The sequence below is a fragment of the Mytilus trossulus genome, chromosome 10 (assembly GCF_036588685.1).
Source record: "Mytilus trossulus isolate FHL-02 chromosome 10, PNRI_Mtr1.1.1.hap1, whole genome shotgun sequence".
In the NCBI taxonomy this organism is placed as follows: Eukaryota; Metazoa; Mollusca; class Bivalvia; order Mytilida; family Mytilidae; genus Mytilus; species Mytilus trossulus.
The window spans coordinates 21,081,168-21,203,063 of record NC_086382.1 but is presented as its reverse complement, the minus strand read 5'-3'; the positions used below and the strand labels follow the sequence as shown (position 1 = coordinate 21,203,063).

Sequence of the window (121,896 nt, the reverse complement as noted above, 5' to 3'; positions counted from 1 at the left end):
GCTGTTTTGTCACCTTACCCAGTTTACATTTTAAAAATATATACCTTTTCATAAATTGCGTAGGAAAACAAGTTATATCATATATATCTGATAGTTTTCTCAACTTTTCATTTATTCAAGCTTAAAAAGGTGTAAATAGAAGTGCCCCCCTTCAACCCTAACCCCTTCCGGAAACATAACTACTGTCCTGGAAATACACTGACTTTTGAAAACACCCTTTAATGCATGTGTCTGTATCTATTTATTTAAGATAATCAATATTTAGATTTCTAAGCGCTAAATGTGTCTTGTCTTTATATCATTCTTCTTGTCGCTGATAAGTGAGACCCCACCCAGCATCAGATGCACAATCTGTATTTATCAGCAATACCCGGTGTTTTGTTTTGTTTGTTGGTGTTTCAATATTGCTTTCCACCTTAATATTAACCTTGGAGTTTGTTTCTTTTTACAATTTACATCTTAAATTGCCTTTCTGTTGCGGTTGCCATGGGCACAGATATGTTGCTAGGGAGAAACAACAGGGAATTGGCAAAAATGTGCAATTAATTATGTAATATTTAAATAGTGTACAAGTGAAAAGTTCACTACATGCTAAACAGGTTCAATTTCAAATATAGATATATTTAAGCTGTATAATAATCATATTTGGTGAGTTTAACTCCGCCATTTTAGTGGTTGCTAGGCAACAGAATAAACGAGCTAGACCCACAATTCGATTAATTTCAGAAGGTCTATGGTATAAACTTACAACATGACAAATAAAATGGAATTTGGGGGTGGGGCCAAAAATGGACCTTATAGCCCCTAGTCCAAATTTGTCCACACTGTTGCAAATATCATGCCGCTTAATTCATCTCTGAAAGTTAAATCCTTCTCATTTTATTTCATAATATTAATTACAATTGAAAATAGTGTCACTCATTCAGCCTATGTTGTTTTTATATAGTTAACAACATAAAAAGATACATGTAGACGAAAGATACCAAAGGGACACTTAAAATCAGAAACACACAATAGTACACACAACACAACATATAAACTAAAGGTAAAGCAACACGAATTTAAACCAAAACTGGGAATTATCTTTGGAATGTTAAACAGACCCAGCTTCACATGTGACACCCATTAACATAGACATTAATTCATTTGCATTCACACTTAACAGAATGTTGAAATTTAAAAGCTACTTTTATTTATATTGGTAGTTTTTAAAGATGTTGGTGCTATGTTAAGAATGTACTTAGGTAATCTAAGGTAAAAATTAAATAAATCTAGAATTCAATCTTGAAACCTAAGCTGGAAGAGTATTAGGCAAGATCAAAATAAGCTAAAAAAATATTGATAAGTCATGGAGCTCCTTTTCTAGATATTTGATTTATAAAATATCGTCGAAAAAGGCATTCAGTTAGGTTTTTTTTGCTTGTGATAGAGCTGTCTATTATCATGATTTATGATCTATTTCTTATACTGTAGTGTCATTTTGGTCTTTTGTGGATAGTGGTCTCATTGGCAATCAAACCACGTCTTCTTTTTTATATACTCAGACTTTTACCTTATATTTGCATTGGTTAGGAAAAAAGCTATAGACATGTGTCGATTCTAAAGAACTAGGCACCTCATCAGGAACATTCAAACCATTACCAATTCTTTTTTGGTTCAAGATGACATTTGTAAGGGGGTCTCATTGGGGGGTTCCGATCCCGGATCCCGCTTACTGTTTTATCAGATTCCTGTATCCCGCTTACACTATATACGTAAGCAATTCTCATTTTTTTGTCATTTCCCGGGTCCTGCAAGACCTCATTTCCCGTTTTCACGACACAATAATTTTACTTTCACGCTTACGAAAAATCGGCAATCCCGCGTCACGCTTAGACCCCAATGAGACCCACTTGTAAGTATTTCCCATTGCATGTTAAACTAAGCCCCCTTTCTGAGGCCCACTTAGACAACATATATATAGGCAACATATTAACGACACTTTGTCAACACCTCATAAGGAACAATTATACAAATAAGATGATGTGGTATGAGTGCCAATGAGACAACTCTCCAACCAAGTCGCAATGTATTTGAATAAGATTGAGAATGGGAATATGGAATGTGTCAAAGAGACAACAACCTGACCAAAGAGCATGCAGCCTTCTAGGATAACAAATTGTCAACAAAGTAACAACCCTTATGGATCTCATCTCATAAGAAACATTCAGGCCAATTTGATTTCATTCCATTCAGCAGGGGTCCATATAGAAAACATTTTTCCAGAAAAGATATACTGAAACAAGAAATTAAAATATAGCAAAACAAAAAAACAAGTACTTTTTATTATCTATTTTAGACAGTTTCTATGATCAACATCAATCATAATAATACTCTTCAAGTCTATACATTTTCTGATTGTATATTATCACTAGTTTAATACTATCACAAGTGCTCATTTGTTTGGAGTAGGAACAGTGAAGGTCTTTCTTTGATCTTAAACTTTAAAGAATGCAATATTCCACAAAAATAAGAAATTGTTCAATTCTAAATTGTACAAATTTTCATAAATGGAACATTTTTTCTGTTTGTTTGTTATTCAGAATATGGATATATTCAGACATTTGATATATTATTATTGGTTGTTGGCTTGCATGCTTGTTCGCTTATAATGGCCAGTAGCAAATAGTTAAGTCATATTGATGAAGAGGATATCTTATATTAAAATTTCAATTAGATTTACATTTCTTAATTCAATCAAAAAAGCTTTTAACCAAAGTAAAGTTTGCATGTCAAGTAAAATCTTATTTTTGCAAAGGTATTATGATACACACCTGACAAAAAAACACTGTTTTTTTTTATGAATCTGACTTATTTTTTTCTAAACTAAAACTCAGCAGTCAGCTAAAATAATGCTTCTTCTTTCATCTTAACTTCAAAATGAAACCATCATTGTGCCTAAACCAAATTTTTGTGTTGATTATTAATTCAGATAGATGTCAAAATAATAAATAAAATCCAAAATTAATGGGATGAATCTACATTAAAGGGCAATATCACAATAAGGAGTTGTTCGACAAATTGACTTATCTGTAGATTTTTTGATTTAAGGGGTAGTAATTCACTTATCTGTAGTTTTTTTTTTATTTTAGGGGTAGTAATTCAGCCATCTGAATTGACTTATCTACAGATTTTTTTTTATTTTAGGGATAGTATAGACCTTTCATGAACCTACTAGTACCTCCACAGAAATAATATATTAAATTATGTAATTTCTCCATATTTCATATTGCACAATTGTCATTAAATATCACAAAGAAAGATCTACATTATGCAATTTTACCAATACACATATATTACTTAACATATACAACTTGGACAATTTCAGGAATCAAATAAAATATAGATTCTTTATAGGATAAAAGTTTTACAATAAATTTTTAAAACATTTAATCTTCTATGCATGTATTTAAAATTAAATAACAAGAATATATGTCCTGTGAACACTTTTTTCAGACAACAGGCACCCTCATAAACTAATACTATACATCAAAACTTCAACCATTTACATGACTAAAGCATACCTGCCAACTGTCACTATTTACAGGGGATTTCCCCCATGGAGGCGCCCAAATTGAAATTTTGAAAGAGCAATTTTGTCCACAATTTAAACAAAACAATTAATAAATGTCAATGACTTTAGGCTTATAAAAGTATGAAGAAGCCAAAAATCAACATTAAAATGTTTTGCAGGCACCCTTGAAGGTTTTTGAATACTGTGACTGCCATCTTGCATGCAAAACCCCTATGAGCATTTTGAAAAGTTGGCAGGTATGCGAAAGAAAGCACTATTGACTGTAAAACAATTACTCCCTACTACTACAACAGAACATACATTTTCTTCAGTATTTACATTCACAAATCAAGAGTCCAAAGTATGCTGTGTAACATTTAAAATAAAACACCAAAATGAAGCCAATATCTTCAACAACGTATATTCTACCTATGACGTAAGGTTGTTTGTATTTTGTTTAACAAACCCTAGATTCTTTTTATGTCTTTTTGCTGATGAATTTATGCATTCTTTTTTAGTTTCTGTTTTAAATTTCAAACTTCTTTCCTCATTGTCCTTGTCCAATTCTAAACGTGCTGCTACTGTGTATTTTTTAACATTCATCATTTTATTTCTAAATGATTTGTCAGATGAATCTACAAAGGTGCAGTGACTACTGCTGTGTTCATTTTACTATTATTTCTCATCCAATAGGAATGTACCAAAGAATTAAACTTTGCTTATATGCTTCTCAGTCTCATATTTATCATTTATGTAGTCTCTCATGAAATGGATTGTCAACTACAGATTCACGGATTAGAATAGATAACAAAGAATTTAATAGCACTTATGCTTCCATCATCTTTATCACTTATCATCAGATGGATTGTCAACTACCTATTCATGGATTGGAATAACAAAAAAAAATTCAATGAATGTCTCTAATGCTTTTCTCCTTTATCATTTATCTCGTCTCTCATCAAATGGATTGTCAACTACCGATTCATGGATTAGAATAAATAAAGGTATATAAGTCAGAAAGTCTAACAAATCCAATGCTTTTAAATGTCCTAATTTCTCTCGCACTTCTATCTCGTGTTTCTGACTAATTCCACCAGCTCTAAGTTCTATACACAGTTGGTCTAGTGAAATCTTATTTGTATCTGGATCAACATTACATTCCCACAATTTCTGTAAAAAAAAAATATCAAGTTATTTTAGATGAACATGATGAATACTGATAAGAATTAACAGCTCTCGTTTCATAGATTTATTTTATTTACATTAATTCCCACAATTTTTGTCAAACAAAAAAAATATCAAGTTATTGTAGATGTACATAAATAATTCAATAGACCAGAGTATGCTTCAATGTCCAAAGTAGCAGCACATATTTTATCTAAGGGCTATAACTCCAAAAACATGTGTTGGGGTCCTTTTAAATGTTTCCAAAAAATGAAGACATGAAACTGCTTAATGATACAATAATTTTTGGTATATAATTTCTATTTCCAAGGAATTTAACTCCTGTTAAAATACATATATGATTTCTTACCTTACACATATACATTTTAGTATCTAACATCTTAAAATCCATGCTGCCTATCATATTCCTCATCCAGGAACTAAAAGAAAGATTTTTTTTTACTTAAAAATTTAAAATCAAATATGGAGAAGGCAAAATCTGCATTTCATGAATAACTTGAGCAAAATTGGAGATATTCTTAAAAATTCATTTTTTTTTAAATTTTTTTTTACATATCTTTGATTTACTGTAAGGAAACCCATGAATTTCTGCTGTCTTTCTAGAATCATAATTATTAAGACAATGTACAACCTGGACCTTCTCTTACATAAATACATCAAGGAAGTTAAAAAATCACAGAAATAAATCATTGCAGTGTTGATTAGATAGGGTGTAAAATAGTTGACATACAAAACATCCTTGCAAATATTAAAACTGGTTTATAGTAAATTGATCAGAGATCTTGTTATCTTTCCATGCAGGATATTTACTTTATAAAACTTATCAATCTTGTATATTACAGGTATACTTACTCCAATGAACTAATTTTTAATGAAAGAGCAGCCATAACAGCAAACAATTTAAAATCTGCACCTTGTGAAATATTGTACCCTGTTATTTCCATTACCTGAAAGTAAACACAACATAGGATAGCTATAATTAGGAGATGACTGTATTGTATTTTAAGCTCGGACAGCATCAATTGGAGGTTTGATGGTTGCATAGACAGTAAACGGATATTTGCGACCATCAAATCCACAATTGATGCCGACAGAGCTTAAAATACAATATTATGCCTTGTTCACACGGACATTTAATTTGAATTGAATTCGAATCGAATGCAAATCGAATTCGCTTATCGCGTTCACACACTATGTTTTAATTCGAATTAGAATTGAGGTTAAGACGTAAAACGTTACAAATGCGAATTAAACTAATTCGAATTAGTTAATGCGAATCCAATTCGAATTACGTGTGAACGCAGCATTATTATCTCCATTCTAATGAAACTGACAGAAAATATTGTTAAAACATGTATTTAAAAACTGTCATATGTCGTCTGCGCTTGTGCGTAAATTCCATAGCATCAATTGTCAATTGATGCCATGTAATTAAGTGACGATATCCAATCAAAATTAACGTTACAAACGTTGTTGCATTAGAATTTTTTTTTATTAATTCAAAGTAAATGTAAAATTTAAAAAACACCAAGGCTATTAAGGTTTTTATTTTTCACATAGCTTTATATAAGAAAACAACTGATTACTTATCAACAATAAAAAAAAATTTACAAATGTCTAATGGGAGACAACTAAATTTTTATTTGGGGGAAAACATATCAATTGTGGCAATATTATTGTTTTGGGTCTGAAATGTTCTTCCTCATTATTATAGTGAACATATGTATATTAGGTGTACACATCATTGTTTTGAATCTTATTCTTATTTTCATTATGTAATTGAAGCTGAAAAAAAGGTATGTTTTTTTCCCATTACAAAATATGATTTCAGATATTATATAATCATTATCTGTTTAATATTATGCATAGATTCAGGGCAACCGATATTAAACTCATTGTCGGCACAGTTCATTATTGGTATTTTGACGAAACTAATATTAATGTCAAGCAGTTTTGTTTTGTTAGGTTGGAATACTAATAAGGTTTGTATTCATCACAAATGGACTTTTGATGTCAGCTTGATCTTCACATAAAGACATCCAATTAAGATTCATTGTGGAATAAACAAACAAGAATGCATGCATTGTCCTGCTAAGCATACCCCAAATTAGAATTCTTAGTATCAGCAAACAGGAAGTCAGTGTGTGACAGATCAGGAAAGTAGCAAACATTTCAACCCATCACTGTCTAGCTACAGACCATGTTCATTCCCGGTGAATATTAAAAAATTTGAAGTACCAGCAAACAGGAAGAACATTTTTGACTGAAGTGATAATAACTCTCACATTACAAAACATCACCGTCAAGATGCTGACCAAACATGAACTCTTTCAGCTTACCAATAACTTGAGAATACTGCAAAAGATTTTTTGTTGGATGAACAGACAAACAGACACGGAGAATGTAGCATGGTCCGATTTAATGGAGGGAGTATTCATTAAAAAAAATATTGTACAAACCCTGTATAAATATTCCTCTTCCTCGTATGATATTTTCTGATTGATTCCACGTAAACCTATCATCACATCCACACCTTTAATCCACCCTTTCCTTTCTTCATCGACCTATCAAAGATATAAATATTACATGAATATATGAGAAGGAACATGGTGTATTTATTTAAGACACAAAATACATACCCACACTTCACAGAACTCAAACAATTGAACAGTGATTGTATTGCTGTTCTTCATCTTGGATTTGTTTCCTAACAGATAAACAGGAAAAATCTATATCATAAATTTGTGATTTTCCGAAAAATAGTGAATTTGTTGACTTTTGGTTACTGTTTTTGTTGTTGTTACTTGATTGGCATATGTAGCTAATATTTTCAATTATTCATATTGGAAACAATATATTTCACTTACAGAATCAAATGTCCTTCTGTAGGCATCCAAAGTAAGCTTGTTGAATATACAGTACTTGGCTAAGAATCCATCTAAAAATAAGTATGAAGATTTGTTAAAATAGCATATGATTAAATTTTCAAAAAAAAGATCAATATTTTTGAAGCTCTTTTTTTTCATCAGCTTAGAATGATTTTATCAAAATAATGCTTAAATATAACTTTGGTGTCCTGTTACCAATGGAATATATTAGGTACAATTTTAAAAGAACGTCATCATAACTTCAAAATTAAACAAGTTTTGAAAAAAATATATTGTTTATACAAACATAATAATCCATAAAATTTAATCTGTACATTTTCCAGAAGCACAAATTATGTTATATATGACTTGTGTGGTGACTCCAACCAAAAACTGCAGTGAGACTGTGATTCAAATTAAAAGTCAAAACCTCATTAGATTCAGCATCAAACATGGCAGTGTAATATCATCAGTTATTGCATGCGGCATATAATTTTTACAAGAAACTATGAAGTTATATGGCCCACATACATGGCTATGTAACAAACAAAAACACCAATTGTCAGCAGACATAACAAGCAAAAATGAAATTAAGATATTTATTATGTTTTAGACTATGTGTGTGACACTTCTTGCATTAAACTGATCAAATTGATCAGCAAAGTACTGATTGCTTTTAGAGTGAAGTCAGTACAAATCACAATATTCTTCAACAATTCTTCAAGTAAATATGTGGCTATCAAAAATAATAAATTGGGTAAAATAAATAACAATAAAATTCCCAAAAGTGAAAACAATTGTTTGACACTCCAATAGATATAATTCATTTGTATGGAAGTGAATATCTGCCACATATTTTCTATAAAAAATTGTTAAGTTGATGACAATATTTACACATTGTGAACATGCTATCTGAAAAATACAATTACACATATTCAGAAGCATTGATTTAAACAATGAAGCTGTTAGAAAATACTCTCTGAGAACTGTAAAAGTGACATCAGTTCTCATAGTACCAGCTATCTTCTGATGAACTACCCTGTATTGATTGGGCAATAGCAATGTGAAATTATGAACATTACCACGTTCATATTAAAAATTCTGCATCTACGTCACACATTTTCACACACTTTTTGACATGTCATGTCATGTCATGTCATGTCAAGACATGATTTCTCATTGTCAGAGGTTAGCAAGTATTTGTCAAGCTTTCTGCAACTAAAGTAACCTCTATTTGTTTGTTTGAATTTTTCCATATTAAAATGCTTGTTCCCAACCACCCTTTTTTCCCTGCTTTTCTAACTTTAGCTAACTGTTTGTGACAGTTGCACAAGTTTTTAAAAATATTAAATTCTTTATCTCTATTTTCGAGTTCCAAACATACCTGTCAAACCAAGATAATGGCTAAGCATACATTTTTTGGATCAGTGAGAAATAAGATTCTACAATAAATCAACAGAAAAGATTCACACAAAGTAGATCTATGGCATGCTGCCATCAATTCAAAGTCAGCAAATAGAAGAACTCATGGATATATATATAGTTTAAAGCTTTTTTTTATTGAAAACTGAAGTTAAGTCAGATCAAACACCAGTCGAGAGCTTTTTGAAGTTTTAAAACACCTTAAGTCCTCAACTCACACACTTACCATCATCTTGGAACAGACTTATAGCTTTCTGATTTTGAACAGCTTTTCTGAAACCTTTCCATCATAAAGAATATTTATATCTTATTATCTCCCCTTTTTTTTTAAAACATTTTTTAATGAAGTAATCTTTGAAGATATTAATGAAAGAAAAAGACAAGTATGTATAATATTTGTTTACAAGTTCTCTTAGACAGGAGGCAATTTCTATAGTTCTGGTGATGTGCTTATCACTTAAAAATGAAAGAATTTACTCAATTATAACCAAGATCACATTAAGTATAATTTGAATGACATGGGTGGTTACAACATTAAAAATAAATATAGGATCAGAAGGATCAGAATTAATTTTTTTTGGACTTGGGTCAATATCCATTTGATGCATAAAAAGTTACTTGAAGGTAGCATGTTGGAAAATGTGAGGATTGACATATCCTACATTCATTGTTATGAAATAAAACAATTAAATTATTTTATTCTACAAGACTACAACTGGTAAATTGATATTTAAATAATGCAACTTGTTGTTCAAAACACCAAAGATTATACTTTTGTTTATAAAGATTTTTCTTCTTCTATATTCAACTGCAGAATACACCCATGTATACTGCTTACAAAATTTTCAAGTTTCATACAAACTTACCATTTATACAAAGAAGAAAGTTAGGCACACAATCTCTAGTTCAAATTGAAATACCCAATATATCACAAATGAATCACACATAAGCTTGAATATGACATGGTGCCATCAGTTAAAAGTCAACAAGAATAGTTCAAACTTAATTTCAATAAAAACATCCAAGAAAAAAGCCAGCTCACAATATGTATATGAACACTTAAGTACATTTTCAAGCCTTAGTTTTAAAACCCCACAAGCCAGAACTCACACTTTCACTTACCATCTTTTTCAAACTTATTTAAAGTTTTCTTTTTTTGAACTGGTTTTCTGAAATCTTTTATCATATAAAAAAAAAATTTGATTATCTCCCCTTTTCTACCATTTTTTTTTTTTTCATTTTTAGTTGTTTAGAAAAAAAGAAGACTAATATTCCACAAGTTTCAAAACCACATATATATGGTAGAAGGAGAATATACATGTTCACTTGAAATAAATGGTTTCTGAGGCAAGATAATTAATTTAATCTAATCATGGTTTAAATAATTAAAAGAATTAATCAAAATGAATTTCTTTATCTCCTATGGATCTTTTCTACTTTTCTAATCCAAAATCTTGTATTTCATTCCAATGCAAGCAGACACAAGTCTATGTTAAATTTTATTAGCCAAATAAAAAACCAACAAAACTGGCCGCTTTTTCTAAAAAGCTGCTTAGCCTGCTATAACTTTCAATACTTGTAATTAAAACTTTTTACTTTTTAATATGTGTTAAAAGTCACTTTAATTTTTGGCCCATAAATTTGAACATGGTAGGTAATTTATCAAAACTTATATTTAAGAATACACTTATTAGAGTGACAATGTTTTTTTTGTCAATTGTCAACATGCTTCGTTTTTATACATTCAATCCTGGATAAGTCCAAGTCCTAATTGTTAGACTGAAATTATTGTGTGCAATTATTACTGCAAATTTCAAAAAACATTTGCATAGATATCAAAATATAAATTCTCATTATTGCAATATTCAATCATCAAGTCATAATATTGGCATGAATAAAAAAACTTCAAATAATTTCTGAGTTTACAATATCCAAAGTTTCAGTCATGTGGAAAATAATTTCTAACTTCAAAATACAGCCTGGTTTCATCAACCTGTCACTGAAAGTGGACGACAAGTTTATTATCAAAAGCAATCTTCATCAATAATACTAGTCTAAAACAATTATCTATTCTATAACCACTAGCCAAATTAAAGTCACTTCGGATGTTAGGACCAGCTTATTCAGATGAATACATGTACTTACAATTATCAAAATTCCTAGCCTCTTCCTCAGCTTCAGCCTCCCCGCCTGTCCTTTTGTTCCTGTTCTTCATCTTTTCAAGCATCTCCATTTGTTTCTGTCTTCGTCTCTCGGCTTCTTCTTGTCTCCGTAATTCTTCTTCATAAGATGTATCCCTTTTAAACTGTCTTTGTTTCTTTAGTTTTTGTTCAAGTTTCAGTATTGGTTTTAATATAGATTTATTTTTCGTTGAAGATTTGGAATCTTTACATTTATACAGTGAAGGATCTGGCAATGGTGGCTCGTCAAGTTCTACAACTGGAAGTGTTGGCTCTTCCACTATAATGTGAAAAATCATTTTCATTGAGCATTGTTTATATCACTATCTGACAATAAACAGGGTTTTTATTTTAAAATAATACACCCCTATAGCCCTACCTAACCAAAATAAAGAATTCCTATTATTGCTTTTCACTTCCATTCACTTTAAGTGCTTCTGCTCATAGATTTCCAGTCCACTATTGTAACAACTAAATTCTAGCCAGTAATTCATTGAAGGCATGATTTCAATGAATAAAATTTCCAGTTCACAAAAAATGCAAAAACTCTGGATGCAACTCCTTCCTTCAAAGTTGATTTTAAACCCCTTTGGCTGTTCTTTTATACCCTTGTATAATTTTTCTTTTAAAAATGTTAAACTTTCCAAGTTTTTTATTCAAATTGAAATCTTAAAGAGTGAATCAATTCAACAAGTTTTTCTAAATTTGCAAAAAGTTCATCTAAAATTTGTTAATGTTTTATTGGAATACTTTAAATATATAAACTTAAAGTTTTGTCAAATTTTACCAATAGGTGTCTCTTCTACTGCTGGTTCTTCTAGTTCAGGTGTCAAAGATTTCTCTTCCTCTAATTCTGGAGTTGGTGTAGATTCTCTTTCTACTTTAGGCTTGACTTTTGGAACAAAAACTTTCTTAACCACTGTTCTCCTTTTAGGCTGTGGTGAGGGACTATCTTCTCTCTATAAAATATAGAATTAATAAAATTTCATTTTAATTTTGTAAACTAATCATACTTTAAGGTCAAGTAACAGTAAATGGGCTATGTCACAGATTTCGGTAAAATTTGGAATACAACTCTGGCTCGATGAACTTCAACTGAAAATCGAAAAAATATTGCATTTATGTCAATTATCATTTGAAATATTTCTGATTGAATTCTTATAAAATGGGTGAACATTTGTATAGAAAGCACATAAAATCGGCGAAAACCCTTCTAAAATTTGTCTTAAAATCGCCAAATCTCTAATTCTACTCCATAGATTTTTCTTAAAAAACTATATGTTGTTGATACATAAATTTCCGTTATAATGGTGCAAAATAAAGATAGGGTCACCGACTTCGTTTTTACGGTATACATCAAATCAAAGTTGCGTTCTTTGTAAAAAAATCCAACAAAACGTCGAAATAATCGTAACGTTATCGCGTTGCAGGCCGTAAAACGTTGAATTTTGACGTTTTTCACTACCAACAAGGTAACAAATTGATTATTAGACAAAAAACGAAGTCGGTGACCCTATGATTATTTTATATCATTAAAACAGAAATTTATGTGTCAACAATATATAGTTTTTTAAGAAAAATCTATGGAGTAGAATTAGAGATTTGGCGATTTTAAGACAAATTTTAGAATTTTTTTTGCCGATTTTATGTGCTTTCTATACAAATATTCACCCATATTAAAAGAAATCAATCTGCAATTTTTCAGATAATAAAAGAGATATGCATTATTTTTTTCGATTTTCAGTTGTATTCAACAAGTCAAGGTTGTATGCAAATTTTTAGCATAATCTGCGACATAGCCCATTTACTGTTCCTTGACCTTAAATTAAGATGGAATTGTTCCAGGCAAATTGAGTTCCTTAACACTATATATAATTATTAAACAGCCAATTCATGTTGTCATGCAATTAGACAAGATTAAATACTGTGCAATAACAAAATTAAACCAATGTTTCAAAAAATGCAATAAATGCAACTTGCAAAAAACTGCATAATCATCAAAGTTAGCCTTTTCATTTGTGAATTTGAAAAAAAATAAAATAATTACTATCCTTAATCATCTCCAGGTAATTGTGACCACTAAATCTAACCTGTGGAGTTGTGTCAGCTGAGACTGTCAATGAAAGGGGACCAGTCTTTGTATCCTCTATAGTAGCTAAAGAATGTGATGTGTCCTCACTAATCAAGGTACCAGTTTCTTCCAAATCGTCTTCTACAATGAGAAACTTAAATATTTTTCGTCTGATTTTTTACCTTAATCTAACAGGCAAACAATATAAACAATACATTTAAAATAAATATCTGAGACTTCTTTTTTTATATATACAAATGAAATATAAGCTATATAAGAAAAAGTCCATGCAATACTTACAAAGTTCAATCATGATTCAAAGGCATTAAAATACATCATCTTATTTCAAACGTCTAAACATAGAAGTACCAATGTGATTTTAATTAAAAGAAGTATAATTAACAAACTACTCAAAAACGTCCATAAAAAATCTTTAAGATTAAATATACCTTGTATTCACTTGGTGTAATTATAATAAAATACAACATAACAATTAAAACTAAAAATAATTCTACGCAGGAGACAAACTTTTAAACTGGAAATTCATTTATCTACTTGAGCTTGTACAAATGTAATTAAATGGTTATAAGGCGTTTACGAAAGAAGACACAATATCTAAATCTTATAAATCTTATTAGACGACAGAAATAATATTATGTTTTCGATTAACAACTGATTTAGGATCAAAATCTATCCTTTAACTATCTGATATAAAAACAACAAAATATATAAATATTTTTTCAATTAGAATTTGTGTTCTAGAAAATATATACAATTCATGCTACACAGTATTTATTATAGATTATTTAAAACAAACATACAATTGTCTAATACAAGTAGTCTATATAAGTCTATATATATATATGTATATTTACAGAACAATAAATTGATACATAAAGAGTGGACTGAAATTAGGTAATTATCATTATAAAGGGAAAAAAAGTTTAATAGTCTTTAACTAGTAATCTTTTTAAAAAAAGTTACTAATCTACGACCAAATAACTCATGTTCTCCCAACAAAGTTTCCGTGGAGGATTAAAGTACAAAAGACCTTATGCACAGCAAAGATTTGCCTGGTAAAGGGTAAGAGGACAGACTTCTGTATTGTAGAGGAAAATCACAAATTATCTAATAAACAAGAAAGTGTCCATAGTACACAGATGCTCCAGAAGCATTATAATATTCCATGTTCAGTGGACCCTGAAATTACGGTCAAAACTCAAGATCATATCATAGGGAACATGTGTACTAAGTTTCAAGCTGATTATATTTCAACTTCATCAAAAACTACCTTGACCAAAATCTTTAACCTAAAGCTGGACAGACAGATGATTGGAAGGACAGAATGGATAAACAGACATACAATACAGTCTGAAAAACATAATGCTCCTAGTTTGGGCATAAAAACAAATTTAAACAAGAATGTGTCCAAAGTACACAGATGCCCCACTAGCACTATCATTTTACATGTTCAATGGACCGTGAAAATTGATAAAAAATATAATAAGGCATTAAAATTAGACAGATCTTATCATAGCGAACATGTGTACTAAGTTTCAAGTTGATTGGACTTCAGCTTCATCAAAAACTACCTTGACCAAAAACTTTAACCTGAAACTTGCACTTTCATTTTCTATGTTCAGTGGACCTTGAAATTGGGGTCAAAAGTTTAATTTGGCTTTAAAATTAGAAAGATCATATCATAAATAACATGTGTACTAAGTTTCAAGTTGATTGGACTTCAGCTTCATCAAAAACTACCTTGACCAAAAACCATAACCTGAAGCAGGACAGACGGACGAACAGACAGACGGACATACGAACAGACGAACGGACGCACAGACCAGAAAACATAATGCCCCTCTACTATTGTAGGTGGGGCATAAAAAGATAATGATTAGATCATGAAACCACTGTACATATCATTTCAACTGCTATCTTGCTTGTATTAAATGGATGTAATATGTAATATTTATCCCTCACTTATTTGAAGAAGGACTAGCTAAAAAGAAATTCATAAACATACTACATGTCTATTCATTCTTAAAATAAAAGAGTTTACACAACACATAAGAAATACAAGATATAAATGTATGAAGTAACAACAAACAATTCCAAGCAGGCTGCATATACATCAAATTACAGAGATGACAACACTGGTGAATTACCTCCCTTTACCAACACTTCCTTCAGACATGGCATGGAAACAACATGCTCATGTTTGTCTGGTGGTTTATTTTGGTCTACATAAACACACATTTCAGGTTGTTCCACCGGAATTTCCAGAATTCTGACTCTTTTTTTCACTTTTAGATTCAAGTTAGAATCTTTCTCCAAAGGTTTTATATCATTTCTCAAAGAATCATCCATCTTTCGTCCATTTTGCAAAATGTCTAACTGACTAGGGACATGTACAGTTTTAGCTTTTTTTTCAAATTGGGATGATCTGAATTCCAAGCTTTCATCTTTTTCAGCAACAAAAGGTACAGCTTTGTTGACAACAATATTGGAAGGAACTTTATAGTCATCAGCAAAACTTGGTGGTTCATCTTCAAAGTCATGAATCTTGCTTGTCCTTGACTTTGGGTATTTGATAGTCTTGAATGATCCCTCAGTATCCACCGTAGGCAAGCATATAACAACTAAATCATTTCATTATGTTTGTATTGAATACAGCACAAAAGCTATTCTCTATATAATTGCTTAAACGTTCTTTCCATTCATTTCTGGATGTTTTACAACCTTAAACATTTTGCTTGACATTAATCAAGGTTGTATATATATTCACCAAATTTTTTTATTCAAATTTTCACGAGACCATTTTTTTCATTACAGAAAAATATTTGAACAAGTCCTGTAAAATCCATGATTTATGTACTAATTCTTGTTGATTGAGGCAAAACTGTATTTATATAGATAATTGTTTCCATTGTTTCTAAACAGATCAATAAAAAAACTTTTATTTCATTGGCAAAATTGGAAGTTCCGAACACATAGAAAATTCATAAGTTACTGTGGATTCATTAATATTCATTTAATTCCAATTTTTCATGGATATCATATATAGAAAGGAAATTATTCAAATGACATGCATATGCAGACTGGCAAAACCAAGAAATCAAATATACAGGAAATTGCAAGTTTACCTCAAACAACAACAAGAATGTGTCCCCAGTACACAGATGCCCCATCCCCACTATCATTATATCTATGTTCAGTGGACCATGAAAATGGGAGAAATTCTCTAATTTGGTATCAAAATTAGAAAGATCAAATCATAGGGAACATGTGTACCAAGTTTCAAGTTGATTGGACTTCAACTTCCATCAAAAACTACCTCGACCAAAAACTTTAACCTGAAGTGGGATGAATGAACTGACAAACAAACAAACAGAGGCACAGACCAGAAAACATAATGCCCATAAATGGGAGAGAAAGATTGGTACCCATGAAAATATAACAAATGAATAGACAGTAGTCATAGACTGTGTGAGACATTATAACATATAAACATTTCTGTAATCCTTTCATGCCTTTTATTATGACTGACAATCATATCAGTCCACTTTTAATTTGAATGATTCTGATCGTTGCACAATTACTGACCTGAACTCTCCTCCATAGAGGTAGAATTAAATTGTGACTTATTTTACTTACTTTCCTCTTTGACATGATCTTTACTTTTAGTTTTGACTTTTGGTACTTTAGTTTTAGAACGACTTGGTTTGACTTCTTTAGGTTCTTTTGGTTTCATCTCTGCCTCTTTTTTAGGAGCTAAAAAAATATAAAAATGTTTATATGATAGAATGGGTCAATCCTACATAACAACAGTTATAGCATATAATAGCCATGGTATAACTAAAACCCTTATTTTAAAAAATATTTTTTTCTTTTTCAGAAGAGCAAGAGGCATAACTCTGATTAATAAATGTTAACAAATGGTAACTTCTATTTTTGATCATGGACAAAATGTCAAATTTTTCAAATTCAATTTATTTCAATTAGGGACTGCTTACCAGTACATTTGAGTATGTAAGAATGATTAGGTTTTTTTTGAACAAATTTAAACCAATTCTTATGTTTGTACAATTTTATCTCTTTGAACTGCAACTTATTTTTTTTACAGATGGTAGAATTATGATGAAGAAATCTATTGTTTTACCTTTTTTAATCTTCTTTTGTTCTGAAAAAATAATAAAATATAATTATAGTCATGAAAAAAACAACTGTTTAACCATTTCTGTTTTATAACACAAGACTTACAATAATTCCTTTAAATATTAACTTTCTAAGAAAAAATAATTTCAAGAAAACAACAGTTTATCTATTCTTTTTTTTTAATATCATTATATAAATATGTATTTGCATATTTCATATTAGTTTTATAAGTCAGCAAAGAAAATGCATTTAAACAATAAATATTAAAACACAAAAATATTAGAGTTATCTCCCTTCAACAGTATAGCATTTGAAAATAGTTAATAATTAAATAATTTAGATTAACACACATTTAATATTGATTAGTTGCAATTAAATTAGATGTAATTGGTATTTTTAAAGCTGGAAACTCCTAATTTATAGAATTTAAAAACCTTATAAGCCTTTTTTACCATTTTTCTACTCAAGTATTAAAGAATTGTTTACACTTACCGTTAACCTGATCCAACCATCTGACTGATTGAAGTGAAAAAACATAACTTTATTAAGTTATAAAATAACATGGCTTTGAAAAGAAAGCTTAAGTCTTTTTCTATTTTGTTTTTTCCTAAAAATTTGAATGTTTCTTATTTTAGAAAAGAGTCACTGCTAGACAAAATCTGTTTGCTTTTCTATATTTTAATATTTGCTTTTTTTTAATTAGAAATCATGCACAATTTGGAATGGTTTTCTTTCTCAATAATGAGACTTTTAATATAAAATAAAGCTGCCGAGGACATGAAATTCTGTACATTATTACACTTAATTTCTGGTTCTAGAAGATTTCATTCCATCTCTGAAATACCAGTAACCTAAAAATTAATGTATTGAAATTTTTCTACTATTCAAAGAAAATCTTGTAAAATATTAAACTCATATGAACCGACAGAAAATTAAATGATATTAATTACCATGTGAACCTACAATTCAAATTTAAATCAGAAAACAGTACATATACTTCAGTACAGTTACTACAAACAAAACAGCAAAGTTTTATCACAATAAAATACTTGAAGCTCTTTTATTTGTTGGTTACCAGTTAGTGGTTTTTTCATGGTTTTTCATGGATGGCTTTATCCACAAATTCAATTGTCCAACAATATAAGAACTGTTGTCAGAACACGGAAAGATCACCATTACCATAGGTTTGGTTATATATATCAGCAAACACACTTTGATCTAAAGATGGAACTTCATGTAGAATTCTGACCATTTAATATGTAATAATCCAAGAAAATTAGGTCAAAAATAGGTTAACCTTGCCAAATCAACATGTTTACCTTCAAGTTAAAAATAAAATGGAAGTTCTGTCCTGGACCCAACAGGGGCTTCAAAAATTTACCTACCCCTCACCAAGTTTATGGGACACCAAATCATTCACACAGATAAGTCTGTCCTTTATGCTTCTATAGATAAAGTAACTTTAAACAATTATGTTTTTTTACCAAAATGGAAAGGCAAACTAATCAGAAACACTTCGACTCAAGTTTAGACAGTGAGGTGAACTTTTCACACTAAGCAAACTTTTGAACGGCAAATATTAAGCTTATCTCAATAATATAACTCCATTACCAATTAAAATTATCACACCCCAGTATAGCATTTTGTTACAAAAAGGTGAAATGAATAACTGACAAATTGATGCATCATGTACATGTGAAAAAAAGAAGAGAAAAAAACACTTAAGAATCATACCCAGATAATTACAAATATAAAACCAAGAACTTTTTTCCTACAGGATTCTATGATAAGGGGAAATAGATCAAAACTATAATGATTTTCATGGTTTTATTGTGGAGAAGGGTCAATACATGTAGGATAACAAGGGAAAATATAAAGGAAACTATAGGATAGATGTCAGAGTATTCATATATGGGTTCAAAACACAGATATGTATTAAATTGTCAATTGTTAGCTGAAACACTCGTACACACAACATCAATTTTATATGAATTTGGTTAAATATACTTACCATGAAATTACATTTATATATATAGAATATGTTTGCTTTCACAACATGTTCTCATCGCAATTACCTAGGTGATTAAAAATTACATCCATGAGATGTACTCACCTACGTCATAGTTCACCTGTGTAACATACACTAGCTTTAGTTTTAATTTTTGCGTTCAAGAGAACGCATGTTTCTCGTCGGCAAGGATTTTTAACAGTTTACTGTTGAAAATCCTTATGTTTTATAAAGACATTATTTGTTTTTGGAATATCGGTATACGATTAATTTAATGTGAATCAGAATACAGCGCTTCTGCCAAGTTTCTGATATGCACGTTTTCGTCATTTTTACAGCTTACGAGTCTGGAAATACGACGACATAGAAAATGACCTTTGTTTAGCCGCCATTTTCAAACATTAAATCGGGTCCGAGGAAAAGCAGAATTTAGCTGTCAAAATCGGACATGTTACGTGAGTGCTACGTTTTTAAAAAGATATATATTTAAACGGATGTTTATTTCTTTTTTCACGCTCAGGTGACCGAATTTTCACTGCATTAGAGCAATGCTACGAAACGGGTCGAGTGTAAAGTTTGGATAAAGTCGATTTGTTTACAATTTGCAGTCTGTACACGAGACTGTGTAAACACATCGCTATATTAAAATCAGAATAGGAATTTTGACCAGATCTGATTGTTTTTCATGTGGAAAACGTCCGTATGGGAGCATATACCACTATTGTCACTAGAACCTCAATTGGTTCAGTCGATTGCTTACAATTTGCAGTCTGTTACGTGTACGCCTGGTACACGAGACTGTGTAAACACATAACTATATTAAAATCAGAATAGGTATTTTGACCAGATCTGATTATTTTAATGTGGAAAACGTCCGTATGGGAGCGTATACCACTATTGTGACTAGAACCTCAATTTGTTCAATAAATTTCAATCAGAAAAGGGAATCTGCCCATTTCTGATTGTTTTATTTGGAAAACGTTCCATACAGGGAGCGTAGACCAACAGTGATACTGTTTTAACAGTTGATAAATACATAACAATCAGAATAGGGATTTTGCCCACAACTGATGATGTTTATTTGGTTAACCTTCCATTCAGGGAACATGAACCATATTTATTGAAAATAAAACGTGCTCAATGGATCACTATAGAATTTAAAAAATAGAATAGGGATTTTGTCCAAGTCTATTTGATTAATGTTGACATGTTTCATACAGGAAACATAGGAACTAATGTTGACATGTTTCATACAGGAAACATAGGAACTAGAACAACATGCATGATTTAGAATCTGTAAGTTTCATTCATTCTAATAAAATACAGATTTGATATCTTACATAAAATTAAATCATAACTATTTATTGATTGCACATTGATATTTATGGAGCATAGAATTGCACGTGGAAGATTGTTGCAAATAAAATAAATTAGAATCAGACTAGTGAATTTAAATCCAGGTCTATCTGACTTTTCTAGACATCCTTCCAACCAGGGAACATTATGTCTACTTTTATTATATTTTAAAACAACACAAGCATAGCTAATATTTGGTTGCACATTGTTTTTTGTGATGAACCAACAGTTTAGTCAATTAACATATTTGCTCATATTGATAATATATTGAACAAGTGTCTGGAAATAGTCAAGACAGATATTAAAGACACTAAAATAATACATTGTTATCTAGTACAATACAAATGTGATTGCAGTTCAAACTTTAAGTATACCAATACATACTTCTTTTAAATATGTCCAGTTTAAATCAGGACAGTAATTCTTAGAAGCCTGAAATATTTTTCCAGAACAGCAAATTGCTGTAAATATTAATTATTTTTTTACTGATAAATAATTCTCCAATGCTCTAACAGACATGGAGACAGTAAGAATGGAGCACTGTTCTAAATACAGTTGATCGCTTGTGACAACTCTTTTTACTAATATTAAATTTCATGGTCAGTTTACTTATGGCAAGAAGAACATGAATATTATAAGTATAAACTGCTATAACCAATTGTTTATTTTTGTCGGCAGTAAGTAAACAAAGGCTTTTATATGTTTTTATGTAAACATTAGAATGTCTATTGAATAAAGAGTTTAGGGGATGCCATGATGCATTTCACAAAGACTCATTCAAGGTAATGGCTTGTATATTGATTACATAATTCAGAGTGTACTTTGCCAATGCATATAATATAATATGTACTAATTCTGTTTTGTTTTGAGTACACAAAAAAGAGGTGATAACGTAAGACTTAAGAGACTATCTTACCCTCACTATATGGGAATCACTGTCAAATTATACATATATCTTCCAATCACGAAAGCAAAAGGAGTTTGGATGCTCTTTTAAAGATAGAAAATTATGCCTTAATTTACATCTTAAGTTTTCTAAGCAATGCCAACAGATGGGCAAATTTCTGCTATAAGGATTCATTCATTGGGTCTGTTTTATTCTTAATGTGAGATTGGTAGAACCCAACAGTTTATGCAATGGCTACACATTGTTTTTCCTAGTGTTAAATATTGATTCAGAATTCTGAAGTATAGAGGACTCAAATATGCTGATTTATAGAAACAAGATTATCATTAATTTAGATCTTGTACAAAAATTAGTAAAATATTGGTAAATAAATAAATAAGATTTAAAGCATTGTGGATGCAGGATTTATTTAAAATGCTAGACATCATCAGGTCTAGGAAATTGAAGTAGTTCTCAAGATTTGCAACTATCTATTATACAGCTCTTTATATAAACCTTTATTTAGTCAGTCTTTACGAGATGCAGTAAAAAAGAAGAGGTTTTTTTTTGGAGTAACACATGATGTACCAATATAAACATATAATATATATACTTTTCAATTGGTTCTCAAATTTTAGCACCAGTGTAGAAGCAGTTAATCTAACAGCAAAATATAGGAAAAGCAATTTATTCAAAAGACTGATTAATAGTTAGCAAATAGCTTTCAATAGTCTAAGAATAGTACATGGAAGTAAAATATAGTATGATAATTCCATGATTATATCAAATCAAATGCGAGACATTTTCTTAATATTATACCTAAATATTAAAATGTCACTGTTTATTTTTATTTTTGCTCATTATAAGCATAAAGTTACAAAAATTTAGTCTGGTCAAAGTCAAGTTGTGTATTATCTACATGCAGGAAGGTTTTCCGATTGCATGTGATTTTAATCTCGGAATTGATGGTAATTATTCACTTTTCAATTTACATATTACCAGCCAGAATAATATACATTGTAGATATATAGCATAGAGTTAGTATCTCATACAAGAATATGCTACACAAAATTGAAATGTGTTTTATTTTAAACAATTACTTTGAATTTTGATTCAATATTGTTTTGAAAGATGTGATTATTTAAATCACATTAATTTTGTTTTTGCCAAATTTGGGGACAAATGCAAATTTCTTCTGAGTGACTAAGTTAACCAAATGATATACCAAAAGCTGTTTGGTTGATATATATTGAATCATATCAGAATGTATAGGATTCAGATGAGGTGAACCAAGACAGAAATAAAATGAGCATTTTTGATAGTGAAACCATTTCTGAAATAACTAAGAACACTTAAGAATACTGCAAGTTAGTACAAGTGTTTTCCATATTGCCAAACAAGTGTTTTTCTTTAAATACAACTATAGAACTATATTTGACAAGTTGCATTTTAGTATTTCTGATAGCGAAATAATTTCTGAAATTAATATAAACAATTGTCAAGAGCAACATACAAGAGTTGTTCATTATGTCAAATTTTTGTTTCCTTAAATTTGGAACTGTACATGGCAAGATATTCTAGAAAGTTAACCGTTGTGAAATGTTAATTAGAAATATCAAAACATTTTATTTTAGACAGATTTTTCATAGCTGGAGAAAATTATCTGTTAGCATTCCTTTTGGATTTATAAGGACAACAATCATGGCTTTAATTCAGCTCAACATCCAAATATTCTGTGGAAGTAGTATATCAATGGAAACATTTATACTGAAACTTTTCCACTGATTTGTCCATTTCTGTATTTTTACACTTGAGTAGTCCAATACAAAACTAAAATATTGTTCATGGTTGAAATGGTAGACATTGTATTCAAAGGTTCTATCACTCATAGAAATTTTATCAGATTTTTAAAATTTAGTCAGTTTAGAGAATTGTCATTATACAATATGACAATAGTACAAGACTTCTCTTGATGAAAATATTTTATTCTAAATCTATAAAATATTAAAAGTAGTATATCTAGCAGAGAAGCAAATTTTCAGGGACTATAACTTTAAAAAAAAAGTTTAAAGATTAATCCAGATTTAGCATAATCATGAAACAACTTTGGTTTGAGTCTTTAATAAACTTGGATTGTATTAAGGACACCTATTTACAAAGTATATTTTAATTGATTATAATTCTTTAATTAAGTAGAAAAGAATTTATTTCGAAAGATGTGATATTGCTTAGGTTATCAAAAGACGACAGCAATCATATATTATATGTTATTATATTAATATAGAGAAAACAATGGAAAGGTAATAATGTTTCCAAATAAACTTAAGTTTCAAAGTGGAATTAATGAAATTAAGGTTGGATTAGTTCTTGTCGATTTGTACAAGCAACAAGAACAACCTATTCAGAAATAAATGCTTATTTACTGTTGCATCAATATTACAACACATTTAGCTCATAATGAAGGAGCTTTAATATAATTATTTCTATACTGACCTGCAGATTATTTATCTATCAGATATAGAAAGATGGGGTATATATATACATGTGAGTGCCATTGAGACAACTCTACATCAAGTCTATTAATTTTGCATACTTGTATTTATACAATCTGCAAAGTTTGCCATTGATATACATATAGTTATGCAGCATAGCTTCATTGTATAATAAATTCAGTAATTTCGGTTTTTACTAATATCCGTATTTTACAAAATTTAATGGAGTTACTTTAAAAAATTTCACATAATTTTTTATATGTTGAAATTGTATGTGTGTGAGAGAATTTATCCTCCACCAAATGAAATACTGCTTGTTAATCAGTAAATATTCTATATATATAAATGTAATTTCATGGTAAGTATATTTAACCAAATTCATATAAAATGGTAATTTTTGAAATCTCAAGAAGAGATTTTATATGAATTTATAGGGTTAAATATACTTACCACAATCCACCACCACCCCTGGAATAAATTCAGTTTTTTGTTCACTTAATTGAAATTATTCAATTAAACGACAAATTAAAACTAAAGCTAGTGTATGTTACACAGGTGAACTATGACGTAGGTGAGTACATCTCATGGATGTAATTTTTAATCACCTAGGTAATTGCGATGAGAACATGTTGTGAAAGCAAACATATTCTATATATATAAATGTAATTTCATGGTAAGTATATTTAACCCTATAAATTCATATAAAATCTCTTCTTGAGATTTCAAAAATTACCATTTTCACCAGCAATTATTTTAAGCAGAGTAGTGCAATGGTGTATAAAACAAAGGTTTACAGCTGACCAGAAACCTGCACCACAATGATTGTTGCCTTTACAATATATACAAAAGCATTGTACATTCAATTTGCATGAATTATATTTTACACATGTATTACATGCTATTAATAGACAGCACAGTGAGAAAACATAGTGGGGAACACACATATGACAAGTGTTACACCAAACAACACCAAGTGTGGACTGTGGTTACCTCCCTTTGGTTTTACTGCATGCTGGGAAGTCAAAGTTTTACCAGCTTTTGAGTGAGGCATCATGGGAAGTTTAGTAGGAGGAGTTTTATCATCAATATCCTTTTTTACTTCCCCCTCCTGCTCCTCCTCCTCTTCCTCCTCCTCAATGATTTCACTTTCCTGCATTATTTGAACTTGAAGAGGTTTGATAGCCTCAACAGGTACCGGTACTATCACAACTTGAAATGGTTAGAAAAATTGTATTTGGCTGAGAAGTCAAATTCAATGTTTGAAAAATACAAGGAGATATACATTATAATGGAGCAATCGAAAGACAGCTTTGGTATAGTATTGCTTTTTTGGATATTTAAATTGACACATTATTCCCAAAAACACAACAGAGCAATGTTGTACATTCAAACCTGAATTAAGCAGTCACTCTTTGGAGATATGAAAAGTGACGGCTCAAGAAAGGCGACATTTTAAAAGAAGGTTTCAAATCATTCTAATTTTGACATTGCCTGTGACCAGGATAAAGGCAAAATGTTTCAACCTGAAGAGTTATCTTTCTCGCAGCAGGTAAATAAAATTTGTTTTTTAAATTTTAGTTAGTTAAAAATATCAAAACGACTGCTGATAAAAGTTGAAAAGATAATTTCATGTAACAATAAGATGACTGCTGAAATTAGTTGATTCATGTAAAGAAAATGTTCCTAAGGGTCTAAAAGTGACTGCTAAAACAAGGTGACCATTAAGGTTGATTTTAAAGTACAAAAGTTTCACCTATTACCCCTATACATTAGATCATTCATATATATACGGTACCTTTAAATTAGGAAACGAAACAAGGACGATTATTAATTATTGTGAAAGTTACTGTTGACTGCTTTTACTTTCGAAGTAAAGTATAGGTTCTAAAATTTCACAAATAAAAAATTTAGGTATTATCAAAAAAAAAATTATAAAAAATATGCAAAATTATCTGCCCTTAACAAAAACTATTAATCCTATTATAGCAATGCCATAAATGCATTGAAAAAAATATAGATGTGACTAATTCTTGCTATATTTGAATAGTTTTTACATCCATTGGTGAGTCATAGACTGATGAAAACAAGTATGTTTAATAAGGCAACAATATAGCCCCTATATCAATAGAACTTTCAAATTATATCTTCATTTCTATTATATATCATTGGTAAAACACGACTACTAAGATAGAAATTAAAAATAGTTTTTTTAAGTTCTGTCTTACCTTGCTTTTCTTTCTTCTTCTTTGCTTCCAATTCAGCAAGTAATCTTTTGGCATTCTCTCTATCTATTTCTGATTGTGACTTCTCTAATGGCTTGGATTCTTCTTTCACTTCTAAAAAAAAATACAGCATACATTAATCCAAAGAAAAATCCAGTTTTCTAGAAATATATGTAAAAAAAAAACATTACTGAAAAAGAACAAGATATGGACAATGCCCTCCCCACTATTTCTGCTCTGCCAAAGGCAGGATTATAGAGTCACATATTTTACATCTGACAAACAGTGATGTTGGCATACAACTCGAAATAATTACACTGTCTGTGATACACAAATGGTCATTTGTTTGATTTTATACTTATGATCAGGCTTGGGCATCATTTGTGTATCAATGCTTGTTTTTCAGAAATATAAGTCTCAAAATTGAAAATTTGGTTTTTATTTTTGCTGAAATTTCCTTTTTAAACACCAACAATTTAATCAATATGAAAATTGAATAACTGAGCTAATTAAGAGGTACCAGTCTTGTATTCTTGCTTGTTAGAATTCAAAGTACAGGTCAGATTCCCACCCCCCCCCCCCCCACCCCACCCCCCCTATTATATGATGCATCAGAACACCAAGTTTGGACAACTTAAATTCTCTTTTCTAAAAGTTATGTGCAGGTCACACATCAAACATTGTTTTTACTTTCATAGGGGTCAAAGGGGATCTGATTTTAATATATAACCCCCCTCCCCCAAACCATGATACCAAATATTAGATCAACTAAATTTCAATGGTATAAAAGTAATATGCCAAACACTAAAAGAAAGAAGGGCAGGCAGATTATTGTGGGGCGGACAGACAGAGGGAAGAAAGTCAGACAAAAAGGACAAGACAAGACAATTTCTATTTACATGCACCATCTAACCTTCACATCCACCCAAAACTTGACATAATTTTGTCATCAGTTACAGGTTAAAACTGTGAGAATGCCACCCAATGAACAAAGGTTCAAAGCTTGAAACTGATGTTGTCACTAACTTTAAAGTTCTATTAATTATATCCAAGCAGGGGTTTGGATTATAGAGCATATTAAAAGCAAAAAAATTGTTTCTATTTGGCCCTGAATGTTCTGGGGGAAAATGTGATTAAAATTCCATATAGAACAGACTGACAGGAATATAAAAAGAGTTTGCCCCATTAGGATTCTAAAAATGTCTTTTGTACAGATGTGACAACTTTCTTGATATTTTTTTTTAGTAAAATGGATGAAGATATTTAATTTTTCTAAATTTTGAAATTCTGTGTAAAGTATCATAAGGGCATGAAGTAGATTATTTTTGTTTAGCTTAATACCTCACTTATATAATACATTACCAACTGATTACACTTTTATCTAAAAATTGATAACTTATATAAACATGATTTGTAAAACATTATACTTTAATAACTTTAACTCCCTTTACAAAATTTAAAAAAAAAGATTATTTACATATTTTTACACATAAATATGAGGATTTGAAATATTCAGTAAAACAATGAAGGGTAGCTTCATACAGAACTTGGATGGTTTCTGCCATTTCAATAATAAATGATCATCAATTTGCTAAAAAAAGGAGACAAATATTTAAATATTCTAAATGAAACATTATATCAACCATCATTGGACCATGTATATAAAGACCTCAAAATCCTAAAATAGTGGAGACAACATTCCTCTTGGGAATTTCACGAGACAAACGCATTCTCCTTCCCCAGAGGTATAGTGGTCTTCGCCTTTTGTTCCAATCAGCAAAAATAGGATATGATTAAATCTTTGATGTAAAATTTGATGAAAAGTAAAAACAGATAGATGTGTTACTTACACAAACTACAATATCCCCTCATCATCTTTTGTTTAAGGGAGAAAGTAACATTTTCTCTACTTTTGGGAATCAACTCAACAAATATTGGATTGGCTTGACTTTACTTAGGAGAATCTGCATAGTGTTTCAAATCGTCTTCAGTCATTCTTTCTTTAATTTGGTAAGTCAAAATAAAATCACAGATTGTACAGATAATTAAAGAAAAATACACAGTAATTGTCACATTGGCAATACCACCTCATCTCATTACTTTTGTGTACAGTTTCTTTTATATTCTAACATATATAAACAGTACCTTTAGAACTTAGATCCCCATCTGTTTCTGAACTACTGGATCCTTTAACATCTGTTTCTACTGGAGTTATCTCCTCTTCTTTCTTCACGTCCTCCATGTTGGCTTCATCATCCCATTGTTTATTGAAATCTTGATCTTCTTTAACTGCTGAATCTCTTGGAGATCTGGGGGATACTTTTGTTGACCGGGGCATTTGAAATCTCACCTTTTGTCCTAAGAAAATTTTGAAATAGATTTGTCAAAAGTTATAATAATGAATAATAAAGCTGAACAAAAGAAATATTAATATAATAACTTGGTTTAAATAGGTTTACAAATTCATGATTTTTTACTCCATAAACTTGCATTATTCATGAGAATGTCAGAAATGATTAAATCATACAGGTATAGGGGAGATAATTCTAACTAATAAAATAAACCATTATATTTTTATGGTAGAGAGTGCGCCCTTACCAAAAAGTGCTAACATGTTGCACATAAGTTGCACATAAGATGCTCACGTTAGAAACTAACATGATTGCACACAAGTTTTTTAACTTGCAAATTAGATGAGCATTTTGTGAGCAAAAAAAATGCACATATGAAACTAACCTAATCTGCATGTTAAAAACCTAACGTGCAACTGCTCATATGAGCTTTTGTTTCACATGTGCATTTTATTAGATTGCTCATATGAGAAGTTGCTCACATGTTGCACACGTGAATATTATAGTTGACCAAAACAAAATGGCTGCTTTAAAAAGGAATATTTTTCAAATTTAAATGAAAATCTTAAATAATTCAGTTGAAAATAAAATAACTGATACATCATGTTAAAAGAGTTATTCTTTAATTATTGTCAGTTAATTATGATTTTCATATCATTTGGTGTTTTTTTTTATTTAAACAATAATCATGATCATGACTAACAACTTGGCTATTATGTGTAAAATCATACAAGTGTTCGGTAAACAGGAAGTTGTCAAGTGATCAATCTGAAAATGCATCACACAGTAAAGCTGACTTAGATAAACCCTGAAACCAAATTTCAGAAATCCTTGTATTGTAGTTCCTGAGAAAAATGCGACGAAAAATATTCATGGGACGGACGTACTGACTGATTGAAGGACAGACAGAGGTAAAACAGTATACCCCCCTTTTTTAAAGCGGGGGTATAAAAACATAACATTACATTATAAAACAAATAGAGGGACTTGCAAGTTTAGTACACAATGAATGTCTTTGATTAATAAGTACTGTATTTCAAAAAGTTTAAAAAGAAAAAATCTTTATACATGTAGTACTTATTTTGAAGCAATCTGCATATATATTCCCATAAAGGACTTAAAATTGTAATTTATTTCAAAATCTGACACAAAAACAAATGATAACTTACAAATAATTAACCACAGCCACACTGGTTTTATCAGATTTCAACAATGCCATTTCTTCAAATAGCACACTATAGGACTTAACATTTTCCATATCCATCTACCTCCATTTATTGCAAGCTTTTCATGAATTTGAATTTACAGGAAGTACATGACTGGGCATGTCATTTTGAAAAAGCTCATATGAGCAATGATGTAGGTTAGTTTTGAATGGTTAGAAGAATGGAAAAACTTTTCATAGTACAAAACTAACATAAAACTAAGATGGATGATAAAAGCTCACCTGAGGTTTGAATTGTACATGTGAGCATTATGTTAGATTTTTGTGGGCACATATGAACTACCAAACTGCACATATGAGCAACCTGATTTGCATACAATTCTTACTTGCATCTCATGTGCTTCACATGTAAAACTTATGTGTTTTTGTTAGCAATTTCTGTACGGGTGTGTCTTACTAGTTTGACATTTCAGATTTTTCTAACTGACCAATTATTTACCAAACCTTTAAATATTCAAAACTAATTGTAACAGTAAAGTGAGTAATAACAATTGAAACTGCAAGATACTGCTCACTGATGATACCCCCACTGCAAGTGGATAATATTAATAGTGTAAAAATATGCAAGTGTTCGGTAAACAGAAAGTTGTTGAGTGATGAATCTGAAAATGCATCACACGGTATAGCTGACTTATATAAATCCTGAAACCAAATTTCAGAAATCCTTGTATTGTAGTTCCTGAGAAAAATGTGACGAACATTTTCAACTTGGCTATCATGTGTAAAATCATACAAGTGTTCGGTAAACAGGAAGTTGTCAAGTGATCAATCTAAAAACGCATCACACGGTATAGCTGACTTAGATAAACCCTACAACCAAATTTCAGAAATCCTTGTATTGTAGTTCCTGAGAAAAATGCAACGAAAAATATACATGGGACAGACGGACGGACAGAGGGACGGACTGACTGACAGACAGAGGTAAAACAGTATACCCCCCCTTTTTTAAAAAGGGGTTATAATTACAGTGTGTGACTAGGCTAGTGTATGAAAGAAAAAAACATTGCCACCACTTTCTATTCTTTTGCTTGTCGACAAAAATCAAAAGGTGAAGCTAGTCATGTATCATTTTCAATATTCAGATACAGCTCAAAATTATGCTAAATGAATACAAACTTTCATAACAAACTAAAATCACTCAATCTATGTGGATAGTTGTCTCATTGGCAATCATACCACATCTTCTTTTTTATATACTTCACTTTTAACAAAATATAACCTTACTCCGTTCATTAATAGATGAATGCAGCGGTGAGGAATGTGCCTTTCTTTGACGTCTCTGTTCTAACTGTTCTTGGGCCTTTTTGCGTAGAGCTTCTTTTTTCCTCAAAGCCTGAAAAAACGTTCAAAGATTTTATTTAACATTAGCCATTTATACACTTAAATTGCAAATTTAAAAAATTGGATTTCATACAGTACTTTAAATCTATAAAAATTCTATAATTTAATTTTTTTTTTTAATTTTACAGACTTTAAACAAATTTGAAATAAACAAATTGTACATTCTCAGAACTGCTTTATCAGATTAAGCATTCTTTTCAAATTTACTTTAATTTTAAAGTATAAATGTGTTACTTGTATTTTTATAAGCTGCAGTTTTAAGACAAAAGGTTTTACTTTTTCAATGAAAGCATTCTTTCATTTATAACATAAATATAATATTATGATTTTCTACAAAAAAACAAACATTTTTATCAGCTTAATCTTTCATAAAATAAGTTATACATTAAACTAGAGGCTCTAAAGAGCCTGTGTCGCTCACCTTGGTATATGTGAATTAAACAAAGGGAGCAGACAGTTCATGACAAAATTGTGTTTAGGTGATTGTGATGTGTTTGTACATCTTACTTTACTGAACATTCTTGCTGCTTACAATTATCTCTATCTATAATGAACTTGTCCGTGTAGTTTCAGTGGAAAATGTTAGTAAAAGTTTACCAATTTCATGAAAATTGTTAAAAATTGATTATAAAGGACAATAACTTCTTAGGGGGTCAATTGACCATTTTGGTCATTTTGACTTATTTTTTAGTCTTAAATTGCTGTACATTATTGCTGTTTACAGTTTATCTCTATCTATAATAATATTCAAGATAATAACCCAAAACAGCAAAATTTCCTTAAAATTACCAATTTAGGGGCAGCACCCTAACAACGAGTTGTCCCATTCATCTTAAAATTTCAGGGCAGATAGATCTTGACCAGATAAACAATTTTACCCTTTGTCAGATTTGCTCTAAATGCTTTGGTTTTTGAGTAATAACCAAAACTGCATTTAACCTCCATGTTCTATTTTTAGCCGTGGCAGCCATCTTGGTTGGTTGGCGGGGTCAAAAAACACAATTTTAAAACTAGATACATCAATGATAATTGTAGCCAGGTTTGGATTAATTTGGCCCGGTAGTTTCAGAGGAGAAGATTTTTGTAAAAGATCATGCATATTTACGAAAAATGGTTAAAAATTGACTATAAAGGGCAATAACTCCTAAAGGGGTCAACTGACCATTTTGATCATGTTGACTTATTTGTATATCTTTAACTTTGCTGAACATTATTGCTGTTTACAGTTTATCTCCATCTATAATAATATTCAAGATAATAACCAAAAACATTAAAATTTCCTTAAAATTACCAATTTAGGAGCAGCAACCCAATAATGGGTTGTCTGATTCATCTGAAAATTTCAGGGCAGATAGATCTTGACCTGATAATCAATTTTACTCATGTCAGATTTGCTCTAAATGCTTTGGTTTTTGAGTTATAAGCCAAAAACTGCATTTTACCCCTATGTTCTATTTTTAGCCATGACGGCCATCTTAGATGGTTGGCAGGGTAATAAAACACAAACTTTAAACTAGATACATCAATAATGATTGAGGCCAAGTTTGGATTAATTTGGCCCGGTAGTTTCAGAGGAGAAGGTTTTTGTAAAAGATCATGGGTATTTACGAAAAATGGTTAAAAATTGACTATAAAGGGCAATAACTCCTAAAGGGGTCAACTGACCATCCCAACAATGGGTTGTCTGATTCATCTGAAAATTTCAGGGCAGATAGTTTTGGACCTGATAAACAATTTTACCCCATGTCAGATTTGCTCTAAATGCTTTGGTTTTTGAGTTATAAGCCGAAAACTGCATTTTACCCCTATGTTCTATTTTTAGGCATGACGGCCATCTTGGATGGTTGGACTGGTAATTTAACACAAACTTTAAACTAGATACATCAATGATGATTGTGGCCAAGTTTGGTTAAATTTGGCCCAGTAGTTTCAGAGGAGAAGATTTTTGTAAAAGTTAACGAGGACGGACGCAGGACGACGGCGATGACGGACGCCAAGTGATGGGAAAAGCTCACTTGGCCTTTTAGGCCAGGTGAGCTAAAAAAGAAACATATGGTAGAACTTGTCAGATTCTCTTATCAAGGAAGAATAAATCACTTTATCAAACTTTGTCAAAATGAAAATTCTACTTAATCCAAATACAAATACATTGTATGCATGAGAAATTAACAGTGGCTTTACTACAAAAACTCTAAAATTAAGAACTTCATCATTAGTCAAATTTGCATTTCTCCTGTGTATTAATTCCCATTTACATAAAAATGATCAATTCTGAAAAAAAAGAAGATTGCAGGGCAGTTATATATTTCTTTCGGTATGAAACAAACCTTATTTCGTTATCAAAATCCTTCAAATTTCTTAAAGATAAAATCAATAAATTAAGATTCTCCATCCCAACTTAAACATGAGCTCAAGATTTAAAATATTAATCATCATAAAGGAATGGAACTAAAAATTCCAAGTACACATGTATCAAGAGTTCCAAGTGGTAAAATTGAATGAGATTATCTTCAGGAAATTTCAGAGACACCGTCATAGTTCACAACAAGGATTTTTCAACAACCTTGACTTCCCATGAGGGTCTTGCATGGTTTGCTATCTTGAATTGGTTGACAATTAATAAATATCTCTGATGACAATTAACTAATCATTTACTAATATACTGTGTATTCATTTCAGGTATCAGTCATCCTTATTATTAAAGCTATAAACCTAGGAAGATGTTGACTCTCATTTATGACTGATACTCAACTAACAGCTTAACCACAGTGAATTTACAATGCCAGTTCTACAGTGCCCTATTGACGGCTGTAATTGGAAATCTCAGGACCTGGATGAAGCATTTGCTGCTGCTCTAACCACTGCTCTACAGATTCATGACAGAACCGTCCACCCACCTCTGGCTCAACCGTCAACGCACAAGTTAAAATTAGACCCACCGTCTATAGCCACAGGATGTGATCCAGATCAATGGTCTGCATTCACCAGACAGTGGAAGATGTATAAAACAGGGATGGCGATCACAGACAATGTCTTGCCTACAGCCCTTTTCTACTGCTGTGACACTAATCTGCGTACAGATATTATGCGTGACCTTCAAGGTGATGTTGCTAGTATGCTAGAGACAGATCTTTTAAAGGCAATCAAAAGGCTGGCTGTCAAAGAAGAAAGCACACTAGTCCAACGCATAAAATTGAACAGGATGACTCAATCACCTGGTTCAAATATCAGAACTTTTTTGGCCAGTCTCAGAGGCCAAGCATCATTGTGCCAGTATAAAGCAACGTGTAAAGAATTAGGTTGCAACCATATATTTGACTATAGTGATGAGATTATAAAAGACAATTTAGTAAGAGGTATTGCAGACCCAGAAATTATGTCTGACCTGCTAGGTGACTCCAAGACAGATAGAACATTAGAAGAGACTGTGTCATTTATTGCTCAGAAAGAGCAGGGTAAAGTCACAAGAAGTGCAGTAGGAGATTCAGCTAGTGCTATGAGTGCCACATGTAATACTCAGAAGCGACCGCAAGCAGCTGTAGCCAAATGTTGGGCTTGTGGTGGTCCTGCTCATGGACAGAGGAATGATCGCAAGGCCAGGTCTAGATTCTGTGAAGCTTGGACATTCACATGTTCTAAATGTACAGTCAAAGGTCATTACACCAAATCTTGCAGCAAGTGCACTACCTGTGGCGTATGGGGCCACCGTGATGCATCTTCTAGAATCTGCACTCAAGGTAAGGGCCACAGGAACGTGTCCAATCAAGGGAAATCAACTAAAGATCAAGAACAAGAACAAGTTGGTTATATCTATGAGCAGCTGTGCACTACATCTGAACAGACGAACCAAGTATCATGTCTTGAACATCACATATTTGATGGACACTGGGTGGCTAGACCCTCAAAACCCCACCCAATGCTCCTGGTGAACATGACACCCCTACCTGAGGACCATTCATCGTTTGGACATCCCATTCAAGACACTTCTCAGCTTAAGACAATCACTATGTCCATGGTGGCTGATACAGGATGCCAGAGTTCAATCATACCTTTACAATCTGCAAACAGTCTTGGCATAACAGAAAAGGATCTCCTTCCAGTAAAACTTGTGATGCGTGGAGCTATAAAGGAAGACCTCGGTGTAATTGGAGCAGTCGCAGTAAGTGTTACTACAAAAGACACTACTAGCAGTGCCATGTCAACACGTTTATTGTGTTATGTCTCTGATACCATGGAAAGAGCTTTCATTTGCAGAGAAGCACTCATATCTCTGGGAATTATTCACACCAACTTTCCTAATGTATCAACAGTCACATCTCCAAACATTGCTGCATCTATGGAAAGCTCTGAAGATGTAACCTGCTCTTGTCCTAGACGTCGACCTTCACCACCACCTATTCCCACATCTTTACCACCCGGTCTGAAGGCCACAGAGGAACATGTAGAGTCACTAAAAGAGTGGCTTCTTGATTACTATGGTGCTACAACATTTAATGTATGTGAACATCAACCTCTACCACTTATGAATTGTGAGCCTCTTCAACTCCATGTTGATCCTAATGCCACACCCGTAGCTGTCCACAAACCAGCACTTGTTCCTATCCATTGGCAGGATAAAGTTTATGCTGATCTTGAGAGGGATGTTCGCATTGGTGTACTGGAACAAGTAAGTCAAAACACACCTACAACTTGGTGCTCAAGAATGGTTGTAACCAGCAAGTCGGATGGCACTCCAAGGCGGACAGTAGACCTACAACCACAAAATCGACATTCTGTTCGGCAAACACATCATGTCCCAAGTCCTTTTCATCTAGCTGACCGTGTCCCTCAAGGTATGAAAAAAACAGTGACAGACGCTTGGAATGGGTACCACTCAGTGCCTATTCGTGAAGAAGATCGCCATTTCACAACATTCATCACACCATGGGGGCGCTACAGGTACAAGGTTGCTCCACAGGGATTTATGGCCAGCGGTGACGCTTACAATCAACGATTTGATGCTATAATATCAAACTTCAACGACAAGGTAAAATGTGTGGATGACACATGTATGTGGGCAAACTCCATTGAAGCAGCATTTTTTCAGGCATGTGAATGGTTCGACCTGTGTGCTCGTAACGGCATTACATTAAACCCAAAGAAGTTTCAATTTGCTCAAGACACTGTCAATTTTGCAGGACTTACAATCACCCCAACAAACATACGACCAAGTACTAAGTTCCTAGATGCAATTAGCAACTTCCCAACACCAACTGACATTACTGGTGCAAGAGCTTGGTTTGGGCTCATAAACCAAGGAGCATATGCGTTTGCAATGGCAAGACAAATGAAACCTTTTCGTGCTCTATTGAAACCATCCACCACATTCTGCTGGACAAATGAATTAGACGAAGTATTTCACAAGTCAAAAGAGATCATTATCCAGGAGATGAAGGAAGGTGTTCGTCTTTTTGACCCTGCTCGTATGACATGCCTAGCTACCGACTGGTCTGTTGACGGAATTGGATTCTTTTTGATGCAGAAGTACTGTCAGTGCTCAAGTAAAACCCCTACCTGCTGTAATGACGGTTGGAAACTATGTCTAGTTGGCAGCAGATTCACACATCCAGCAGAAAGTAGATATGCTCCTATTGAAGGTGAGGCCTTGGCTGTTGTGTATGCACTTCACCAAACACGCTACTATGTTCTTGGCTGCAAAGACCTTCTTGTTGCAACTGACCACAAGCCACTACTACAGATTCTGAACGATCGATCACTCACAGACATCGACAACAGGCGACTTCTCAACCTCAAAGAGAAAACTTTAGGGTACAGATTTACAATTCTTCATGTACCAGGCAGAAAGAACCTTGGGCCAGATGCAGCGTCACGGTATCCTGTTGGACCACCAGATCGTCTGAACTTACCTGGTGAAGCACCTGAACTTGATTCCCTAGTTAACATGACTGCTCATTATCATTCAGATACACTTACCAGTCTATGTCTACATACAGAGGATAATGATACAGCTAATGACGCCTCCACAGTCGCTGCTGCCACTTGTGCCTTGAATGCTGTTATCACAGTTGTTACTTGGAACATGGTTCGTGAGGCCACTGCATCAGACCCTACATTTGTAAATCTAATCAGGCAGCTGGAAGCAGGGTTCCCAGAAGACCACAAGGAGCTACCAACAGACTTGCGTCCTTACCATCGCTTTGCATCCAGTTTATGCACCGTGGATGGTGTAGTTCTTATGGGCCAACGAATTGTTATACCTCCAGCTCTTCGCAAACCAGTACTCAATGCTTTACATGCAGCCCACCAAGGAGTCAGCGCTATGCGTGCGAGGGCCATGGACTCTGTATATTGGCCTGAGATCACAGTAGATATTGCCCAGGTGAGAGACCAATGTGTTCACTGCCATCAGATGGCTAAGTCAAACCCTATGCAGCCACCATCTGATATTACACCTCCAGATTATCCATTCCAGATGATTTGCAGTGACTACTTCACATATAACAGTAATGACTATGTAGTTATTGTTGACAGGTATTCAAACTGGCCAATGGTATACAAGTCTGAATCAGGTGCCGAAGGACTTGTCAAGAGACTTCGTGAGACGTTCGTGACATTTGGAATCCCAGAAGAATTGACGTCTGATGGAGGTCCACAGTTCACAGCAGGGAAGACTCAAGAGTTTTTAAAGGCCTGGGGAGTTCGTCATAGACTTTCATCAGTTGCAAACCCACACGCTAACTGCAGGGCTGAGATAGCGGTAAAAACAGTAAAACGCATGCTGGTGGACAACATTACTGCTGTTGGATCTCTGGATGTTGACAAATTCCAGAGAGCCTTACTAATGTACAGAAATTCTATTGACCCAGAGACAAAAGCATCACCAGCATTGATTCTGTTTGGACGACCCATTCGTGATGCCATTCCCATACTCATGGGTAGATATTCTCCACATGAAACATGGACTGAGTTAATGTCTCACCGAGAGATGGCTCTTGCCAAACGTCATTCAAGGGAACATGAACGGTGGAATGAACACACTCATCACCTGCCAACACTACAGGTTGGAGATCATGTATACATACAGAACTTGGTAGGCAACCATCCCAGAAGATGGGAACGTACAGGAACAGTTGTTGAAGTACGCCAATACCACCAGTATGTTATACGTGTAGATGGCACAGGCCGAGTAACTATCCGCAACCGCCAACACCTTCGAAAGTTCACTCCTTTTCAAACCAACCAAACACATGGTACTTTGATGGCACCTACTGCAGTTCTACATCCAGAAGTGATCTTGAGCTCTCCATCTACACCCAAGACAACACAGCCACAAGTACCCAAGATTCGAGTGTCTTTATCACCAACAAGAATCTTAAGTCAACCAGCTGCATTGAATGAGACACCAATTATAGTCCCCACTCAAAAACAGGGTACACAGACTCAGACAATTCAACAGCCTTCACAAATAGATTTGGACCAGTCATTCCACCAGACCCCTGAACCAGATGTACCTTCAATGTCTAGAGTACCACGTGCTCTATCCCGTCTTCATCCACATAATAAAGCTGGAGAAAAGGAACTATTGACACCACGAAGACCGAGCCGCCGCAACACAACAGAACATAACATTGATGAATCAGGAACTGATTAATGAGATATGCAAAGACATTTATAAGTGAATCTAGAGACTTTGCGTTTAAAATTGTGAAAGGACACCATACACTTAAAATTGTGAAAGGACACTTAGTATATGTTTCAAATTGTGAAAGGACACCATACGTTTAAAATTGTGAAAGGACACCATACATTTATAATTGTGAAAGGACACCATATGTTTAAAATTGTGAAAGGACACCATACGTTTAATCTTGTTCGCTTCCGGATGACTTTAACAGAACATTCCTGAAGATCTATTTTCTAATAGACTTGACTTGGTTTAAGTTTTTTTTTTCGTATACAAAAAACTTGTCCCCCGGGGAGGAGATAACTAATCATTTACTAATATACTGTGTATTCATTTCAGGTATCAGTCATCCTTATTATTAAAGCTATAAACCTAGGAAGATGTTGACTCTCATTTAACAATCATTTCACTACTAATTGATTGTGTCATCACCAAATGAGAATCAATTTCTTAATTTGTACAATGAGCAACAAGTGGAGCAGGAAATGTTTACTCTTTTGGAGCTTCTACGATCACTAAGAGCTTCAGATGTGGTTTCAAGTTGCCACAGTCTTCAGTTTTCTATGTATTGTTTTGACGACAAGTTTGTCTTATATTGCTCACTTATTTTGTCCATGGTGTTGTAAGTTTTACTTTGACTTATTAGTTTAGAATATCCACTTAGCATCTTCTTTTCCATTTTTAAAAGAAATTGCATCAATAAGCTTATGATGTATCATAAATACTTATTGAGTAATTTTTGGATCAAATGTCACACACAATTCTTGATCCAACAACATATTCCAAAGATGCATATTTAAGGTTCATTAATTTTGTTATCAGAAAATTATCATTTGTTCCTGAAATTAAAAACCATGATCTACAAACAGGCCATAGTTGTGTAGAAAATGACAATATAAACTATATCTAGTCACTACTAATATTTTGGCTAATCACTAGTTAGTTTTGCTAATCACTAATAATTTTTAATAATCACTAATTTATGTTGCTAATCACTAATTTTTTTGCTTATCACTAAATAATTTTGCCTAGACTCTAGCTACAATAGTGCAAGTGGTATGTCTATAAAGCAATAACATTTCTAAGCAATTAATATCAACTAGTATACTACAATAAAATTGTTCAACATTTTTTTTATCAACAAAAGGATAAAAGTTTGAATAATCTAAAAAAAAGAAGTCCCTAATATCTGTAAAGTGTGTGACAATGCAACATCTACCTAAAATCAAAAACATGCAATCAATAAACTTAAAAAAATCCAGTGAAATAACCACTCTGTAAACAGAACATAAATCTTTATGTAACTGACCTATCAGAACACCAGACTTGTGCATGTCATCAGATTATGATTGTAAAATTCCAATTTTTAGATACCAACAAAAAAGGTCAGATCTATCAAAAATGCAAGGTCAAAGTCATATGGGTGACATCTTTTATGCTTTGATGGGAAACAAGTACAACATATAACTGAATAGCTGTTGGAGTCAGATAATTAGAAATCAGCCCAATATTTATGGTGCCGTGACCAAGATTCTAACATTTGTTTGTCATAAGCAGGTCACCTATTGCTTGTACCATTACTTTTGTTTTCTAATCATTGCATCAAGCAAACAAAACACCTGATTTTGAATAGTTATCACCAATGATTCTATCTATCTCTAATCTGTATTTTTGAAATAAGAATCTGTGAATTCATTATATTATACTATTTACTCCATTTTGATTTGCACAAGTTTCAGGTTAAAAAAAGATCTCTTGCCTTTATCTATTTTCATAAGAACAGACATTTGATTTGGTTTGAACTAATGATAATTTTGGTTGGTTTAGACAATTTTTTTTACTAAAACCCCCAAATATGGACATTTAAAGATAAAAAGTCATGTCAAATATGATAGGATGTAAGATTAAAACTAGAGGCTCTCAAGAGCCTGTGTCGCTCACCTGTTACTGTATTTACTGATGTCAATCATCTTGGTTGGTAGGTGGGGTCATTTGACACTTTTTTTTAAATAGATACCATAGTAATGATTGTGGCCAAGTTTGGTTAAATTTGGCCCATAGTTTTAGATAAGAAGATTTTAGTACAAGTTACAAAAATGACGAAAAGTTGTTCAATATTGACTATAAAGGGCAATAACTCCTTAAGGGGTCCTCTTACAATTTTGATCATGTTGACTTATTGGTAGATCTTACTTTGCTGAACATTATTGCAGTTTACAGTTTATCTCTATCTATAATAGTATACAAGATAATAACCAAAAACTGCAAAATTTCCTTAAAATTATCAATTTTAGGGCAGCAACCCAACAACAAATTGTCCGATTCATCTGAAAATTTGTGAAGGAATAGATCTTATTCTAATGGACATAAAAATCTTGAGAGATTTTCCCTAAATGTCTTAGTTTCAAAGATATAAATCAAAAACTGCATTTTACCACTATGTTCTAATTTTAGCCATGTCAGCCATTTTGTTTGGAAGGCGTGGTCATTGGACACATTTTTTAAAATATATACCACAATGATAATTGTGGCCAAGTTTGGTTAAATTTGGCCATGTAGTTTCAGAGAAGAAGATTTTTGTACAAGTTACAAAAAATGACGAAAAGTTGTTAAAAATTTACTATAAAGGGCAATAACTCCTTAAGGGAATGACTGACAATTTTGACCAAGCTGACTTATTTGTAGGTCTTAATATGCTGAACATTATTGCTGTTTACAGTTTATCTCTATCTATAATAGAATTCAAGAAAATAACCAAAAACTGCAAAATTTCCTTAAAATAACCAATTCAGGGGCAGCAACCCAACAACAGGTTGTCCGATTCGGCTGAAAGTTTCAGGGAAGATAGATCTTGACCTGATCAACAATTTGACCTCTGTCAGATTTGCTCTAAATGCTTTGAATTTTGAGTTATAAGCCAAAAACTGCATTTTACCCCTATGTTCTATTTTTAGCCGTGGTGGCCATCTTGGTTAGTTGGCGGGGTCACGCCACACATTTTTTTAAACTAGATACCCCAATGATGATTGTGGCCAAGTTTGGTTAAATTTGGCCCAGTAGTTTTAGAGGAGAAGATTTTTGTAAAAGTTTACGGACGACGGACGACGGACGCCAAGTGATGAGAAAAGCTCACTTGACCTTTCAGGTCAGGTGAGCTAAACAGTCATTAGAACTGAGGGCAGGGGACTCTTAACAACTTGTTTGTTGTTATAAATTTTAATGCTGTTGATATTTTGTATGTTTAATATGTATGTATATATGTTTATTGTGTTTATTGTATTAATATATGTTGGTCACAAACTGTAAAGTTTATATGACAATAAAATATTTGATTTGATTTGATTTATTAAAGTTACTGCATTTTCAATAACTAAATTTTTTTATTTTATATTTGCAACAAAATTAATTCTGTTTTATATGCTTGAATTGCACAAGTACTGGTGTCCTGCTAGATCTGGTAACCACTCTCTGTGAACAAAACAAAAATGTGCATGCATTAGCTCCTCCTACCATTAGACGATTTATAAAAGAATTTTCTGGATGTAGTTGCTTTGGAGCCATCCCGTGTTTGGCTTTTTGTTCATATGATTTCATATGATCGTCATATCTGTCACAACAAGCACCATCAGGTCCTTCATGTTTCTGCTGCAAAATGATTGAGGTATAATACAGTTCTACCCTTAGAGAGGAGACAAAATGATTGAGGTATAATACAGTTCTACCCTTAGAGAGGAGACAAAATGATTGAGGTATAATACAGTTCTACCCTTAGAGAGGAGACAAAATGATTGAGGTATAATACAGTTCTTACTTTTGAGAGGGCATCTTTTAACATCTACATTTCCAAATAAGAAAAATGTTGATACATATTCAGGAGTAAAATATAATACAAATGTAGTTGGCATATCAGTTTTAATCTAAATCCACATTGAATGCTTAAAATTTATGTACATATATATATGTAGAAAAAGACCATTTATTAAGCAGATTTTGTCTTTCTGTTAAATTTCACTTTGGATCATTGAATGAGTTAAATACACATATAAAAAACAACCAATAAAACAGAATCATATCCATAAGATACCATACTCTGTCAACTGCAACATTTCGATTAAAACCTTAATTTAGCATATATTTTAAAATGTTCACATCATAATTGATGCATGTGATAAATTTCAAATTGATGTAACCACAGCTTCTTGTAAACTACCTTAAACCAAATGTTTACATGATGTGAGACAGATGAGTAGATGCATAGATCATGTGGATTGAAAAACATAATAACTGTACTGTCTTAGTAGGTTGGCCATTAAAATATATTGCAACACCTTTATACCAAAATTAGTAGTTTATCATTAAAATAAAGTTACACTAATATAACTGGCAATATGTATTAAACAAGGAGTTAGCATAAAGGTATTAAATATTTGAAGCAAATGAGTGATGGAAGAAATTATCTGGTTACCTCTCTTAGATTGGTATACAGTTTCTCCACTGTTGGTGCTGTCCCTACAAAACTTACATACGGTCTGCTGTTTAACTGAAAAGAAAGCCCATTATAATCAGCTATTGTTTATAAACTAAATACATAAAGAAAGATAATCGGTCACAATAACCATTGAAATCTTGGTCAAAACCCAAATTTTGCACATGTAGTTCAATAAAATAAACATGTGTACCAAGTTTCAAGTTAATGTGACCTCTTTTATAGAACATGTCCACTTCAAACACAGTTTCAAAAGATACTGGAAGATTCTTGCATGTATATTGTGAAAACAAATAAGCAATAATAATGCTGAAAATGGAAATAGCTGTATAAGGATTGGTGTATCACAATTTCCCCCTTCAAAGTACTGGATTAGAAATACCAAATGGATCTATAAAGGGGAGATAATATTTACATTTCAAATTATCTCCCTTGGTGATAAAAGATACACTCTGCTATTCCATTTGTCATTTAGATGACAAAAACTTTCCATTTATGATGTTTACAAAGATTCATTAGAGATGAGAAAAAAACAGCAAAGTTTGCTGACATTTCAAAACAGATAACTGAAAATTTTATAGATTTAAAATCCATATGATGACAACGCTGCGAAGACAAAACATTGGGTCTCTCCATTAATCAGAATATTCTCTCCCTTGTGCATACCTCTCTTTCACTAGAAAAGAAGAAAACTGATCTATGTGATCTAAACTAAGCAAGAATATAAAATGTTCCTAAATCTAGATCTATCTACATACTGTTACATCTACAACTAAAATTAGATGGATAATACTAAATTATGAGTAAAAGATATTAATTTTTCACAATGGCAAAAAGAGGGTCAGTCATCTGATGGCTATACACAAAATCTCTCATGGAACTATATACCAACCATTAATTCAAATTCTGCCTATGAAATATATCAAATAATCATAACATTAGTTATATAATGAACAGAAATTATTTCCAATTCAAGTTTTCAGAATCTGAAACTTTCAGGGTAAAACTTTAATAAAACAATGAAAAATCTACCAATCATGTGATATCATTCTCATTTTGGGACAACAATTCATTAACCCACAATGCTTTAGATTCCGAAATAGTAGCTAACAAACCAGAAAGCCATTGCCTAAACTAAAAAATATATTGGCTAAAGAAAATGTATAATATACTGAGAGTAAAGAAGTTTTAAATGAAGATTTTTATAATCATGTCATTTTTTATCTTTTGACTTACATATTAAACAAGTGTACTTCATTTATAAAAAAAAATTATAATGATATTATTAGACCAAGGTGACAAGCTACTAAAGGGAAAGCTCTTGCTCAATTAGGAGTCGATTATGTTGTCTTTTATTGACAAAATTAGTAAGACTATGTGAACTATTTAGCAGTTCTTAAAAATGTTAATGATGTTTGCTTATTAAAGAAGGAAATAAAAATGCCATTAAAGTATTTTGGGATAACATTTAAAAAAAATAATTTCCAGCAACATTTTTCACACATTGTTTGGAAAAAGCAAACAAAAAGTGATTATTTCACCCCAAATTGTATTTTTGGCACTTTCGAGAGTAAAATTGACACTCTAACATCTAACCCCTGCATTTATTGACCTTTCAAGACATATCATTTAATTATTTGGTTGCTTTAAATTAAGACGGAGATGAGCTTTGAGCTAAAGATAAATAAGATTTAAAAGGCTTCCTTTTCAACCTGTTAAATTTCAATTTAAACAGCAATTTGAAAGGTTAATAGGCTTAAATGTATCAAATCAAATTTCACTCAGTTTTTAAAATGAGTATATGGTTTACCAAGTTTACATAATTGTTCTATACCTTTAATAATAAAATCGTGTAACAATAAACATTTTTAGGGTTAATATATTGAAACATTCTAAGTACAAACAAACTTCATCAAAGCAACTGTTAAATACTTTGAGTAGAAGCATGCATTGTTCGGATTTTTGAAAAGGAAAAGAAAGTCTGTGGGGCTGATTTTGATTCATGGGAGATCTTTCAAATGATTGTATCTGTTGTAATTTTTTTCTCATTCTTTTTATTCAGTTTGATTTAGAATTTTAGATATTATAAAGTTAGACAGTTCAAAACCAAATCTAATGCAACATGTTTGTAAAGTTCATTTTGATTGGATAACGTCATTAATTTTCATGGCATCAATTGACAAGTGATTAGGGGTTTTGCTGTTGTTGGGTAGCTGTGCTCGGTGTACAAAAAATACTCTATATCTCCTTTTATTTATAAATCTCATGAAATTCTAGGATAGTCAATATTTCAGAGGAACAGGGCATTAAAACATGCTGCCATTGATTTTGATGAGATAGACTAAAAAGCTTAGTTTCAATTTTTTCACCCACAAACTCCATCTAAAATTGTTCATTATGGGGAAGAGAAAACATAAATGGTCTAATTATTACCAGTTCCAAGTGGCTATAATTTATATAAACTTTTTATCAAATCAGAGACAGGAAGAAATTCTATTTTAGAAATACATGCAGTTTATTCAGGATATATATAAAACTTGTTGCACAAGAAAAGGTTTTGACACTCACAATTTTAGAAGAAAAAAAGTATCTCATACAAATATAAATCAACCAAGGAAAAAGGGGGGGAGGGGTTGACACAGGGCACCTCATTTCCAAAATCCTGTTTTATTATATAAAAAAGAAGATGTGGTATTATTGTCAATGAGACAACTATCCACAAAAGACCAAAATGACACAAACATTAACAACTATAGGTAAGCGTACAGCCTTCAACAATGAGCAAAGCCCATACCGCATAGTCAGCTATAAAAGGCCCCGATAAGACAATGTAAAACAATTCAAAAGAGAAAACTAACGGCCTTATTTATGTAAACAAATGAATCTCACAAGCAAAAAACCCTTACTGTAAAAATATAAGGGCATTCACTACAGGCACGGGGACACATTCTACTGAATCCACACAGCACGAGTTACAAACCGTACAATTTTCCCCATCCATTTACTTTCATCTCTTATATATATCTCACAAACCAACATGTTTATCATGCAGCCTATAAAAACCAGGCTTGCAAACATCAAAAAAAAATTTTTTAAGACATCAGACCTCTGAACAGTATAAATACCATTTGCAAGCTTGCTGAGAAGATAAAAATAAATGTCATTAAAATCAATTTGGTTAAACCCTTAAAATTAAGAAACTATTTTCCCAGGAGAATGTACTAGACCACACTTTAAAGATGACAAACAAAAAGTTGTTATTTCAACCTGCATGTAAATTGCTCATTTTGCATTTTGTCAAAGAGTTGAAATATGACCATTGGCAGATACCCCATTGCATTTATCAACCTTTACAAAATCTTTTAAATTATTTGATGACTTTAAATTAAGATGGAGATGAGCTTCAACCTAAGGACAAACAAGATTTTAAAAGGCTTCCTTTCAATCATTTAATTTCAATTTCAACACCAATTTGAAACATTAATAGTCTTAAAAGTATCAAATCAAATTCCACTCAATTTTTATAATGAGTTTAAAGTTTACATAATTTTCTATACCTTTAATATTAAAATCTTTTAACAATAAATATGTCTAGGGTCAATATATATATTGAAACATTTTGAAAACAAACAAACTTCTGTAATTTGAAAATAAAAGCAACCCATTGAATAAATTGTTCAGTATACGACTTGTTTGCTCATTTGAAAAGGCAAAGAAAGAATAAGGGGTAGACTTGGGTCCGAATTCAGATCTATAATGACCTTTGTTAAATTTATTCACTCTTTTTTCTACAAAGGTAGTATCATGCTTAAACAAATTCTAAAGTCAATTGCCTTTTTTGAATACTAGATGTAGGCATCTAGATTATCATATCAAATGAGTATGGAAAACACTGTGGCAAAACATTTTAAATTTCTGGACAGCACATTCCTGAACAGGCTTTATCCCTCCAATTTAGAGGGGAAAAATTAATCAAGTTTTTGCAATTCTTATTTCATGCTTCTATCTTTTTTCAAATATTTTAGAATTTGTTGAATCAATCATCTAAATAAAAGTAAATAAAAAAGTTACACTAGTAAATTGTAAAATAATTTGCATACATTCCAACTTATTCAAAAATTCATTGTTACTGTAAGCATTAATGCTTTTTCTAAAGTCTTTTTAAATGCAAATGTAGAAATACTGAAAAATTACATATATACTTTGCCTTCACTGTACTGGGCAGAAAAAAAATCAATGCAAGAAAAAGTTTGCAAAATGAAGGAAAGGAGAAAACAAGCAGAAAAAGAAAGCAAGTACTGTACCCTTTCATAGACTGCACAGGGCATATGATCAATTGTTAAATCCGTATCACTCTTATGTTTTTCTGAAGCTAATTCCTTTATACTTGCTAAAAGCATAGATGTGACCAAGGAAGAAGAAAATTGTTGCTCTTTTTTAACAACCTCAATGCTATCATCTTCATAATCATTTCCATTCAGCGTCCGAGGAGTGGTCATCTTCTGTCCATTGATCTTAATACCATCAAGTGTCCCAAATTGTCGAATCTGGACATTTTCCGTTGACCCGAAAGTTTTCTTCTTCATTTTAGTTGGATGCTTGTGCCTGTGTTTAGTAGGTATCCAACCTTCCTCTTTCGATTCAAAATTAACTCCTTTTCCCATTATGATTTAAAATGACAATAGAAAAAAAACTTGCTTGCCAGTCAAAAAGTAAGATGTCAATCTAATATCCCTTTAACAAATGGAACATATTGTTCCTAATGCACGAAACCACTTCTTGCAACACTTGAATTATTAAACCAGCATTTTTTTAAAAATTTAAATCGGTGTCCATGTATTTGTTCTAAGACCCTTTATATCACTAGTGAAAAGTAAACGATGGTACCGCAGTAATGAAAAGCCACTCAATTCCTATTGTCAAAACAAAGTTAGTGTTTGTATTATTAACTTTCACTATACAATCCTAAACAACGGACGAGATGTTCCAACACACATAAAGATAGTACGGATTAAAGACATTGATATTTCGTAAGTCCCCTACAAAGGATGACACTGGAATCTTGATTAATATCAAAATTTTATCACTTAATTATCTTTTTCCTCAAAGACTAGCACACAATAGATCTCAAATCCTCGATTGTGAATGATCAAAAATTTTTGTGGTATCACAGAACTAAATCAAACAATAAAATTTTATTTAGTTTAGATTCATTGTAATGTCATTCTTTTAATTTCACTTTTTCTCATTTCTTCATATTGTTTGCTCCTAACATTAAATAAATTTTAAATGCAAACTTTTAATTTCCTTTTCATTTAAATTTATTTGTTGTCCGAGATGAAAAAGATATTGTATGTACTAGCTTTGATTTTGAAGACATGTTAAAGTGTTTCTATGTGAGAATAAATATTCGTCACATCTATAAGAAATTAATTTTGTCACAATAACGGTCTGTTATTTCTATGAGATCTCATAAAACAATTATCTCGTTATCTGAAATCGGTCTTTTTCGAGGATTGAAATATAAATGATTTAAATAAATTTTACATAAATTGAAATTTGATTTGGGAACTAATGGTTCTTGTGATTGGTAAAGGGAAAAAAATAATTTATGCAATGCAAGGAAAATTAATTACTGCTGGGTCCAAAAAATTGATGGAGCCTGGTAACCCTTAAGTAGTAGAACCCTTTTTATGATGTTTTAAAAGATTAGTCAAATGAATGAATAGTTAAGAAAACATCACATAAATTTTTCAAGAGAAATTCAACATTTTAAATGTAAATAGATCATTCTTTAAATAAATTATAAGGATTTGCAAATACTTAGTATGCCATTGTTTAAAGAAGCGCAGTTTGTAAAATGTCAATTGGTCTTAAACCAATTTAAAACCAAAGTACTTGGTTAGTATTTAAATACAAGTTAAGTGTATGAGTTCTATAATTTTCAAAGAACAGTAGTTTTTATGTTGTTTTTAACTACAGATTGATTTGCATTTATTTATCCATATTTTAGACCATACTAGATAGTGTATGCTTTTTTCTTTTTATTTATATTGACATCTGAGTATTTAATTTGGAAAAAATGTTGCTTTTAATATAAATACAGCTAAATCTATATGAGGGACTCAGATTTACAGAATTATGGGCAAAACATATTTCTTTTTGGGAATTCTAGGTAGAGGTGCAAATGTAATTGTGCATACATTTTTAATATATGCAGCACTTCTGTGCCTCATACAAAATGTACTCTTGTCAAAGCTTTTACTTCCCAGAAAAGTTACATAAAGGATTATTCACAGTGTAGAACTACACCATTGGTAAATTTGTTCGACCTGTTGTCCTGTTTAGTGTGGATCTGTTGGAAAAAGCCAGAAGTGGTACCGAAGCAAAATGAAGAATATTGTAAACTTAGGTCATTGGTGCCTTCTGTATCCATATAAACACAAACACTTATGATTTTGTATCGTATAGTGGCACATTGTATGTCAGGCTGTCTTGAATAAAAACGTGATAAGTCAGTTGCCTAACTTAATTAGTGCAGAAAAGATCTGATAAGTCGGTTCCATTCTATAAAATGTGCTTTAGAACTATAAAATTTGGACTCCAAATTTAAGTGGCCAAAAAAGTTAAAATTTTGAGGAAAAAACAAACTTATAAGTAAAAATAATTTCTTTTCATCCCCTTTAAAAATACATAATATTTCAGCCTTTTCAGCAAATATTTCCATTTTCAGCTAATAAATATTGTATACTCAAATCATATTGTCTTCTTCATTGCATAATTCTATAAGCATACCATTTGTTATATATAATAAAATATTCTAGACACAAAACATGCAAAATGTCCTTGAAAAGGCATAACCACTTTCTTTTCCTGATTCGTTAATCATTCCAATTCCACCAGAAAAAATATGCAATAAATAAAGATTAATTAACATGTAAAATGCATAATTCTATTTCACATCTCCCACTGTGAAAACATGCACCTGCATTATTAAATATTTGACCGTCGTCTGGTCTTTATTTTCTCTGACCCTAACACAAAACGAACTCATTTACATAAGAGTGCAAATACAAAACTATTCTAAAACAAATACAACAGTATGCGCCTAACAACATATCACAAAAGTCTTATTAGAATTTAAATCATTCAATCGCTTTAAAAATATTTTATTGGCAGTATTATTTCCGAGTGATCGGAACATGATAACTGATCATCTTTCTTTTATCCAAAAATGTCAATGAAATCTTTCTTTTATCCCCAAAATGTTGACATTTATCAATTTTAAGCATTCTTTATCTTGTACTCACGAAGCTAATCGTTTTTGATAAATTGTGTTCAGTACATGTATTTGTCTTTTTAACAATTAATCAATTGAGTTAAATAAATTGTCAATGTCTTGTCAATTTGTAATCAGCAAAACAGTAGCAGTCACTTAGTAAGGCCAAAATTTCAAAAATGAAATGTGTTTTGAGTTACCCTACCTTCCCTTTTATTCTACCTCAAGAATTTTGGTTTGTTTGCAGGTCTTATGTACAAAATCTTCTGCCTCAATGATAAATCATGTTTTCTTTTTTTTTTCCATGTAGACTACATGTACATTATATATGGAAATGTTATGGCTTTAACTTTGCTTAACCAAAAATGTTCATAAAATCAATGGCGGATTCAGAAATTTTCTTAAGTGAGGCCCACTGACTGCTTACCAGGGGCCTGCTCCGGTTATGCTTCAGTGACTCCCTATATAAGCAACCAAATTTTTCCCAGAATAGCCCCCCCCCCCCTAAATCTGCCTCTGAAAATGTGTAAAGATGTAGGGAGACATGAAAAAGATAATTTTTTTTGGCCTAATGAGGAAATCCTTAAAAACAAATACATTTTGTATTATAACTACATCCAAATACACTGTGTAAGAAAGTTTGATTCAATTATTCCTTAAAAACTGGTTTCTGTTAGCATCTGGCCAAAAGATCCAAGTTAAAGACAGCTATCATGATTACAATTTGAGGAAGCTAGCAATATTCAATCTGTGTTCATTAAAACCCATTTTATCAAATGCATTTTACTAAATAAATAGCTGCTTTTAATAATTTTCATATTTTCTTTTAAGAAAAATAGGTTTTTTACTACAAAAACGATACATGATGGAAAGAGTTTGAACTTGAATAGTCACAAGAAACAACAAGGATTTTCAAAAACATTGTTGTTCATAAAGTGTTTGATATAAATGACTCTAAGTTGTAACTGAGTAATAATTGTATGGTTTCTGTTGTATCTAATAGATGGCTGCATGTTAACAATTTGTTTTTGTTTGGTAGACTTTTTTTTATTTTTCTCACTGATTTAATATTGTTTAAACATGATTACATATACTGAAATATCGATTAGCCAAAAGTAACAGTGAAACGGAAATGATCTTTTTGCTTGGAATTACAACTCTGATAAATCATACCTGGTTTTCTGGAAGCCATTTATTCAGGGCATCTGACCACACTAACTTATCATCTTGTGAATGACCATCTTCCCATGCTTCTCTTCCAGGAGACTGTGGAACTGTGGGTAAAGTGGGAGATACATAAGGCAGAGCAGTCTTAGGTCGTCCAGTCCTACGTGAGCCATCTGTGGTATTACCACATATAGATGTCCCTACATGAGATCCTGAGGAAGGATGTGCACTGCTGTGTCTGTATGCCTTCTGTAATGAAAAAAACAAAAAAGATTGACTCTAGATGCAACAAAAACAGTAAACTTATGAAATCTTATGGATGACTGTTTCATATCCAGCAACAAAAAGAACATACTATTTAGTTATTGAAGCTGAAAACCTGTGGATATCAATCCAAAATATTTCTACTTTTGCACATTCATCTTCCAAGAGATGTGTTCAGGAAAACTGAAGTTGGATATTGGTGAATTTAAATTCAAATTAGTCATGATGTTGAGCAGCAAAATCAGACATAGCTGTTTAAATTGGACACTCCTGGCTTTCAAACTGCTTTTTTAAATATTATTTTATTAAGAATACCTTCAGTCCTTACAAGAATCATCACTGTGATGTACAGTAGGCACAAGAGGATTCAATCAAATAATTATTATTGCTGGTGTATGGTGAATCACTGTGAAACAGGGTGAATTGTTAGTGATCAAGAGTTATAGCACTTTGATTTATAACACTGCTATACTAGACATCATAGAGATGGGAGCCATCTCTTTGGGCCCCTCTGTGAATAACATGTGGGAAAAAAATTATCTTTACCATAGGACATGGGGTTGTCAACTGAAACAAAAGTTTTTGACCTTGACCTTTGACCTAGGAAGTTGTACATGCATAATGACACACCCTCTGATGTTGGTTAAAAACCGCGCAAAGTATAGCCTTTGAAATCATATTAATGGTTCTCACTATATATATATATATATTACTGACACTAATTTACCATAGAATATGAATTGTCAACTGAAACCAAAGATTTTGACCTTGACCTTTAACCTAGGAAGTTTTAAAATCATTACCACACACCCTCTAGATCTGATGTTGGTTAAAATACATGTCAAGTATGAAATTTTAATGGTTCTCTAGATATAGAGCGGACACATTTTTTTTACGACTGACAGACAGAGGGACAGACACACTGATCACAATAGGGCAACTGCCATTCAGCGGGGCCCTTATAAATCTTTGGGCTAAAATCAGTGCATACAGAGTGATCTCTGAGAAAAATCACCATAGCCAAATCTAATGAAATTTTCTTTGCATAAAACAGATATGACAGACATGAACCAACTTCAACCACATTAATTGTACATGTATATATGTGGTCTGGTGGGGAAATCATATGGACAAATTCTTACCTTTGTTTCAAACTGAGGAAAATCAGGATCAGCACAAAATTCAATATGTCCAGGATTTATTATATAAAAATATTGAAAGCTTGGTGAAGTATTACTCCTAATCATGTCTTGTTTCTCAAAATGTTTTTTATTCACTTTTTAAAGTCAAAAGCATTTTAAACAAAGGACAATTTTTTAAAGATTTTTAACAATGACAAACATAATTGTGGGATAATTATTTCCCTTTTCAACTCATTGTTACTTCAAAAGCTTAAAATTACATATTAAAAGAATTTCCATTTGAGAAAAATTTTTAAATCATGTTCTTCTGTACATGAAGTTTCTCTCAAGAAAAAAAACTACAGTCCTAATTTATTCTATTCAATAAATACAATAATTAATTCTTATAACATGTATAACCATAACAGTGTTCACAGCTAGCTATCTTGAGGCAATGAACATGACTTAATGATGTACTTAGTTGAAGTTTAGGAATTTTTGTCAAATGTTCTGACTTCTTTTTTTTTTCCTTATATAACCTGATATATTTTTATTGGTGAAATACTTTGCCCCATGATACCCATTTTTCTTTTTATATAATACTTCAGTAGCTAATAAAAGGTAATATAATTTACCAAAATTTAAGCAAATTCTTTTTTTAATTTACTTTTGATTTGAGTCCCAATTAATACAAATGGAAATTATAAGGTAAAAGTCTGAATCAGCCTCAATTTCACGCCATTTAAAATAAAATGTTCCGTGAGCACAGCTTAAACAATTGGGGCCATTATTGAAACAACATTCATGCTTGATACAGCTCTGAATTTGGATAGTGATTACGGGTAAATATTTGACACAACATAGGTTTCTGACACAGAATGAATGAGGTCTAATGAACTTATTTTTTTTTTTTACCTACTATGGTCCAATATCAAAAATCTAAATACATGGATTAATTCGGAATATCAAAGAATCCCAATTTGGACCCACTTGAAAACTGGGCCCATAGTCACAAATCCAAATACATGTTTAGATTCAGCCTATCAATGAACCCCAAGAATTCCATTTTTGTTAAAATCAAACTGAGTTTAGTTTTGGACCCTTTGGACCAGTTTAATCATGGGACCCAAAACGAAAAATCTAAATACATGGTTAGATCTGCCATATACATGTACAAGAACCTCATTAGCTCAATTTTTGATGATAATTTTGGACCCTTTGGACCTCATGTGGACCAATTTAATAAAAGGGCCCAAATTTCAAAAACTTATATAATACTCAGTAAGATTCAGCATATCAAAAAACCCCATTGAAATTGGTCAAGAAATATTTAAGCAATTTATACAAAGTATTAGAAAAGTATTGTTTTTGAACCCTTTTTGGCCCCTAATTCCTAACTAATTCCCTAACAGTTTGGGCCATAACCCCCAAAATCAATCCCAACCTTCCTTTTAGATATGGAACCTTGTGTTACAATATTCATTCATTCATTCATTCAACCCTCAAAATCAATACCAACCTTTCTTTTGTGGTTTCATAGTGTATTAATTTACGTTTTTTGATTGGAGTTAGGCCTACCGATTGATATTTTATCGTGTGTTTTTCTACGTTTTTATGTTATGCTATTGTTTCAGAAAAGGGAAAAGGTTTTGGATCCATTAAAACTTTTAATCCCGCTGCAAATGTTTGCACCAGTCCTATAAGTCAGGAATCTGATGTACAGAAGTTGTTGTTCCTTTATGTAATTTAAACGTGTACACGTTTCTCTAATCTCGTTTTTTTGTATAGATTAGACCGTTGGTTTTCCTGTTTGAATGGTATTACACTAGTAATTTTGGGGCCCTTTATAGCTTGTTGTTCGGTGTGAGCCAAGGCTCTGTGTTGAAGGCTGTACATTGACCTATAATTGTTTACTTTTATAAATTGTTATTTGGATGGAGAGTTGTCTCACTGGCACTCACACCACATCTTCCTATATCTATTGTCTTTAAATTTCATTGAGATCTATTCACTTTAATTAAAGTCAATGTTAGGAAACTAAGTGTCTTCTGATGACGATGACCACAATGTGATACCAATATACGATAAAAAAAATATTATTTTTTGCAGTCCTATAAAAAATTAAATGTCTTATATAAAAGAATAATAAGAGCAACATTTCAATATTTTTAGCTTATTTTGTTCCTTAATGATTGCTGTTCTGACTTATAGTTATATTATCAATTTTAAGTTCTAGACTAAAATGATTATAGAAGAAATTAAAATGAAGCTGGTTGCTCACCAAGCATTTTTGTAACAACAAAAATTACTAAATCAGTGCAACCAGAATATTTGGGAACTTGCTGTTAATTTTTCCTAAATTAGTTTTTGTCTCTACAGTATAGATTCCAAGATGAAAAGTAGAGACATATTAAGTTTCTACAGTTTTCACTCATCTATCATTATAGCCTAGCTCAATCTAGAGATCTATGCAAACCTAAGGCAATATTAGCTCACACTGGCCTCTTAAAAAATGACCTCAGTTATCAAATAAAAATAACAGTCAAAATACTTCTACAAAGACTAGGATTAATATCAACTATTTCATGTAGGTACATGTAAACAGGGATATTATACTACAAAATACTTTGTCAATTGTAACTAATCTTATTCAATCAGACCGGAGAATAGAAAACAAGTACATTTCAATTTACAAACTGTTTTTTAACTTTAAAAATTTCTTATGTAAGACCTGTATTATTGTTTCTTTAAATGTCACACATTCATTCCATTTTTTTGTTTTTTTTACATTTGTAAATCAGGAAGACCGCTAGACGGTACTATCATAATGATCCATCTTTAATGCACGAAATGTATTTCATTAAGGTAAAGAAGAAATCAGAAAGATATTTTTTAATTAAAACTGAAAACTGATATTATCTTTCTCACCATTTGACATGTTTTACCCCACACCATATATAAACCCAACTAAAAATTAAAGTGACACTTCATTATATAAATTCAATTTTATAATAATAAAATAAGACCAAAAATGAAAGCACTACAAGATCATTCAAATCTGAACACGAACTCTAAATAGAAACTAAAAATGTTGAAAATCAAATACACCAATTAAACATTAAAATATACAGAAGGTGTATTTGTTTTGATAATTACACATATATAATTCATTGCTTTTTCATTTATAATCATATCAATTTAAAGGTTAAAATATTTACAGGGCACTTCAAGGTTTTTATTTTAACATTACACAATTATTCTACAGTAAATGTATTAAATCTGACCATTGTTCAATTATAAAGGGCCTAAAGAAAGGTGTAAGGACTTCTTAAGCCGACTTTATGTACATAAATGATATTAAATCATGAACAACTTGCAATTAAATATAGGTATACTGTCCAGTTGAATTTAAAGTCAAATGTAAATACATGTCTAAGCTAGGAGCCTTTGCACATGAATAGAATTAAAATGTAACATATATATTTATAGCAAATGACTGAGACTTTTATTAAACAAAATCTTATCTGCAAAGTATTGCCTATTTTTAAGATGATCCATTCAGTTGCTTACACATTAAATTTGCTGGTTGATATTATTTGTTAAAAATGTCTATATTTATAATACATGTAGATTAAGAATATGTAATATGAGTGCCAAGTAGACAGACAACTCTCCATCCAAGTCACAAATTGTAAAAGTAAACCATTATCATGATTATAGGTCAAAGTACGGAGTCTTGGCTTTCACTGAACAGCAAGCTATAAAGGGCAATATACATTGTATCTTTTTTTCAAATTTATAGCCATGTGATTTTTCAATAAAATAAAATGCTGTTCTTAATAACTTAAGAATAAATGAACAGTCCAAAGCAACATACAATGTAGTCAATATAAAAATGTGAACACATATTTCATCAAGTCAACTAATTTTCTGCATATATTTTCAAGAATAACCGCAAGTGTCCATAGATTTGTTATCCTTGGATATTTTATTTACATGATACATTGTATATTTGTCTAATTTAGAAATGAGAAGCAAAATCCTAATATTGCTGTAATAAAACTATTTGATTTTTCAATTTTCATTATAATTAGATATAGTTTTGCAAGTCACATTTGTAAAAACTCAAAAGGTTTTATTAATAAGAACATCTGTAAAAACACTGTACAAATATGCAAGTTAAATTAATGATTTGGCAGAAGATAAAATCATGTTTGCTCTTTCCAAACAAGTCCTGAAAATTTCAATATCAGTTTTTTCATAGGTCAACAATTTGATAATTCTATTGATATAAAATTTCATATCCAGGATATTTTAGATGCACATTGATGGGTATGCAACCTAACAACACAAACAAATAAAATAAAAGTATCTTTTAACTGTGCTGACAACTCATTGGATTGATGAACTCTCAAATGATCCTAATATGATGGTACATACATGTACATGTATTAATATATATAACTGTCAGAGTCTTGTAAATGAGATTTAAACAGTTGATTGAATTGTTCAACTCTAATAAAAGTATGATTTAAAATTGAATATGACCGATACAGTTGTGACCATCTAAAACAAGAAGAGATTGTTAATTTAATTGATCATCATGATCATCAACTCTCAAAACAATCATATAAATAATTGAATATGCTTGGCCCCTTTTTCTGGGAAAATTTTTGTTTATTATATAGGGAATCACTGAAATAATGACCGGAGCGGGCCCCCTCTTAAGCATTCAGTTGGCCCTCACTTCTGAAAAATTCTGGATACACCACTGATGTCAGATCAACTCTTAAACTACCTACATGTGGGTCTCATTGGTGTTTAAGCGTGACGCGGGATTGCCGATATTTTTGTAAGCGTGACACGTGAAAGTAAAATTATTGTTGCGTGAAAAAGGGAAATGAGGTCCTGCGCGACCTGGGAAATGACAAAACAGTAAGCGGGATCCGGGATCAGAACCCTCCAATGAGACCCCCTACATGTGTCACAATTAAATAAACTCTTAGAATACATTTGTAAGTGAAGAGTCCTTAAAATTAAGCATCCTCCCAGAAAAAATAATGAAGTGATTGATCCAGAGGGGTGATGCTGGGACTAGGGATTGAAGTCAGACCCCCCTTTTTTTTTTTAGGACTAATGCATTTGAACCGGGACATAAACATGTAGTTGGAACACCCCCTTTTTATCTTGGGTTGGGAATTTCCCCCTTTTTTTAAAAGGCTGGATCCAACCCCTTAACGTCATAATTTCCTTCTTCACCCAATGATCCCAAATTATCTAATGCAGTTTATTCATAAAACTGAATATGGACAGTAATATCTTATTGTCGTAGTATTGACTAAAACTCTTTTAGGAGAGAAACTATCGTTTACTTGCCTTGTTTGCACTGTGTATCCTGGAATCATAGAGAGAACGAAGATATTCATAGTAGGTTACGGTCAATCCTGTTGGAAGACTATAATTGGTTACTTCACTGTAACCTGAAGGGCTTTGAACATTTGTCCGAGTCCCCGGAGCGGACCGGCATTGATACCGAAAAGGTGTATAACGTTTCTCCTCTTCGGATATATCATATGTTATTTCACAAAGTGTGGGTGCTGATATGAACGCCATATACCTATAAAACCTTTCCACTCATCTAAAATAACACAGAATCATTTTCTAACGTCGTTTTTCCAAGATAACATGTGAAAACGTGCTCCTCTTCCGGTTAGATTTTCCAATTTTTCATCGCGTGCTGTGACGTTTCCGCGGGGAAATGGTGTTCAGTATAAGAACGATGTCAATAAGTTTTCCCTAGTTATCAAAATCTCAGTAAAAAAGACAATATTTAATCGGTTGAGTTGTAAATATTTATGTTACTTATAATCTTTCCAAACAACTTAATAAAAATGAAAAAAGTTTTGAATGTGATAAAAGAAATTAAATACGCCAAGTAATCTATCCGTGAATGGGCCTTGAAATCCGCAATCAATAGTGATTAATTTTCACAAAGTTTTTTGCAATTATTATGCACACTTTAATAAGTGGTACTTATGTCTTTTAATTAATCGTGAAATTTAAATTTTGAGATTGTACGAACGTAAATATGGCCGTTTAGCAATTGAGTGATAATATACTGAAATTATTTGTATACTGAGAAATAATAGATAGTAAAATTCTCAGTATCATTATGTAAATGGATTTTTTAAGAAAACTAGAATTCACATTTGGGTCCTGGAAAATTTAAACTGCTATCCATAAAATCGTATAAAGTAACTTAAAATCTTGAGTGTTTCATCATTTGTCGTATACCATCTCACTACTTTCATGAAGGACATTCATGAACGTGAAGTATCTTGGCTAGTACGTACTTAATTGCTACTATTTTACTGAATATTAAAATTAACTTAACCACTAGACACAATGAGGCATCTTGGTGTAAGAAATACAACTGTCACAAGAAAAACAAGTATATAGATCACGTTTAAATTTGTTTGTATGGTCATGATACGTTTTTTTGTTTTTGTTTATTTTTGTTTTTATGCCCCACCTACGATAGTAGAGGGGCATTATGTTTTCTGGTCTGTGCAACCGATCGTCCGTCCATCTGTCCCGCTTCAGGTTAATGTTTTTGGTTAAGGTAGTTTTTGATGAAGTTGAAGTCCAATCAACTTGAAACTTAGTGCACATGTTCCTTATGATATGATCTTTCTAATTTTAAAGCCAAATTAAACTTTTGACCCCAATTTCACGGTCCACTGAACATAGAAAATGAAAGTGCATGTTTCAGGTTAAAGTTTTGGGTCAAGGTAGTTTTTGATGAAGTTGAAGTCCAATCAACTTGAAACTTAGTACACATGTGATGTTCCCTATGATATTATCTTTCTAGTTTTAACGCCTATAATTATATTTTTTATCCTATTTCATGGTCCATTGATTATGGAAAATGATAGTGCGATTGGGGCATCCGTTTGCTCTGGACACATTCTTGTTTGTTCTGTTTTGATGTGCACAAGTATAAAAAAAAAAAAGAAAAAAAAAGGCATAAGCACAGTAAAAAAAGTAAAATGTGATAAAAATTCATATATAGATAAAAGTAAATAAATAAAACACAAGCCTACGGTTGAACTTATATATTTCACACTGAATTTTACTGAGCTGTATTTGGCAAAACTTTTGGAAATTTTTGGTCCTGAGTATATTTGCTCTTCTTCATCTTCGTACTTTATTTGGCCTTTTAACTTTTCTTTTCATTCAAGCGTCACTGGTGAGTCTTTTGTAGACGAAACCTGACGCGACTGACGCACACAATTATTCATAATCCTGGTAATCCTGATTATTTTTTTCTTATATCTCACACAACGAAGATTTCCTTAAGTATAATCAGCCTTACTGCTGCATTTACACATAATTCGAATTCGATTCTCATTTACTGATTCGAAACGTTTTACATCCGAACGTAAATTCTCTGAATTCGAATTGCAATGCGCTTCAAATCATCGCTTTACTGTAAACTGTGTCCACACCCCACGTGGTTTTAATTTGAATTACTTAGTATTGCCAGAGACATATATACACATGTGTATATATGTCTCTGGTATTGCGAATTAGCAAATTCGTACTCAACGAAAAACTTAAAGCATTTCTAATGCGAATTAGCCTATTCGAATTAAAAAAAAAGAAAGAAAAGTAAGTGAAAGCTATTAGCGAATTCGTTTCGCATTCAATTCGAATTCAACGTACGTGTGAACGAGGCATCAAATGCACAAAGATTCATATCAGTACTAGACATTGTTTAATTTTTAAATTGTTATTTGGATGGAGAGTTGTCTCATTGGCACTCACACCACATCTTCCTATATCTATTGGCATAATTCGAACATCTTACGATGTAATAAATGCTGATTTTATGACTAAAGCATGCAGTTTTGATAAAATCAAAACTTTGTGTAATTAATAAAACAAAAAAGTAAAACAACACTGCCATGCGTCCGAACCGCTTTTCTGGATATACCCCAACTAACAACGAACAACGCCGGATGTTTGAAAGCCAATTGATGTATAAGAACCGAAACCGATGAAAGAGCTTTACGAAGAATTATGTTCTAAACCAAAACCTATACATTGTATTCTGTTGCTTGGAAATTGTTTTGGGAAGGGGGTGATTTTATGAAAGTGTTTAGTACTAAACATGTCAATATTTTCAACATAGTCTACTGAACGAAAATAACAAGCGCTAAACTATCTTTTGAATATGTAAAATAATGGGAAAATATTTAAATATGCAATACAGGCTCCGATAGACATATTCGATTCAAATAGGTTTTACAAATTCTCGATCTTGTGAGTGAAAAGCATTTCCTTTTTTGTATTTGTATATTTGTATATACGGTGATATTTATACTGCAAAACTAATAAGAGGGAACAACAAACGCGAACCCTTGCATGTGTGTTGCAAAGACTTGTTCTGAAATGTCAATATGTTAGATAAAAAGTATACCTGTTCAAGTGCGAATAGCTCGGATGCAAGTCTTAAATCCTGGACATAAAGATGATTTTTCCAAGCCTCCGTGGCCATTACTAGCCGGCTATAAATGACTGTTTTAAGATATACTAGGATAAATGGAAAAGTAAGGGATTAAATTGTCTTGTAATGGGAGAAATTTGTAGATATGTGTAAATCTTTTTAATACCAAATACTGTTTACTTTAACGATTTATTCCTGAATGGTGAAAGTTTAACGAAAGATCGATGTTGTGAAAACTGTTAAATTTGTTGACATATCTCAGATACATATAAGATTCAAGACATTGATTTTTAATGTTTCTATGCGAATAAAAAATCCGGTTACTATATGATTAGTGAGTTTAAAGATGAAGCCATAAAGGAAAAACAAACTATCTATGCTATTTACGAGTTCTGTCAATCTGTTATAGCTTTCAAGATAAAAAGATGCTAGTATGTTGTTTGTCAAAAAAAAAGAGAGGCGAAAGATACCAGAGGGACATTTTAACTCATAAGTAAAACAAAAATCTTCTTTTTTTATAAACACAAAACACAACGTAGAAAACTATTAAGACTGAGTAAAATGACCGCCACAAAAAACTGATCTCAGGTGCGCCGGGAGGGTAGGCAAATCATGCTTTACATTTGGCACCTCTAAGTAATGCAATATAAAAATAACAAGAGGTTATATGATTGTAATTGAGATAGCTTTTTTGTTGTTTTCAGTTTCTAATTTTCTGTTAAAGCGCGAAAATCGTAAGGCCGCTAATTCCTATTGTAGTAGGAGTCGCATAACCTTTTAATGGATCTGCGGGTTGATCTTGACATTGTGAGCGTTTATAAATGTCCCTGATAGTTTTTCTGTAAATGGGTTTCAAGAAACATTTTACCCTTACGTTCTATTTTTAGCTCCAATATCCACGTCGTCAGTTGATTAGGACACTTAAAAAACGAAATATTCATACTAAATACCCTCAAGTTCAACCAGCACAAGTTTGGTTTAAATTGAGCTCGATTTCAGAGCAAGAGATTTTCAAAGTTTGTTCTTCGACGTTTATGGACGATGCAGATCGACGCCAAGTGATTACAATAGCTCATTTGGGCCAGTCAACAACTTCATAGGTGTGTTACTTAATTTGATTTCAAGTGACTTTTCCTGTTCATTAAAGATAGAAATCCCCTGTTAAAAATACGACAACAAGCAATTTTATATTTCAAAATGTTTAATCACGTTGAATAACTTTCATATGATCAAACATAACTAATACATGTATCTAAAAATTAATAAAAAGTTATGTTTAACAAGATTTTTCACAATTTTTATTACTAATATATAACATTCAAATACATTTGAAAGTCATTGTATCATTATAGACAGAATTTTAAGTGCTCCTGTAATATACTATAGATGGTAAGCTTAAGCATAGTTTCTTCTTTATTTTATTTTGTTATAAAATTAATGTTAATCCAAGAAAAACCGTCCAAGTACACCATTTATATACATTGCAGAAATGCATGTTTTTTTTACCTCTTTATAAATAAATGTCTGTGTTTTCAGGAATGGTATCACTCTTATTGCATTCAAATTTTCCTTTGGACCAAATTTAGGGACTTTTGCGACATTTTTATCCCCCGTTTTGCAAAATTTTGTATCTGAATAAATGCAGATTGTTGCCATGGTTACACTAAAAAGAGATTATTTAGAAGGTTCTTGTCAATATCCTCGAGTCCTTGGTTTGCAAAGAATAACCTCCAAACATCCCCTACTATTATATTGTTTCCCGCGATAATTTAGTTTAAAAATACTCCCCGTTGTTTTAATTATTAAATCTAGAAGCAAAACAATTTCCTAGGAGAAAAAGGAGTTAAAATCAGTTTCTTGAAATTAATTAATTTCATGAAAAGATTTTTTTCCAATAAAAGAAGGTTAAAAAAGGAAAGACATTTGAATTAATATCAGGACACTTAATATCGGATGTCTTAAGAAACCTCCAAGAATCTTTTCTAAATATCAAAACATCGAAAAATGTATCATTATAAAACAACTCTTTGAAGGTACTTTAGTGACATTAAGCTCTAGTTCCAGGATAAATAATTAATCTTTACAATGCACACTATTACAAGTATCAACAATTGTTTTAATCCGTCGTAAGAGTTTACATGGTGGTGTTTAAAAGAAGGAATATTTTTTGAAACCACAATGGTAAGTTATTTTTATATCCAACTATGTTTATAGGGTGAGCTCCTCTCCTATTCATTTCGTAGGATGGCAGTCGTACATAATACTGTAGGCGCCAAAGCGACCTCTCGTTTGGTTGGATTACCCCGACTGAAGGGGTGTCCGTTTCGTTATTCAAGATACATAAATACCTGCACAGGCATGCACGTCTATACATTAAAGAGAAGATGTGATATGATTGCAAATGTGACAAATCTACACAAGAGACCAAATGACACAGAAATTAACAACTATAGGTCACCGTACGGCCTTCAACGATGAGCTGGCAGAGTCAGCTATAAAAGGCCCCGAAATGACAAATGCATGTAAAACAATTCAGACAAGAAAACTAACGGCCTTATTTTTGTATATAAAGAACAAAAACAAATATGTAACACATACACAAACAACAACCACTGAATTTCAGGCTTCTGACTTGGGACAGACACAGACATACAGAATGTGGTCTCAGTGGTGTTAAGAATGTTTGCGGGATCACAACCCTCCTCCTAACGCTGAGCATGCAGTGGTGTAACAGTACAACATAAGAACGAACTAAAAAAATCAGTTGAAAAGGGCTTAACTCATCAGAAGGATACAAATAGAAATACATCTAACATAATAAAATAAAAAGAAATTTCGCTTGCAGGTGTGTTACGCTGTCCATACGTTAAAAGAAAAATAATTAACAAATGATAAGGGTTTTCCGATTTCCAGACATCTGAAAATGGTCAGGAAACAACACAAAGTACATAGACATAACGTCAAATTTAAACAAAAAATACGAAATTTCAAGATTGAATTCATCTGCAGTTTAAACCAATCCTACGATTTTTCTATAAAGATCAAATGTTTTTAAGGTATTAATTTCTTTTATTTTGATATATAATTTTCATGGGATTACCGAACACCCTTTTTATGTATCAGTCGTTGAAAGGGTGTTGCTGACGGGAAAAGAAAGAAAACCCACGTCATAGCCGAAAGGATTACGCAACGTCAAGGCTACATCATCAGAATGTAAAGACAACGAGTCTAGTTCATTATAATTTGTTTGGATTTCAAATGTTCTATAGTTTGTTAAAATAACCTGCGTAGTTCGTTGCAGCACCCAATAAGTTCTAACATAGAATGATTCAGCTGGGTTTACCAAAAATCTACTATCAAAGTAATATTGCGTGTTGTTGTGTTTTAAACTTCAAACAAACAAATCAATAGATATATTAGCTACAGTTGCATAAGTATTATGAATCTGCCTGATTGATTGATTGATTGGTGGTTGCTTAACATCCAGTGGCAAATGTTTCATGCATGTTCAGGATGATCTTCACCAAGACGGCTCAAACGAAAACAGTTGAAATCAAATGATGTATAATAACTTGTGAAGCCTGAGCTAATAAAATGAACGTTTATCAATAAGTATATCAAACAATAAAAAAAAGAGTTTGACGTATCTTCCTCTACGTATTTACTATGTTATAGACATTACTATACAAGCTGCAGGTTGTGAAGTATCAGTTGCAGGTTGATTTTTACTTCCAAAACAATTTAAAGGTGATAAATTTCTTTCATTTTAAGATCTGGATAACAAAGAGAGATAACTCCACTTCTTTATATTCATGATTAGCCAGGGTCACAGGGGGTCACAGAACAGAATAATGAGCGAAAAATTAAATAGTATAACAGTAATATGGACCAATACGGAAGAGTACAGAATATTAAGATGCTGAAATATCAAGAAAAAACAATAGGCAAAAAATAGAGAAAAATAGAAAAAAAGCCTATAAATATAAAAAAATACACAAATGAAGGACAACCCCCAACCCTTTCCACAGACACCCTCGTTCGTATGTACGCGTCTTTGGTTTGAGTCAGTTCCTTGTTGTAATTTTTGATGTAAATTATGAATTCAGTAATGTTTTATTTGATGTAAATCATGGTTTCGGTAAAGTTTTCCTTAATGTAATATTTGAGGTAAATTATGAATTCAATAGCAAGGAAGTTTATATAAATTAACAATCGTATATTGTAAATTATTCAATTTTACTCCAGTCTGTCACAGTTTACACAAGTATTTCCTGGACACTTGAGAGTATCCGTCCATCTTACAGTGGTATCTTTATAGTTTATAGTCATGCAATCTGTTGTATAAATTTAAAAACAAAAACTGTTTAGTCATCGACTGTGTAAAACATAAAGTTAAGGAGACACGGGATATAAATCGGAGTAGCATTGATCAAGGTTAGTTTTCGGTTTTGGTATAGCTAGAGGTGCGATATATTCTGGTACCAATGTAACATTAAAACTAAACTTTAATTAACTAAATGTTTATGGATACAATTCTTGTCGAGCTCATTTTTATTTCGCGGTTGAACTTAAACAACTATACGATGTTTATATTGCACACTATTTTCAGGTTTAAAAAACAAACAAAAAAAGTTGCTAATCTATTATAGAATATTGCCCTTTTTACCATGCAGACTGGACTTTAGCTGAGGTGATGATAGGCATGTATACTGAGGGGTATATATATATATAGCTCGGTATTTACGGACAGGGTTTGAGATGTTGAATTATACTAATAACTTTGCGGCGTATTTTATACAGTAACTCTTGTGTTGAAAAGGCTTGTCATATAGACGCCGAACAGCAGCAAACTGAGCTTGATTTTCCTTTCAAAATATACTCGGCAATGTAATAGTCGGGATTAAAATCGTGTTCCCTGGCAAAGTCATTCACTTCTAACTACGATAGAGTTGAACAGCAGTTGCTTTGCGTGTCAGGGATGATTTAAAGCTGATGGAAGGAAAAATCATGATCTCCTGATTAGTCATATCAATTTACAAGATAAACTTCATCTAACCCCCTGTGCTTTTATGTCACCATCATTAAGCGTGGGTTTTCCTGCACATTATAGTTGTAAAAACAATCTATTTTGTGTCTATGTTAGCATTTAAAAAAAAAATCAGAAACTTGTTTGGAAATAAAACATTAATCAAAGACGTTTTATGCTTGAAATTGTGTATAAACACATGTCTTTCGTGGGATATCCTCTCATAAATGCTTAAGTTGTTGGTTGACGCATGATGATCTACCTGTATCTCCTTTTTTCTTCGAAACTTAAGTAACCATAAAGAGAATATATAAGGGAAATTTAAATTGATGATGAAAAAACAATAATAAGCAGAAATAGTTAAGAAAACTTAGAAGAAAAGAAGGACAGCACCGAAGGCAAAACACTTTAGTTATAGACAAACATTAGTATCCAAACATCTTTAAAGACAAACATTAGTATCCAAACATCTTTATAGAAAAACATTAGTATCCAAACATCTTTATAGACAAACATTAGTATCCAAACATCTTTATAGACAAACATTAGTATCCAAACATCTTTATAGACAAACTTTAGTATCCAAACATCTTTATAGACAAACATTAGTATCCAAACATCTTTATAGACAAACTTTAGTATCCAAACATCTTTATAGACAAACATAAGTATCCAAACATCTTATATACACAAACATTAGTATCCAAACATCTTTATAGACAAACTTTAGTATCCAAACATCTTTATAGACAAACATTAGTATCCAAACATCTTATATACACAAACATTAGTATCCAAACATCTTTATAGACAAACATTAGTATCCAAACATCTTTATAGACAAACTTTAGTATCCAAACATCTTTATAGACAAACATAAGTATCCAAACATCTTTATAGACAAACATTAGTATCCAAACATCTTTATAGACAAACATTAGTATCCAAACATCTTTATAGACAAACATTAGTATCCAAACATCTTTATAGACAAACATTAGTATCCAAACATCTTTATAGACAAACATTAGTATCCAAACATCTTTATAGACAAACATTAGTATCCAAACATCTTTATACACAAACATTAGTATCCAAACATCTTTATAGACAAACATTAGTATCCATACATCTTTAAAGACAAACATTAGTATCCAAACATCTTTATAGACAAACATTAGTATCCAAACATCTTTATACACAAACATTAGTATCCAAACATCTTTATAGACAAACATTAGTATCCAAACATCTTTATAGACAAACTTTAGTATCCAAACATCTTTATAGACAAACATAAGTATCCAAACATCTTTATAGACAAACATTAGTATCCAAACATCTTTATAGACAAACATTAGTATCCAAACATCTTTATAGACAAACATTAGTATCCAAACATCTTTATAGACAAACATTAGTATCCAAACATCTTTATAGACAAACATTAGTATCCAAACATCTTTATAGACAAACATTAGTATCCAAACATCTTTATACACAAACATTAGTATCCATACATCTTTATAGACAAACATAAGTATCCAAACATCTTTATAGAAAAACATTAGTATCCAAACATCTTTATAGACAAACATTAGTATCCAAACATCTTTATACACAAACATTAGTATCCAAACATCTTTATAGACAAACATTAGTATCCAAACATCTTTAAAGACAAACATTAGTATCCATACATCTTTATAGACAAACATTAGTATCCAAACATCTTTATAGAAAAACATTAGTATCCAAACATCTTTATAGACAAACATTAGTATCCAAACATCTTTATAGACAAACATTAGTATCCAAACATCTTTATAGACAAACATTAGTATCCAAACATCTTTATAGACAAAGATTAGTATCCATACATCTTTATAGACAAACATTAGTATCCATACATCTTTATAGACAAACATTAGTATCCAAACATCTTTATAGACAAACATTAGTATCCAAACATCTTTATAGACAAACTTTAGTATCCAAACATCTTTATAGACAAACATTAGTATCCAAACATCTTTATAGACAAACATTAGTATCCAAACATCTTTATACACAAACATTAGTATCCAGACATCTTTATAGACAAACATTAGTATCCAGACATCTTTATAGACAAACATTAGTATCCATACATCTTTATAGACAAACATAAGTATCCAAACATCTTTATAGACAAACATTAGTATCCAAACATCTTTATAGACAAACATTAGTATCCAAACATCTTTATAGACAAACATTAGTATCCAAACATCTTTATAGACAAACATTAGTATCCAAACATCTTTACAGACAAACATTAGTATCCTTACATCTTTATACACAAACATTAGTATCCATACATCTTTATAGACAAACATTAGTATCCATACATCTTTATAGACAAACATTAGTATCCATACATCTTTATAGACAAACATAAGTATCCAAACATCTTTATGACAAACATTAGTATCCTTACATCTTTATAGACAAACATAAGTATCCAAACATCTTTATAGACAAACATTAGTATCCATACATCTTTATAGACAAACATTAGTATCCAAACATCTTTATAGACAAACATTAGTATCCAAACATCTTTATAGACAAACATAAGTATCCAAACATCTTTATAGACAAACATTAGTATCCAAACATCTTTATAGACAAACATTAGTATCCATACATCTTTATAGACAAACATAAGTATCCATACATCTTCATAGACAAACATTAGTATCCAAACATCTTTATAGACAAACATTAGTATCCATACATCTTTATAGACAAACATTAGTATCCAAACATCTTATATACACAAACATTAGTATCCATACATCTTTATAGACAAACATTAGTATCCATACATCTTTATTGACAAACATTAGTATCCAAACATCTTTATAGACAAACATTAGTATCCATACATCTTTATAGACAAACATTAGTATCCAAACATCTTTATAGACAAACATAAGTATCCATACATCTTTATAGACAAACATTAGTATCCAAACATCTTTATAGACAAACATTAGTATCCAAACATCTTTATAGACAAACATTAGTATCCAAACATCTTTATAGACAAACATTAGTATCCGAACATCTTTATAGACAAACATTAGTATCCAAACATCTTTATAGAAAAACATTAGTATCCAAACATCTTTATAGAAAAAACATTAGTATCCATACATGTTTATAGACAAACATTAGTATCCAAACAACTTTATAGACAAACATTAGTATCCAAACATCTTTATAGACAAACATTAGTATCCAAACATCTTTATACACAAACATTAGTATCCAAACAACTTTATAGACAAACATTAGTATCCAAACATCTTTATAGACAAACATTAGTATCCAAACATCTTTATACACAAACATTAGTATCCAAACATCTTTATACACAAACATTAGTATCCAAACATCTTTATAGACAAACATTAGTATCCATACATCTTTATAGACAAACATTAGTATCCATACATCTTTATAGACAAACATTAGTATCCAAACATCTTTATAGACAAACATAAGTATCCAAACATCTTTATAGACAAACATTAGTATCCAAACATCTTTATAGACAAACATTAGTATCCATACATCTTTATAGACAAACATAAGTATCCATACATCTTCATAGACAAACATTAGTATCCAAACATCTTTATAGACAAACATTAGTATCCATACATCTTTATAGACAAACATTAGTATCCAAACATCTTATATACACAAACATTAGTATCCATACATCTTTATAGACAAACATTAGTATCCATACATCTTTATTGACAAACATTAGTATCCAAACATCTTTATAGACAAACATTAGTATCCATACATCTTTATAGACAAACATTAGTATCCAAACATCTTTATAGACAAACATAAGTATCCATACATCTTTATAGACAAACATTAGTATCCAAACATCTTTATAGACAAACATTAGTATCCAAACATCTTTATAGACAAACATTAGTATCCAAACATCTTTATAGACAAACATTAGTATCCGAACATCTTTATAGACAAACATTAGTATCCAAACATCTTTATAGAAAAACATTAGTATCCAAACATCTTTATAGAAAAAACATTAGTATCCATACATGTTTATAGACAAACATTAGTATCCAAACATCTTTATAGACAAACATTAGTATCCAAACATCTTTATAGACAAACATTAGTATCCAAACATCTTTATAGACAAACATTAGTATCCATACATCTTTATAGACAAACATAAGTATCCATACATCTTTATAGACAAACATTAGTATCCATACATCTTTATAGACAAAGATTTGTATCCATACATCTTTATAGACAAACATTAGTATCCAAACATCTTTATAGACAAAGATTAGTATCCATACATCTTTATAGACAAACATTAGTATCCAAACATCTTTATAGACAAACATTAGTATCCATACATCTTTATAGACAAACATTAGTATCCAAACATCTTTATAGACAAACATTAGTATCCATACATCTTAATAGACAAACATTAGTATCCAAACATCTTTATAGACAAACATTAGTATCCAAACATCTTTATAGACAAACATTAGTATCCAAACATCTTTATAGACAAACATTAGTATCCAAACATCTTTATAGACAAACATAAGTATCCAAACATCTTTATAGACAAACATTAGTATCCAAACATCTTTATAGACAAACATAAGTATCCAAACATCTTTATAGACAAACATTAGTATCCAAACATCTTTATAGACAAACATAAGTATCCAAACATCTTTATAGACAAACATTAGTATCCATACATCTTTATAGACAAACATTAGTATCCAAACATCTTTATAGACAAACATTAGTATCCAAACATCTTTATAGACAAACATAAGTATCCAAACATCTTTATAGACAAAAATTAGTATCCAAACATCTTTATAGACAAACATAAGTATCCAAACATCTTTATAGACAAACATTAGTATCCATACATCTTAATAGACAAACATTAGTATCCAAACATCTTTATAGACAAACATTAGTATCCAAACATCTTTATAGACAAACATTAGTATCCAAACATCTTTATAGACAAACATTAGTATCCATACATCTTAATAGACAAACATTAGTATCCAAACATCTTTACAGACAAACATTAGTATCCAAACATCTTTATAGACAAACATTAGTATCCATACATCTTTATAGAAAAACATTAGTATCCAAACATCTTTATAGACAAACATTAGTATCCATACATCTTTATAGACAAACATTAGTATCCAAACATCTTTATAGACAAACATTAGTATCCAAACATCTTTATAGACAAACATAAGTATCCAAACATCTTTATAGACAAACATTAGTATCCAAACATCTTTATAGACAAACATAAGTATCCAAACATCTTTATAGACAAACATTAGTATCCATACATCTTTATACACAAACATTAGTATCCATACATCTTTATACACAAACATTAGTATCCATACATCTTTATACACAAACATTAGTATCCATACATCTTTATAGACAAACATTAGTATCCAAACATCTTTATAGACAAACATTAGTATCCAAACATCTTTATAGAAAAACATTAGTATCCAAACATCTTTATAGACAAACATTAGTATCCATACATCTTTATAGACAAACATAAGTATCCAAACATCTTTATAGACAAACATTAGTATCCATACATCTTTATAGACAAACATTAGTATCCATACATCTTTATAGACAAACATAAGTATCCAAACATCTGTATAGACAAACATAAGTATCCAAACATCTTTATAGACAAACATTAGTATCCATACATCTTTATACACAAACATTAGTATCCATACATCTTTATACACAAACATTAGTATCCAAACATCTTTATAGACAAACATTAGTATCCATACATCTTTATAGACAAACATTAGTATCCATACATCTTTATAGACAAACATTAGTATCCAAACATCTTTATAGACAAACATTAGTATCCAAACATCTTTATAGACAAACATAAGTATCCATACATCTTTATAGACAAACATAAGTATCCATACATCTTTATAGACAAACATTAGTATCCATACATCTTGATAGACAAACATTAGTATCCATACATCTCTATAGACAAACATTAGTATCCAAACATCTTTATAGACAAACATTAGTATCCAAACATCTCTATAGACAAACATTAGTATCCTTACATCTTTATAGACAAACATTAGTATCCTTACATCTTTATAGACAAACATTAGTATCCAAACATCTTTATAGACAAACATTAGTATCCAAACATCTTTATAGACAAACATAAGTATCCATACATCTTTATAGACAAACATTAGTATCCATACATCTTTATAGACAAACATTAGTATCCAAACATCTTTACAGACAAACATTAGTATTCAAACATCTTTATACACAAACATTAGTATCCAGACATCTTTATAGACAAACATTAGTATCCAGACATCTTTATAGACAAACATTAGTATCCAAACATCTTTATAGACAAACATTAGTATCCAAACATCTTTATAGACAAACATTAGTATCCAAACATCTTTATAGACAAACATTAGTATTCAAACATCTTTATACACAAACATTAGTATCCAGACATCTTTATAGACAAACATTAGTATCCAGACATCTTTATACACAAACATTAGTATCCAAACATCTTTATAGAAAAACATTAGTATCCAAACATCTTTATAGACAAACATTAGTATCCATACATCTTTATAGACAAACATTAGTATCCAAACATCTTTATAGACAAACATTAGTATCCAAACATCTTTATAGACAAACATAAGTATCCAAACATCTTTATAGACAAACATTAGTATCCAAACATCTTTATAGACAAACATAAGTATCCAAACATCTTTATAGACAAACATTAGTATCCATACATCTTTATACACAAACATTAGTATCCAAACATCTTTATAGACAAACATTAGTATCCATACATCTTTATAGACAAACATTAGTATCCATACATCTTTATAGACAAACATTAGTATCCAAACATCTTTATAGACAAACATAAGTATCCAAACATCTTTATAGACAAACATTAGTATCCAAACATCTTTATAGACAAACATAAGTATCCAAACATCTTTATAGACAAACATTAGTATCCATACATCTTTATAGACAAACATTAGTATCCAAACATCTTATATACACAAACATTAGTATCCATACATCTTTATAGACAAACATTAGTATCCATACATCTTTATTGACAAACATTAGTATCCAAACATCTTTATAGACAAACATTAGTATCCATACATCTTTATAGACAAACATTAGTATCCAAACATCTTTATAGACAAACATAAGTATCCATACATCTTTATAGACAAACATTAGTATCCAAACATCTTTATAGACAAACATTAGTATCCAAACATCTTTATAGACAAACATTAGTATCCAAACATCTTTATAGACAAACATTAGTATCCGAACATCTTTATAGACAAACATTAGTATCCAAACATCTTTATAGAAAAACATTAGTATCCAAACATCTTTATAGAAAAAACATTAGTATCCATACATGTTTATAGACAAACATTAGTATCCAAACATCTTTATAGACAAACATTAGTATTCAAACATCTTTATAGACAAACATTAGTATCCAAACATCTTTATAGACAAACATTAGTATCCATACATCTTTATAGACAAACATAAGTATCCATACATCTTTATAGACAAACATTAGTATCCATACATCTTTATAGACAAAGATTTGTATCCATACATCTTTATAGACAAACATTAGTATCCAAACATCTTTATAGACAAAGATTAGTATCCATACATCTTTATAGACAAACATTAGTATCCAAACATCTTTATAGACAAACATTAGTATCCATACATCTTTATAGACAAACATTAGTATCCAAACATCTTTATAGACAAACATTAGTATCCATACATCTTAATAGACAAACATTAGTATCCAACCATCTTTATAGACAAACATTAGTATCCAAACATCTTTATAGACAAACATTAGTATCCAAACATCTTTATAGACAAACATTAGTATCCAAACATCTTTATAGACAAACATAAGTATCCAAACATCTTTATAGACAAACATTAGTATCCAAACATCTTTATAGACAAACATAAGTATCCAAACATCTTTATAGACAAACATTAGTATCCAAACATCTTTATAGACAAACATAAGTATCCAAACATCTTTATAGACAAACATTAGTATCCATACATCTTTATAGACAAACATTAGTATCCAAACATCTTTATAGACAAACATTAGTATCCAAACATCTTTATAGACAAACATAAGTATCCAAACATCTTTATAGACAAAAATTAGTATCCAAACATCTTTATAGACAAACATAAGTATCCAAACATCTTTATAGACAAACATTAGTATCCATACATCTTAATAGACAAACATTAGTATCCAAACATCTTTATAGACAAACATTAGTATCCAAACATCTTTATAGACAAACATTAGTATCCAAACATCTTTATAGACAAACATTAGTATCCATACATCTTAATAGACAAACATTAGTATCCAAACATCTTTACAGACAAACATTAGTATCCAAACATCTTTATAGACAAACATTAGTATCCATACATCTTTATAGAAAAACATTAGTATCCAAACATCTTTATAGACAAACATTAGTATCCATACATCTTTATAGACAAACATTAGTATCCAAACATCTTTATAGACAAACATTAGTATCCAAACATCTTTATAGACAAACATAAGTATCCAAACATCTTTATAGACAAACATTAGTATCCAAACATCTTTATAGACAAACATAAGTATCCAAACATCTTTATAGACAAACATTAGTATCCAAACATCTTTATAGACAAACATAAGTATCCAAACATCTTTATAGACAAACATTAGTATCCAAACATCTTTATAGAAAAACATTAGTATCCAAACATCTTTATAGAAAAAACATTAGTATCCAAACATCTTTATAGACAAACATTAGTATCCAAACATCTTTATAGACAAACATTAGTATCCAAACATCTTTATAGACAAACATTAGTATCCAAACATCTTTATAGACAAACTTTAGTATCCAAACATCTTTATAGACAAACATAAGTATCCAAACATCTTTATAGACAAACATTAGTATCCAAACATCTTTATAGACAAACATTAGTATCCAAACATCTTTATAGACAAACATTAGTATCCAAACATCTTTATAGACAAACATTAGTATCCAAACATCTTTATAGACAAACATTAGTATCCAAACATCTTTATAGACAAACATTAGTATCCAAACATCTTTATACACAAACATTAGTATCCAAACATCTTTATAGACAAACATTAGTATCCAGACATCTTTATAGACAAACATTAGTATCCATACATCTTTATAGACAAACATAAGTATCCATACATCTTTATACACAAACATTAGTATCCATACATCTTTATAGACAAACATTAGTATCCATACATCTTTATAGACAAACATTAGTATCCATACATCTTTATAGACAAACATAAGTATCCAAACATCTTTATGACAAACATTAGTATCCTTACATCTTTATAGACAAACATAAGTATCCAAACATCTTTATAGACAAACATTAGTATCCATACATCTTTATAGACAAACATTAGTATCCAAACATCTTTATAGACAAACATTAGTATCCAAACATCTTTATAGACAAACATAAGTATCCAAACATCTTTATAGACAAACATTAGTATCCAAACATCTTTATAGACAAACATTAGTATCCATACATCTTTATAGACAAACATAAGTATCCATACATCTTCATAGACAAACATTAGTATCCAAACATCTTTATAGACAAACATTAGTATCCATACATCTTTATAGACAAACATTAGTATCCAAACATCTTATATACACAAACATTAGTATCCATACATCTTTATAGACAAACATTAGTATCCATACATCTTTATTGACAAACATTAGTATCCAAACATCTTTATAGACAAACATTAGTATCCATACATCTTTATAGACAAACATTAGTATCCAAACATCTTTATAGACAAACATAAGTATCCATACATCTTTATAGACAAACATTAGTATCCAAACATCTTTATAGACAAACATTAGTATCCAAACATCTTTATAGACAAACATTAGTATCCAAACATCTTTATAGACAAACATTAGTATCCGAACATCTTTATAGACAAACATTAGTATCCAAACATCTTTATAGAAAAACATTAGTATCCAAACATCTTTATAGAAAAAACATTAGTATCCATACATGTTTATAGACAAACATTAGTATCCAAACAACTTTATAGACAAACATTAGTATCCAAACATCTTTATAGACAAACATTAGTATCCAAACATCTTTATACACAAACATTAGTATCCAAACAACTTTATAGACAAACATTAGTATCCAAACATCTTTATAGACAAACATTAGTATCCAAACATCTTTATACACAAACATTAGTATCCAAACATCTTTATACACAAACATTAGTATCCAAACATCTTTATAGACAAACATTAGTATCCATACATCTTTATAGACAAACATTAGTATCCATACATCTTTATAGACAAACATTAGCATCCAAACATCTTTATAGACAAACATAAGTATCCAAACATCTTTATAGACAAACATTAGTATCCAAACATCTTTATAGACAAACATTAGTATCCATACATCTTTATAGACAAACATAAGTATCCATACATCTTCATAGACAAACATTAGTATCCAAACATCTTTATAGACAAACATTAGTATCCATACATCTTTATAGACAAACATTAGTATCCAAACATCTTATATACACAAACATTAGTATCCATACATCTTTATAGACAAACATTAGTATCCATACATCTTTATTGACAAACATTAGTATCCAAACATCTTTATAGACAAACATTAGTATCCATACATCTTTATAGACAAACATTAGTATCCAAACATCTTTATAGACAAACATAAGTATCCATACATCTTTATAGACAAACATTAGTATCCAAACATCTTTATAGACAAACATTAGTATCCAAACATCTTTATAGACAAACATTAGTATCCAAACATCTTTATAGACAAACATTAGTATCCGAACATCTTTATAGACAAACATTAGTATCCAAACATCTTTATAGAAAAACATTAGTATCCAAACATCTTTATAGAAAAAACATTAGTATCCATACATGTTTATAGACAAACATTAGTATCCAAACATCTTTATAGACAAACATTAGTATCCAAACATCTTTATAGACAAACATTAGTATCCAAACATCTTTATAGACAAACATTAGTATCCATACATCTTTATAGACAAACATAAGTATCCATACATCTTTATAGACAAACATTAGTATCCATACATCTTTATAGACAAAGATTTGTATCCATACATCTTTATAGACAAACATTAGTATCCAAACATCTTTATAGACAAAGATTAGTATCCATACATCTTTATAGACAAACATTAGTATCCAAACATCTTTATAGACAAACATTAGTATCCAAACATCTTTATAGACAAACATTAGTATCCAAACATCTTTATAGACAAACTTTAGTATCCAAACATCTTTATAGACAAACATTAGTATCCAAACATCTTTATAGACAAACATTAGTATCCAAACATCTTTATAGACAAACATAAGTATCCAAACATCTTTATAGACAAACATTAGTATCCAAACATCTTTATAGACAAACATTAGTATCCAAACATCTTTATAGACAAACATAAGTATCCAAACATCTTTATAGACAAACATTAGTATCCAAACATCTTTATAGACAAACATTAGTATCCATACATCTTTATAGACAAAGATTTGTATCCATACATCTTAATAGACAAACATTAGTATCCAAACATCTTTATAGACAAACATTAGTATCCAAACATCTTTATAGACAAACATTAGTATCCAAACATCTTTATAGACAAACATTAGTATCCAAACATCTTTATAGACAAACATAAGTATCCAAACATCTTTATAGACAAACATTAGTATCCAAACATCTTTATAGACAAACATAAGTATCCAAACATCTTTATAGACAAACATTAGTATCCAAACATCTTTATAGACAAACATAAGTATCCAAACATCTTTATAGACAAACATTAGTATCCATACATCTTTATAGACAAACATTAGTATCCAAACATCTTTATAGACAAACATTAGTATCCAAACATCTTTATAGACAAACATAAGTATCCAAACATCTTTATAGACAAAAATTAGTATCCAAACATCTTTATAGACAAACATAAGTATCCAAACATCTTTATAGACAAACATTAGTATCCATACATCTTAATAGACAAACATTAGTATCCAAACATCTTTATAGACAAACATTAGTATCCAAACATCTTTATAGACAAACATTAGTATCCAAACATCTTTATAGACAAACATTAGTATCCATACATCTTAATAGACAAACATTAGTATCCAAACATCTTTACAGACAAACATTAGTATCCAAACATCTTTATAGACAAACATTAGTATCCATACATCTTTATAGAAAAACATTAGTATCCAAACATCTTTATAGACAAACATTAGTATCCATACATCTTTATAGACAAACATTAGTATCCAAACATCTTTATAGACAAACATTAGTATCCAAACATCTTTATAGACAAACATAAGTATCCAAACATCTTTATAGACAAACATTAGTATCCAAACATCTTTATAGACAAACATAAGTATCCAAACATCTTTATAGACAAACATTAGTATCCATACATCTTTATACACAAACATTAGTATCCATACATCTTTATACACAAACATTAGTATCCATACATCTTTATACACAAACATTAGTATCCATACATCTTTATAGACAAACATTAGTATCCAAACATCTTTATAGACAAACATTAGTATCCAAACATCTTTATAGAAAAACATTAGTATCCAAACATCTTTATAGACAAACATTAGTATCCATACATCTTTATAGACAAACATAAGTATCCAAACATCTTTATAGACAAACATTAGTATCCATACATCTTTATAGACAAACATTAGTATCCATACATCTTTATAGACAAACATAAGTATCCAAACATCTGTATAGACAAACATAAGTATCCAAACATCTTTATAGACAAACATTAGTATCCATACATCTTTATACACAAACATTAGTATCCATACATCTTTATACACAAACATTAGTATCCAAACATCTTTATAGACAAACATTAGTATCCATACATCTTTATAGACAAACATTAGTATCCATACATCTTTATAGACAAACATTAGTATCCAAACATCTTTATAGACAAACATTAGTATCCAAACATCTTTATAGACAAACATAAGTATCCATACATCTTTATAGACAAACATAAGTATCCATACATCTTTATAGACAAACATTAGTATCCATACATCTTTATAGACAAACATTAGTATCCATACATCTCTATAGACAAACATTAGTATCCAAACATCTTTATAGACAAACATTAGTATCCAAACATCTCTATAGACAAACATTAGTATCCTTACATCTTTATAGACAAACATTAGTATCCTTACATCTTTATAGACAAACATTAGTATCCAAACATCTTTATAGACAAACATTAGTATCCAAACATCTTTATAGACAAACATAAGTATCCATACATCTTTATAGACAAACATTAGTATCCATACATCTTTATAGACAAACATTAGTATCCAAACATCTTTACAGACAAACATTAGTATTCAAACATCTTTATACACAAACATTAGTATCCAGACATCTTTATAGACAAACATTAGTATCCAGACATCTTTATAGACAAACATTAGTATCCAAACATCTTTATAGACAAACATTAGTATCCAAACATCTTTATAGACAAACATTAGTATCCAAACATCTTTATAGACAAACATTAGTATTCAAACATCTTTATACACAAACATTAGTATCCAGACATCTTTATAGACAAACATTAGTATCCAGACATCTTTATAGACAAACATTAGTATCCAAACATCTTTATAGAAAAACATTAGTATCCAAACATCTTTATAGACAAACATTAGTATCCATACATCTTTATAGACAAACATTAGTATCCAAACATCTTTATAGACAAACATTAGTATCCAAACATCTTTATAGACAAACATAAGTATCCAAACATCTTTATAGACAAACATTAGTATCCAAACATCTTTATAGACAAACATAAGTATCCAAACATCTTTATAGACAAACATTAGTATCCATACATCTTTATACACAAACATTAGTATCCAAACATCTTTATAGACAAACATTAGTATCCATACATCTTTATAGACAAACATTAGTATCCATACATCTTTATAGACAAACATTAGTATCCAAACATCTTTATAGACAAACATAAGTATCCAAACATCTTTATAGACAAACATTAGTATCCAAACATCTTTATAGACAAACATAAGTATCCAAACATCTTTATAGACAAACATTAGTATCCATACATCTTTATAGACAAACATTAGTATCCAAACATCTTATATACACAAACATTAGTATCCATACATCTTTATAGACAAACATTAGTATCCATACATCTTTATTGACAAACATTAGTATCCAAACATCTTTATAGACAAACATTAGTATCCATACATCTTTATAGACAAACATTAGTATCCAAACATCTTTATAGACAAACATAAGTATCCATACATCTTTATAGACAAACATTAGTATCCAAACATCTTTATAGACAAACATTAGTATCCAAACATCTTTATAGACAAACATTAGTATCCAAACATCTTTATAGACAAACATTAGTATCCGAACATCTTTATAGACAAACATTAGTATCCAAACATCTTTATAGAAAAACATTAGTATCCAAACATCTTTATAGAAAAAACATTAGTATCCATACATGTTTATAGACAAACATTAGTATCCAAACATCTTTATAGACAAACATTAGTATCCAAACATCTTTATAGACAAACATTAGTATCCAAACATCTTTATAGACAAACATTAGTATCCATACATCTTTATAGACAAACATAAGTATCCATACATCTTTATAGACAAACATTAGTATCCATACATCTTTATAGACAAAGATTTGTATCCATACATCTTTATAGACAAACATTAGTATCCAAACATCTTTATAGACAAAGATTAGTATCCATACATCTTTATAGACAAACATTAGTATCCAAACATCTTTATAGACAAACATTAGTATCCATACATCTTTATAGACAAACATTAGTATCCAAACATCTTTATAGACAAACATTAGTATCCATACATCTTAATAGACAAACATTAGTATCCAAACATCTTTATAGACAAACATTAGTATCCAAACATCTTTATAGACAAACATTAGTATCCAAACATCTTTATAGACAAACATTAGTATCCAAACATCTTTATAGACAAACATAAGTATCCAAACATCTTTATAGACAAACATTAGTATCCAAACATCTTTATAGACAAACATAAGTATCCAAACATCTTTATAGACAAACATTAGTATCCAAACATCTTTATAGACAAACATAAGTATCCAAACATCTTTATAGACAAACATTAGTATCCATACATCTTTATAGACAAACATTAGTATCCAAACATCTTTATAGACAAACATTAGTATCCAAACATCTTTATAGACAAACATAAGTATCCAAACATCTTTATAGACAAAAATTAGTATCCAAACATCTTTATAGACAAACATAAGTATCCAAACATCTTTATAGACAAACATTAGTATCCATACATCTTAATAGACAAACATTAGTATCCAAACATCTTTATAGACAAACATAAGTATCCAAACATCTTTATAGACAAACATTAGTATCCAAACATCTTTATAGACAAACATTAGTATCCATACATCTTAATAGACAAACATTAGTATCCAAACATCTTTACAGACAAACATTAGTATCCAAACATCTTTATAGACAAACATTAGTATCCATACATCTTTATAGAAAAACATTAGTATCCAAACATCTTTATAGACAAACATTAGTATCCATACATCTTTATAGACAAACATTAGTATCCAAACATCTTTATAGACAAACATTAGTATCCAAACATCTTTATAGACAAACATAAGTATCCAAACATCTTTATAGACAAACATTAGTATCCAAACATCTTTATAGACAAACATAAGTATCCAAACATCTTTATAGACAAACATTAGTATCCATACATCTTTATACACAAACATTAGTATCCATACATCTTTATACACAAACATTAGTATCCATACATCTTTATACACAAACATTAGTATCCATACATCTTTATAGACAAACATTAGTATCCAAACATCTTTATAGACAAACATTAGTATCCAAACATCTTTATAGAAAAACATTAGTATCCAAACATCTTTATAGACAAACATTAGTATCCATACATCTTTATAGACAAACATAAGTATCCAAACATCTTTATAGACAAACATTAGTATCCATACATCTTTATAGACAAACATTAGTATCCATACATCTTTATAGACAAACATAAGTATCCAAACATCTGTATAGACAAACATAAGTATCCAAACATCTTTATAGACAAACATTAGTATCCATACATCTTTATACACAAACATTAGTATCCATACATCTTTATACACAAACATTAGTATCCAAACATCTTTATAGACAAACATTAGTATCCATACATCTTTATAGACAAACATTAGTATCCATACATCTTTATAGACAAACATTAGTATCCAAACATCTTTATAGACAAACATTAGTATCCAAACATCTTTATAGACAAACATAAGTATCCATACATCTTTATAGACAAACATAAGTATCCATACATCTTTATAGACAAACATTAGTATCCATACATCTTTATAGACAAACATTAGTATCCATACATCTCTATAGACAAACATTAGTATCCAAACATCTTTATAGACAAACATTAGTATCCAAACATCTCTATAGACAAACATTAGTATCCTTACATCTTTATAGACAAACATTAGTATCCTTACATCTTTATAGACAAACATTAGTATCCAAACATCTTTATAGACAAACATTAGTATCCAAACATCTTTATAGACAAACATAAGTATCCATACATCTTTATAGACAAACATTAGTATCCATACATCTTTATAGACAAACATTAGTATCCAAACATCTTTACAGACAAACATTAGTATTCAAACATCTTTATACACAAACATTAGTATCCAGACATCTTTATAGACAAACATTAGTATCCAGACATCTTTATAGACAAACATTAGTATCCAAACATCTTTATAGACAAACATTAGTATCCAAACATCTTTATAGACAAACATTAGTATCCAAACATCTTTATAGACAAACATTAGTATTCAAACATCTTTATACACAAACATTAGTATCCAGACATCTTTATAGACAAACATTAGTATCCAGACATCTTTATAGACAAACATTAGTATCCAAACATCTTTATAGAAAAACATTAGTATCCAAACATCTTTATAGACAAACATTAGTATCCATACATCTTTAAAGACAAACATTAGTATCCAAACATCTTTATAGACAAACATTAGTATCCAAACATCTTTATAGACAAACATAAGTATCCAAACATCTTTATAGACAAACATTAGTATCCAAACATCTTTATAGACAAACATAAGTATCCAAACATCTTTATAGACAAACATTAGTATCCATACATCTTTATACACAAACATTAGTATCCAAACATCTTTATAGACAAACATTAGTATCCATACATCTTTATAGACAAACATTAGTATCCATACATCTTTATAGACAAACATTAGTATCCAAACATCTTTATAGACAAACATTAGTATCCAAACATCTTTATAGACAAACATAAGTATCCATACATCTTTATAGACAAACATAAGTATCCATACATCTTTATAGACAAACATTAGTATCCATACATCTTTACAGACAAACATTAGTATCCAAACATCTTATATACACAAACATTAGTATCCATACATCTTTATAGACAAACATTAGTATCCATACATCTTTATAGACAAACATAAGTAGCCATACATCTTTATAGACAAACATTAGTATCCATACATCTTTATAGACAAACATTAGTATGCAAACATCTTTACAGACAAACATTAGTATCCAAACATCTTTATAGACAAACATAAGTATCCTTACATCTTTATAGACAAACATTAGTATCCAAACATCTTTATAGACAAACATTAGTATCCAAACATCTTTATAGACAAACATTAGTATCCATACATCTTTATAGACAAACATAAGTAGCCCTACATCTTTATAGACAAACATTAGTATCCATACATCTTTATAGACAAACATAAGTATCCATACATCTTTATAGACAAACATTAGTATCCATACATCTTTATAGACAAACATAAGTAGCCATACATCTTTATAGACAAACATTAGTATCCATACATCTTTATAGACAAACATAAGTAGCCATACATCTTTATAGACAAACATTAGTATCCATACATCTTTATAGACAAACATAAGTATCCATACATCTTTATAGACAAACATTAGTATCCATACATCTTTACAGACAAACATTAGTATCCAAACATCTTATATACACAAACATTAGTATCCATACATCTTTATAGACAAACATTAGTATCCATACATCTTTATAGACACACATTAGTATGCAAACATCTTTACAGACAAACATTAGTATTCAAACATCTTTATACACAAACATTAGTATCCAGACATCTTTATAGACAAACATTAGTATCTAGACATCTTTATAGACAAACATTAGTATCCAAACATCTTTATAGACAAACATTAGTATCCAAACATCTTTATAGACAAACATTAGTATCCAAACATCTTTATAGACAAACATTAGTATTCAAACATCTTTATACACAAACATTAGTATCCAGACATCTTTATAGACAAACATTAGTATCCAGACATCTTTATAGACAAACATTAGTATCCAAACATCTTTATAGACAAACATTAGTATCCAGACATCTTTATAGACAAACATTAGTACCCAAACATCTTTATAGACACACATTAGTATCCAAACATCTTTATACACAAAAGTTAAGATTGGATATTTAAATTATGCAAAGCGACTTTTGTTATAGGGTAACGGCTATGACCTTTCATTTCAGCTGTATGCCGTTCAATTTTTTTGGTAGATCATAGATTTTCTCAGTATAGAACCTGAGTCCTATTCATTTTGCCCTCAGTTATTCTCTGTTCTGTAGTCTAGAACCTCGTGTGTCAACGTATATTTTTTCCTCCTAACAGAAGTTCTCATGATATGGAAACTTTGTTATAAACATTGTCATAATATCTTTTCCTGTTGAACAAATATTCTATACCATTTATTTAGGAACATATAGTGTAATGTTTATTCCTGTGATACTATTGTGTTTTGATTGTGTTAAGATATCATATTCATGGTACTAGGTTTATCATCGATAAATAGTTTAGTCACGAAGTTACAGAATTCGCGGGAAATGAGTTATCTGTTCTTTATTTCCAGAGGGCAGTATTTCCAGCTGATTTTACAAACAACATGGACAAAAATGCGTCTGCTACAGATGAAAAAATTGCCCGACCCAGGGTCAGAGGGGTTGATTTGTTGAGAGACCCTCTTTTAAATAAGGTACAATATATTATTCTGTGATTAATGCGGAAGTTTTCTTTTTATCATGCGCCTATTGCAATGGCAATTGCAAAATACATTTTATACGTTCTTGTTCTCAATTTTGACTTTTAAATATATCATCCGAGATGAATTTGCAAAAAATATGAATGGAACTTTAAGAACAAATGTCATATTGTTATACTTTAATTGTTGAAAAACAAGAAACATGAAGCCATATTGAGTTTGAACGCATCAGTAAAATTGGCAATGACCACTTAAGGCTAGCTAGGCTGGTATCAAAATATTCAATGATATTTAATCAGTGTGTCAATTTTCTGGGTCATTCTTATGTCCAAATGGTCAATAGATAAACAAGATAACTTTCAATGTGTCCTGTCCATATTGACTTATATTAATTTGGATGTCACTAAACCCTGTTTAACATAATAGCCTTCAGATTTTCCTGGCCATTTCCATAATCAGCAAGAGCTAGTATACTCACAGGCACTTGTTTCTGTCAATGTTGGGTTTACTATTCATACCAGTACATAAAAAACACACCAGTACAAAAAAAAACCATATATATGATGAGATTAAAACTCATATAGGTGCAAGTTGGAAGAGAAGGGAACTGGCATACATGCTTCAGTCTTCTTCAAGGCAAACATGATTTTTTATTTAATACACCAAAAAATTGTTTTATTCCCCCCCCCCCCCCTTTTTTTTAAAAAAAATTAAGAAAACATTATTTTACAGAATTTAAGTGGTTTTTAAAGCAATTGCTTTCATGCCGTCGCGTATGGCCATCTTTGTGACCCAGATCAGAGACTCCGCCCAGATCAAGCCATAGTATTTTGTTAAACAGGCTCCTGGTCTGTCATTCTTAAACACCTATGTATGTTTTCTAATGCAATACATAGCTTGAAACTTTTGAAAAACGTTGGTGGATTTAAGAAAGTTCAGCATACGTTCTTGTAGATGTATTTTTGTATTTAGGGGGACAACCGTTTGACTATCAAAAAAACGTAAACGTCCGAGTGAAAAAATGCATTTTTATACCTGCGATTCCGTTTTCCGTTCGTACGATGTTTCAACAAAATATGGAATCATTTCAGTTGTTGATTTAGTATTGAAAATTTGACTGAATTATCTTTTATAATATACGGTTTTATATGTTTAATTGGTGTTTTTTTAAGAAAGAGGTCAGGTGCTCTTGTTCATTCATAAAATTGTCGTTCATTCATAAATTTATCGTAAAATCAAAATCACTACACAGGTTATCAGGTTATACGTAGTGTCAAATGATTACCTGTAATCTTAAAATAGACAAAGTTAACTGACCTATTTTGTTGATTTGTTTGCGCAAATAATTTGGAGGAACAAAACCCTTGTTGAAACACATAACAATAAGTTTGTTTTCCTTTTTTGTCATAACTCCGTAAGATTTATCGATCACCTTACTAATGAAATGGACCCATCCAAAAGTGATAGATGCCAAGTCCAGATGAAGAGATATTTACAATTTGGAATTTTCTAGTTTCATAGATTAAAAAAAGTACATCCTTTTTGGATATCATATTCAAAACTGGGTATGCATGACAAATGATGAAACCATTATCCTCGTCTTTCCAATGGACGAGTCTACTACGTTTGTTGACCCTCGACGGTCCACCGTGTTTGCAATTTTATTTCACATGTTTTCGAAATATTGAAGATCATTTTCACAATGTTTCCTGAAAATTGGATAAATATCAAAGCAACTTATAGCTGTTTGTTCTTGTTCGTATAATGACGATTTAATGTCATGTTTGTCTGTGATGGCCCCTCTTTTCGGGATTGCATGAGAATTATAGTTATCTCGTACCGCATGAGGATGACACATATCAACTGAGCAATAATGTTTGGGACTTAGTTTTTAAGAAATGATGACAAAGTAACATTATGAAAATATTTTTAGTCAGCTGAAATATATATTTATTTTTTACATGTTTATCTCTTGTAAAATATTTTGTTTCTTTCCCGTTTTTCAACATTTGCGTCTGGAAAGTTGAAATGTTTTAACTGAAGTGTTAAATTTAAATTAATTATGAAAATTTCATCAATAAAGGAAATTATTGCCCAGTTACAAACACTACTAGGGGATAATCCATAATAATTTCTCTTGGAGTTTATATGTTTCAGCACATGTATATTTGACCCCAACTTTAGCCTGGTAAACGTGTTGTCTCCTTGTGAAATATAAAACATATTAAAAATGACTTTCTGCTAAAGTCTTTAATTGATATAAAGTTAAAACCTTCTTAATTCTCACTAGACAACACTCCTGTCATGTTTAATTCTTAAATATATGTGGATGAAAAAAAAGTCCCCAAAACATAAACATGGCAGCAATTGCTTTTACAGCCTTTCAGGCTTTGATTTTTAGGCAGCAGATAATTATAGAGATGTTTATTTGAATTGGTGTAATTTTCCCTTGATACCAAGCTAAATTTGATCATTAATATAATAATAAACTCAGGGTTTCATCCATTATTGTCAATCATTTTCCAAAATGTACAAAACCATTTTCCAAAGAGTACAAAACATACACTTTTTTCAGACCCACCACCCTCCCCCAAAAAGTGTACATCAACCATTTTTAGATTTCAAGACAAAATTTAATCATTCTTATAAAAAAAAAGAAGATCCTGTCTATTATGGCATGTATGGTTTAGTTTAATATAAAATTGCATTGAAAGTAAACTGAAACGGATCTGACTGTTTTATTTTATTTTTTTAAAGTGTACCCTAAAAATGTTGATTTTTAACCCTCTCCCCCAAGTGTGCCTTTTGTACACTTTGGAAAATGTTGACAATTATAGATGACCCTTAACATATTTCTGCAGGTAGGGTTGAATATTAATATGTATATTAAGAATAAAATTCCAAGCTGCTGCATAAATGATAATCATGTTGGTTCTGTTGTTCTATATTGTGTATATTAAACATATAATTATGTAGTCAAAATCAGGACATAAATTTTGTTCAGAAATGGAAATAATATTAATCAAGAAAATTCAATTTCTGCCCTCAGTATTTTACCAGGGGTATTTACCGCCCTGGTCAGTGGTCAATACTGTTTAATACTGGTCAATTTAAATTTTCTCAGCTCTTTTGTCAATATTAATAGCAAGAAAATCTAAAAATAACAAAATATACATGTAAGAAGAATTGTCTTTAACCTAGTAAATCAGTTGATATAAAACTGTCTTCGTTTTATAGTATTAAGAGTTCAGAAAAATTAGTTTATTATTTGTTGAAGTCCAATTATATTTCTTTATTTTCCAAAATTATTCAAAATCAATGCATCAAGCAATTGATGTCTCAATTAAATGCATTCACTTTGTTTAACATGGCCACCAAAAAATGCGAAAATGTTTTAAAAATTGATTTTCTTTAGCCATATAATACTAAAATGAATAATTTGATACTTAGCACTTGAGAAAGTAATTATTGGACTGGCAAAGTAATAAATCTTTCCCTATGTTTAATTCTAAAATATAGTGATCTGTCATGAATCAGTCAATTTAACTTTCATTAGCCATGTCAGCAATGTTAGCTGAACATTTATTTTTTTATAAAGTTTTGTCTGTTATTTTTAAATATGCATGTACATATATGTAGTTCAATTAAAGTCATAAGCTAGTACATTGTATACCTATAATTGAGTTCGTGATATCTCATTTTTTTGTTACTGAGAAAGAAAAAAAAGATGTTTAAAGTTTACAGTAGATAAACAGTGTCAATATAATTGACATTTAAACCTACATAATATACATAAAATATGTGTATGTTACAAAAGGACAAAAATCAGGTTTATGTGTACTTATAAACAGCCTTAGCCCTGTGAGTTTGAATGTGAGGTAAATCTTTGAATGGTGTCCAACTTCAGCTACATTTTTCAAAATATTTTTTTGTTAGTGTAATGCATATACTATTCTTTCTTTTTGTCCAATTCACTGCTGAAAAATGAAAGATATGCACCTGTTTGTCAAAGTACTTAAACATGCATGATTTTGTCTGAGGAAAACCATCATGATATTAAAAGTTGTAGATGGAAAAAGCAATGGTCTAGATAAAGGAAGATGTGGTGTGAGTGCCAATAAGACAAATCTCTATCCAAATCAGAACAATTTGTAAAAGTAAACCATTTACGATCATATACAGCCTTCAACACAGAGCCTTGGCTCACACTGAACACCAAGCTATAAAGGGCCCCAAAATAACTAGTGTAAAACCATTCAAACGGGAAAACCAACGGTCTAATCTATAAAAAAAAAAAAAAAAACGAGAAACATGTATAAATTACATAAAAAAAACGACAACTACTGTACATCAGATTCCTGACTTAGGACAGGTCCAAACATTTGCAGCGGGATTAAACATTTTAATGGTACCAAACCTTCTCTCTTTTTCTGAAACAATAGTATAACATCACAACATAGGTTAACACACGATTAAATATCAATTGGAAGGCTGTTTTCTTACAAACTAAATAGAAAAATTCTTTTGGCAAATCACATGTAGATCTACAAGTAAAAATAAGTCTTATAAACAAATTCTTCAGTTAAGGTAGATCACTAGTATATATTTTTTGAGACCGAATTTTATTATAACTTGCTAAAATAAAGATTTTAGTATGCTCTTTTCAAAAATTTAATAAAAAGTATGGGTCACTGTGCTATTTTTCAAGCTTTGAGTCGTTGAAAATTGCCAAAATTTGGTTAGTTTGTTCATGAAAAAACACATTAGTGTGCATAAAAAAATTCTATGAGATAGAATTTTGAAATAAATTGTGAGAAGAAAGGTTTCATAATATGTTTTAAGAAAATAAAAAGAAAACATGGTGTCACCGAACTTGTTTTCTTGCTACAAGTAAATATAAAAAAAATCCCTATTAGCCCAGTATAAATTTTGTATTAAAAGAGTTATCTGCCCTTAAATGGCTCATTTGAAAAAATATGATTTTAAAACCAAAGAAAATGATATTTGTTAAAATATTTTGTATAATACAATTAATTAACAAGTTTTCTTTAAACAGAAAAAACTTCTAACAATTGAATTGCAAATCTGTCTCCAAATTTCCAGATTTAGGTAAATAACTAGACCGATTTTGTACTGTGACTGTACAATCCAAAATGGCGGTATACTATCAATCTACCTTAAACCAAGAAAGGAGTTATTGCCCTGGAAATATGAGTTTTATCTAAAAATTTTGATTTTTTTGCAGTGTTTATATATAAGATAATGGGAGACCTTCCACAGCCAAAAAATCTTCACCACAAAAGGCACATTGATATGATATTAAAAAATATTAAACTATTGAAATTGCCAATCAACTCCTTGTTGTAGTAATGCCACTGAATAATGATTTAATGGTAGAATGAGAGAAACTTATAAAGCAGAAATGTTCAGCAAGGTTGGATCTACTAGAAAGTAATCATGATCATCAATGCAAAACCTTTAAATTGGCACTATATAAGAAATTATCAGCAAAAATAACTGAATGAATAAAGGTATTTAAGTAAATATCTTAATGGCATATTTTACAAAGGTGAGTGATGGAGACTCTATAATATTTATAAATGGATGTAAGATTTGAATGTGATATATATATTTCAGGGTATGGCTTTTACTCTACAAGAGAGGCAGATCCTTGGTGTTCATGGTTTGTTACCTCCCAGAGTGATGGACCAACTAGAACAAGTGGTCAGCATCATGGAGAACTTCAATCGCTGGCAGAACGACCTTGACCGATACATTTATCTGATGGCTCTTCAGGACAGAAACGAGAAATTGTTTTATAGAGTCGTTAGTGAACACACAGAATTGATGATGCCTATTATTTATACACCAACTGTTGGTTTAGCTTGTTTGAAGTATGGCCTCATTTTCAGAAAACCAAGGTATTCATGAATGAGTGTCTTTTGATATGATAGAATACAAGGCTGATGGTATATTTAAAGCACTAGAAAATTTTAATATGTAGCTCAGATTTTGTTATTTTCTGCATGCATTTGTTTGATAACCTGTTATTTACCAAAATAAATACAATACAATCAGCACAATAGTGGAATTCTTCAATAGGGGCCATTTCAAGCAGGAGGTTGAAAAAAATCATGCTACCCTCCCCTTTTCTATGTCACTGCCTCCACCAGAGGGGGCAATAAGTGTACCCTTTGTCTATCTGTACATTTCTATGTCACTGCCTCCACCAGAGGAGGCAATAAGTGTTACCTTTGTCTATCTGTACATTTCTATGTCACTGCCTCCACCAGAGGAGGCAATAAGTGTTACCTTTGTCTATCTGTACATTTCTATGTCACTGCCTCCACCAGAGGGGGCAATAAGTGTTACCTTTGTCTATCTGTACATTTCTATGTCACTGCCTCCACCAGAGGAGGCAATAAGTGTTACCTTTGTCTATCTGTACATTTCTATGTCACTGCCTCCACCAGAGGAGGCAATAAGTGTTACCTTTGTCTATCTGTACATTTCTATGTCACTGCCTCCACCAGAGGAGGCAATAAGTGTTACCTTTGTCTATCTGTACATTTCTATGTCATTGCCTCCACCAGAGGGGGCAATAAGTGTTACCTTTGTCTATTTGTACATTTCTATGTCACTGCCTCCACCAGAGGGGGCAATAAGTGTTACCTTTGTCTATCTGTACATTTCTATGTCACTGCCTCCACCAGAGGGGGCAATAAGTGTTACCTTTGTCTATCTGTACATTTCTATGTCACTGCCTCCACCAGAGGGGGCAATAAGTGTTACCTTTGTCTATCTGTACATTTCTATGTCACTGCCTCCACCAGAGGGGGCAATAAGTGTTACCTTTGTCTATCTGTACATTTCTTTGTCACTGCCTCCACCAGAGGGGGCAATAAGTGTTACCTTTGTCTATCTGTACATTTCTTTGTAACTGCCTCCACCAGAGGGGGCAATAAGTGTTACCTTTGTCTATCTGTACATTTCTTTGTCCATCCATGGACACATTTTTCATTTATTTATTACATTGCTTGATTTATAAACAGGAAATTTTTGCAATGTTAGAAAAATATGACAAAGTTTTACATCTGATATGTTATGTGGAATTTAATCAGAATAATGAATTTCCACTGTCAGAATCAAATAATATCAAAATTGTCAATCATGTAAAAAAAATATTAATAAAACAAACACAAGTCATTTTCTTCCATATTAGATTGGAACAGATTTGGAAAATTCTTACATGTACACATAATATATTATTTATTTGATTTCAGAGGACTTTATATCACAATAAATGACAAAGGCCATGTGTATGATGTTATTTGTAACTGGCCTATAGATGATGTAAAGGTTTGTACAATGTATGGCTATGCAAATATTTGTGATACTACTCCTTATTTCAAATTTTTCAAATAACTTTTTTAGATAATTATTACAGACCAAATATTAAAATCTTACGCTGAGAACACAAAATTCAAAATAACCTTGAACAGATCAACAAACAACAAGATCAACATTGCCTAAAAGCTATTAGAATATTAGTTAAAATAACCTTTTGATATGGTGTAAAATGCAACCCTTTATTTATGATAACTACTCCTAAATGCTATAGGAAAATACTGCTACACAAAGTATCAGAAATTAAAATGAGTTTTTATTATTTGTTTAACTCATTCCGTTACATTTTATGCTACAATATTGACATTACAAATAATGTAGCTAAATTTAATTTATTGAGAAAAAGTCTTCCAAATGGTTTGTGTTTATTTCCAAAACAGGCAATAGTAGTAACAGATGGAGAGAGAATTTTAGGTTTAGGAGATCTAGGATGTTATGGTATGGGTATACCAGTTGGAAAGCTATCACTCTACACAGCATTAGCTGGAATACAACCACATCAATGTCTGCCTGTATTACTAGACGTAGGAACAAATAATGAGGTAGGACAATATTAATAGTTTGTTCTGGTAGAGTATGAAATAAGAAAATATTAAAAGATGCATCCTATATAAAAATAAAGCAATATGGTATTTGTATAATTGTTAATGAAAAAACTATCGGCCAGGGACCAAAGTACAAGAATGTTAACATCTATGTGGCAGTCACGCAGTGCTACTCAATTTTTGATAGCCAAAAACAAACACAAAAAGAGATCCCATTTACATGTAGTAAGCTATAAAAGACAACAGCATTATAAAATATCAAACTATTCAAACTGGAAAACCAACAGCCTAATTTATGATCAATGAGCAATTATTTATAAAACAAATTAGCTAAAAAAAACTACTGCTGAATAACAGGGTAAATTACATGTGCACAAATTTGAAAATTTCTCGTCATTGAATGTGAAATATATATCAAATAATGAAGAAAGTCCTAAAAATAAAAAGAAAACCTGTGCAATGGGAGATAAATCAAATTTCTAGCTGAAATATGTACTCATAATATATTTTGTGATAAAAATACTAATAAAAATTAAGTATTTTTTTTCTTTTTTCCCTTAGTTTATGGACACAATCTTTTAGTTTTGTCAGGAATTTCAGTTTTATGTATGATTGCTTTTTTTTAACTAAAACATACACTGGGTGTTAAACAACCAACAATCAGTTAATAAGATTGAAACACTTAACCGATATTTGATTAAGAAATAACATTGAATTGAGAATTTTTCTCTGGAATGATTTTAAGTAGGTTATTGATCATTTCTCAACTTCAATCTCATAAAAGGACATTATTACTATAAAATGAAGTGTGAAACATCCTCAAGTTTGAAACATTGATAATCTGTTTATCGCTTTTTTCTGAGGCAATGTCAATGATGTGGACTCATAAATTCTCTTTCTACTTGTCTGAGAAAATCCTATATCACTTAAGGACCATGTTATGCAAAATATATCAATTAGTTAAAAATGAATAAGTATGTTTTAAATAGTTATTTTCTGTTTTTGTTAAAAGAGTCTCCTAAAAGATCCACTCTACACTGGCCTAAGAATGAGGAGGGATAATGGTCCACAATATGATGAATTTATTGATGAGTTCATGGATGCAGTTGTAAAAAGGTATAGGCTGTTTTGAAATTAATATACTTTTAATCTTTTACAGTTGATTAAGATAATATGTATATTAACATTTGGCCAGTATGAAGTTATATTCTGCATTGAGCAATGCATACTTACAGCGTTCATAAGGGATCATGATTTGTTTATCGAGTTATATTCTCAAAAAGAAGTTAAATTCAATTTATAAGTGTTGACTTATCTCCCCTTAAATTTCATTTTCTTTAAATTCGTGAAAAGGAAAAATTTAATAACAGCAAAACTAAAACAAGCCTGATAAAAAGGTTACAGTTTATAATTTGCATATTCATAAATTATTCAATCTTAGGATAAATATCAGATATTTTTATGTCTCATTTATGGGCATTATGCTTTCTGGTCTGTGCATCCTTCATCTGTTCGTCTGTCCTTTCTTCTGTCTGTTTGTCCATCTGTCTGTCCCGCTACAGTTTTTGGTCAAGTAAGTTGTTGTCTTTTTGATGATGTTGAAGTCCAATCTACTTGAAACTCTAAGTACACATGTTCCCTATGATATGATCTTATGCCAAATTACAGTTTTGACCCCAATTTCACAGTCAACTGAACATAAAGAAAATGATAGTGCGAGTGGGGCATCTGTGTACTATGGACACATTCTTGTTTTTACAATTTCAATTGAATTGTTTTGTTCATTTAAATTAAATGTTAAGGCCATAATTTGAATAGTAAGAAAATAAATCTGACTGGATAATAAATAAAGCAATAGAAAATTTAAGATTGCATGATTTACATGGATAGAATAGTCTAAATTCTTCATTAAAGTTTTATCTGAAACAAGTGATTCATGTAAAACATACAAAAGACACTAAAATTAAACTTGTAGAATTAATGTTGAATTATCTCCCTTTATAAACACTTGCTTGCATTTAATGTTGTGTGACTTTTAAGTTTCAAAATCAAAAAGTTTCTCATTTTTACTAAGTTAAACTTCAAAATAAAAAAGTTGCCTGTTTCAACTAAGTTTCAAAACATGATTACCTTACATCTGCTAAGTTTAACTTTTGTTGCATGTTTATAAAATTTGTTTAATTTATTTTCCAGATTTGGAAGAGATGTGTTGGTACAGTTTGAAGATTTTGGCAATCACAATGCTTTTAGGTTCCTTGAAAAATACAGACATGACTTTTGTACATTCAATGATGATATCCAAGGTTAGTCAAATTTCTGTCATTATGGTTTATAAAATTTTATTTGCAACAATTCCCAATTGACTTTTTTTAGATGCAGCACTTTTTGAAACTTTCATTATATTTTTCTGAAATACAGTATTGAAAAGAACAGGGTCTCTTGAAGTCTCGTTCAGGTCTTTATGATGGTTTTGTAATCTGTGTTTCTATTGGACATCATTCATGAGATATAATTCATACATATTCAGGAAAAGTCTGTTTGAGATACTACATGAATATAGGGTCTTCAATCATCAAATTTTACTCAGTAATTCAGAGTCTGAGCTTGGAACATCAAATCCAGGATTTCGACAGATAGATTTCTGAATCTGAGATTTCAATTCATGCTCAAATTTTCATGACCTCAAGGTCTTTAAAAGTAAATTAGCAGATTATTTCTGTACTGAATTTAAATAATATTACTACATTGGTTGCAATGAATTACATTGATTTCCCAGTTAAATAAAAATCGATAATTTCACATGTGAAATAATATACAATCTTTCATTATATTTTTCTGAAATACAATACTGAAAAGAACAGGGTCTCTTGAAGTCTCGTTCAGGTCTTTATGATTGTTTTGTAATCTGTGATTCTATCGAACATCATTTATGAGATATAATTCTTACATATTCAGGAAAAGTCTGTTTTATTCCATATTCTGAGAGAAATGTATGTTATGGCATGTATTTACTAAAACCAATTGTACATCAAACGTTATTTTAATAAAATCTTACACCTAAAACATGCGATGTTTTGCGCGGTGAATATACTTTTCCGCAGGTAAATATGCTTATTTATTCAAAATCCCTTTCATATAGAAAAACCTCATAAATTTTATCAATATGGAATAAATATGGTTATTTCACTCTCTAACATCATACAACAATAGGCGTTGTCAAGATGTTGATAACAGCAGATCAAAACAAATTGTGAATGTGTAGAAAAAAGATATTGTTCCTGACATTTTCTACATTAATTTCTTTTTAAAAAGCCAATAGCCAATGTAATAAAAGGAATAACCAATAAAAGAATTCAAATATCGAAAAATATACAACTTTTGACAGAACTATACTGATAATCAACTTAGACGCTACGCACATTTATAAATTAATGTGTTGTTCGGTTCAATTGTTGAATATTTTTCAATATTTGAATTCTTCGATTAGTTATTCTACAATTACATTTGCTGGAAGCAATGATGGGGATAATGAATTAAGAATAAACCAATGTATTTCTTATTTACAGGAACAGCATCCGTAGCAGTGGCCGGTATCCTGTCATCTATCAAAATCACCAAGAAACCACTTAAAGATAATGTATTTGTATTCCAAGGGGCAGGGGAGGTAATTACAATATATTAAATCCCTTCCTTTTAATGACCAGAAAAGGCTTAAAGATAATGTATTTGTATTGCAAGGGGCAGGGGAGGTAATTACAATATATGTAAACCCTTCCTTTTAATGACAAGAAACCACTTAAAGATAATGTATTTGTATTTCAAGGGGCAGGGGAGGTAATTACAATATATAAAATCCCTTCCTTTTAATGGCAAGAAACCACTTAAAAGATAATGTATTTGTATTTCAAGGGGCAGGGGAGGTAATTACAATATATAAAATCCCTTCCTTTTTATGACAAGAAAACACTTAGAGATAATGTATTTGTATTCCAAGGTGCAGGGGAGGTAACTTTAATATTTTAAATTACTTGCTTGTAATGACAGAACTACATATTACACAACACAATAAAATGAATTGAACGTTTTAACATACAATTTTTTCCTGATTCTTGGTATGTGTAAGGTAGCAATACACAGTTAGGAGTTTAGTTTCGCATTATGGCCCCTGTGGATTTTTCAAATAGGAAAGTTATTGTGTAATAAAATTCATTTTAAGACAGATGAGTGCTAATTTAGCCTTCAAAGATGGTTTATAAGAGCATCAAGATTATTTTTTACATGTTTTATGGGCTGTTTTCTGTTTGACAGTCCGTATTTTCATAGCTAGACGGGCCATCGGTCCAAAAATTACTGTACTGTTTACAAACACTCTTTTTCTACACGAAGTTTTTGACGCAATTTTACAAAAAAATGAGACGAAAGACATATGATTTTCATTGGATTTGCTGAATGGTATATGTACACAGTTTCAGAAAAGGTATTACTTCAAGCGATTGAAATTCTAATTTTAGCCAAATTTTGGGGAAATATGTGACATCTTTCCCCCCCCTTTTTGCAATATTTTAAAACAAATTAATGCAGATTGTTGCCATGGATACACCAAAAAGAAATTATATTTTACAATTTTATATACTAGAAATAAAATATATGGAAGATTCTGATTCCATACATATGCCCATATATGACACAAACAGTAAGCTTGATATTGCAAGAAAGCAATGAAAAGGGAATGGTAAAATTCATAAGGGCAAATTTTAGTACTTTTTCCTAACTGTTTATTGCTACCTTATGGTATACTTACCAAGCTCAGAATTGTATAATTTAAGACTTTTCATGCCACAAATCTATTGATATTTAGATTCAAAATCAACTTCTGAGTAAATTAAGTGTTTAACAATGACAATATGAGTCAATTTTATTGTTTACAGTCCTTAGCAACCAAAATTAGACATTTTGACACTAGGCTTATATTTGTACTCTATCGGCTTAACGCTTGCTTCTGATGGATTGGGCTGCATGTAGTAGCCTAAGTATTGAACGCGTTGGTTTTTTTCTTGCGAATATATCAAGTTATTGTTTTTATCAAGATTTCATGTTACATTTTGGCATATATTAAATGTATAGTTAAATCAGATGTAAGAAATTGATTCCCTATCACCAAGTTGTTTAATCAAGTCTTTGGTATGGAATAAGCATAAAGATTAACATTTTTATGCTTAAAATTGCTAAATTTTGTACAATGTTGCATCATCAGAGATCTTATTATGATATTCAACATAAAAAAACTGACAAAAGAGGTACAGTTTTTAAAATTTGGCCAAAAATTGAGGTAGAGACAAGATTTTACACTTTGACTTGGCACCTTTCTTAAAATCAGTTTTTGTCGCGTTTTAGTGTCAACTGCTAACCTTCATAAAATATTCATTACTCAACCAATTTTCAAAAATAAAAGGCCATTTTACTTGTTTTAGCTAGCAGAACTCAGAAAATAATTTAAAAGGGAGAATTTGAAAAAAATATTTACTATTAAGGTAGCAATACACAGTTAGGAGTTTAGTTTCGCATTATGGCCCCTGTGGATTTTTCAAATAGGAAAGTTATTGTGTAATAAAATTCATTTTAAGACAGATGAGTGCTAATTTAGCCTTCAAAGATGGTTTATAAGAGCATCAAGATTATTTTTTACATGTTTTATGGGCTGTTTTCTGTTTGACAGTCCGTATTTTCATAGCTAGACGGGCCATCGGTCCAAAAATTACTGTACTGTTTACAAACACTCTTTTTCTACACGAAGTTTTTGACGCAATTTTACCAAAAAATGAGACGAAAGACATATGATTTTCATTGGATTTGCTGAATGGTATATGTACACAGTTTCAGAAAAGGTATTACTTCAAGCGATTGAAATTCTAATTTTAGCCAAATTTTGGGGAAATATGTGACATCTTTCCCCCCCCTTTTTGCAATATTTTAAAACAAATTAATGCAGATTGTTGCCATGGATACACCAAAAAGAAATTATATTTTACAATTTTATATACTAGAAATAAAATATATGGAAGATTCTGATTCCATACATATGCCCATATATGACACAAACAGTAAGCTTGATATTGCAAGAAAGCAATGAAAAGGGAATGGTAAAATTCATAAGGGCAAATTTTAGTACTTTTTCCTAACTGTTTATTGCTACCTAAGCCCTATAAATACCAGTAAATTTTTAAAACGATATATTTTATTACTTAAAAATTATGACTTAAAGAATAATTAAGAAGAGTTTATAAGAGAAAATTATAAGATTATTTTCTTTTTTTATATGATCACTTGTCTTTCACATAATATTTTTTCAGGCATCATTAGGAATAGCCCATTTGCTAGTGATGGCAATGAAAGCTAAAGGCATATCTGAGGAGGAGGGTTTGAAAAAAATATGGATGGTAGATTCCAAAGGCTTGATTGTAAAAGTAAGCAGTATAAAATTTTAGAACTATTGGATAGACAGCTGCTTAAATTTTTTATCTTTGATGATCAGAATAGGATTGTCATCTGGTTCCTTTGGTTCCTTGTGGATATTTTTCTCTTTAGCAGTCATATTGAAATTAATGTCTTATTATTTTAATATAAGTAGAAATATATACTTTCTAATGAAATAAAACAGGGTGCATGAATAGTGCAAAACAAACCTATTCCTCTACTATTCAGTCTCTATTTTTATGTAAACAAAAACAAAAGTTGTAAACCAAATTTTTAAATAGTAAAATATTCTTTTGACAGTCTTTAATTTTTTTCAAAGATGTTATGCAAACAATTACCAATGTTATTGATTGATACTATATATAAAAAAAAAAACCATTAAATTTTGCAGTTCCTTCAGATTGCTTTATTTCAAGAAGCCATAGCATTTGAATAGACATTTCCTGATAGCTCAAAAGTAGCTCTTCAAAAATAAAGTTGAAGTATGATTGAATAAAGTATCTTTTCAACAGTTGGTTATTTTAGAAAAAAATATTAGAACATTCATTTTTGGAATAATTTTATGCAAACACCAGATCCTAATAATACCATTTGAAAAAAATACTGTTGAAATTATCTCCCTTTAGCACTGAAATTGTTTATATAGATATAGGAAGATGTGGTGTGAGTGCCAATGAGACAACTCTCCATCCAAATAACAATTTAAAAAGTAAACCATTATAGGTTAAAGTACGACCTTCAACACAGAGCCTTGGCTCACACCGAACAACAAGCTATAAAGGGCCCCAAATTACTAGTGTAAAACCATTCAAACGGGAAAACCAACAGTCTAATCTATATAAACAAAACGAGAAACGAGAAACACGTATATATTACATAAACAAAGGACAACTACTGTACATCAGAATCCTGACTTAGGACAGGTGCAAATATTTGCAGCGGGATTAAACGTTTTAATGGATCCAAACCTTCTCCCTTTTTCTGAAACAATAGCATAACATCACAACATAGAAAAACATACGATAAAATATCAATTGGCAGATTTCCCTTCAAAACTAAGATCAACAAATTCATATATGTTCACTTAGTATGAACTCAACAAAGCTTACCTGATATCATTGCCAAGTGTTAAACAATAGAAATTTTGGAGGGTTTTGGGATTATTGAATATTTTTTTATCAAATTCAAATGTAAAGTTGGATAAAAATTAATAAATATTTTTTTATGATATTTTGCAATCTAAAGTTGACCTTTGACTAGTGTCAACTGATCTTAATTATGGTGTTATTGTGAACAATATTATATATTTTTGTCTTTTTAATGAATAAATGCCTCATTGGAAGCCATATTATTAAAATTGAGAATGGAAATGGGGAATGTATCAAAGAGACAACAACCCAACCATAGAAAAAACAACAGCAGAAGGTCACCAACAGGTCTTCAATGTAACGAGAAATTCCCACACCTTGAGGCGTCCCTCAGCTGGCCCCTAAACAAATATATACTATTTCAGTGATAATGAACGCCATACTAATTTCCAAATTGTACACAAGAAACTAAAATTAAAATTACAAGACTAACAAAGACCATTATTGAATGAATTTATATTACATTCAAGTTTTTAAATTACAGGACAGGCCTGCAGGTGGTGTAACTGGACACAAAGAATTATTTGCGCGAGACTTTAAACCTATCAGTACATTAACAGAAGTCATTAAAACAGTCAAACCTACAGCAATTATAGGTAAGTCATTAAAACAGTCAAACCTACAGCAATTATAGGTAAGTCATTAAAACAGTCAAACCTACAGCAATTATAGGTAAGTCATTAAAACAGTCAAACCTACAGCAATTATAGGTAAGTCATTAAAACAGTCAAACCTACAGCAATTATTGGTAAGTCATTAAAACAGTCAAACCTATAGCAGTTATAGGTAAGTAATTAAAACAGTCAAACCTACGCAATTATAGGTAAGTAATTAAAACAGTCAAACCTACAGCAATTATAGGTAAGTCATTAAAACAGTCAAACCTACAGCAGTTATAGGTAAGTCATTAAAACAGTCAAACCTACAGCAATTATAGGTAAGTCATTAAAACAGTCAAACCTACAGCAATTATAGGTAAGTCATTAAAACAGTCAAACCTACAGCAATTATAGGTAAGTCATTAAAACCTACAGCAAATTATAGGTACATGTAATTCAATATCATCAGCTTTAGGTTACAGCAAAGTGAAGAAATGATTCATAAGCAATTTGTTTTTTGTGGATTTTCAATTTTGAAGATAAATGAATTCTTATATAAATGATGACCTGTTTACTTATATTAATTATTTCATATAATGTTTAGAAAAAAAATACTTTGAGTATGTCTCAATAAGAAAGCAACACAAAAACATGAGTATATCTCAATAAGAAAGCAACACAAAAATATGAGTATATCTCAATAAGAAAGCAACACAAAAACATGAGTATATCTCAATAAGAAAGCAACACAAAAACATGAGTATATCTCAATAAGAAAGCAACACAAAAACATGAGTATATCTCAATAAAAAAGCAATACAAAAACACGAGTATATCTCAATAAGAAAGCAACACAAAAACATGAGTATATCTCAATAAGAAAGCAACACAAAAACATGAGTATATCTCAATAAGAAAGCAACACAAAAACATGAGACCAGTGGAGTCGCCAATATCCATTCAGTCTGTGATGTCGTGCATTAGCTGATTTCGTCATATTTCCACAGTTACAGTTATTTAAGTCAAATGTATATCAGATTGAAATAAATTTTGCTCTGCATCCTTGGCAGTGTGTTTGGGGAAAAAATTAAGTATATTTCGTATTATAAAATCTTTCCTTTATTCAAAATAAGCTATTTTTGGAAGGCATGTACGAAATCACCGGACATTTGAGGAACTCTCAGAACAGGGTTTCTCAAATTTTGACACAAATTACACAAAGTCTTGAGGGTAAAACCATACAAACAGAAGATTGTACGTTATGAATGTTAATCACAAAATATTATTCATTTTTTTGTTTTATTAGTTGAATGAAGTAAAGTTATAAGTCTTATGTGCGCCGATACACCGAACTGCACATATATCTCAATAAGAAAGCAACACAAAAGCAAAGATAACTAAAAGTGATCTTAACATGCCTTATACTGTCTCTAGCAATAGACAAATAACTTTACACAAAAAGTCAAGCTCTAAATTGTCCAAAATCTTGTTACAAAATAAATATCTTTTTTTTTTATATTAACGGAAACTATCTAAAGATCTGTCAGTCAACTCTGGCTTGAATTTGAAATGGGCAGGGCAATTTCAGAAAAAATAAAGGTGAGGAAGATGGTACTTAGTGTATGGCCATTTTAAGCATTATTTTGCATAATATCTTGTACATGTTATATTTATTTGATATATTTTACAGGCGCAGCGGCAGTTACAGGTGCATTCACAGAAGAAATATTAAAGTTTATGGGTGAGGTCAATGATAAACCAATCATCTTTGCCCTCAGTAATCCTACCAGTAAAGCTGAATGTACTGCAGAACAGGCTTATACTGCTACACAGGTGAGTAGTTACTAGTTCAGAGGCTAGGAAATGGGGTACCTCACATGCAAATGGCAAAATGATGTGAATGTTATATTTTGACTGCATTTGATTTTTACTGCACATAACAAATAATATCTACATGTCTAAGGAATAAACTTGTAGGCTCGTGATAAATTATATTCTTTGATGCTCATTTCACTGGAATATCTAATATTGAACTTCAAAGAACTTTCTAAATAATGTTCTTATGTCATCATTCACTTTGGGTTATCTATATTTTGGAGAACTTGGTTTTTTTCAATTGTTGAATTGTTTCATATTTTTCCTGTCGGGGGGAGCAATTTATAGCTTACTATACAGTATAAGATTTTCTCATTGTTGATGGCTGTACTTTTCCCCTGACAAGATATTATATTTCCAATAGGCTTTTAAACATATGACATGGTTTAACTTATTGTTATATTTTAGGGAAGATGTGTATTTGCCAGTGGAAGTCCATTCAATGCAGTAACAATTAATGGTAAAACACTTGTCCCAGGCCAAGGAAATAATGCCTATATTTTCCCTGGATTGGCGTTGGCTATCATTCTAAGTGACATCAGAAAAGTTACAGAGGAAATATTCCTCAAGTCAGCAGAGGTAAGCATTGCTATTTTTGTCTCGCCTTAAAGGGTCAAAAAGTAAGACATATGTATGCTGTTTCCGGTGGCGATGGCGGCGGCAACAATGTATTAGTTTGTGATCAGGTCTAGTGTATGATGAACCACAAGTGGTAGGTCAATCATATTTGGTATGCAGTTGTATAAGCATTGGCACATCTCATTTCCATGGAGATTGTTTGGCCCTTCCCCCTCAGTCATGGTCTATTGACTTTGAAACTTTTGCTTATTTTACATGTATTAGTTTGTGATTAGGTCAGTATATGAGGAACCACAAGTGATAGGTCAATGATATTTAGTATACAGTTATGTAATCTTCGGCATCATTTCATTTCAATGGACTCCATTGAAATGAAATATGCCGAAGATTACATAACTGTATACCAAATATCATTGACCTATCACTCACTTAAGATTTTTAAAATAGTTTAAACCCTCTAAAAGACCTTCCATCAACTGTCAAAATAACATTTTGTTAACCATGCTTTTAAAGCTGTTTTTGAAATGTTTCAAATTTCAACTCTAAATAAGTTGAGCAACATAGATGTGTTTAAACTTTGTTCATTATTTTAAAGCGTGTAATCGACAGTAATTGAAAAGTAATGTAATTACTTTTGATAAAGTAATCGATTGAAATCGATTACATACAAAAATAAGTGTAATCGATTATTAATCGATTGCACAAATATCCTTCATGTAATCGATTATTAATCGATTACATTTGACAGTAATCGTGCCCATCCCTGCAATTGAGATAATTTAGCTCCACCCCGCCCCCTTAGTCATGGTTTATTGACTTTGAAACTTTTGATTATTTTACTTGTATTAGTTTGTGATTAGGTCAGTTTATGGGGAACCACAAGTGGTACGACAATGATATTTGGTATGTAGTTGAGTACGTGACTCTGCCCCCTTAGTCATGGTCTATTGACTTTGAATTTTTTTCTGAATTATAATGTATAAGCTTGTGATTAGGTCAATTCAAGGGAAACCACTAGTGGTAGGCCAATATTAATTGGTATTCAGTTGTATAAGCATTGGCACATCTCATCTCCATGGAGAATATTTGGCCTCACCCCTCAGACAGTCTAATGACTTTGAAACTTATCTTAGTTTACATGTATTAGTTTGTGATTAGATCAGTTTAAGATGAATAGTATGTTAAGTCAATGATATTTGGTATGCAAATTTATTATCGTTTCCAAGTATCGTTTCCATGGCAATTATATAGCCCAACCCCCTCTTATTGACTTTGAAATTTTTATAGTTTACTAGTTAATGTTTGTATTTAGATTTCGGAACAACTTATAATAAGTCAATGGTCATGATGGTATTTGGTATGCAGTTGTATAAGCATTGGCACATCTCATTTACATGGAGATTGTTTGGCCAAGTTACTTAGTCATTGTTCATTGACCTTGAATATTTTTATAACTTGTGAAAGATGTTAAAGTATTGCTATTTTGATTTCAAAATTACAAAAAGGCAAGACATATCTCTGTGATAACAGTTTATTATGATGCATTACTTAAAAAATATCATTTTGTGTATGCATTGTTTCATACTCTTTTTGGTTAAGCAACCACCAAAACCATTTTGGCATTGTCTAGGTGAAAAATCTCTAACATCAACTCATGTTGATAAAAAAAATAAGTTAATATTTCATATAAGGTGTTGATTTATTATTATTCATGGATATACATTTTCAGTGGATTTCAATGAATTCAAATGATTAATGTAATACACATTTTCTATAGGCTTGTATACAGACCTTGACAAAACCATGAAATCAAGTTTCCTTAAAAATACTATTGTACCTGAATCCATGAATATTGGTACCTACGAAAATTATTATTCCACAGTATGACATTTGACAAACTCTCTGATCAATTTTTTTATACACATAAATGAATTTAAGGACATTTCTATAGTTTATTAATATAAAAAGACTACCTTTATCAGTTAAAATTTGTATGACATTTAAGGCATGAGAGGAAAAAAGATCAAAAACACCTGCAAGAGTGCAGTTCTGGAAAATTACCAATATCATTAAATGATCTAGATTTCAAAATACTGTATTTTCAGATGTTTAAAATTTTATTTCTTTGTACCCACTTGTATCTACTTTTTAAGTTCTTTATTACAGATGTTATCAGATATGGTAAAAGATGAAGAACTTGCTCAAGGAAGAGTGTATCCTCCATTATCTAAGATCAGAGAAGTTTCTACAAAGTTAGCCGTAGGACTGACACAGTATGCCTATAAAAATGGTTTAGCTTTGAAGTACCCTGAACCTGAAGACATTGATAAATCCATTCGGGCCTACCAGTATAGTACAGATTATGAAAGCTTTATACCACAGATGTATGACTGGCCAGTGTCCAAAGGCAGCAACTTATAATGCTGGGTTAAATGTAGTAGATATTGTGTTGCCATAGAACATCAGAAGTTGGAATAATAGAACTATCTTATGAGTCTTTTAAAAGTATAATAGATAAAGATATATTAAAACTCTACAAAAATAAATTAAAAAAAGGTAACGAAAATTTTAAATTAATAGCAGCTTATATGCTGTGCCTAACTCATTTTTGGAAACTGAATACTGAGAAAATAAACATATATTTACAGCATTTTGCTATTGCAACTTGCAGGTACATGTGCCAACTTTAATTTAGGAACATTATGTTTTAATGAAATACTAGTAAACAAAAAGTCTATTATTTTGTTTGCTTCTGAAACACAAAGTCTACAAATATTAATTTTGTTTTAGCAGTATTAGTGCCAGTGTCAATGTTTATTTATTTTATAAAATACTGTTAACCAACTAATTATGACAAGCAATTCATTTTACAAACTTTCAAGTATAAAAATAATATATATTTGTTTCATCACGACTATGCCAAACATGGAGCTGGTCTTAAATAAATACATCAACAAAGCTTAAAAGGTTGATGAGGATAAATTACTGCAAGATCTATTGGAATTTTAAATGCCAAACAATATCACTGCAAAATAAGTTGGTTTATAGAAGTATCTAATGTTCTTGTAGTAATGTCCATGAAGATTATTCTGAAATCATCGATGGATGATTGTATTGTTAGAGTTAATATTCAGTTCCATAAATTATGTAACTTTTTGTGTTGTTGTATTTTCAATGTATGTTTATTTTGTAAAATCAAAATATTCTCAAGTTTATTTTACAAATCTGCAATGCATTTATACCTTTTGAAAAGTATAAGGAAAAATGCCAAATTTATATAAATATAAACATGGCAAGAGAAATAATTAATAAAATATAGAGTTCAATGACCTCATAATCATTTATAAGACTTAAAAGAATCACAATTACTTGTCTTCTATTGTTATGTTGTATTGATGGGTAGCTATATTAATGACTACCATACATTGATATGAATTACTGATTGTTGTCTCTATTTTTTTGCTTTTATAAGAGAAAAAAGTGTGCAGCAATTGTAAATAATTACCACATAATCAGCATATGATAAATCATGTACAAGATCTCACAATAATATTCATAACATTTTCTTTTGTGGCAAAATTTAATTGACATTATTAAGTTCATTTTTTTTAGTTCTCAAAAAGCATTTGTGTGCATATCATTGTATTTCTTCTGTGCTGTGTATCTGCATCTGTTTGGATATCTTTATTGCAGCAATATTGGGAAATCATTCAATCATATTGATTTATTACATTTCTAATGTGTCATCCGTAACGCTTCCTTTAGTAGTAAAAACCCTTCCTTTGTTTTGACAGTATGAAGCATATCTAGTAAAATGTAAAGCCTTTGCCAAAAATTTTATGTTAACCTTTTCGTCACTGTTTTGTTGTATTTATCAAGAAGAGACAATTGGTTCATATATTCCTAATATATAGTATTGTTTATGATATTCTATTGTATTTGATATTCTATATTTATACATATTCTGTGATCTCTCAGATTAGTAGTATTATCCTCTCTGACTTTGTTATTAGTAGCTATTATTAATTATTTCTTTGTTAATAAATGTAGTAGTTAAAATATAAGCTTTTAGTTATTTGACCCTTGTATCCAGTTCTTGTTATGTCAGGATTAGCAGTAAGTAAAGAAACTTAACTTAAGCAAGACCAAAATAGACAAAAAAATAAATAAAGTGGCATAGAAAAGGTAGTTGCTACACTGAAAATGAAAATTTCTGCTTCCAATAACATTGAAGAGACAATACTTGTTGAATTGCACATTTGTTTCTGGAAAATTGGTAATATAAAAAAGATGTGGTAATATTGGCAATGAGACAACTATCCACAAAAGACCAAAATGACTCAAACATTAACAACTATAGGTAACTGTATGGCCTTCAACAATGAGCAATGTTCTTGTTATTGCAATGCTACTAATGAGTTGATACCACTGCTTGTAAAATGTTAATCATGAAGGTCATACCAGTCCAGTTAACTGTACTTCAGTACTGGCATGGGAATGTAAATATTGTTACTTAAGGATTTGTATAGTCTTACTAATTCAAATCCTTGTTTTATTAAAAGGAGTAGGGGCTTTAATGGCCTAAAATGGCCCCATATTTACAAGATAATAAAAATTCTAACAGAGCAGATTTTTCTCCATAAATTATTAGAATATGAGTAAATGATTTAAAAAAAATGTTTTTACTTAACTAAAAAAGGTTCAATGACGTCACAATGGTAGGTGTAAATGACGTCATTATTGGGAAAATAAGCAAAAGTACCGAAAATTTGATGGTTTTTCTAAATTTTGACCACCGCACCATGCTTGCACCAATTAGAAATTTTAACATTTTGACAAGTTCATACATATCAAACTTCGGATAAAAAATCTTTTTGGTGCAAGGTTGGTGCGATAGTTTATTTTATATTTTTTATAGCCAAGCGGAGCAATAAAAAGCTGAAATTTGCCGTCCAAATTGGACCTTTTCATCTGGCAAAGTTTAGTTTATACATTCTTATGCCTATAGAAACTTATTTTTTTTGTTTATGAATGTAAAGTGTATTCCTAATTATATATTTTCTTAAGTATATCTAGTTAAGTTTCTTTAAAAAAATCCGACAGCAATGACCTTCATGTGTAAGGCAGTCAATAACAACTTTGAGGACATTTTTTTATATTATGAAATTTTAGATAGACCTTCAACATAACAAAATCTGTACATTTCTGATGTTTTTGCTAATTATAAATTCAAAATTTGTTGTTTGAATGGGGCAATTTTCTCTCTCTGGTATTAGGGTCAGATCCATGATTTATGTAACGAAAAAAAAGGGGGGGGGGTGTATTTTACTTAAATTTCCATAATTGGCGAGAAACACGAGATTTATTTCGAAAATGATCCTACCTATATTCCAATTGGATGTGTCTTTGTGGGGAATGTGCATAGAGATCTTAAAAGTTTGATGGTAAAAAATGGAAACAGCATAAGGTAGACTATCCATATATCCGTATAAACATGTAGAAATATATAATTATATAAGTACGCCCGAGCCTGTGACAACTCTACAACAGATTTATCCATTGCATCACCAGCATTGATGGTGATACATGGCTATGTACATTATGTATTTACAACTCGTCTAAACATCAACCCAACAATGCAAGATCTGTAAATTTGCAAATGTATATATATATATATATACAACTCGTCTAAACATCAACCCAACAATGTTAGATCTGTAAATTTGCTTTCGCAAATTTTTGGTTCTTCCCTCGCCGGGATTCGAACCCATGCTACTGTGATATCGTGACACCAAATCGCCTGCACTGCAGCCGTCCCGCTAGACCACACGACCACCTGGGCTATATATATATATGGATTGATTGATTGATTGTTGGTTGCTTAACGTCCAGTGGCAAATATTTCATGCATATTCAGTACGAGAACAAGTTCACAATAAATACAATAGGTAGGTTGATACAATAGAGGTCATCTGGGATGAAGGTCGGAGAAATTTGGACTGCCACCGGAAAAAGAGGGCATATTGGATAGGGACAGAAATTTTGCCTTGCAACAGGCCACCTACGGACCCCTCAGAGAGTTGTTGCAAGGGTTCTAAACGCGCAAAGAGCGTGGCCCTCTCTTTACACGAGGCATCGGATTTAAAGTCCCCCTTCTGACCGGACGTGACTGTGAACTTGATACATCCCGCACAGCCAAGCGGACGTCCCACTTCGGCAAGTGTGTTACTGCCGGTCGGGAGAAGACCAAGTGACCATATTTCTATACCCCAGTCACCCTTGGGGATTATATATATGGATAATTGACCTTTCCATGCATAGAAACAAGAGCCTGAAGTCTGTAAGCATACTACATGTCTGTTGCCTTTTTAAAGGTTATGTTTTGAATAGTTTTATAATCATGCGTAAAAATGAAGTGTACATTTTAAAATGTGACCCGGTTTTGTTGTTAAGCCCCATTTGTGGGCATTATGTTTTCTGGTCTATGTGTCTGTTCGTCCGTGCGTATGTCAGTCTGTTCGTCCGTGCGTATGTCAGTCTGTTCGTCCGTGCGTATGTCAGTCTGTTCGTCCATGCATATGTCAGTCTGTTCATCCGATTGTCCTTGTGTCTTGCTTCAGGTTCAAGTGTTTGGTCAAGGTAGTTGAATCTGACATCAGACTCATACTTTTTTGAAGTAAATTTTACTGTGTGTATTGTGTGTTTGATTTTTTTCTACTTTGCCTAGAGGTAAACGGAGAGGGGGTTTGAGATGGCAAAAATAACATGTTTAAATCTGCCGATGTTTTGGGCCTGTCCTAACCTAGGATTTCCTGGCCATTGTTAGTCTTGCAATTTGGGCATCCATGTACTAAAGACACATTCTTGTTTTCAATAATTTTGACGAATATATAATGAATATTGTCATGATGATCAAAGACCAAGTCATACGACACTAAGATAAGTAAAGGCGAAAAGTAAACTAGTCACATTGACAAAAACTACAAAAAAACAAATGATATAAATGAGGGTGCTTTTTATATGGCCTTCCAAATACCGTTTCGATCCCTAACATCACTGAAGAGACATTTAATGTCGAAATCCGGATATGGTGTACTAAAGAAATATTGACACCGAATGTTTGTGGCACAACATCCTGTCCACAAGTTAACAATTTTTTTTTTCTGTGACGTATTAAATTTATAATAAGATCCATTTTGTTACAACCTGTGATCACTTTTATTTGGCAATCGCCAATGGCAGTCAGCAGGGTTAAAGAACATCAGTTGTTCGACCTGTTAGTCAAATGCGTTTTGTTTAAATATACTTTTTCACTCTTTCGGTCTTTTGGAAAATGTTGTTTGTGCTGTTTTTAGACCCTTCTACAACGAAATTTGTTTGACATGCACACGTATAAAAATTGCGGTTTTTATCCAACGCAGTCATAGGTTTGAACGTAGTTTTCAATTTAGACTCGTTTATATATATATAGTGAATATAGAAAAAATCTAAGAATACAGATTTATTTGATATAGTAGCAAGTTCCAGTTTTGTAATTATATAGAATGATACGGTTATAAGTCTGGACAACTGAAATAGATAATAGAAATAAGATGAATTTCGAAAAGTCAACCCTAACGATCCTTTACATAAGTCTAGAAGGGGAGGGGGTGTACTTCAATACTTAATTGATAGGGGCTGCAGCTGTTTTGTCACCTTACCCAGTTTTACATTTTAAAAATATATACCTTTTCCTAAATTGCGTAGGAAAAAAAGTTATATCATATATATCTGATAGTTTTCTTAACTTTTCACTTATTCAAGCTTAAAAAGGTGTAAATAGAAGTGCCCCCCTTCAACCCCAATCCCTTCCGGAAACATAACTACTGCCATGGAAATACACTGACTTTGGAATGTGTCTGTATCTATTTATTTAAGATAATCAATATTAAGATTTCTTAGCGCTAAATGTGTCTTGCCTTTATATCATTCTTCTTGTCGCTGATAAGTGAGACCCAACCCAGCATCAGATGCACAATCTGTATATATCAGCAATACCCGGCGTTTTGTTTTGTTTGTTCCTGTTTCAATATTGCTTTCTCCCTTAATATTTACCTTGGAGTTCGTTTCTTTTTACAATTTACATCTTAAATTGCCTTTCTGTTTCAATATATTTAAAATTAAATCTTGTAAATAGAAAACAAATCGCGGTTGCCATGGGCACAGATATGTTGCTAGGGAGAAACAAAAAGTAAAATCACAAAAATACTGAACTCGTTGTTGACAGTGAATTTGGCAAAAATGTGCAATTAATTATGTTATATTTTAAAAATAGTGTACAAGTGTAAAGTTCACTACATGCTAAACAGGTTCAATTTCAAATAAAGATATGTTAAAGCTGTATAATAATCATATTTGATGAATTTAAGCCCGCCATTTTAGTGGTTGCTAGGCAACAGAATAAACGAACTAGACCCAAAATTCGATTATTTTCAGAAGGTCTATGGTATAGACTTACAACATGACAAATTAAATGAAATTTGGGGGTGGGGCCAAAAATGGCCCTTATAGCCCCTAGTCCTTTGCTGTAATAAAATTTTTGAAAACATTTTGTAACAAGGACTGAACCATAAATTGAGATTAGAAATGTCAAATAGACAAAAACCCAACCAAACAACCGAAGGACACTAAAATGTCGTCAATGCAGCAAGAAAATCCTACAGCTGGAGGTTTGCCTCAGCTGGCCCCTAAATAAAATGTGTACTACCCGTAGTTGTGTGGTAATGGAGGTCATACTAAACTCCAAAACATGAATTAACTGAAATTATAATACATACTAGCAAGGAGCAGGTTTTGTCTTTCACAATGCACTAGAAACAAAATAGCTGTAACTTTTATATGACCACTAAAAAAAATTGCGGTTATATATTGGTATCCCGTTGTCGTCACTCTGTGTGGTTGTCATCGTCGTCGTCTGAAGACACTTAGTTTGCAGACAATAAATTTAGTTTAAGAGAATGGATCTCTATGAAATTTAAACACAAGGTTTGAAACCACAAAGTGAAGGTTGGGATTGATTTCGGGGGTTATGGTCCTAACAGTTAAGGGAAAAATGACCAAAAAGGGGTAAAAATAGGTATTTTTTACTAGTTTCCAGGCAATAACATGTGTGTAAGTGTATGGATCTTTCTGAAATTGTACCCACAAGGTTCCATAACACAAGGTTGGGGTTATGACCCAAATTGTTTTAATAGGGGCCAAAAACAATACTTTGTATAAATTGCTTATTTCTTGATCAATTTCAATGGGGTTTTATTCTTGAATTCTTGGGGTTCTTTGATATACTGAACTAACAGTGTATGAAGTTTTTGTTGAGCCTTGGACTTTATCACAGAAAGCTTGACATAGGGATAGTGATTCGGCAACAGCGGTATTAGCTAACTTCTTAAAAGCTTTATACTTTAGAAGGTGGAAGACCTGAATGCCTCATGTTACAAGGTTTCTGCCAGTCATATGTCCAATGTCCAATGTCCTTGACATCGTGGTCATGGTTCAGTGACTACTAGAAAAAAAGTTAACATTTTTTGTAATGTTTTACTCTCTTATTTTAAGTACCGGTAATAGGATAACTATGTTTAGTATGTGCATACCTTGCAAGGTCATCAAGCCACTCAAACAGGTTTCACTTGATCAGTGAACCAGGTTAAGTTTTAGTTTTAGTTTAAGTTACTATTAGAAATATGTCTTGTATGGAAGGACTGTAAGGTGTACATGTCCAACTAGTAGGGGTCATCTGACCTTGACCTCATTTTCATGGTTCAGTGGCCAAAGTTAAGTTTTTGAGTTTTGGTCTTTTTTTCTTATACTATATTGGTCAATGTTTAGTTTTCTTGGTTAATGTTAAGTAAATATGACAGTTGTAATAAAGCTTTATATTTAGGACTAACAATATAATATCAATAATCAGTTAAGAAGGCGAGACATTTCAGTGTGTGCACTCTTCCTTGAAATTTGGGCCACATGTTTTAAATTTGTCCACTTGAGGCCCAAAGGTCCAAAATTAAACTTTGTTTGATTTCATCAAAAATAAAATTATTGAGGTTCTTTGCTATGCCAAATCTTACTGTGTATTTAGGATTTTAATTGTGGGTCCAGTTTTCAAATTGGTCTACATAAAGGTCCAAAGGGTCCAAAATTAAACTTTTGTATGAGGTAATTAAAAATTGAATAATTGGGGTTCATTGATATACTGAACCTACCGGTAAACACGTATTTAGACTTTTTTTTATCATGGGCCAAGTTTTCAGGTTGGTCGAAATTGGGTCCAAAATTAAACTTTGTTTGATTTCAACAAAAAATGAATATGTGGGGTTCTTTGTTATGCTTAATCTAACCATGTATTTAGATTTTATTGGGCTCTGTTATTAAAATGGTCTACATTGAGGTCAAAAAGGGTCAAAAATTAAACTTTGTTTGATTTCATCAAAAATCTAATTATTGGGGCTCTTTGATATGCCTAATCTAAATTGCTTTTTTATGGATAATCGTTGTGATGATATATGCAGACAATCAGTCTTAAAGGAGCACTAGCAACGATATATATAAAAAAATAAAGTATGATATTTTTTAGATTAATCATTAATTAAATTGGAATAATGAAATAATAATTTGCTTTTAGCAATCAATTTGCTTTAATTTTGTTGAAATAAGCGATTATACATAATTTTTGACTGATTCACTTGCAAGTGAATACGTCATCATCATTATAACCGGTATTCATGTGAACTTCAATTTAACCCCCTAGCTAGAGACTGACAACGCATGCATTGTACGTGAACTGGTTATTTAAAGAAAAAAAATGTCAACAATGAAAGTGAAACTACGGTAAATCATTTGATTACTAATTCGATCCACATAAATCATTCTTATACGGTTAAAAACAATGAGAAACTTATATTTTTAATCTATAAATTCAAATCAAACAGACCTATAAAAATCCAATTGCACGTGCTGGTTTAACCTATTCATATCTTTATTTGTGTTTACATCGCTTATATGGTCATCTGAGGTCAAATCGATAGTTAATTAGATGGCGTCTGGATTTAAATACACACGAAACGAACCTACATATCATCTACCCCATGCTCTGTAAACTGTTTATTTTAAACGTTTGATAGATTGGATCTGTATCTGTATCTGTATGGGTACGTCGTAGCTACCAATTCTGGCTTTTATACAACGGGAGTGAAGGCGCCGTCGATTTATTGACGTTTCGCGAGAGCAGATTTAAAGCTCTCTACACTAGTTGCGCGTACAATAGTGTCTTCTAGATGGTTCCAATTTACTATTGTGGACACAAAGAATGAATTTGAATGTTGCGGTGTTTTACTAGTAGGAATGTCAAAACACCTGGTATTGTTCCTCACTTGTTTTTCAACAATGTTCGTGGCTTGATAGTTGTCAAACTTTTTAGCTGTGATGTTTCGTCTTGGTCTCGCTGATTTGAGGAAATCGTCTGGATCAATAGCAGGTACCAGCCCCTCAACCACCTTGTACATAAATATAAGCTTTTGGCTAGTGCGTCTCAATTGTAATTCCTGTAGTTTTAATTTTGTAAGCATGTTTGTTATGCAGCCATCTTCTCTAGTTCTATAATCGCCTGTTATAAAGCGTGCTGCTTGTCTTTGTACTCTTTCCAACTTGTTTGAGTCTGCAATACTGTAGGGGTCCCATACTGTTGCTGCATATTCCATTGTAGATCTTACTAAGGAAATGTAAGCAGTTTTCTTACATTCCTGTGGGCAGTATCGTAAATTTCTTCTGAGGAAGCCTAGTGTTGAGTTAGCCTTTTTGGCAACGTTTGTTATATGCGTGCTCCACTTCAGGTCTTCTGATATCTGCACTCCTAGGTATGGGTTGCTCTGAACTTGTTGGAGTATGTGGCCGTTGAGTGTATAGAATCTCTGGCTTTTGTTCTTTATGCTTAGTATGTAGCATTTCTTTGCGTTAAATCGCATACCCCATTTATTTGCCCAATCTTCTAGGCTAGCTAGGTCTTCTTGTAGCAGTTTGTGATCTTTCTCTGATTTGATGGCTCTGTATAATAGACAGTCATCGGCGAACAGCCTTACTGATGATTTGACAGTGTCCGGGAGGTCATTTATATGACATAGGAAAAGTAATGGTCCTAGAACTGTTCCCTGTGGAACACCTGAGTCCACTTTAACTTCTTCTGACTGTTCTCCCTCTACTACTACTTTCATCTTTCTCTGTGTCAGAAACATATTTAGCCAGTTGTTTAGTTGTCCTCGAATTCCGTATTCTCCCATTTTTGATAATAATTTGTTGTGTGGTACTGTATCAAAGGCTTTTGAAAAGTCTAGGATTGCGATATCAGTTTGTAGTCCGGCGTCAAATGCTTTCATGAAGTCATGTAAGGTGACTAATAGTTGTGTTTCACATGAGTAGCCAGATCGGAATCCATGGTTGAGTGATGTTAAGACTCTGTGCTTTTCAAGATGTTTGAGGATGTGCTTGCATATGATATGTTCTAATAGTTTACAAGGTACCGATGTTAATGAGACTGGTCTATAGTTTTCTGCTGCGTGTTTGTCTCCTTTTTTGAATACACACGAGATGTTTGCGTTTAACCAGTCTTCGGGTAGTTGGCCAGTGTCTATTGATGTTTGAAAGATGGCAGTAAGTCCTGGTGCTATTTCTGCGGCACACTCTTTAAGTATTTTGTTTGGTATACCATCTGGTCCAGATGCTTTCGATGGGTTTACATCTTTGAGTAGTTTTTCTAGCCCTTTTGTGGTAATAAGTAGATTCGGTATTGTTTCCAGTATGTATTTTGTTGTTTTAGGTATTGATGTTGATTTGTCAATTGTGAATACGGAACTTAATTGTTGGATTAAAATTTCTGCCTTTCCTTTGCTGTCGCTGACTAATTTCCCCTTGTCTTTTAAAGGTGATACACCAATGTTGTCTGTTTTCCTGGATTTGATATACTTCCAGAATGGCTTTGTATTGTTTGTTTCTAGGCCTTTGATGATAGTATCATTGATGTATGTGTATTCTGCTTTCCTGACTTGTCGCTTTACTTCTTTTTGGAACTGTCTATAGTTTGACCACTTTTTAGTTTTCTTGGCTTGTTGGTATAGCCGCTGTTTCTTTTTAAAGAGTTTTCTAATTTTGTGGTTTATCCAGGGCAAGCTGTTCTTAGAGCGGATTTCTTTTGATGGGATGTGTTTGTCCATACTTTGAAAGAGTTCTTTCTTAAAGGTGTCGCTCATTTCTTGTACGTTTGTTCCACGATCCTGCATGTGTCGGAGTTTTGTTGATGTTATTAAAATCTCCTCTTTAATAGTGTTCCAGTTTGCCTTTGAGTATATATAGCACTTCCTGGGTTTGCTACGTTGGTAATAAGGTTTGGTGTCACAATCTGTAACAATCATTTCGTGGTCTGATATGCCAGGTGTGTTTTTGGATGTTTTGACAAGTGATGGGTTTGTGGTTAATACTATGTCAAGGAGGTTGTCTTCTCTTGTTGGTTGTTCATGGATTTGAGTGAGTTGGAATGATGATGTTATTTCCATGAGTTTGGTTTGTATCTCCTTATCACTTGAGTTATTTGGTACTGACATTGATTCCCAGTTTATGTCAGGGCAGTTAAAATCTCCAGTAAGCATGACGTTGGTGTTTGAATTTGCTATCATTTGTAAAGATTTTTCTAGTTCATCTAGGCATTTCATGTTCCGGTGTGGCATATAGAATGATCCAATAAGCAGTTCTTTTTTGCCTTTAAGGTGTATTTTTACCCATTCTATCTCACAATTGGTGACTAGACTAGACTGTTCAACTGATATGATATCTTTATGGACCAGGATAAAGACTCCCCCTCCAAGTGTTCCCCTGTCGTTCCTGTAGGCATTGTAGTCATCTGGGAATACTTCGCTTGATTTGATAGCGTCTTTTGTGCTGGTTTTCCCGGGTTTTTCTCCTTTGAGCCAGGATTCTGTACCACAGATGATGTCAGGTTTTATGTAATTAATGGCTGCTTTAAATTCTGAAGTCTTGTCTTTTATACTTCGGCAATTGACGGTTAGAATTCTCAAGTTCCTTTTCTCGTTCAAGTTAAATACATTACTGCTTTGTGTTCTACTTTTGTTACTGCAATTTTTGGTATTATTTGTTGTTGATGATTGAGCTTTTAGTCTTGGGCTGCTGGTTTTTAGTGGACTAAATATGCTTGATGACACAGATTCGAATGATATATCATGTGTGAGTGGTTCATAGTAGTTTGATGTGTTCAGTTCATAGCTGTGAAATGTAAAAGATGACACATTTATACTTTCGCATTTACAACAGTGCCATTGTACGTTTGATCTTTGTAGAAGTTCATAGTCAACTGTACAGAGTTCAATACATGATCTATGGTGCCATATGTCACAATCATCGCAACAAACCCCATCGCACTTCCATGTTACTGGGTGGTCGCATAGTCCACATGGGTATATGCTCTGTTGTTTTCCTCTTGGCCCAGGGTTTAGTTCTATGTCGCCTCCTAATATGAGTAATAATAGTGTGAGGTGTTGTTTCACGGTTGGTGTTGTTGGTAGTGTGATTGGTCTTCTGCCTGTTGTTGACATGTTCTTATTTAGTACACAGGTAAGTAGTTGTTGATGTTCCCATGTTTTACTGGTTGTTAAATTTGTTCCGATATTGTACAGGAAGCTTATGAGTATTATGATGTTGATTATATTCATTGTGATGTTGTACTCTTCTGGTATTGATTGTAGAGATGTTTGTGTTTTCTGTCCTGGTATAGCGCGGATGAGCCCGTGCTGACCAGAATTTAGAACACTTTCTATATATCAATCGTTGCTGTTTGCTGGTGAGTGGGATCAGTATTCAATATTGTGTGTTGTTTTTCTGCTTGGTGTGTTAAAGTTGTTTTGTGTTTTCAGTCCTGGTTTAGCTCGGAAAAGCCCGTGCTGACCAGTGCGTGAGGAACACGTGTTACCAGCAGTCTATCTGTGCCTGAGTTGCTATTTTCTTTAGCCAAGTTCGTGCTAGTAGGTTTGTTGGGTGTATTCCATCGGCGTATAGTTGGAAATTGTAGTAACTTCTGTTTGTTTCAGTTCGATGTGCTCCTTTTTTATATTTTGATCTCACTTGTAAGTCGTTCGAGAATTTTGGAGTGTGGCTGTTTAAAGTGCTGTTTATTTCTTTGATTTTGTTGTTTAGTTGGACAACTTGTTCTGCTAGTTCTTTGTCTTGTGTAATAAAGTTGTCTGGGGTTTTATGATGTTTCCCCTTATTCCAATGGTATATGGAGTAGACTGGTGTTTCCAGTATGGTTACCCTACAGTTGTCAAATGTTTGTATTAATTCAATGCATTTATGATAGTATTGAATGGTATTGTCTATTGCATCGGTTCCATGTGCAGTTATTGCTATGTAGCCTTTGTTGTATGTGGTAAGATCACATGGATAAATGTTTTACATTGTTATTAATCATATACGAGAATTTGAGTCAAATTGGTGACCATGAATTTGACAGCTAGTGCCCCTAGTCTTAAGACTATCGTCTTTCTAGATATAGATATACTATTTAAATGATCCAATTACGAAATCCGAAATAGTGGTTTTAATTTTGTCAACTTTGATAAAAGAGCCAAAACTTGTTTTCGCTTTATTATATTTAAAGGTCAAACTTGACATTTAACTTATTAAAATTTAAAAAGCTACTTTAAACTATACAATTACAATCATAGGTACAATAGACATAGGTACATATCATAATTATGACCACTTCAAACCTTTTCACTGAGGGAACGTATTTCGTATAAAAACGCCAATATCATCCAATGCAAATTAACATTCTTTATCGCTTGTAATAAATTCCTTTCTTCAATTAATACTCATGCAAATATTTTAAATAATGTGAAAAATCATGAATACCGAAAATGCGTAACGCATGCAGAAGAATACATGAATCTTTAGCAGTTGAGGACGTTTTGTAGTGACTATAGGATAAAACTACCTATTCAGAGGAAAGACGACTTCAAATAAAGTTGAATAAAAAGCTTAGTGTGCCTATGTGAAATGTATGGTGAAAAAAAGAGTTATGGTATAACAGGGACTTTCTATAAGTTAGTATAGAAAGTCCCTGGGTATATTTGCCCTCGAAATAGCTATTTACAAACGGCCAAAGGATAAGGACGCGAACAACTACAGGTCACCATCTGACCGTTGACAATAAGCGAACCAAATGTCATACAATCGGCTAAAAAATAATATAAGCTTATTAGTCGCTAATATGTTTTTCGTGTCTTTGTAGGTTTTTTTTTGCCATGACATTGTCCATTTGTTTTCGACCTTTGAGTTTGGAAGGCCCTTTAGTCTCCCTTTGCTTGAAACAAACATTTCTATGGCAAGCCGTTCTCGTCAAAACTATGTTTAAACCATTTTTCGAAAAATTTACACACTGAGAATTACAACAAAGCACACTGAGATTTAAAAACTTCAAAACGCACACTGAGAATTGAAAATTACACACTGAGAATTGAAAATTA

The 121,896-nt window shown here is 31.2% G+C and overlaps 2 protein-coding genes across 12 annotated transcripts; one reads left to right on the top strand and one right to left on the bottom strand.

Moving 5' to 3' along the window:
• Positions 1-2,343: 2,343 nt before the first annotated feature.
• Positions 2,344-59,125, bottom strand: LOC134687042 (trichohyalin-like). Of its 11 annotated transcripts, XM_063546987.1 has the most exons (19): positions 58,695-59,125; positions 51,940-52,182; positions 43,467-43,541; positions 42,512-42,646; positions 31,201-31,309; positions 28,546-28,758; positions 26,404-26,514; positions 25,211-25,387; positions 17,929-17,952; positions 17,441-17,461; positions 16,936-17,052; positions 13,298-13,419; positions 11,995-12,166; positions 11,173-11,487; positions 7,606-7,676; positions 7,198-7,302; positions 5,591-5,685; positions 5,088-5,157; positions 2,344-4,723 (listed from the first exon to the last, which is right to left on the bottom strand). In XM_063546987.1, the coding sequence occupies exons 1-19, from the start codon at positions 58,929-58,931 to the stop codon at positions 4,493-4,495; spliced, it is 2,643 nt and encodes an 880-aa protein (XP_063403057.1). In that variant the 5' UTR covers positions 58,932-59,125; the 3' UTR covers positions 2,344-4,492. The 11 variants fall into 11 exon arrangements, with proteins under 11 accessions (XP_063403057.1, XP_063403056.1, XP_063403058.1 ...); XM_063546986.1 differs by lacking the exon at positions 17,929-17,952 and having other exon boundaries at positions 25,169-25,387; XM_063546988.1 differs by lacking the exon at positions 17,929-17,952 and having other exon boundaries at positions 58,695-59,124.
• Positions 59,126-66,116: 6,991 nt separating this feature from the next.
• Positions 66,117-108,055, top strand: LOC134687041 (NADP-dependent malic enzyme-like). The gene is made up of 13 exons (XM_063546985.1): positions 66,117-66,261; positions 86,582-86,704; positions 92,348-92,631; positions 93,994-94,069; positions 94,498-94,659; positions 95,675-95,778; positions 96,856-96,965; positions 98,229-98,326; positions 101,013-101,126; positions 102,769-102,880; positions 104,574-104,716; positions 105,167-105,337; positions 107,504-108,055. The coding sequence occupies exons 2-13, from the start codon at positions 86,615-86,617 to the stop codon at positions 107,756-107,758; spliced, it is 1,719 nt and encodes a 572-aa protein (XP_063403055.1). The 5' UTR covers positions 66,117-66,261; positions 86,582-86,614; the 3' UTR covers positions 107,759-108,055.
• Positions 108,056-121,896: the final 13,841 nt, after the last annotated feature.

Coding starts and splice junctions, on each gene's coding strand:
- LOC134687041 (XM_063546985.1), top strand. CDS start 86,615: ATGGACAAAAATGCGTCTGCTACAGATGAAAAAATTGCCCGACCCAGG. Junction 92,632..93,993: donor CTCATTTTCAGAAAACCAAG/GTATTCATGAAT, acceptor ATTTGATTTCAG/AGGACTTTATATCACAATAA. Junction 98,327..101,012: donor TATTCCAAGGGGCAGGGGAG/GTAATTACAATA, acceptor ATATTTTTTCAG/GCATCATTAGGAATAGCCCA.
- LOC134687042 (XM_063546986.1), bottom strand. CDS start 58,931: ATGGCGTTCATATCAGCACCCACACTTTGTGAAATAACATATGATATA. Junction 25,388..26,403: donor GAAGAAGAAAGAAAAGCAAG/GTAAGACAGAAC, acceptor AACCATTTCAAG/TTGTGATAGTACCGGTACCT. Junction 17,053..17,440: donor ACAAAAGAAGATTAAAAAAG/GTAAAACAATAG, acceptor ATATTTTTTTAG/CTCCTAAAAAAGAGGCAGAG.